This window comes from Phyllostomus hastatus, unplaced genomic scaffold (assembly GCF_019186645.2).
Source record: "Phyllostomus hastatus isolate PE091 unplaced genomic scaffold, TTU_PhHast_1.1 phas_contig_1162, whole genome shotgun sequence".
Taxonomy (NCBI): Eukaryota; Metazoa; Chordata; class Mammalia; order Chiroptera; family Phyllostomidae; genus Phyllostomus; species Phyllostomus hastatus.
In genome coordinates, this window is record NW_025333537.1 from 3236897 (window position 1) to 3377260 (window position 140364).

At 46.2% G+C, this 140364-nt stretch overlaps 8 protein-coding genes, 1 non-coding gene and 1 pseudogene across 11 annotated transcripts; 5 read left to right on the forward strand and 5 right to left on the reverse strand.

Annotated features, from left to right (window-relative positions):
* The first annotated feature begins 13432 nt into the window (after positions 1-13432).
* Positions 13433-17994, forward strand: POP5 (POP5 homolog, ribonuclease P/MRP subunit). Of its 2 annotated transcripts, XM_045843947.1 has the most exons (6): positions 13433-13566; positions 15347-15691; positions 15765-15907; positions 17034-17183; positions 17308-17391; positions 17497-17994. In XM_045843947.1, exons 2-6 carry the CDS (start codon positions 15672-15674, stop codon positions 17607-17609), a joined length of 510 nt encoding a protein of 169 aa, XP_045699903.1. In that variant the 5' UTR covers positions 13433-13566; positions 15347-15671; the 3' UTR covers positions 17610-17994. The 2 variants fall into 2 exon arrangements, with proteins under 2 accessions (XP_045699903.1, XP_045699894.1); XM_045843938.1 differs by lacking the exon at positions 13433-13566 and having other exon boundaries at positions 15177-15691.
* Positions 17995-19066: 1072 nt separating this feature from the next.
* RNF10 (ring finger protein 10) lies at positions 19067-46891 on the reverse strand. Its single transcript, XM_045843507.1, has 17 exons — positions 46721-46891; positions 37098-37294; positions 32900-33099; positions 31856-31946; positions 30432-30616; positions 30216-30352; positions 27485-27645; positions 26241-26366; positions 25720-25990; positions 25372-25505; positions 24297-24414; positions 23947-24048; positions 23159-23314; positions 21260-21360; positions 20913-20970; positions 20656-20814; positions 19067-20045 (listed from the first exon to the last, which is right to left on the reverse strand). Exons 1-17 carry the CDS (start codon positions 46875-46877, stop codon positions 19969-19971), a joined length of 2430 nt encoding a protein of 809 aa, XP_045699463.1. The 5' UTR covers positions 46878-46891; the 3' UTR covers positions 19067-19968.
* Positions 46892-46945: 54 nt separating this feature from the next.
* On the forward strand, positions 46946-48900 carry LOC123820278 (annotated as a pseudogene).
* Positions 48901-50911: 2011 nt separating this feature from the next.
* COQ5 (coenzyme Q5, methyltransferase) lies at positions 50912-67459 on the forward strand. Its single transcript, XM_045843363.1, has 7 exons — positions 50912-51140; positions 55171-55320; positions 57825-58046; positions 64793-64899; positions 65714-65802; positions 66399-66510; positions 66841-67459. The coding sequence occupies exons 1-7, from the start codon at positions 50939-50941 to the stop codon at positions 66940-66942; spliced, it is 984 nt and encodes a 327-aa protein (XP_045699319.1). The 5' UTR covers positions 50912-50938; the 3' UTR covers positions 66943-67459.
* A 1840-nt stretch (positions 67460-69299) lies between these two features.
* Positions 69300-89840, reverse strand: DYNLL1 (dynein light chain LC8-type 1). 2 transcript variants are annotated; one of them, XM_045843408.1, is made up of 3 exons: positions 89713-89840; positions 71240-71377; positions 69300-69718 (listed from the first exon to the last, which is right to left on the reverse strand). In XM_045843408.1, the coding sequence occupies exons 2-3, from the start codon at positions 71369-71371 to the stop codon at positions 69581-69583; spliced, it is 270 nt and encodes an 89-aa protein (XP_045699364.1). In that variant the 5' UTR covers positions 71372-71377; positions 89713-89840; the 3' UTR covers positions 69300-69580. The 2 variants fall into 2 exon arrangements, with proteins under 2 accessions (XP_045699364.1, XP_045699357.1); XM_045843401.1 differs by lacking the exon at positions 89713-89840 and adding an exon at positions 71589-71728.
* Positions 89841-90149: 309 nt separating this feature from the next.
* SRSF9 (serine and arginine rich splicing factor 9) lies at positions 90150-97038 on the forward strand. Its single transcript, XM_045843376.1, has 4 exons — positions 90150-90477; positions 93017-93177; positions 94681-94853; positions 96549-97038. Exons 1-4 carry the CDS (start codon positions 90290-90292, stop codon positions 96690-96692), a joined length of 666 nt encoding a protein of 221 aa, XP_045699332.1. The 5' UTR covers positions 90150-90289; the 3' UTR covers positions 96693-97038.
* Positions 97039-97912: 874 nt separating this feature from the next.
* On the reverse strand, positions 97913-106127 carry GATC (glutamyl-tRNA amidotransferase subunit C). Its single transcript, XM_045843388.1, has 4 exons — positions 105984-106127; positions 105704-105876; positions 100320-100423; positions 97913-98742 (listed from the first exon to the last, which is right to left on the reverse strand). Exons 1-4 carry the CDS (start codon positions 106062-106064, stop codon positions 98690-98692), a joined length of 411 nt encoding a protein of 136 aa, XP_045699344.1. The 5' UTR covers positions 106065-106127; the 3' UTR covers positions 97913-98689.
* Positions 106120-108674, forward strand: TRIAP1 (TP53 regulated inhibitor of apoptosis 1). Its single transcript, XM_045843420.1, has 2 exons — positions 106120-106303; positions 106912-108674. Exons 1-2 carry the CDS (start codon positions 106157-106159, stop codon positions 106993-106995), a joined length of 231 nt encoding a protein of 76 aa, XP_045699376.1. The 5' UTR covers positions 106120-106156; the 3' UTR covers positions 106996-108674.
* A 782-nt stretch (positions 108675-109456) lies between these two features.
* Positions 109457-111400, reverse strand: LOC123821799 (cytochrome c oxidase subunit 6A1, mitochondrial). The gene is made up of 3 exons (XM_045843549.1): positions 111242-111400; positions 110951-111093; positions 109457-109731 (listed from the first exon to the last, which is right to left on the reverse strand). The coding sequence occupies exons 1-3, from the start codon at positions 111342-111344 to the stop codon at positions 109648-109650; spliced, it is 330 nt and encodes a 109-aa protein (XP_045699505.1). The 5' UTR covers positions 111345-111400; the 3' UTR covers positions 109457-109647.
* Positions 111401-125130: 13730 nt separating this feature from the next.
* On the reverse strand, positions 125131-125234 carry LOC123823784. The gene has a single exon (XR_006786594.1). It is a non-coding gene; the product is annotated as a small nucleolar RNA U13 (small nucleolar RNA).
* Between the last annotated feature and the right edge of the window lie 15130 nt (positions 125235-140364).

Here is a 140364-nt window from a genome sequence, read left to right on the forward strand (position 1 = left end):
CAGGGCCCCTCCTGCCCCAGCCCTGCCTGGTGGCCCTCTCGGGCCCGGCCGCTCCTTCTGGCCCCCCCAGGGCCACGGCGAGGAGGACCTCGGCAAGTCTCCGTGCAGGAAGGAGGCAGCGCTCCGCACCCTCTCTCCCTGTCCTCCTCCAAACCCTCCCACCGCAGCCCGGTGATTTTCCTGCCTTTAACAAGACGATTTTATTAAACATCTCGAAAAAATATTCTCTCACTCCCTCTCTCTTTATTTATAAGAATCAACTTAACACCCTGCTCCTTTGTTCTATTTGGAAACTGGAACAGCCTGGTTTATATTTAGCCGAAATCCTGCTCCTTTCCCCGCAGATCCCAGCTCGGCCCCGCACTAGAGGGGCTAAGGAACACAGGGGGAGAGGGGGCTTGGGGGACAGGGGCATTGTGAAGGTGCCCCCCCCCCGCCCCAGGGGCCCCGGTCTTGGCTAAGCTGGAAGGATCCAGAAGGCTAAGAGCTGAAGAGTCCTTCGCAATGCTTGGTGTGCCCCAAGTCAAGGCCTTGCCCATCCTTCCGTCACGCTCTAGTCCTGTTCAGATGTCTCCGGAAGAAGACAGACTGGGAAGATGGAACATGGAGAAGAAAAGCCCCAACCCTAACCGGGAACTGTACTTGGAAAGGCAGTCCAAGGCAGCCAGCCACCCACAGGGTGGGTCTGCATGCAAAGGCATGCTCTCCTCGGCCTCCCCCTAGCCAGCTGCCCTGGGGGAACCCCGTGTGCTCACGACAGTGGGTCGAGACACGGGGTCACGACAGTGGGTGGCAAAAAGTACGTGCTTGATACATACCGGCCGCCATTCATCACTGGGAGCTGAAGGAAGCCGCTTAACTCCCCAAATTCCCAGTCTCTGCTCAAAACCTGCTTCCTCAAGGAAGACTTCCCAGGCTCGAACTCACCGAGTCAGCTAAGAGCCCTGGGCTAGGCCCCGGAACCACGGAGACAGAGGAGCAGAAACACACAGGCGCCCGGTGTGATCAGAGACGGACACACACAGTTGCCCCAGAGAGTGCTGAGTTCGGAGGAGACTGCAGCTCCACTCGGGCAAGGTCAGTTCCCCTTGGTTCCCTGCTGCCGTTGTAAAGCTGAAGTCAGCACACAGGGAGACAGCGCGGAAGAGCGGTGATGAGTCTGTCCGCGTAAAGAGTGGTGGTACGTCCATACGACGGATGTTACTCAGCCGTGGGAAGGAATGAAGTACGGACACGTGCTGCAAAGGATGACCCTGAGAAAGTTTCCGCTAGGTGACGGAAGCCAGATAGGAAAGGTGGCATGTTGCATGACCCCGTGTCTGTGAAGTAGCCAGAGTAGGCAAATCCGTAGAGACGGAACACGGGTGGAGGGCTGCCAGGGACTGTGAGGAGGGGGATGGGAGTCAACTGCTTCCTGCACGCAGCGTTTCCTTTGGGGTGTGGAAGCTGCCTGGGACAGGAGGGGCAGCGGCCGTGCAATGCCACTCACTGAACTGTGCACCTTCGAGTGAGTTCATGGCATGGCACGTGAATCTCACCTCACTTTCTCCATGCTCAATATTTTCAGCCGACGGGGAAGGACACACTGAAGCCACAAGATGCCCCTGCACACAGAGGAGGACGGCTGAAAGGAACGAGGCCAATTATAGAAAATTCGCGTGAGGCTAGGGAGTGACTGGAACTCGCAAACATTCCTGCTGGGCCTGCAAAGTGGCACAATTATGTTGAAAAAAGTTCGGCAGTTCCCTATTAAGTTAGACACTTACCACGTGATTTAGAAATTCCACTCCTAGCTATTTACCTGAAGTAAATGGAAACATGTGTCCATACAAGGGCTTTTACGGATGTTCACAGTGGCTTCCTTCATCCTAGCCCCACACCGGGAACAACTCAAATGTCGCTCACCAGCAGAATCGCATTAAGGACTTGTGCTATACCTACACAGTAGAATACTACAAAGCAAAAAAAGAATTACCAATATGTTTAACAATGTAGACGAACCTCATCAACGTGTTTGTTCAACAAAAGCAGCCAAGCACAAAATAGAACATTCTGCATGGTTTCTTTTCCCTGCAGTTCTAGAACAGACCAAACCATCCATAGTGACAGGAAGCGAATCTGCAGCCCTGATTGCAAAGCATAAGGAAAAATGGAGAGGGATGAAGATGTTCTAGATCTCCACTGGAGTGTCTTTTATTGTATGTATAATATACCCCAATAAAACTGATGAAAGAGGAAAAAAAGAGAAAAAGACCACCTACTGAATACCCGCCCAGAGCTACTCACCCTCTTCCACTCTGCTCTGTGCCCAGGGAGACTACCCCGTCAGACTCCACGGTCTCCCGTAATTTCTGGCTCCTAATCAGGTTTGGCCCCCAGGAGGAGGTAGAAGGGGCAAGGAAGAGGGAGGTCGGGATATTTGGTCCTCTGCTCCCTCCCTGCAGGACACCACAGGCAGGCTGTGTCCCTCAACAGAAGGTCACAGCTCCTGTGAAGGTGGCTCTGTCCACACAGCTTGTTCTAAGCAGCAAAACCGTTCCCTCAGCCCTCCATCTGTAACTAGCTTGGCTCTGCACCCTTGTGGTTTCCCTGCACCCTGCTCACGCCTAAATAAGTCCCTTATTCACCCTTTCTCAAGTTACCCAATTTGAGCACGCCATCTGTTTCCTTCTGGGAGTGACTGGCCACACTAATTAAGATCCCTACTTTAGAGAAGGATGTAGAAATTCGAAGAGGAGCAGAGAAATGACTCAGAAACTAATGGAAAAGCAACAGAGGCCACCCGGAGGTGTGGTCTGCAGGTAAAGGGCGCTAATAGATGCTTGTTGAATGTCTGAATGGGTGAATGAATGAACAAATGAATGAATGACTGTGGGTGCTGGGAAGGACCCGTTTGCCCCACTTCCTTGAAGGTCCGTAAGTGCTAAGACAGGACATCGGTGTCCAAACTACTTCAGCCAGACAAGTGCTGACCAGCCCCCCAGCCCAGCACGGAGTTGGCAGAGCCTTGCATTGGGAGGATTAACACCCAGCCTGGGACACCAAGAAAGCAGCCACCCGCCACAACCTCAGTGAGAGATTCAAGAGTTATTTTTGAAAAGCAAGCAGGGCCTGCGGGCGGCCCTGGCAGAGCGCGAGCTGGAAGGGAGAGCCAGGCGCAGAGAGAGAACAGACAGCTACAGCGGAACCCACGCCCCGTCCCTGTGACGTCAGCCCCACACACTGTGATATAACATGGTGGCACGGGGGGCGGGCATCCTGCGTCCCCTTGGGAATTTTTACTGTGGTAAAATATACGCACCATAAAATTATCCTTGGGAATGTTCGAGCCACTCCCATCCCAGGCTGAGTGGCACTGGGGACTGGACTCCAAGAGGGACAGGGGGTGGGAACACTGGCCAAAAATATTCATGTCTAAATGGTGTGTGAGATTTTGCTCAAGTCTGGAAAAATCCTAAAACTGGAGGGAGGGCCAATGCTCTGTGGCAAAGTTGGGGTCAAGAACCAGGGAGCGGTTGATGTCCCCTCCTCTCGCAAAGCAGGGGGGAGGCAGAAGCGGCTGCGGGGCAGGGAGGAGGGGAGCCCGGAGGAGGGCCGGGCCTTGGGTCTGGGCTGAGGGCTGCAGGCCCAGAAGTGAGCAGCCGGGAGGCATCTCATAAACGCTGCAGTTGCCGAGGGAGGTGCTTGCACCTGGCAGGGGGGTGGTCAGAGGCAGCCAGAGGGAGCCATCAAATCCCCAAAAGAACTCGTGCTTCTGCAGGAAGACGCTGGAACTAATCAAGGTAGGGATCATCTGAAAACCCATCAGGGAGAGGTTGCCGAGAGCCCTTGTGTCTCCAAGCGGGGATTGGAGGGAAGGCAAATGAACGGAAGATGTGGTTTGGACTGAGGGCTGCTGTCCTACAAGAGGGTGCCATTGGGAAGGTGAAGTTTTTCCAGGGCTCCAGTCGGAGGGGCGCCAGCAGTGACCGTCTGCTGGGTGCCTACTGAGTGCCGAGTGCCTACTGTGTGCCCAGGCCTGGGGCCTCATGTGGCCGAGGAGGTGAGCTCAGAAGACAGCCTGCCTAAACGCAAATCCCTTCTCTCCTCCTGCTGGCCGTGTGATCTTGGACAAGTCACTTTCCCCCACCCTGAGCCTCAGCTTCCTAATCTGGAAAATGGGGATAAAATGCATTCCTGGTTCCTGGATGCCAAGGGAGCTGAAACTCAACACGTTCAGTACCGAGTTCTTCCTCCCTTCTCCTGCTTCCCTTCGCCTAAGTCCTACTCCTCCCCCAGGCTTCCCCGTGTACCCCGTAACTCAGTCCAGAAATGCCCCATACGGGAGATGAGAATAAGTACTCGATGCACGAGAACTTTTCATAGGACCCTTCCTAGCAATCCCAGGGGAAGGAGAGGCAAGTTGGTTTCAAATTCCTCATCTTCCAGGGGGGTAAACGGAGTCTCAGAGAGCCCAAGGCCACGCGGTGAATAGGTGGAAGCATCAGGAGCCCGACCCGGGTCAGTGTCAATCAGAACACGTGCATCCACTAGGCCTGGTGCCCTGGCCCCCACTCAGCTGAGCAGGGTGAGGGGTAGCCCGCAGCAGGGCCCCACTCCTCATGCACCCCGTCTCCAAGCCCCACGTTGGGAGGCAGATCCAGCGTGCACGTTGGAAACTGCCTCCAGACGAGACATATGGGGTCCACTGGGGAGAGCACTGCCCTCACTCACTGTGTGACCTTGGCCGAGTCCTTTCCCTTCTCCGAGCCCCAGTCCCCACAGCTGCAGAACAATGGGGGTGGAAACAGGTGATCGTAGTCCTGGGAAGTCTAGATTCTCGCTCCCTGCTGTCTCGTGGGCGCCTGCCAGGCTCTCTGTCCTTCGTTGCTCACCTCCCTTCATCTCGGGGATCGGGTCTAGGCAAAGGGATCAGCACACGCAAAGGTCAGGAAGTGACAGCAAGCACAGCATGTCGGGAGAGCTGCAGACAGATCAGTCCGGTAGCTTGGTTTCTTCGCCCACTTGAGTATTTAACCGGTGTTTATTGCTGTGGGCCAGGCTTGGACGTGAGTACTGGGGACACGGCAATGAACAACACAGACAAGACCACGATCTTCACCAGTGGGGGGGAACGGGAAAACCAGGTAAACAAACCAATAACCAGGCCACTTTCAGAATGGGAAAGGGCTACGTGAATAATGGCAAATGTTTATAAAGCATCTACTCTGGGCCAAGCATTGTTAACAGATGTTCAATAATTTCATCCTCGCTACAGCCCTGTGATGAAGGTGCTATAATCATCACCCCCCTTTTACAGCTGAGAAAATGGGCACAGAGGGGTTAGGTCACTTGCCCAGGGCTCCCCAGCTAGGGAGCGGTAGGAGTAAGATTCAAACCCGGGCCATGTGGCTCCATTGTGCTGGCTCGTGGGGAGAGCATTAAGTAGGGCAGTTGGCTCAGGGAAGAACACTCTACAGAGTGGGTGACATTTGAACTGAGACCCATAAGACACCAGCTGGCCGTGGGAAGTCTAGGAGGCAGAAAGTTCCAGATGGAGGGGATATTGAGTGCAAAGGCCCTGAGGCAGATTGGAGCTTGACAGGTTGGGAGAAAAGCAAGGAGGCCCGTTTTAAGCAGAGCAGAGTGACAGAAGAGGGCAGAGGCGTGGGGGCAGGGAGGAGGCCCAGGAAATGCCTCCGAGGTCCTCCCAGGGACTGCCTGGGCATGAGTCCAGTCCCAGTCCAGGGAGGGGCTGGGGCGCTCCTCAACTTGGTCTAATCCTATAGGCCTGAGTTAGAATCCAGATTCCACCCCTGGGTGCCCTTGGGCAAGTGGCTTCACCTCTCTAAGCCTCAGTTTTCTCATCCGAAAAATGGGGATAATGGTAATTCCTATCTCGTAGGCACTGTGAGTATTACATATAACATGTCTAAGAGGGAGATTTCTGGGAGCTGGAAAAGTTCTACATCTTTACCTGGAAGGTGTCACATATAAAAGTTAATAAATTATACATTTTAGATTTGTTCATTTTACTCTCTACACATGATAGCTCCATTTTTCAAAAGTACAGTGCTGGCCCATGGTTAACACCGCATAAATATCACCTAGCATTGGGATTAGGCGTTCCATAACTATTTGTTCAATGCATGAAAACCTTGGCACCTTGCATATTTTATTTACTATTTATTTGATCCCCAATATTTCTGGTTCCTGGATGCTAAGGGAGCTGAAACTCAGCATGTTCAGTACCGAGTTCTTCTTCCCTTCTCCTACTTCCCTTCGCTTAAGTCCTACTCCTCCCCCAGGCTTCCCCGTCCACCCTGTAACTCAGTCCAGAAATGTGGGGGTCACCCTGGCTGCCTTCTTCTCCCCTTCCTTCCCCAAGCCCTCACAGTCAACCCATCGCCAAGACTGTCTCCAAAGATGACCCCAATAATTCTTCCCTCCCTGTAAGGGCGTGCTGACCTCCGCTCAAGAGGTGGAGCTCAACCACATACAAAAAGAAGTTGGACCGTACTCACTCTGTATATAGAAATTAACTCAGTGGGTCAGTGACCTAAAAGTAAGAGTTAAAACCACCAAGGAATTAGAAGAAAACATAAGGGTAAATCTTGTGACCTTAGATTTGGCCACAGATTATCGGATTCGACAACAAAAGCACAAGCAACAAAAGGCAAGATAGATCAATGGGATCTCATGAAATGTAAAAACTTGTGCACCAATGACATTATCAAGAAAGGGAAAAGATAGCCCGTACAATGGGAGGAACGTTTGTAAATCATGCAGGTTTACAGTTGTGAGTACGTGAGACACAGAGTTCTCTACTGTATTATCACTGATTAATTACTGTATTACTTTCCATATGGAAAATGGTAACCCTACTTTGGCCAAACCCTGTCTATCTGATCTAGTATCCAGAATACATAAGGATCTCTTACAACTTAACACAGAGGGGCAAACATCCCAACGAAGGGATGGGCAAAGAAGATACACAAATGGCCAGAAAGCACATGAACATATTTTCAACATCATTGGTAGTTAAGCAAATGCAAAGCAAACACCTCATATCTACTAGGATGGCTTCAATTTTTTTAAAGCACAGGAAATAGTAAGTGCTGACGAGGCTGTAGTGAAGTAGGAACCCTTGCACACTGCTGGCTGGGAGTGTAAAACAGCATAGACTCTATGGGACGCGGTTTGGTGGTCCCGGAAAAAGTTAAACATAGAGCTACTCTGTGACCCAGCAAATCCGTTCCTGGGTACATATATTCAAAGGGATTGAAAACAGGGACTCACACACATACTTATTTACCAAGTTCACAGCAGCACTATTCATAGTGGTCGGAAGGTGGAGACAACTCAAACGTCTATCAACAAATAGATGCATAAAGCAGTTGTGGGCTGTCCCTGCAGTGGAACATTGTGCAGCCACAAAGAGAAATAAAGAACTGACACGTGCTACGACTTGGATGAACCTTGACAACATGACGCTAAGTGAAAGAAGACAGGTACAAAAAGGTCGCATAGTACGTGAGTCCTTTTATATGAAATATCCAGAACGGGCAAGTCTACAGACACAGGAAGCAGGTTACCAGCGGCTGGGGAGAGAGGGAATGGGAAGGAATGGCATAATAGGTATGAAGTGTTCTTTTTTAAAAAAAATTTTATTGATTGATTTGAGAAAGAGAGAGAGAGAGAAACATCAATTTGTTCCACTCATTTACGCATTCGTCGGTTGCCTCCTGTATGTGCCCTGGCCGGGGATCAAACCTACAACCTTGGCGTATCTGGACAACTCTCTAACCAATTGAGCTACCCAGCCAGGGCTGGTATAGAGTGTTTCTATGAGGTGATAAAAAATGTTGAAAATAGGCCCTGACTGGTGTGGCTCAGTGGGTTGGACGTTGTCCCGCCAAATGAAAGGTTGCTGGTTCCATTCTGGTTTGATTCCTGGTTTGATTCCCTGGCAGGACACATGCTTGAGTTATGGGCCAGTTCCCCGGCCAGGGGCACGTGAGAGGCAACTGATCGATGTTTCTCTCGCACATCAATGCCTCTCCCTTTCTCCCTCCCCTCCCCTCTCTAAAAAGAAATAAATAAAATCTTTTTTTTAAATGTCAAAAAGTTAAAAATAGGAAGAAGTGTTGGTCACACTATATCACGAATGCACTAAATGCCACTCAGATGTACATATAATAATATGCTCAGCAGCATCATCGAAGAGAGAACACTTACTACCTCCCCCCCCCCCTTGGATCAGGCTGGTCTGGGGACTGACTGGCTTTGACCATTAGGATGCAACACACAAGTGATGTTCTGGGACTTCTGAGCCCAGGCTTTAATCATAAAGCCCTTCGGCTTCTGCTTCTGGAAGCCAGCTGCTATGCTGTGAGGAGCCCCAGCCCCAGGAGAGGCCCCAGGGAGGTGAACTGAGGTTCCCCCAGGCATGCCTCAGCTAAGCTTCTAGCTGGCACCGACCGCTAGCCGTGTGGGTGAAGCCATTTTGGAAACTCGCAGCCATCCCAGCGCCCCCAGCTGACACCACATGAGACAGAACTGGCTCGTCACTTGACAGAATCATGAAAACTAAATCGCTTTAAGCCACAAAGTTTTGGAGTCATTTAGTATGCAGCAATACATATCCAATTCCACCTCGAAAAACTTCACAGAACTGCCCGTTTCTCCCGAGGTTTATCCTCGCCTGAGTCTTCTAGCGCCTGATCTCATTCTCTCGGCCCTCTGGATAGTATCCAAGCGCCTTAGTGTGGGCATCACGACCCTGAGTGATCTGTCCCTGTCTGTCCCTGCAGCCCCCGCGCCCCTCACCCACACCTCTAGCCCCTGCTACTCACAGTCCCTAGAACTCAGCACTTCCTCTTAGCACAAGCTATGCCTCCATGTCTTTCCTACCACCTCTCTCTACTCCCAGCTAACTCTCCTTTAGGCCTCAGCTCAGACATCACCACCTCCAGGAAGCCTTCCCTGACTTCCCACGCTAAGTTAGGTGCTTCCTCCGGGCATCCTCTTGCCCCCATGCTTTCCCTCCTCATGCAGCTGCCTCTGAATTGCTCTCGCCACTTTAGAAACCTGTCTCTCTCACCACACTGCAAGGAATTAGGGCAGGGATGAAGTCTTCTCCATGTCCTCAGAGCCTAGCACAGGCCTAGCCTATAGTCGACACCCAAAGAAACCCAGAGGAGTGGAGATGGGAATTTGGTGCTGTGGGCTGGGGGCCACCTCACATCTGCCATGGGACTGGTGCGTGGGGGCCGGGGTAATAAACGCCAAGGCTGGGAATGTGGAGCCCTCCTCCACGTGCCCGGCTCTTCCCACCCGAACCCTGGACTGCACTGGCGGAATGCCTTGTCCGTCTTCCCCGAAAGATGACAGTGTCACACGGTGGTTACTTGCAGGAACTACGCGGGCAGGCAGCGTGGGTTTCAAATCCTGGCTCCTGGCTGTGGGACCCTCTTGAGCGTCACTCCCTTCATCTGTAAAACAGGGCATAGTAATGGCTCCACATAGGCTGTCGTAAGGAAGAAATGATATACGCAGGTAAAGATGCTTAGTACAGTAGCTGGCCCAGGGCGGGCTCCCTGCAATGCCAGCTGGTCTCTTCCCGCCACACTGGGAGCTATGCTGATGCAGGCCTAGCCCTGTGCCTGGCGCATGGCAGGTGTTCGGCCAATGCCTCGGCAGTGAGCGAGGGAGAAGTCTGGTAAGAAGCAATGATGATCATCCTAGCACTCAACTGTGGCATCAGCTCATTCGATCTTTACAACCCAGGAAAGGAGGTGGGTACTGTGATTGTGCCCATTTCACAGGTAATGGAACTGAGGCCCGAGACCATGCAGATCATAAGCAGTAGAGGCTGGATGGGAGCCCAGACAGTCTGAGTCCTTGAACCCTGTCTCCACCTTGCCATACTGCCTCTCAAAGCCCTGAGGCCCGCCTCTCCTGTTTGCTTGGCTTCTAGCCAGCTTTGTGATCTCAAGCACATGAGCATCTCTCTGGGCCTCAGTTTCCCCACGTGCTGAGAGGATTGTAGGAGCCAGTGTTGGAAGGCACTTCCGGTTGGTCAAAGAATCCAGACCCTGGCTGGTAGCTGGCCAGTGCCAGTGCCCTGCCGACCAGCCAGCCACAGCGGAGGCGACACTTTCTGCAGGCTGGACCATCACGGGTAAGTCAATGCATATTGACAGCTGCACTATTCCCCCCATGCCGGTGGGGGGGGGGGGGAGTCTGGCCTCTAGCTATTCCCAGCCCCCTCCTCAGGGCTCCTGAAGGAAGCTGAGACGGCCACCCCCAGATGTCTATTCCTGTCCCTGGCCTAGCGCCGTGCTGGGGAAGCAACAGCTATTTTGAGCCCCTTCTCCCTTCAGGCATGAGCGGTGGGAAGGCGCTGGGTACATCCCGAACTGGGAGGCCGCCCATCGCAGCCTCGCTCTGGATCTGGGCCACGCCAGCCCCGTGGCTCTGCCCGTTTTTCCGGTTCTGGTGATGTGGTCAGTTCTGGTCACCACCACCACCACGCTGAGATGACCCAAGGAGAACTGAATCCGAAGGACTTCTGCTGGAGGCTGGAGCACAGGGGAGCTGGGCTTTTGCCCTTTGGGGAGAAAGCTGGAACAGCCACAGCTGGACCCACCAGCTGGGAGAAGGACTTGCTCTGAGCCTGAAATCGGGGAAGACAAGGGTCAGGACGATGCTGTGGATCTTGAGCACTCAGACGGGGACAGGCCCCGTTGTAAGCACTTGACCTGGAGTGAAGTCGTTTCATCCTCGAGGAGACTGAGGCTCACTTAGAGGAAGTGACTTGCCCTAGGTCACGCGCTGGTAAGTAGCTAAATTAGAACTTGAACCCAGGCAAACTGGCTCCACAGTCCCTGCTGTAACCACGTTCCTCTGAACCTTCCCAGCAGGATGATAATATACGTTAGGGGCACGAACACCAGCTTGAGAGCCAGCCCCTCTGTGCCATTCTTGACCTTGTGGCCTGGCTAGACCACCTGAGCAAGCACAGCCTCCTCGCCTGTAAACTGGGAATAATGGTGGCACCCACGTCTAAGACAAAGGCGAGGATTACTAATAAACAGAGTTTGGGGGCCGGGGCTCAGTAACTCCTCCAGACTGTGAAACGAACATACGCACATGGTAAAATAAAATAGTTCAAGAGGGGGCATGGTAAAAATGAGTTCCCCCTCCTATGTCACACCCATATCTCCGCTTACCAGAAGTAACCACCATCAACAGCTTTTGTGCCACCTGTCGAAAATTTCCCAAGCACGTAAGAGCCACAGAAGCTGTACGGGATGCTGGTAAAGGGCATGGACTGCCTGGTCCACATCCTGGCTCTGCAGCTGACGAGCTATGCGAAGCTGCCTTTCGCTCCGGCAGACAATGCTGCCAGACACATCCTGTTCACCTGTCACTTGGCACAAATGCAAGCATCTCTGCGGGACAAATTCCTGGCAGAGAAATTGCTGGGTCAAACAGTAGTACCCTTGTAATTTCAATTAATTTTTGGATGAGCACATTGTCACAGCAGGCAAGGGAAGGGGAAAGAGGTCCGCAGAGCAGGGAGGAGGAGGGAGGAGCGAGATGTGACGTTCTGGCCCTGAGGTCCAGGGAGGGCTGTGTCTGCCCCAGCAACCTGGAGGAGATGGCAGGTCCCCAGGCCCCTGGCCAGGAGATGCAGGGTTTAATTTTAGCCAGATTGTCCCCATAAAGTCTTTACAGGGAACTGGTTGATTGGATTAGAAGAGCAGGAGCCCCTAATGAGCAGCAGCTGCTTAACAAAATGCTACAGCAGACACAATTTCCCTCGGTCACCATCCGCCACGGCAGCATCCAGGATCTGTCAGGGACCCCACAGGTGCCAAAGGCACCTCGGAATGGCACCCCAGTTGGGCTTGCCTCCTCTGAACATCCTTCTAGGTCCCAGACATCCTAGAAGAGGTAGAGAGCATGGAGTTAAGAGCACAGGTTTTGGGGTGAGACAAAAGGTCTTCCGCAGACTGAAAGGACCGTGTGACCTTGGGCAAGTCATTTCCCTCCCTGAGACCTGCCCTCATGGGGTCGATGTGAGGACGGAATGAAGTCAGACACATGAAGTGCTTAGTGTTCACTGCCTGGCACGTAGTAAGAGCCTAACAAATGGTAGCCCGTTAAGATAAAGATGAAGAATAAAGCCAGCTACTCTGGAACCCCCCCCCCCTCCCCTGAAGGCCCTGGAACAAGGTTAACAGGTGTAGCTTACCACCCCTATCTTACCGGAGCATTTTAGTAATTGCCCCAACCACCTCCTTAGGGAATGTTCCAGATTTCCTGGTCTGTGAAATGGGTTGTGTGATTTATGGTTTCAAGTGAGTTTTAAAGGCCTTGCCAGAATTAATCGTCGGTTTCGTGTCTGATCCAAAAGCACAAATTGAGCGTGGGAACCCTCAGATGGGAAGAAGCGGAAGCGTTCAAGGGCGGTTACCTGAGCTCCCCTCCCTCATCTCGCATGTACCTGGTGTGGGACCTTCCTCCGAGTGTCCCAGGAGCAGCGACAGCGAGCAGTATACCCCAGGGATCCAGGCAGCGCCTGACTCGGTTCAGAGCACAGGCTCGGGGTCAGAGAGATCACTACTAGCCTCTTCCTGCGTGAGCTGCTGCCTGTGTGCGTTCTCCTCTCCCAGTCTCAGACCCTTTGCTCACCTGGGAACTGCGGGCAATGAGGGCTCTGCGGCGCGGCGGGGCGAGAATCGAGGGGACTGGCCGCCCGCGGCCGCCCGGCGTGCCGGGAACGCGCACGGCGGGGGCACTCACCGGTCGCCGCCGGGAGGAGGCCGCCGCCCTCCACGCCTCCTGGGCGGATTCCCCCGCGGCCTCCCGCGCGGCGCGGCGGGAAACGGGTGATTGCAAACAGCCGCCGGCCTCATTAGGAGACGTGTAATTAGAGGCTGGCGGAGCCGTAGCCGGCACTGGCTAATTACCGCAGGGAGCCGGCTGCGCCGCCGGCGCCGCCCGCCTCGGCCGCGGGACCCGCGGGGCTAACGCCGGTATCCTGGTCCTCGTGGGGCCGGCAGGAGGCCCAGCTGGGTCAGAGGAGGGGGTTCCAGGACCGCCCGAGTGAGCTCCCTTCCAGGAGCCGGGCCTGGAGGGAGGAGTAGATCATTCACTGGAAACAGAGTTTGAAAAGCACTCACGGACGGGGACAACGCGCGGGGATTACAGGGGAGGCGGGTAGAGGGGTGTATATAAGGTGGACTAATGGTAATGGAAAAATACGATAAAAAATAAAATTTTTAAAAATATATTTTGCAAGCCCTATGCTAGAGAAATAAAATAACAAAACAGAGTTTACTTACTGTGCCAGGCGTTTTGCCCACGTTAACTCGTTTAAATCTTACATCCACCCACGGAGGGCGGAACCATTATTTTCTTACTGCACAGATGAGGAAACTGAGATCTACAGACAAGATTTAATCCCCCCCCCCGACGGCATGTGACCGCATAGTGACGAAGAAGGGATTCGAACCTACGTCTCTCCATTTTACACGAAGTGGGCAAGAGAAGCCTGCACAGGACATCAGCCTGTGGGTAAGAGCAAGGACCCTGGAGACAGATGGCTTTGGGTTAGAATTCTCCTCCTGCATCTTACTGAGTGTGAATTTGATCTGAGCCCCAACTGCTTCCCATAAAATGTTGAGGTGAATGAAGTGAGTTGAAAGCTAGGAAGTATTAGGGGCGTTATTTTAAGGAAGCGAGGGAGAAGGGAGAACTGCGGCCGTCTTTCTCTACGCACTACAGGCCTCCTACGCCCCCTGCTGGTGAAAGGGGGACGCTGGCGAGACTTTACTTTTTTCTTTTCTTTTTTTTTTAAGATAATGAGGTTGTTCTTGAGTGAAAAGAAAAAGCAGACCCTGTTCCCTCAGCAGGGCCACTGCTCTTTTGCTTCCCCTCATGCCCCTCTTCCTTCCTCAGAATCCCTCCTTTAAGGTGGTGAAAGATGAGATGGGGAAACTGAGGACTCATTTCAGATCTTGCAAATAATCAGTTGTGAAACCTGCTTCCCTTTATGGACCTCACAGGGCCAGCCAAGTCCTTGACAATTCCACTAATAGTCAGGCATAGGTATGAAGACCTAGTCACAAGGGTGCGCATCGAAGTGCTGGGTATGACAAGAAAATCTGGAACTAATATAAACATCCATCATGGAAATATTGACCAGTTTAACAGTGGTACATCCAAAGAATACAAACAATACTGTGTAGCTGAGAGATAATGTCGCTGAACGTTTGACATAAAAATAGTCAAACAAGGAGAATTTTACAGACATTATGTTGGTGAAAGGAGACAGCCCCCCCCAACCCCCCCCCCACACACATGCTGTTGGGTATTTACCGAAAGTTCAAGAACAGGTGAAACTGATCTTTCATAATAGAAGTCAGAATAGAGGCTACTTCTGGAAAGAATTTGGACTGGGAAGAAAGCATGGGACCCTTCTTGGTTGCTGGAAATGCTCTCTTAATCTGGGCGGTGGTTACACAAGTCTATACATATGTTAAAATTCATTGAGTTGTACACTTATATGCACTTCACATATGGTATCTCAATAACGTACAGTTTTTCAAACAGCAAAAAAGAGTACTAAATAGTACGATTCTATTCTTAAAAAGAAAAGAAAAGAAAAATATAATAACAGGGCAGCAGTTCTCATCTCAAACTGTTTTCATTGTTTCAGGATCCCTCTGCATTCAGATTATTGAGGATCCCAAAGAGCATTTGTTTTTGTGGGATATATAGACACTTACCATGGATATTAAAACAAATATTTAAAACACAATACACAATTGCATTAGCTGTTAGAGTGATATCAGCGCATGTCATGTACTCTCTGGAAAACTTGACTGTCCAATGTGAGAGAGTAAAAAAGGCTAATAAGATCTTACCGTTGTCATGAAAGTAATTTTGACCTTAGAGTTTTGGAAAACCCCGTGGTCCCTGCATCGCACTTGGAGAACCACTGGCACACGGGAGAAATAATGGGGAAAAATACACCATATGATAAATTATTCTCTCTCAACCAATGATGGGGTTATAATTTATTTTTATTTGCCTCTTTGTGCTTTTTAAAAACTGGAAACTATAACGACCAAAAACAAACAAAAAACCCGAGACAACACTCCCGCCTCCGTAAGATTGCTGAAAAGCCCCAACTGTAGTAACATGCTTGGCTGTATGGGAAAAAGTAAACGGGGCCCTAATCTGAAAGGGTTTGATTTGCATGGGTCAGTCCCTGGCTTGTAAATACAAGAATTCCATCGCCCAGCTTTAGGGAGAGAATACAAGTGCATACATAACTATTGCAATGTTATAGAAAGTAAACCTTCCGAAGGACGCACAAGCAGCAGCTGCATCCTACGCAGTATTGCAAACTCGGGCGTGGAGGAGGAGTACCCAGCACAGTCTCAAGCTGCTCCAACGCTGAGTACCACACAGAGCCAACCAAAGCAGTTTGGAACTCAGCAGTACGCTTGCGCTCTGCCAACGCAAATGGAGGAGGGGCTTGAAGGAGACTGACCCTGGACTCAGCCTCTCAGCATTATGGCTCCGCCTTCCTATCCTGCATCCCTCTCTGAGTGGCTGCAAGACTGCGAAGACTAACCCAGTTGCGCGCAGGAAAGCCAGGGGCGGAAGTCGCCATGGTGCGGTTCAAGCACAGGTAAGCGTACCTCCAGTACCCTTCCTGTCCCGCTGCCCAGGCCCTGCGTTCACCTCCCTCTCGCCCGCCGCAGGTACCTACTCTGCGAAGTGGTGTCTGACGACCCCCGCTGCCGCCTGAGTCTGGATGACCGAGCGCTGTGCGGCCTTGTGCGGGACACGATTGCTCGCCTACACGGGACTTTCGGTGCAGCCGCCTGCTCCATAGGCTTTGCGGGTGCGAGGGTGCTGGGGAGCCGGGACGACCGGGCGGGGGAAGGGAAGCGGGAGGCCTTGGAGAGATTAGGGGCTGGAGGAGGGAGAAAGAAAGGGCTCAAGCGACCCCTGGAGCTGCCAAGCCCCATGAACCATCCCTGTCTGTACGATGTGGTCCTCTTTAGGCGCCTGGGGTCCAGAGCCCAGTTCTGGACAAGTCCAAAGTTAGGCAGAGAGCTAAGAAAGGCAATGGAACTGTGGGTAGGAGTCCCCTGTACCTATTTGACGTGTATATTGGGGATTGAGACTAAATTTAATAGGATGGTCAGAAACAAATGAGGGTAGCAGAGTTACTTTTAAGTTGGGTGACTGGTTATATTCACATGGGAAGAAAAAAAAATACTCAACAGAACCCTGAAAAGCCCTTAATAGAGCCTGTAAAGTACAGAAGACACAATTGTAAAGGGGGAAGAAGAGGGCCCTCCTGAGAGCCATACAAATCTAAATTCACTCCCTTTTACCCACCACGTGCTCCACATGGGATACTGGGGAATTACAGCACTTAGGCACAATTCTATGTCAGTTGCTACAAGAACCTACAGAAGCTAGCCACAGAAGCATTTTTCAGCCAAGGGTTTTTTTCTGAGGAAGATGGATCTCCACCTCCCCACTCTTTGTCTATTGAGCTAACAAATCAGTGAATTAGAACATTTAAAGAAAATCTGAGCCCTGGCTGGTGTGGCTCAGTGGATTGAGCGCCAGCCTGCAAACCAAAGGGCCACCGGTTTGATTCCCAGTCAGGGCACATGGCTGGGTTGCTGGCCAGGTCCCCCACTTGGGTGCAAGCGAGAGGCAACAGACTGATGTTTCTCTCCATCTTTCTCCCTCCCTTCCTCTCTTGAAAAATAAATCTAAAATTCTGAATTCACTCACCAGTTCTGAGCAGTGTGCAAGGCACTGGATATTGTCCAACCCCCTTTCATAAATGGTCTGTCCTAAAATGTTTCCTTCAGGAGTGTTTTTACTGTGTCTCAAGTGCCACTGCCTTGAACAGCCTCTGGCACATAGTAGGCTCTGTTGCCCTAAGATTTTTAACCTGCTTCTGAGAATCTCCAGTTTCCCAAAGTGAATTCTTTTCCTTGCTGTAGTGCGATACCTCAATGCCTACACTGGCGTAGTGCTCCTTCGATGCCGAAAGGACTTCTACCAGCTTGTGTGGTCAGCTCTCCCCTTCATCACACACTTGGAGAACAAAGGACACCGTTACCCGTGTTTTCTCAACACCCTACATGTGGGAGGTAGGCATGCATGCGGTATGGCTGATTTTCAATAGGGAACAGGTTCAGAGCGAACTCGACTGAGGGGTGGGTCTTCCTCTCCTGCCAAGAACAAGCTGTTGACCACAAAGCTTTCCTGTGCCAGGTACAATTAGAACGTGTCAGAAGTTCCTGATTCAGTACAACAGGAGGCAGCTGTTGATCTTGTTGCAGAACTGCACTGATGAAGGTGAGCAACACCAGCCCAGTGTCCACTGAGCAGTGACTGACCTCTGGCTGAGTAAGGGGTCACACTCAAAAATACCTTTCATCCATGCCGTCTGCTTTTCTCCAGGAGAGCGGGAAGCTATCCAGAAGTCTGTCACAAAAAGCTGTTTACTAGACAGAGAATCGGGCGAGGAGGAACTTTCAGACGGTGATGATGAGGTGGCTGAAGCAATGGAGTGAACCTGTGCAGGCTGTGCGGTGCCCAAGCCTCGGGGCCCACTGGTTGGAGCAGGATGTTCTGGGAGGCAGCAGGGTCTTCCACCTTTCTAGGACCTGCGTTCTCCTAACAAAATGGATGCCACTCGAAGTCCTTGACACATCTGATAGATGTTTTGACTTTTGCTTCAGTGTGACCTCTCATCTCAGGCTGGAACACCCTCATCCCCACAGAGTTCCTGAACTGGGATTTTTAAACTGTTTCCTTTTAAGAATGACAAGTTAGCCCTGGATGGTGTGGTTCGGTGGATTGAGCGCCAGCCGGCAAACCAAAAGGTCACCGGTTTGATTCCCAGTCAGGGCACATGCCTGGGTTGTGGACCAGGTCCTTACTGGGGGGCACCAGAGAGGCAACCACACATTGATGTTTCTCTTCCTCCCTCCCTCCCCCTCTGTCTAAATACAAATTCTCTAAAAATGAAAATATATATTAAAAAATAGAATGACAGGTTAAAGTGTTGGGAACCACCGTGCCTGTTTCAGAAGCTGTAACCCCTGCCAAGGCTAAGGCTGAGAGTGACCTTGAACCGTGAGCCACCAAGAAGACAAAAGCTTATCTCCCTGGCAGGAGCATTGCTTCTGCTTCTTTTACTTCATCCATAGCTGGCTCCCAATGCTTGGTCGGTTAGCCAGTGACGGGTAAGATTCCCCAAGGGGAGAACAACCTAAGCCAGGCATGATCATGTGGGAGGCCCCCAAGGAAGGACTCTGGGGGCTACAGCAAAAGGGGGTGGTGGACCCTTGCCCCTCGGCTTTGACATAGCTTGAGTCCTCATTGTCTGGGAGAAAATCTCCTAATCTCTTGGCTGCCTTACTTCCCTTGCTCCACCTAAGCCTGAAACAATGACGGAGGGTGGTGCAGCCCTGTGCTGGAAAGGGCGGTTCCCCGGGCAATCAGGCCTAAGAAAGAACATGTAAAATCCTGTGAAACCTGCTTTGTTTAAAATGCCCTCAATTAAATGATAAGGATCCAAGCAAGAAGTTTGTTCCTCAAAGTTTTACAGCTCTTTAGCTATCTGACCCTGACTCAAAACAGGCCCTCAGAGTTCTGTTATCTATTGTTTGATCCTTACTGCCCAGAAATGATTAATGAGCTTTGCCTGAATTCTTCTGTAAACAAACCCAATAAAAGCCCATTGAAGAACAAGCTCCTGACCCTTCGCCTTTGAGAGATCAGCCACCTTTCCTCCCAAGCAGATCATGTCTTGGTAGACTTGTTCTCATCTGTGGTGAATGGTGGAGCCCCCCGCCCCCATAGCCCAGCCCAGCTCGTGAACCCTTTTTATTCAGACTTGACACTAGCAAAGACATTACTGCGTGAGAGCAGAACTGCTCGAGCTCACAGCAGTTGTTACTTTAACCTATTTGATAAGTAGGTCTAGCTGACCTGAATTGAACTTTAATAAAACAAAAAGCTCACATTGCTTGTGCAGGTAATTTATTTCAATTGTTTGCCTTCACATCCTATTACACCTAGAGGTTACTTTATTAAGCAGCAAAAGAATTCACATCACTCAAATTTAGCTCAAACCAAAGCATAAGACTACTCTAGACAACAGGGAGGCAGTGGGCAAGCCCACTGCTTTCAAACCTGCCCTGCCCTGCCCTGCCCTGCCCTCCCTCCAGGTGTGCTGGACTCCTGCTCCCACAACTCAGGCTACTGTCATTTGAAAGAAGTTTGATTTCAAGGTTGGCAGGTCCCAAGGCTTCCTCAGTGACAGTTACAACCTCCCTTGCCAAACAGTAGCCACATGCAAGAGACAAAACCCTCCATCACACACGCAAGTGCAACCCAGGTCTGGTCCCACATGTCGGATGGAGGACTGCAGTCAGAGCAGGGTGCCCTACATCCATGTTATCCCCATCCCTGTTTATTTAAGAGAACTGAACAGACAGAAAAGATTCAACTATTTTTAAAAGACACACTGCTAGGTGTGCGGAAACCACGACGCCCTGATGTCAGAGCAGAGCAACGCTCCCTAACACTGGCTCGGGCTGCTCCGAGGGATGTTGAAGGGACGCAAGTTCATCTGGCATTGTGAAGAACTAAGTACACATGGGTCAAAAAGACTAACCTGGCAACAAACTAACAACCTTGGCAGGAAGAGATCTCTTGTGAGTGTCAATACTTTATTTTTGGTGTAAAGATGGGAAGCTGGAAAATACACTGTATTTAAAATCTTGGTTCCCCTCATGTTGTGGAAACCCCCTCCCCCCACCCAGAGCTAATCTGTTCAAACTCAAATACTTAAAAATTAGAGCAGCAAAACAAAAGCACAGAAAAAAGAAAACCAAATGGAGAAGGTAGCCTGGGCCAGTAGTGTCACTTGGTGTGGACGACTGAGGTGCTGAACAGAAGCTTCTGTTTCTGTTTTTTTCTTTTCTTTCCTCCTTTCTCTTCTAAATGGAAACAAAGAGAGCTTAGCTTAGAATGCTGTCCCCTTGTTCCTTGGGCAGTTTTCATTCCTGAGAGTTAGAGTGGGAGCTAGGAGTGCGGGCCCTGGAATCAGAATAGCTCCACCCACATACCAGTCCTTGCATACTCTAGGTGTTTGTCTTTGGGCAAATCACCTACTCCATCTCCCCAGACCTCTGTTTCCTCATGTGTGACACAAGAGTAACGCCCACCTGATACGGCTAGTGGGAGAAGGAAATGAGCACGTGCCGGGCACACACAGGAGCACACCATAAACGTCAGTGTTATTCTTATCCCGAGTACCACTGACTCGGGGTGGGCTCTGAGCCCAATTTCTGCATCTATTAGCCACCCTTTACCAACTCAGCATTCCAAAATCCACCCCCCACTACTGTATCTTGAGGGGTGGGGATAGCGAGTTCCTCAGAATTGCACATCCAAGCCTCAAGGATTAATCTGAGGTGGCAGAAAGTTCCTACACGACACACCAAATGGAAGGTTAGCTGACACTAAAACGGGGGCCTAGAGGCTCAGGGAGGAGCACTGGCCCTAGGCCTGCCGCTGGACGTCGGTGGCACCCGGCTCTGCCTTTACCGGAGAGGGCGTCTGCAGCAGCTGGTGTGTCCAGTTTCATGAAGGCTGCTTCAATCGCTTGGCTGAAGGAATTTTGGAAACTGGGCACAGGAACACGGTCCGAGTTATCACTCTCTCCATCACTGTCCACAGTGGCAGGAGGGACTAAGCTGTTTTCATCTAAAAAATACCAGGGTTACAAGTCCAGAAACAACTCTAGAGACCTACACTTTCTGAAAGGGGCCCAAACCCCCCTTTCCCAGGAGGGACATCCTCACCTTTTGTCGGAGCTGTTTTGGGCCACACCTCTGCTTTTGCTTTTCCAACTCTCAGCATCTGCCAAAGTGAGAAAGGCGGAAAAAAGAAATCTAATGATTTGTTAAAAAGTGAGAACTCGGATTCTCCCTCAGCTACTCTTGGCCTCCCCACCTTCTCAGTGCGTCTACAGTGGTAACATCTGAGACTAAAGCTGTGAGCCCCCCTCTGAAAAAAGCCTTGCATGATCATCAGAATCAGTGAAACATTCGCCTGTAAGCCTCCCCTTCTCCAACAGGAATTTCCAGAAAGAACAAGCAGTAGAGGTCATGTAAATACCCTTGGGCTGTTTCACAACCAAAGGATTTACCTGGGCGAAAGAAGGGAAAGGAGAGTCTTCTTCCAGACTCCCGATGCAGAATGAAGGGCTGCCCTGACTGGCGGCAGGTGACACAGGGGTCAGCAGAAAGTCTGAAAGGGAACCAGAGACCTGATTATATGAGTCAAGTTCCAACGAAACGGGAACCCTGAATCAGGTGTGGACAATTACCAGGCTCACCTCAAAAAGCAAACCTTGATCCAAATTCAACTCTGCCATGTTCTCAAAAAGCTAAGAATGTGGCCTATTATTCACACCAGTGATCACCACATGGAAGTGTAGTGTTCACAGTAACACTGAAGCCAGAATCTAGTCCCACAGTAAGAAAAGCACTTTCCACATTGGCTGGCTCTCAGGACCTAGGTTTGGACTATTACAATCTGGTTTTAGATGGATGAGAAAGCTCCAAGTGAAAGACATAAAAAATTGAATCATGTCAGCCTTTGTGTTCCAGCCACCAGATGTCTATGGCTTGGGAATATTCAGTTAAAATCCAAAACACACACATCAACAAAATCCAGAACGAAGATGCAAGCTTTTCATACTCCCTAGGGAACAGTCCTCCCCGTCCTTTCTGACCTTACATTTCCCACAGATCAAGTCTGCCCACTGTCTTGACCACGACTGGGAGGGAGAAGCGTCCTCACTGTACCACAAGCAGGCCCCTCCATCACCAGCCAGGGCGGTTTAGTACTTCTGTTCCTAGGACCACCCAACTGCGCTCGCGTGAATACACTAAGGCCCACAGCTTCAGAAAAGCTAGTGTGTGAAACACAGTTTTTACATCACGAGTGATGTGGCTGATGTGCTCCGTGCTTCTTTGTACGGCAGCTCTCTTTTCAGTTAAACGCGCTCTTCAGAGCATCGTGGTCGTGCAGCCCTCAAGATCCAGGTTCTAGTCCCAGTCCCTGCCACTAACCAAACCCCTGCCTTAGCCCCAGGTTCCTAATCACGACAGGCATGTGATCACAAGGGTAACCGAGAGTTTTCAATTCTGATCTTGGACATTTTGTTTAAAATACCTGACAGAAATAAATTTAAGTATCACAGTATCTGTTAGATGGATGAAGAGCAGAAATGATATCTAAAATTACAGCAACTCTTTCTCAAGTGTTTAATTTCATAACACTGTAATACCTTCTCTCTATATGAGAAAACAGTATCTTTAAAAGACTAAAGGCCTCTGAACAACCTCTCAACTGTGGTCCCACTCACCAGGGTGTAGCACCATTACCAGTCTGGGACATAATCATCCCAATATTCTTCTGTACATTTATATATACAAACCCATAATGAAATGCTTTTTTTGTGCAGTTTTTCTTTAAACCCATAAATGGTATCATGTTTTGTTGTTCTACAACTTCCTTTTATCTTAAAGATCTACCCATTAGTTCATGAAGAGAGCTATTTCCTTCTTTAATAGATGTAAAGTATTTCAAAGCATAAACACTATAATTTAGTCATTTACCTACCAGAAGACTTTGTAGACCATTTCTCCCCCCGCCCCCCACCACCTATTGTAAACAACACTACAACAAAGAGGCACATACAAACATGCTTAAGCATACAGGGGGAGTATCTCAAAGGCAGAAACTAGAAATAAAACAGCAGGGTCACAGGGGGAAGTCTCTATGTAACTACCCTGCCACATGAGCTGCTTTGAGGTTTTTAGAGGCTAAGGCATCAAGTACTCAGTACAACCAATGGTCAAAGTGAATCAAATGGCAAGAATCTGACATACTTCAGAAATACACTACCCAAAATAAGGCTAGTCACCTAAAGACCCCACCATGCTGAACACGTCAGTGTTGTAAATTCACACACTAGGACTTTGCTTTAAGGTCTGTGGCTAGTGGCCAGCTTCATTCTTTACATCCCATCTTTATTTACCTGCTTGGGAACCCGGACTTCTGCTAAGAGAAGAAATGGAGAAAGCCCCATGGCCCTCAGTGCTGGTGTGACCCAAAGCAGAATCGGAGGAGCAAGCATAGGAATTGAAGGCAGGAAACTGCTGTAGATTCTCTAGGGGTATGTGGACTTCTGGGTCTGCAAAGAAAAGATGAGAATGGTAGGCCCACTTACAGATTTCCTCAAATCTTTCTCAAACAGTTGAGGACAGTCAGTATAACTCCCCCAGGGGAGCAGGATGTAGACAAGAAGCTTTAAAACCCTAATTTACAACTGTCACCTTAGAAAATAAAGGTGACATTTAACGATCCACCCCGAGAGCACGTGAGACAATTAACCCCAGCATTCAGATCGCCAGTTCTCTCCCCCACCAGGTTTTTGCACCAACTAAGCCAAGGATTAACTTAATTTTACTCCTTACTATGTGCCATGCACTTCGATCCAAATTAAGTCTATGAAAGAGGTACTCTTTCATAGAAGAGAAAGAAGCCCTGGCTGGGTAGCTCAGTTGGTAAAAAGTCATCCCAATACACGAAGGTTGCGGGTCTGATCCCCGGTCACAGCACATACAAGAGTCAATGAATGCATAAACAGGTGGAACAAGGAATTGATGTTTCTCTCTCTCCCTCTAAAGTCAATCAAGAAGTAATTGAAAACCAGTGGCAAACTTGGATATGAACCCAAGCTGTCTGACTCCTGGCCTCAGGCACTGAGACTCTGTACAATGATGCACAGCTGTACTAGTTCAAAATGAGAGTTCTTGAACTTACACTTGCCCTGTTTCTTGTTCTCTTCCATCTCAATTCTACGCTCTCGACGGCGCTCCTCCCGAGCCTTCTTCTGGCGCTGACGCTTCCTCTTCTCAATGTCATCTGTGGGTTGGTCAAGTTATGAGGAGACTGACCCAGGACAACCTGGCCATTTCCTCCTCCCAGTTGACTAGTAGCTAAGGCCACATGGGTGGCCCCAGATGGACTTGAAAAACTGTATTAAGAGGTTCTGAGATGCATGAGGAGACCCGTAAGTAGTGGTAGCTCCTCAACTCCTCCCACCCTGGGGGTCTAGTCACAAGAATTCCTGTACTCCACTCTGAAGAGAAGCAAAGCCAGGGCATTCTTACCTGAGAATATCTCCAGGGTTTCCTTAGAGACCAGAGGAGGCTGCAGAGCCAGTTCGCAGATACTAAACTCGCAGGTGAGTGGCAAGTGAGAGAGATATCTGTGACGCTGTCGAACGTCCTACAGCGGAAAGGGGACCAACACTCAACTAAGTCCAGGCCTTGCTCTATGGGCAGAGACTCCCACCCCGGACAGTCAACAGTCCACATACACTCACAGACGCACTGGAGCTCGAAGAGCAGAGCTCACGTTGTCACCATTTTGAAAAGCCAAACAAAAAGTGTCAATTAAGCTACAGTAAGGTAGACTCGGCAACCAAATGTGGTTGTTGTTGTTTTTTTGGTTTGTGCTGCAAATGAATGAATTGAGCCTGGCAATATATGACCTAACACTGCTCAACTATTTCTGATTTTCTGGGGTCCATGACTGAAGGGTGAGAATAAGGAAAATAAAGAGTTATTTGTTGGCAAAAATATGAGAACCACAGAAAGAATTAATGACAACTAGGTAGACACATAAAGTGGGTTTGCCTATTGTACAAAGGTTGGCTTAAAACAGCACAAAATGAAGCCCACCAATTTAAGTTTAATTTTTTCTTTGTCAGCAAGTTTTATGGAAAGCTTAGTACTGAGAAGTCCAGGCTTATAGCAAATTTCAGATCAATACAGGGATAACTTCCAAAGGTCAAATTTTTATATATGTAAATCATCAGGCAATTAATTCATCGGTATCTAAGCTCTTAAAAAAACCTCCAAGGACTTCTGTTTTCTTGGACGTTTCTCCCAAGCAATACAGAGAAAGAGAAACCAACTCATCTGGAATGAAAGCAGGAGACATCTACATTCCCAAACCACAGTAATAACCTATGAAGCACCAAGTAATAACCTATAAAGCCACCCTTGGCTGACGTAACAGAATCCCAGCATTTAATTTTAAAAAAATTCATGGCCACCATCAGTGACAATAACATATTTAAAAATACAAAAACTAAAGGCCCCAAAGGTTTGTGAACTTGGGTTGATTAGACCCAACTCAGAGGCATTAGGCTAATGCTCCACCTCTAAAGGGAGGCCTTACCTCAGACATGGAGTACCCAGCGATCTCCACCACCGTCGCTGAGATCTTCTCGGGGCTCTGCTCCAGGCTGCCGTACTCCCGCACGAGGCAGCGCACGTTCACAGGGTGCAGGAACATGTACTGCCCGTCCTCCGCTGAAGACAAGTGGCTCTATCACACAACAGTCCTCGCCAGTCCTCAAGACGGGGCCCTCCTTGTAGCTGGGCCTGCCTTTCCCTCCCAAGCTAAAAGGCATGAGAGACCCACGCACCCAGGGCCTAGTGTGATACCTCCTTCTGCTCAGAGAATGAGGCCATTTCTCTGAAACATCTCCGTGGCAACCCAGCCCTCCTTCTCAGGGCCCCTCACCTTGGTAAAAGTAGTAACAAGGAGAGCTGCTCAGGTGTGTGAAGTCTGAACTGGTGATGGGTTCCTGCTGGTTAGACTCAGTACAAATGGTCCCCTCTCCAAGATTGTCATTTGCTAACTTCGAATCATCACAGGCCTCTGAAAAGCCCTCAGGCTCCGGTTCAGACACTGCTTCCTCTTCCTCTACCAGAGGGAGACCAAGAGGACGAGAGACCAGAGAAGAGACTTCGGTGGTTTCTTCATCAAAAGCAGAGAGATACTCTAGCACTCCCTGTTGGGACAAATTCTAGATCAATAGAAAATACATGTGGCAAAGGTAGTTATAGAAACCAGGCTCTCTGGATATTTATCTTAGCCGTCAAATTTACTGATTTAACACCCCCAGGGAAAGAACTAAAAAGCACACAGGAAATCCTCATAGTCTCCTCTTCCAAAAAGTTCAGATCTCACATAGTGCCTACCAGCTCAACAGCGGCATCTGAGGGACAGCAGCCATTTGTCTGAAAAAGGGACACACTAACCTTCCTGGGTTGAAAAACGGACTCCTTCGACAAGGGAGCCATCAGCACCAGTTGTTCCAGAGTAGCCACGACACCAGTGACTTCCCCTCTGCTTTCAGCCAATCCTGAGAGAGCTTCTTCCCGAGTCTAGACCACCAGAGACAAGACAGAAGCAAGCTCAGTTTCCAGAAACACCCTTAAATTTGAAGGCAAAGGGCTTTCAATAGCCTCTCTCAACAGGAATAAAAGTTAAAAGGCAACGGATCCAATGGGAAGAGTTTAAGTACTTAAAATCCTCTATCTTTAAGGGAAATGGGAAGCAAAAAGCATCTGGTACTCAAGCAGAATGGTATTCTGTTTAGAGTCTCTGACAATAACAACCCTACACAAAAGCATCCTGAACAGAAATCCAAGAACACAGAACTAGTCTTTATAAACTATGCTGAGACAGTGCCCCAGAGCAGAAGTAGGTGGGGTTTGGCTGACCCCACCCACCTGACCCCAGACAGCTCTACTTCTACAGTTCTTCTTCTACCTGAAATGCATTTGAACGAATACTCTGCACTGTATAAAGAAAATAAAAATTCAACACACAAGGACCCTGCCCTAGAAGACTTAGAAGTCAGAGAGACAGAAATTCAGGTACCACATTCATCTCTTATTAGTTAGGTGTCTTACAAGCAAATTACCTAACCCATGATTCCATCTCCTTGTCTGGGAAAGGTGATAGTTATATTTATCTTACCAAGACATGAAGCTTAAGCGAGGTAAATTTAAGTACAGTACCTAGTGAACCAATCTTTCAGGGTGGAGCCCAACAACCAGTGATTTTGATGCTTGTTAAAGCTTAAGAATCCCTGATGTAGAGGTTACGAGACATAGGGAATTCTTTATTTGGGTAATTCTTGCTGCTCCAAAATCCTCAGCAGATATTGCTAGGGCCTGCTGGATAGGCCGTGATACTTTCTCCACAAGGTCCCTCAAACAAAACATCTCTAAAAATATATCCAAGTGTTTTCCTAGAAAACAAAAAGCATACCTTGCTTAACTGTGAACACAGCTAACCTAAGAAACTTCAGTGTCTCAGTGAGTTATAAGGTCATTTTGTTCCAGAGTGCTTCAAATCCACTAGGTCAGCCCTTCTCTTCCATCACCAAAGCCCACAGCAAATCTGCCTTTTTAGTCACTCCATGCTTATTACCTCAATGTGGGGCTGAAGTGACTTACCCCCTCCATCCCGGCCCGTTTCCAGGGCATCGCCTCACCTTGAGCTCCTGGATGGCTGCCTCGATAAAGCAGGACTCGGGACTGTGCTTCTCCTCTGCCAGCTGCTGCTCCAGCGCTCTTTTCTCTTCCTCGATCACCCGGTGCAGCACCTGCTCCTTGGAGGCCAGCAGCAGCTTGGAGTACTGGCCGTGCAGCTCATCTACCGGAGGAGAGCCGGCAAGGTCACAAAAGCGCAACATTCAAAGCTCACAACCATGAGGCCACACAAAAAACTTTCATACAGTTTTTCTAAAGTGAAGTAATTTAACATAATTTCCTAAAAATAATTTAACAATGACCTTAATACAAGATTTATAATTTTGACCCCATCAGATCAGGAATCTATCCTAAGAAAAGGATAGATTCAGTCAAAAGATGCAGTCAAAATTAGTCAACTGATATTCAATGATTAAAGTATTATCTATAATGTCAAAAAAAGAAAAGAAAAAAAATAAAAAGGAAAAAAAAAGCTGTAACCAACCAGTGCAATAACAAAGAAATGGTTCACAACATGATGGTGTAGTCATTAAAGAGAAGTCTGCAGACAGTACATGGGAAAAAAAACAGACGCCAGACTAGGGTAAACTTTTGGGGTATCTCTGGGTTAAAGGATCGTGAATAATTATATTACCTTTCCTTCCCTTCACTATATTTTCAGCACTTTTTAAGAAGTTTAGCCCTAGCTGGTGTGGCTCAGCAGGTTGAGCACCGGCCTGCAGACCAAAAGGTCGCCAGGTCAATTCCCAGTCAGGGCACATGCTTGGGTTGTGCGCCAGGTCCCTGATTGATGGCGTGCGAGAGGCAACCGGATGATGTTTCTCTCACACAGCGATGTTTTCTCTCCTGTTTTTCTCCCTCCCTCTTTCTCTAGAAATGAATAAAATCTTTTAAAAAAAAGTTTAAAACAGTTATCTTTTGAGATGCCCTTTGTTTTACCCTTTCTATCCTAGTACCTGCCCAGAGAAAACCATTTACAAATCTGAATATGTATCCTTCAAATCTTTTCCAAAAATATAACCAACTGTAAAGTTTGTTATATAGTTTATTTTCATTTGATGTCTTAAAATCTATCGAAATATTAACACAGAGCTGCGGATGGTGTGGCTCAGTGGATCGTAAGCCAGCCTATGAACCAAAGGGTCACTAGTTTGATTCCCAGTCAGGGCACATGCCTGGGTTGTGGGCCAGGTCCCCAGTGGGTGGCACTGGAGAGGCAACCACACACTGATGTTTCTCTCACTCTCTACTTCCTTTCCCCTCTAAAAATAAATAAAATCTTTAAAAAAAAAGTATTAACACAGAGACTTATCATTTTTACTTTCTATATAGTGTTCCACAGTACTGTATACTCTAATATGTAAGTTCCTTGAGGAACATTTAGTTTATTGCCAATTTCATGGTTTAAAAAAATCCTTACACATTCTCCTTGTAGATATTTGGAGGTTATTCCAATATCCTTTTCTGGGAAAAGTTTGGTCACACACTTAGTCCATTCTTGTACTAGTTTGTTAATCTACTTTATAGAACACCTGTACGATCTGGACATTAATCTTTAATTTTAAATGTGTGAATTTTCATCCGTATTTATCACCTGTGAACTTTAAGGAATTTTGTCAGATTACAAACTTATCAATCTTTTCTTTTTTATTAACTTTATTCAGGTAACATTGGTTAATGACATTTTATAAATTTCACACACACATTATTAATCTGACATCTGTATACTCTATTGTGTGCTCACCACCTGAAGTCTAGCCTCCTTCTCTCAAATATTTGACTCTCTTTCTTCTCTTTGCCCTCCCCCCATCCCTCAATCTTTTCTTTTGCAGCATCTATGGTTTCAGCCTGGTTCAAAAACCCATCTATACCTAAGGACTGATTTACTTATTCATTTTTTAGAGATTTTATTTATTTACTTTTAGAGAGGGGAAGAGAGGGAGAGAAACAGCAATGTGTGAGAGCTACATTGATCAGGCGCCTCTCACACCCCCCCAAAACCGGCATGTGCACTGACTAGGTCCGACTGGAAACCCGTCTGCTCACGGGCCGGCGCTCCATTCACTGAGCCACACCAGCCAGGGCTATGTGTGAGGATTTATAAAGATATTGTCCTACATTTTCTTTTAAAGGTTTGAAAGTTGTGGGTATCTTTAACATTTACTTCTTCAATCCATTAGGAATTGATTTTTATGAACAGGAGGAGATAGGAATCTACTTTCATTCTTTTTTCCATGAGTCATCAATTGTTTCAATGTAACATTTATTGAGAAATCTCTTTTGCCCAGAAACTGAAATGCCACTTTAATGCAATGCTCGCTTCTACAGGAAATACAACCCCTTTCCCTTTCCCCACCATGAGCACTTATCACACTCTCTACCCTAAACCCAAACTGCCTGGCTACCCGTCTGTCTCTTCTATTACACCGAGTTTCTCGATGACAGGTGCCAGGAATGGCTGACTGGAATCCCCAAGACTGGGCGCAGTGCCACATACTATTCAGCAAAGCCTTGTAGAATGAAAAATTAAAATATATATAACTGAACCAAACTTGAAACCAAGAGTTAAGCCACTCTCTGCAAACTCCACCCTAACCTACTAGAGTCCTATGACTAATTTGGAAATGCTAGAAACTGCATGCCCAAAGGCTAAATTCTCCACAGTAGAAAGACATCCACTAGACTTAAAGGGTGTACCCAGGATTATTTGCCTCCAAAATTAACTGAACTCACCTCCTAGATGAAAAGGATGGTCTATATTCATCCATTTGGATTTAGGCAAGGCCACCAACACCCCTTTCTCCCTCTTCATCAGCTGCATCGTAATGGTGTCACCAACAACATACTGACGAGACTCTGTGGCAACAACGCTGTAACATGGACATTTAGATGTAGCAGGACAAGGAGTTAGCAGACCGATGTTTAATCTAGTCAAAATCTCCACCTTACCTCTTGAGATCCTTCTTATGCACAGAACTGTAGCAGATGGGACATTTACTCCAGGTCTTCTCACTCAGTGAAAGATAGTGCAGGATGCACGCCCAGCAGAAGATGTGTCCACAGCGGGTTATCTTGGCTGCAGTAGGTGGATATAGGCATATTGGGCAAGATGGCACTTCATGGCTACAAATACGCTGAAACAAAACGCAACCACAAGTCACACTGCTTTCAGAATTGACTAGGGACTGCCCAAGTTAAAGCCTCTCCTCTCCCATCCCCATACATCTCTACTTAACACACCTTCTTCAATTGCTCAACAGTGCAAGTTTTAGAGTACAGTAGCATTCTAAGCAAATCATTAACGAAAACATAATGGTTTAATAAAACTACCTAAACAGGTGTTTGGGGGGGTTCTATTGCAAAGGGGAAAAAAACGACAGAAATCAACAAATGATCCCATTTACAAAAAATATTTATATGTAAAAATACATATGTAAAAGGCATAAAAAGAGCCTAAAAGTAATGTACCAGTAATTTCCAGTAGAGGAGTCAATGAGACTTCCACTTCATATAGCTCTGTATTTATTTAAACCAATACATATAAAAACTTAAGTTTCACAGGCTTTATGGCATTCTCAGATGATTTTATGAATTTGACCTTGGCTGGTATGGCTCAGTGCATTAAGTGCCAGCCTGTGAACTAAAGGGTCACCAGTTTGACTCCCAGCCGGGACACATGCCTGGGTTGCAGGCCAAGTCCCCAGTTGGGAGCATGCGAGAGAGGCAGCCAATGGACATTTCTCCCCCCACGCCCTTTCTCCCTCCCTTCTTCTCTCTTAAAATAAATAAAATCTAAAAAGAAAAGAATTTGTATAGTAACAGGAGTTCAGGCTTTGAGGCCTAACATTTTGAAAGCTATTTCACATCACATAACTTAGGATCGGCAAGGGGATACCCAGACCTCATGACTTCAATAGAAACCAAATACAGTAGTGGCGTGGAGAGAAGTACACCTATGTGGCTCATTCACCAGCCACAAGGCTGAGGCCCAGTATGATGATGACTACTACAGATGGCTACCAATGAAACAATGTCCATGTAATGCGTCCACCCTGGGTCAGGAGGGAAACCAGAGCCTCTCACGTATTCCCCTGGTTACTTCTTCCCAGGTGAAGGAAGGCAGTAGCTAGGACTGCTTTTACACCTTTGGCTCAGAGCCCTCCAACTCCCCAGTCTTGCAAGTCTGAGCCAGCAGACAGCACAAAATGAACTCCAAGAGAAACAAACCGGGGCTGATCTCTGGGCTGATCTCAGTAAGGCCGTGCAGAAGAGGGTATTGGCAGTGAACCCAGCCAAGAGCTGCTGTGTCACCACAGTCCCGTTCTTTAGTTCTCTCTTCCATTAATAGGTTACAGCTTAGCTAAGCTACTCACCACTTGTTCCACAAAGTCCCAATTGACTAAGGTATCGGGATCAGCAAAATGAACTGTGTAGTCTTGGTCTTCAGACACCACAAATTGGCAGCTGGAAACAGGGAGGAGGACAAGGAAAAGGAAGACTGTCAGAATCCACCAACAGGTCCTCAGCAGAAATTCATCCCCTCACTTGGAAATCAAAAGCAGGCCATTAGCAGCCATGATTTGTGAAGCACTGAGCCCTGGCTCTGGAGAGATTCCAAAGACTCAGCAGGTAGGACTCTAAACCCATGAACTTTGTTTTTTTTTCTGCTTTCAAGCCACCTACAGGCCTCCCTTGAACTAAGATGAACCCAGACTGGGGCTCCACCAACCAGCAGGTGGCCACATTTGCTCCCTCACCCCCAGAAACCCTGGGCACACCAGCTTCGAGGCAGTAGAAAAGGCTGTCCTCATTCAATCGTTTGAGTACCAATTAACATAAAATATTAAATGGTTACTCCAGTCTAGATCCAAAGTTAAACCTTGCATTGTAACTAACACCACAAAAAGAGAAAAAGGGAATCAGTATTTGAGCAAATGTATGCCAAGCACTCCAATTTGTCATTCAATTCTCCCTTAAGTAATCTTTCCTCCTGTACAGAGAAGCTGAAACTCAACATGGTTAGGTCAACTGCCCAAGATGAAAGGTCAAAACAAGATTCAAATTTGGGTCCAATTCTGAAGTAACACTTTTACTACCTACCTCATCATGATACTAAAGCATTATTTAATCTTAGCACTTATTTATTTATTTAAGCATTATATTCTTTTAAGCTCCAGGAACATTCACTTGGAAAATGGGTTTTTCAACAGTAGCCAAAAGAAAGAGAGAAAACGGTGGGGGATGGGGAGGTGTGTTGTGGGAGAACTCTAAACAACCCCCGCCCCGCCTGGCTCCCACAGCAGTGTGGAACCCCCCGACCCCAGCCTCGTTCCCACAGCAGCGTAGAGGACGTTTCTTCTCAGCACCACTGCCCAGAGGCTCAGTGTCCCTCTCCTCCTAGGGGGAGCCACACTCACTTGGCCTGTAAAAAGAGCTCCTTGTTGAAAGGCTTATGCCCCCACTTGTTCCTTTTTCCCCAGCTGCCATGTCCACTGCCTTCAGAGTGACCCGTCTGGCCACGGGGTTCAAAAGTGAAATTCAGCAAATGGTTCAGGTTGATCTTCTTTGGACCAGAGAACTGGGCAGGGCTAAACTCTGCCCGTTGAGCCTCTGCTACCTACAGAACATGAAAATGAATCAGAATATTTCAATTAGGATGAAACTTACTGATTTACAGCAAAAACCAGCACAACCCCTCATTCTATAACTTAAATAAAACACAAGCTTGAAGTACACAATCTTTCTAGGAGGTGGTAATGCAAGAGTCTACCCAAGATCTAGATGGAAGTGGAGCGGGGGAAAAACATACAATTACTTAAGCTGTTTAGTCTGCCCTGCTAAGTGGCAATTAACCATAAAATGACAAAATAAACACCCCTAACTATATTGAAACACGAAGATTTACTTACTGGATTTAACTTTCAACAGTGCCATAGGACTCCTACACCCTCACTCTTGTTACCTACTTGTTCTCTGGTTTGTTTTTGGCAAAAGCAAGTCTGTGGAACTACACCCTGGAGGCGGCTTGCAGGCAGCCGCTACCTGCAACAGGCCTCAGGATCCTGTTGGAGACCTCCTCTCTAAGACACACTGCTCTTCATTGTTAATTAAAACTGACAGAATTAGAACATGTGGGCAGACTAGCTCTGCGTCCAGAAATAAACCCAATCAGCAGACTCAGAAATAGTTTAGAATGGGGCAAGAAACAACATGAGAAAATTCTGCATACAAAGACGAAATCATTTGGGCGATTTTTCAGTCCTCTGAATATTCCCAAATTGAAGTGGTACAGATACCTGCTATAAGTCAGCTAGTGTATTTTCTAAGTCCACTTTCCTACTTAATATCATAAGCACTTTCCTATGTCACTAAATATTAGTATACAGTCACTTCAAATGGCTATATACCATTATAAGGGAATACCAGAAGGCCCTAGTGTAGGACACAGATTGTGCATGCCTCTTCCACCATGTAACACAATAATGCTGCGATAAACACACTTTTGGACAGATATATGGGCACCTACGGTTATTTCTTTTGAATGTATAGTAGAAATTACTGGGTCAAAGAAAATGCAAATTTAAGGCTTTTGCTGCTTAATCAAATTCAGAGATTAGTAGGCAGCACTTGCACATGTGATAAAGAATCTAAAGGGTATAAAAGGGCAAAAGATACCTACTATACTAGGGGCATTCTACGTATACATTCTGTGTATACAGAATCATAGTATATAACCTTTGTAATTAAATACATACCATACAGTTAGGGAATTTCCTTTTATTTTAACAATAGATCTTAGGAGATCTCTCATCCCTTATCTCTCACCCCTTAGGTTCTCATTTCCATATGGCTCTGCTAACCCCTAGCCAGGTTTTCCACTCCCAATGGCCAAAACTTAGGTGACAGCTTGTGCTCACTCAACAAAATTCTCCGCATTCTCCGCCTCCTATCTTCACCTTGTAATCGTAGCTGGCCCACTGTCCCTCTCCCTGATTATCCCTCTGACCCACTAACCTCTCTGTTCCTTGACCTCCCATCCCCCAATCAGCTTGCCCTGTGCCCTCCCATGGGTATACTGTCTAGGGGTGCGCTATCCCATGGCGGCCACTACCAGCCAGATGTGGCTGCTGAGTGCTTCAAATGTAACCAGCGCCACACTGTGAGATAGCATTTTAGCTATAAAAGTAAAGAAACTCTGGTGAAATTAATTTCAATATATTTAACCCAATATAGCTAAAATGCTATCTCACAGTGTGGCAACTAGAAAATTTTAAATTGTACATGTGACTTGTATTTCTATCAGACAACACTGTTCTACAGTCTAGGCCACTCTGGTTAACAACTATACCTCTTCTACCATCTTAAATTTGAACCCCCTACATCCAACCAGCAATTCACTCCTTTCTCAACCTTGTTCCCTTGTCCCTAGTCCTGATTCTAACAATTCTTCACTGGGATCTTCGAGCCAGTGTTCCAACACCCCAAACTTACTTTCCTCATTTACCTGAGATCGTATGGTCCAGTGCCTCCTTCCCATCAGCTGCGCTCACCCGGCAAAAACCTTCCCCTGATTAGCCCAGCTCCCCACCTATTCCACACCAGCACCAGAGCAGTTCAACACGGCTAAGGAACACAACCAGTCCTGGCCAGGTAGCTCTGTTGGTTGGAGCGTTGTCCCAATAATACACCAAAGATGTGGTTTTGAGCCCCAGTCAGGGAACATACAAGAATCAACCAATTAGCACGTAAATAACTAATGAATCAATGTTTCTCTTTCTCGCTAATATCGATAAATTTTAAAAATGTTAATTTTTAATAAATATTTTAAAAACTGTTTTTTTTTTAAAGAAAGCACACAGCCACATCACAGCGACCAGCCTCCCTAAAGCAGCTCCTTATGCTGCATAGCAGTCGTAATACAATCCCATCACACTCTGTGCTGCATTAATTCTCCCAGTAACTCAGACAACTCCATTTTCAGGCTTCCAAACCTCCTCTCTCAGCTCACCTTGCCCATCTACTTCACCGACACAATAAGAACAATCAGTAAGGAACTCCTATAGCCTCCTACCAGAACTCTGCCTTCCTCTTTTTACTGTGGATGAGCTGGCAACGCTCCAACCTAAGCCAGACCCTCTACCTGTGCGCCAATCCCCACTCCTCAGGAACTCGGGACACCGTCCCAGCAGTACTCCCACTTTGCTCTGCATCGCACTTTCCCTCCCACCAGCACCGCCCCGTTACAAGGGGTATGCTGTAATTTCTCCAACCTTAAAAGCTCTCTTGGCTTCACATTCCCTTCAAGCTACTGTCTCACCTCTCTGCTTCCCTTTAGAGCAAAGCCACGAGAAAGTGCTGTATGAATTTGCCACTTCTTTTCTCCCTCCCATTCTTCCTAAATCTATGCCTGATCATCACATTCTTGTCACCACACCACCGAAGCAGTTTAAGGCAAAAAAAAAAAAAAAAAAAACCAAAAACTCCAAGTTGGATTACCTTGCTTCTCATCTTAAACCCCACAATAGCTTCCCATCTCTCTGAACAAAAGCCAAAGCCCATGAAATCTGACCTCTTTCCCATTATCTGGCTTCACTGCCTACTTCTCCTCCACCCACGGTAGCTTCTTGCTTTACCTCAAACACCCGCTCCCCGCCAAAAAGTACCACCTCTGTTCCCTTGCACTTGTTAAGGCCCTCTTCCCCCAAACTGCATGGTGCGCTCCCTGCTTCACTCGGCATCTAACCAAAACCCACCTCCTCAGAGCAGCTTTCCTCGGCCACCTTCTATCACCGTACTCCTGGTCACTCTGTTCCTTGACCTCTAGGTCAACTTTTTTTTTTTTTTTTAATTCGGTAAGCACTTACCATCCGCTTTATTATACAATGGTTTATTTAATGTCTCCCCAAACTAAGCACCTGAAAGACAGTGTTCCCCTCAGTGTTATATTCCAGACTCCTAAATGGTATGTGGTGCACAGCAGGCAAAGAGTGAACTTCTGGCCAATGAACAAATTATTCCATGAGGGCACCTACTAAATCAGCCCTGTTCTATCTCCAAAGCTTACAGAGTGTCAAAGATTCAAACATCAGGGTAACTTATTTAAGCAGAAAGATTCAAACATCAGGGTAACTTATTTAAGCAGTCCCTTAGTGCCGGCACTGAGGAGGTTCACTAAATTTTGCAAATATGAAGCCCTTACAGAAGGTTATCTAAGAAACTCCTAAAATCAGAGAACCTATGACTAAAAATATGGCATTTTACATTTTGCTAGATACTATATGGCAAATTTCATTAATTAATGTCATTTTATTACCTAAATATTCCAAGGAGAACCTGTAATTCAAGAGTGATAATGAAAGTATACAAATTAAGGAATCCCACATTTGCTATAATTTCTCACAATTCACGATTGTATCTTCTTCCTTCAAGGAAATTTTCAAACCTAGTTAATCCTCAACTACTCAAGGGTGCTTTGGTTATTTACAATTCCACCTCTCACTCCCCCTCCACACTCCCCAACTACTGATAAACTGGTAAACTGGGGGCCAGGGGGGGCCCACATGGAATCAGACCTCATGCTTATGCCCTAGAAAGAACAATTCTGAAGTCCCATACCTCATCTCGTCTTCCACCATTAAAAGAAGAGCTAAAGAGTTTGCTGCTGCCGCCGCCCCTCTGAGGAGGCATCTTATTAAAAGTTTTGCTTTTCTGTGAATTGGAGCGACGGGACTGGTTGCTAAAATTTTCATTTTTGGGGCAGGAAGGTTCTCGTTTGCGATTAAAACGCTTGGATCCATTTGAGTTCTTTCCATCTGAAAGCAAGAAACACAAAAGAATTAGTTGAGAAATGATATATATACTCGGCCAATTGCTCTCCACTTGCCAACAAAATCGTGTTTAAAAAAAGGGTAAAGAGGAGATGCTCTGCCTGTGGAGGAGCCACTCTGTTTCACTGCTTCACTAATAAACTCCTTTTAACTTTACTACCTAAATTCTAAAGAAGGGAGGGAGGGGGCTGGTAAATGGCCCCTTCTACAACCTCCAGGAATGCTGAGTTTGGGCCAGAACATCAGTGTTTTCTTCAAGATGTCACATAGTAAGGTGGTATTTTTGTTTTGTTTCTCAATGATGAAACCAAAAGGGTCCCCCTCTCAGGAGGAATACTATATAGATCAAATCACAGAGTCACAGTTCACATTTTTGTTTTACAGAGCTTCACCACTGCTCTTGTAAAAGTCCATTCAGACATTCTGTTAGAGAAAGAAATAGCCAATGTATATTAGGAAAAAGTACTTTACCTGGATGCAGGGCAGAGGGTATTTTCTCCTTAAATTACTAAAACACTGCTTGATTCTATACTGCAATAGCTTGGCCTAGGCCCTAGCAGATATATTCGAGAGGCATAAAAGCAAAACAATACTTACATATTTTCCAGAGATCAAAATGAAAAGCTATTAAATTGACAAAAGAAGCTGAGCTCTAATAGTATATTAGATAGCATGAGTAATACCTTTTTAAAAAATATTTCTAGCTTTTCTTCTCCAATTGCAAAAATGCTTGTTAAGTTTTGAAATCCAGAAGAATAATCTACCTTTGCTAGTACTTACAGAATACCGACCTATAGCCAATGTTTAATTTCCTTTTACTTTCCATTTTATCCATGTGCCACACAGCTTCCACAAAACGACAAGTATACAAGATCACTGTCTTCTACCTGTTACCCAATGAACACTTTCATGCATCCGTCACAGTCTTCCAAAGTATGATTAACGGCTACACTACTGTCTACCACATACGTATGGAATAATATAACCAATCCTCTATCGTACATTTAGGTGGCTTTGAATTTTCGTATTAGTGTAATATAGTGTTGAAAGCCTCTTTACTCAGAGGCCTATGAGTATAATCATGTCAAATTCTCAGAGTGGAATTAGCACATCAAGTACAATCATTAAATTAAAGCCTTTTACACACCCACAAGCTGCTTTCTGGAACCATTATACCAATTTATTTATATTCTAATGACACCATAAGAATGTCTAATTCACTACATTGTCAACAATACTGAGTTAATAAACTTTGTTAAACAGAATCATCAAAATAACTTGTTTTAAATTTTAATTTCTCTGATGACTAGCAATACACACTTTTTCAGTCTGTTGACCATTTGGATTTTGTGTAAAGAACTTGTTTGTATTCTTTCCCCCACTTTTCTACTGAGAAGCTGAAGTGCACGGATTATTTCGTCCCAAACTGAACAAAGAACACTCGCCAGACATATTTAATGTGTGCCAAAGTTTACCAGCTTTAAAAAAGGCAAAATAAAACCTATCTGGAGAACCATTCACAACTAAATAATTGAAGGTAAAAGAGGTCTCCAAGTAAGTCTTTAGATGAAAAAAAGACTAATTTACTAACTTTCTTGTCCTTTTGCTCACTGCATGTTGTCTTATTTCAACATGGAAATCTGACCAAATCAAGTCTGGACACTAATTTAATGGCTTTAAAGCAAAAACTTTACCCTCAAACTTGAAGGGAGTGGTGGTTTACAAAGTCAAGAAGATTCCAGTATGAGCCTCAGAAATATAAAAATTTGCCCTGGCTGGTGTAGCTCAGTGGATTGAGCACAGGCTGCGAACCAAAGGGTTGCAGTTTGATTCCCAGTTAGGGCACACGCCTGGGTTGCAAGCCACGACTCCAGTAGGGGGCACTTAAGAGGTAACTACACATTGATGTTTCCCTCTTTTCTCCTTCCCTTCCTTCTAAAAAAATTAATAAATAAAATCTTTTAAAAAATGTTTAAAATAGAGAGAGGCAACCTCTCAGTTTAAATATATATATATATATATAAAATTTTCCCCCAGGCTGTGCATCTTATAGTCCAAAAATATGGTATATGTATGACCCATGGACATGAACTATAGGGGGGGAATGTGGGTGGGAGGGGGTATGCAGGGCGGAGGGGAGTGAAGGGGGGAAAATGGGACAACTGTAATAGCATAACCAATAAAATATATTTAAAAATATTTTAAATAAAAACTTAAAATTTATTAAGAATTTAAAAAAAAATTTACCCCAAAATATATAGCTTAATCCTATTTAACATTAAAAATATGTAATTAATAGGCATATTAATGTCTGGAAAAGCAACACAGCAGGCTGTTAACGACAATCACCTTTGGGAAATGGAACTACCCACTTTTACCAGTTCATAGGAATCACTTTAGATGAGCTTCTAAGGGGTTCCTATAGTCTAGCCTCACTCTCTAAGAGTCTGACTTCAGTATACAGAATTATTGTTATGTATCCTTATTATTTGGCTAATTAAAAACTATTAAGTACCTAGAAAAATTATTTCTAGACAAGATGACCAACTTATTTTATAGCAGACTAAATAAATCCAAGCAGAAGCATGTCTTCAAAGGAAAGGAAATGTGAGCTGATTAACACACTCCAAATTCTGACAACAATCGCCTCCTACTCGGTCTGTGTCAGCAACACGGGATAGACACAGGGCATGCCATCCTCTCCAAACTAACGGCAGCACAGCCTACAAGACCGACTGCCGGCCACGGGAGAGGGCAGCAATGCACACGGAGAATGGACGGTCACTGAAACACTGCTCGCTAGGCCAGCTCCACTCCTACTGGTTACACCTTTAAATATCGGCTAGGGAAAGTGACCTACGTCTAATTTGAAGTTAGACTTTATGAAACAGACTTTTACCAACTTCTTCAGTTAGTGATAGTTATGGCATCAGTGGTAACCATTAGAAAGTGAGGCTTCAGATCTCATACAAATTTTGCCTTGCCCTCAACCCATGGAATCTGTTTACCCTAAGACTTCAAATACACAGAATATTCAGGGGGACACAGAACCTCAGCTGACTTTACCATGAGAACAAATGAGGTGTTATGAAGAGAAGAAGAATGTACAGAAACCAGATATTCCCCAAAACTCATTACCCAAGATTGTTTCAGATGATCCCACATTTGACCCTGATGCTTTTAAGACAAGCACCTAATAGTTTGCACAGATTTAGGTAAAGCCAGATTCTACACCTTGAAGGGCTCAAGAAAGCAAGCTGGAACTCAGCATCCGGAGGGCTGTTTTCATTTTAGTCGCTATTACAACACTGGCAAGGAAACAGTTTCATAATGCTTACAGGACTCTTTCTGATGAACAGAGAAGTGCTATTTCTAAAATAGATTACAACAACTGACCACATATGGATTTATGATTTTAGTTGCTAAAATCAATTCCCTCACCTTGTCTTCCACTTACCTAAAGGTATGAAGTCAGATATCTAAAGTGAGAGGTTGGCCCTGGTTGGTGTGGCTCAGTGGATTGAGCGCTGGCCTGCAAACCAAAAGGTCACAGGTATGACTCCCAGTCAGGGCACATGGACCAAGTAGGTCCCCCAGTGGGGGGTCGGGGGTCTACAAGAGGTAAGAGGCAACCTATCAACATCTCTTGCAAAGATGTTTCTCTCCCTCTCTGCCTCCCCCCATTCCTGTCTCTCTAAAAATAAATAAATAAAATCTTAAAAAAAAAAAAAAAAAAGTGAGAGGTTGGACCCTGGCCAGGTAGTTCAGTTGGTTAGAGAGTGAGTGTTGTCTCCATATGCCAAGGTTGAAGGTTTGATCCCCAATCAGGGCACATACAAGAATCAACCAATGAATGCATAAAAAAAGTGGAACAACAAACCAAAGTTTCTCTCTCCCTCTCCCTTTCTCTCTCTCTGAAATCAATTTCTTTAAAAAATTTATTATTAAAAAATAAAGCGAGAAATTGTCTCTTATCTCTTACACCCAGGCAACAGGCAGCTAAAGATTTAAGATACAGTCAGCCCTGGGACCCAGAGATAAAATTTAGAGTACTGTTTTTGAAATGTTTTTATACACAACTTGCCAGGATATACATGTAAATAACTTAGGGGTAAAATTTGTCCTCCTTTCTCTTACGGGGGATAGCGATGAAATGATCTGATTTAAATTTTGGAAAGCAGACAAAAAAGTATAATTCCTAGAGGTATATTCTGTTGAAAATTTTAAATTTCAAAGAGGTGGTTTCTAAATCCTGGCTGCACAACAGAATCACTTGCAGAGACTTTTAAAGCTGTGGATGTCAGGGCCCCAAGGCCCACCCCAGACCAAAAGAATCACTAGGGAAGGGCCCCATCTATCCCTATTTTTGAAAAAGGTCCTTGGGAAATTCTAATGCATGGCCGGAGCTGAGAACAACTAAGTGCCAAGAACTACTATCAAGACGTACTCCAAAAGGCACAAGACCACCAGTTACCTAAATGGCTCAAATCCAGAACTCAGGATGCCAGAATCAACAAGAGACTTGAGAACCTAATCCAGTGTCTGTTATTCCACATTTCCCTAGCAGAACAGTCTCTACTAAGTAACAGTAAACACATCTCAGTCTCTTCCCTCCCATTACCAAATTAAAGGCCATAAATTTTTCTGTTAAATAATTTGGCATCATCAGTACTTCCAGCTCTAGTGCTGACAGGTGGCAGAGCCTAGAGGTCAGAGGATCAGCCCGGAAGTTTCTGCTGCTGATTCATGCTGTAATCACAAGTTGCTTACCCATCATCCAGAGTGGTTGACAAGCACATCCGGAGGGGCAATATGTGGCCTTATTACAGAATGAACTGACAACAAATTGAATCCAGCTGAAATTAGTAATTCTGAATGAAAGGAAGAGAGAGGTGCTATCAGGAATGATATATGTGCCAGTAAATTAGCTGCTTGCTAAGTGAAATTATACAAAGTACATTTATAAATATTGCCTAGAACTTAAGAATTCACTTGGACAAATCACCTAACCCCTCTGAGCTTTGGTTTTCTTGCTTGTAAAAATAGGGCTAATGCTCTACCCTCCCTCCTAGCAGGGTCATCAGGATTAAGAGGAAACTTCTGTGAAATGCCTACCACAGTGCTTCGCGCACAATTGCCATTATTATTTGAAGGCCTATTTGTAATAAATCTAAATCATTCCTGTCAAGATCACCCACTAGATTTCCAACAAAGCCATATATAAAGCAAGGACTCCAGCCAATAGGCCAGGAAATTCTTATACCTCTCTAAGTGTTTTTTATTGACAGCTTCGAGTCAACTGAATTTTCAAAACCATCAAAACCTCTAGGTCCATTTACCACTCAGAGGAACTCATCAAGATTATCACTTGTAACCTGGCTTCTGGTACCGGAATAAGAGGAAGTGTCGGACAGTGCTTCGTATCACCAACCTCAAAATAACTACTTCATAATACCTGACCTTCCCCTAACCTCCATGGCAGTACCACTTTCCACCCAGGGGGATGGGGCAAGAGCCTGCTTCCCATCCAGGGTCTGTTGTTTGCACAGAAACTACCTAGTTTCTCTTGCCTTTTTATTTTCATTGCTTCCAAATGATGTTTCCCAAACCTCTGGGATTCCTGGGATATTCACTGTTAAACATCTTAGAACTACATCTTAATTCTATCAGAACAATGCTGTTGGAATATATCCAAGAAAGGGAATGTTATATAAAACATTGGAAGCAATTAGCCCTGGCTGGTGTGGTTCAGTGGATTGAGAGCCGGCCTGCAAAGCAAAGGGTCACTGGTTCGTTTCCCGGTCAGGGCACATGGCTGGGTTGCTGGCCAGGTCCCCAGTGGGGGACACATGAGAGGCAACCACACATTGATGTTTCTCTCCCTCTTTCTTCCTCCCTTCCCCTCTCTCTAAGAATAAATAAATAAAATCTTTAAAAAAAGGACAAAGAATAATGCTGTTGGAATATATCCAAGAAAATGTTATATAAAATGTTTGAAGCAATTAGCCCTGGCAGGTGTGGCTCAGTGGACTGACCACTGGCCTGTGAACACAAAGGTCGCTGGTTCCCTAGTACGGGCGCATACCTGGGTTTCGGACCAGGTCCCCAGTTGGGGGAATGCAAGAGGAGGCTGATGGATGTGTCTCTCACGTGATGTTTTTCTCCCTCTCTCTCTTTCTCCCTCTCTTCCTCTCTCTAACAGTAAATAAACAAAATCTTTAAAAAAATAATTAAATAAAACAGCCCTGGCTGGTATGGCTCAGTAGACTGAGCGCCAGACTGTGAAGCAGAGGGTCGCTGGTTTCATTCCCAGTCAGGGCACATGCCTGGACTGCAGGCCAGGATTCCCGGTGTGCGGAGCTTGAGAGGCAACCACACACTGATGTTTCTCTCCCTTTCTCCCTCCCTTCCCCTCTGCCTAAAAAATAAGTAAATAAAATCTAAAAAAGGAAATAAAATAAATAAAAAAACAATGTTTCAAGCAATTAGCCAACACAAAGAAACTGTGGTATGCCACTCTGACCAGAAAGATTAAATAAATCCCGGTAGCCAAATTTACCTATTTCCTGTGTGCACGAAGGGCAAACAAACCAGCCACAGCAACAAAGACTCCAGTACATTAATCATGTTAACTAGGAAGCAGATGACTACATGGTTTAGGGAGTAGAAACCAGAGGTTCTTTCTTTACATACAATAGGGTACAGAGAGAGGCAAAGAAAATTAAATATTAAGAAATTGAAAAACTCTTTTTTAAAAAAGATTTTATTTATTATTTTCAGAGAGGAGAAGGGAGGGAGACAGAGAGGGAGAAACATCAATGTGTGATTGCCTCTAGCATGCCCCCTACTGGGGACCTGGCCCGAAACCCAGGCACGTACCCTGACTGGGAATTGAACTGGTGACCCCTTGGTTCATAGGCTGGCACTCAATCAATCCACTGAGCCACACCAGCCATGGCTAGAAATTGAAAAACTCTTGTTCTTGTTATTTTGACAAAAGAAAGGCAAGTTATGTCTTTTCAACTTACCCCTCCAGTTCCTCAACTTAATACTCCGGAACTCAAGAGATCCTTTCAACAATTTCCAGCAGAATCAAGTACATCTAAAGTTCAGCCAGCTTTTGAGAAACCTTTCTAAGGAATTATTTTAAGTCTGAGTCTGCCCTTTTGTTGCAACCACTGGAGAAGGGGTCCTGAATGCTCCTGTTGTGACAGCAAGGGCTGAGCTTAGTTAGCGTTCTTAAGGCAGCACATGCTACCTTTCAATTCAACCTTAACAATGGCCAATACCCAGAATGTCCTAAACCAATTTAATCTCTTCCTACTCTACCTTTGAATTTGTGGCTAAATGTAAGCAGTGGATTAAGAATGAAGACCTTCTGTATTTAGCTACAAACCTTCCTTTTTGCAGTAGTCAGAAAAGTCCACACTGGTAATGGCAACTATGGCCAAGCTTTCTAACAAACACACCAAACAAAAACTAAGATACCACGGGGCAGGCACACTTGTGCATTTCATATAACCTAGGAAGAAGTCCTTTACATGGGGCTTTATTTTCTTCCTCAGAAGCTTTCAATTAAGAAGATGAACAACTATTTTAAGAGTACTTCTTAGTATTTGTTAAAAAATAAAAAACAAAAAATCTCTTTAGTCAAAACAAACCCAACAATTAGTATTTATTCTATACACATCTGAAGTATTAACACTGACAAATATTTGCCCTGGTCACACAACAGAATTCTACATCGTCCTGTGGGGCAATATTTAAAGTCAGGAACAGTGAGTAAAATGTCTCAAGTACCTTAGTTTTGCTGTTGTTTTACTGTGTTCAGCTTACTGCAAACTTTCACCTACTGCCTCACTAAAGAATAGACTTTAAGGCATTTATGGCAGCTAACTCATGATTTTATGTTAACAGCTTGAAGATGAGCCCCAGAAAAATTAGTTGAGAACTCAGATAGCTGGAGAATCACAATCTTTAACCTTACATCTGGGAATAGTGTGCAAAAGTAAAGTGACCTACACTGAGATATGGTCAGACCACTCCAAACCAGTTCCAACACTGGCCAGAAGGACTGCCTACCCTTTATCTCTAAAGGGATCTGTGACAAAGCTACACAAGTACAAAAGTCTACGTGACACTCCGCGACGTGGCCAGAAAGTCCACTAATCCCTGCTCACATATTTAAAGCACTCGCTTCTTGGCAACTGGTCTCCACCGGAAGTCCGTAAGCAGTCTCTAAAAGTCCTCCACACCCCTAGTAAACAAGTTTGCCATATCCGGCAGGTAAAATCTGAACTCAAGTCAGCCTTGACAGTTTTTAATCCTAAAAACTTTCAAATAACTGGACTCCAAATGTTCCCCTCTCTAACACACTTTCCCAATCCACTGAAAACATTTTCCTACCACTGCCAATACTATAATCACAATACAAAAGAGCAGAAATTACAACTCCAGACCTGCCACCTCCTGAACTCCTGGCCTCTCAACTTGTTCCTCCTTTAGATGAAAATTCCACCTTGTTGGACACGTTGGCGACTGGAGTATCCACAACAGAGGTAAAAGCCTGGTCCAAAACCGCGCACACGGTAAACCCTCAGTAAATGGTAGCGGTTATCATCATCATGATCATAATTTATCACTGAGTGGCATGACAACAGAAACGACAAAATCTTCCCTGGAGAAGAATATAACTGGAGCCTAAAACAGGGAAATAGGCAAGAGGCAGATTCCGTGCATGAGAGCTGTCAGGTACTCTCCTAAGCCCTTCCTTCACTCGTCTTCTAAATTCACTTAATTCTCATTACCTCCACTTTTACAGGTAAGGAAACTCAGACACTCATTCCAGGTCTGGCAAACCTAAAAAGACTGAATCCACAGCCTGTACTTTTTTAACACTACTCCACACTGAACAAAGCTTTTCAAAGACGAGTCCTCTTCAACAGAGATGGCTCTGGAGCCAGATTATTGAGATTTGGGTCTGAAGAGTCTTTGGACCCCACCCTCCCCTGTTTAAACTTGAACACTATCCCATGCTAAATCAACATTATAGGGTAGAACAACTTTGTTATTAGGAGCGTGGACTGATGAGTCAGACAGCTAGGTGTTAAAGCCTGTTGTGAGGCACATACCAGCTAGGCGACCTCAGCTTTTCTGAACCTCAGTTTCCTTATCTGCAAAATGGGAACAATAACATCTACTTCAGAAGCTGTTTGGAGTATTAGCTCAAGAATTTACGTAAACCACGCAGTTCAAGGCTCATTGAGAGTTAACCCTAAGTAAGGGGAACCAAGGGAAAGAGAAGAAAAATAGGAACCCTAGTAGAAAGCGGAGCTTGTCTCCAGGTGTGACCCAGGAGACAAGAGAGCGAGGACCCGCCCCGCGCCCACCGCCACCGTAGCCCGCCCTTACCGCTTTTGGGTTTAGACTCGCCAGCCGGCCCAGCCGAGGCGGAGCGGGGCGGCTGTTGCCCTTTGCTGCTGCCCGAAGAGGCGGAGGAGCTGCTGGAGCCGCTGTTCTTGTCCATGTCGGAGGCGGTGGCGGCGGCGTTGGGGGAGCTCTGCGGCATCAACTGGGGCCTCGGCGGCGGCGGCGGCAGCGGTCGGAGCGGAGCGGGCGCGGCGGGGACCCAGGCTCATGGCGTTCGGGGCCGGCGGGGGTCGGCGGCGGCAGCGGTTCTCGGCCTTCATGGCGACATTTTTCCTTGTTTCCTTACTCGGCTTCTCAAATTGGGAAGAGAAGCGGCTGGCGGGGCGGTCAAGCCCGCTGGCGGCAGTGACCGAGACGGAGAAGGAGGCCGGGGCTCGGAAGTCCGGGCCGGGCCTGGCGGGGCGGAGGCTGCGGGGAACTGGGAGGCGAGGGTGGGTGCGCGAGCCCCGCCGGCCGGCCGGACGGACACGCTCTCCCGCCGCGGGGCAAGGGAGAGGGCTGGTTGTCTCGGTGTCGGGGACCGGTGTCTCCGACACAGCGACCGACACTCGCCTCTGGGCCGAGGCCGAGAAGCTCCTGGAATGGCGACGAGTCGCCAAACAGCATCTCGAAGAACCCGGATGGACTATATAAGGTGGAGATGTGGAAGTGAAGCACTCTGGGAAGTGTGGTTTTCGGCCCTCATCCGGGTCTACTAATATTTCCCCCCCCCCCCCGTATGTGAGGGCGTACGGCATGATGGGACTTGTAGTCCAACTCTTAATAGCACGCTAGTAATGTATAATAATAAATACTACTAATAACCAATCCAAATATTGGAATACCTGTGGAATTCTTTTGTTAATTCATTGTTTAAATGTATAATTCTTGTACTAGAATTAACATCAATTTACTCATGGCTCAAGTTATTCATGGCTCTTACTCTATCCCCTAATAACTATAATAGTAACAATAACCGCAAAACCTTACGTTTAATATCACTTTACAACACTTCCTCATACAATACTTCACTTCATTGTCATTTATTAATATAAGTCGTTGTTAATATTTCAGTTCATTAATAATAGTTGTCATTCAGTGCTTCTTATTAGCAGGCACTATGCTGTGCAGTTTGTAAGGTTATACCACACTTAATCCTCACAATAACTCAAATTTAAAGACAAGGAAACGGCCTTTAAAAGCTTAGATCATTTACCCACAATCACATAGTTAATAAGTTATGTTCTCAACTACCTTGAGATAAGTTATTACCTCAACTATGAGATAAGCAGTTCCCCATTTTACAGATATGGAAACTAAGACAGAAAATCACATATGTATTTTTGCAATTGCATCACATCCATCCTTTGTAAAATTATAAATGATGCCCTTCAACCACAGCAGTTTGAAATTCAAAAGATCTTATACACACTGTTAAAGAGATCAACAAATAATTCTTCTCAGACTAATTTTAGTTAGAAGCCTGTAATATGCCAGGCACTGTGCTGAGCACAAATGCCAAACTACATTAAAATTGAGGCTTTTAATATACTTCTAGTTTCCTAAGTTAGTTAAGACACCAGGTAGGCTGGCACTCACCAAGGAAAAAGCCATATTCAGTTCGAGCCTAAAGATGGTGAAGCCCAATGGACGAGTTGGAATCTGGGATCTCTCAAGCTCTCCTGGAGCTGGAAATGAACTTGGACCTCAAGGCCCAGCTAAGGGAGTTGAATTTAAAGGCTGCCAAGGAATTTGAAGTTGGTGGTGGTCAGAAAATTATTATAATCTTTGTTTCCATTACTCACCTAAAATCTTTCCAGAAAATCCAAGCCCATGGGAAAAAAAATACAATAAAGATTAAATAAAAAATAAAATAAAATGAGAAGAATTGCAAAAAAATAAAGAGAAAATCAATGTCCAAAAAAAAGTTCAGTGGGTAGCACATTGTCTTTATTACCCAAGAGTTACCTAAGTCCACTTGAAAAAGCCTACAAAAATAAGCAAAAATATCCCAAGAATTGCAAGACAGTCATGGTGATACTGGGTGGAAGCCAGCTCATAAAAGTTCATTTGGCTAAAACACTGCAGAACAGTAGGGAACACAAGGTTGAAACCTTTTCTGGTGTCTATCAGAAGCATAGGGACAAGGATTTAATTTTGAATTCCTAGAGTTCCAGTTGTAAACAAAAATGACTAAATACTATATCATTCACACTAAGAAAAGAAAAAAGAAACTGCAGTGGTAGATTGTGATAAAGGCTATAATAAAGCTAACACAAAATGCTGTCCAGAGGAGAAACTCCAAGAAGTACAAACAGTTGGGAGGGGTAAAAGAGGACTTCCCAGAGGTGGTGTCACTTGAGCTGAGTGGAATTTCAGCAGTCAAATATGAACAAATAAATAGACAAAATCCTAGAATTCCCATAATTGGGCCCATTTTGGCTCTTTATTAGTCATCACATGTTATACAAAACATTAAGACATACAGCCCTGGCTGGCGTAGCTCAGTGGATTGAGCGCGGGCTGCGAACCAAAGTGTTGCAGGTTCAATTCCCAGTCAGGGTACATGCCTGGGTTGCAGGCCATGACCCCCAGCAACCGCACATTGATGTTTCTCTCTCTTTCTCCTTCCCTTCCCTCTCTAAAAATAAATAAATAAAATCTTAAAAAAAAGAAGTATATATATGCCACTTTCTTGAAATTATCCATTTTAACTGGGACAAAAGAACTTAGATACTAATTTCATTTTCTTTTTAAAGATTTATGTATTTTTAAAGAGAGGGAAAGGGAGAGAGAAAGAGATGGAGAAAAGCGTCAGTGCGTGGTTGTCTCTCACACACCCCCTACTGAGCACTTGGCCTGCAATCCAGGCATGTGCCCTGAATGGGAATCAAACCAGCTACCCTTTGGTTTGCAATCTGGCACTCAATCCACTGAGCTGCGCCCTGGGCTACTCTCATACTTTTAAATCTCCTTAAAATGCCCTCTGCCAGTCCTTATCTTGGTTCACCATTTCCAGTCGCCCCCACCCCAAAGATCATACTGAAATGAGAGACTAGCTACTGTAAATTTAATTTGATATTTAGAAGGAAGAGCCTCAAAGCCTAAGGTTCGTTCTCATGTATGACTAGATGAGGACAATATGCCAAGATTCCTTGATGAGTGTTTATTTCCTTTAATGAAGATGTGAATACTCTGATTACATGAACGAATCATTCCTTCCATTACTCGTAAAAATTAAAGACAGGAAAAGAGAAATCCTAGTGCAGTTTTTTCTGAAAGAAAGTAGTAGGTGTCCATCCGTCAGGCTACATTAAACCAGAAAGAAAATTTTCATTTTCAAAATAGTTTCTTAGGGTCCTTGGCGCTTTCTCCTTGTGAAATGTTTACAGAAAACATGCATTAAAAAAAGAATCAAAGAAACAGACAGAAATCCAAGCAAAACTTACCACCTCCACCCTCTTTTCCGCAAGCTGGTCTACAATACATTACCCTTTCCATTTAAAAATTAAAAAACAAAACAACAGGGAAATCTGGGTTTGAAGTAAAGCACCCGTGCTATGCCCGTTGGAGCTAGAAATGCAGCTGCGTGCCAACAGGAGGGGAAATGTGAGTGGTGATTTATTCTGACTGTCTAAGATACCAGAGCTTTCTCTCCGATGTTTATTTTTCAGAGTTGTCTAGTATGTTCCTTAAGAATGGTCTGCGAATTCCTCGCGTCAGAATCACCCGAAAAGTTTGGTCAAATAAAGATTCCCAGAATCCGTTATCAGATTTACTGATTCAACATCTCTGGTATTTGGGGCCTGGTAATCTGCATTTTAAAGATCAAACCAGGTTAGTCTTATGCACACCACAGGTTGCGAGAATTAACCTGTAATCTTAGCCTTTTACCACTCTTGACCTCAGTCCCCTTCCCCGCTCCCCTATCCCCGTTCTTCACCGTTTTCGTTATCTTGCAAGTTGGTACTAGTACTACTACTGGTTAGCAAGATTCACAGACATCGCCGCTGAGAGGTGAGTGGAGGCTCTCCCTAAGGTCCACTCACTCCTGATGAATTCTGTGTTCAATTTGGGAAGACTCCGGATTCCAGAGACCATCCATAGATCCTTAATATCAGGTTTCAGGACGCGTTCGGCTAATGTCTCTGGCCGGCCTCCGTCGGCCGTCTAGTGACACAACGTGACGTAATGTCTGGCGGCTGTCTCCCGACTGTCAAGATGGCGGCCCCCAGGAGTTGCGCTCTATGGGGCAACTGCGGCCGTGGGTGGTCGCGGTTGATGCGGAGCTGCGGGCTACCCGGGCTTCGTAGCTCCTGGCCTGGGAGCCCGCTGGGTGCGCGGCTCTTGTCCCAAGAGAAGCGGGCATCGGAAACGCATTTCGGGTTTGAGACTGTGTCGGAGGAAGAGAAGGGGGGCAAAGGTGAAAGGGGCGAGAGGGCGGATGGTGGGATCTGATCGTCTGCGATCTAGTTTCTTCTGCCCAACTAAGGGTTAACTTACCATCCTGTTACGTTAGCTCCGGTGCTGTAGCTTGTGCATTCCTGACATCCAAGGAGTCCCCTCCAGCCTGACCGTGTGAGTGCAGAGCTTAGACACCTCCTCTTATTAAGCAGAGCAATTATCACCAATCCCATCAGTTTAGTGTTCATAATGTGCCAGGCGCCGTGCAGACATTTACAATTTTTATTTCAACGTCTTGATGGTGGGTATTGTTTTCCCAATGTTACACATGAGGAAATTGAAATTTAAAAGTTAAGCAAGAACTTGTCCAATTTAACACAGTAAGTGGTGGAACCAGTAAAAGTATTCCGATCCATTTTGGTCTGACTACAGAGATCACGTTCTTTACCTCTTGTTAGAAGGATAGGTCTTTTTGGTTTTTTTGTTTTTGTTTTTGTTTTTGTTTTTTCAATTGATTTGGGAGAGAAAGAAACATCGATTTGTTGTTCCACTTAGGCATTCATTCGTTGATTTTTGTATGTGCCCTGACCCGGGATGAACCCACAACCCTGGTGTTTGGGAAGGATGCTCTAACCGTGTCCTACATGATCAGGGCAGGAAAAGCCATTTTTTTTTCTAGAAAGGGAAAAGGAAAGTATCTTCTCTGTACCTCAGCTTCCAAATTTGCCAACTAGGAATAATGGTAACCTTTTTCTTAGAGTTCTTGTGAGGATTAGATTACTTAATACATTAAAATTTAAAGTATTTTGAACAATGCCTGACACTTTGTAATTGTTCAATAAATATTAGATATTATTGAGAAGTTTCTTTGAGCCCAGCACTGTGCCTCAGACATGGAAAAGAAAAAGAACAGTTTTCTTTAAACTAATGACTTTTTTTTAAGATTTTATTTATTTATTTTTAGAGAGGGAAGGGAGGGAGAAAGAGAGAGAGAGAAACATCAATGTGTGGTTGCTGGGGGCCGTGGCCTGCAACCCAGGCGTGTACCCTTACTGGGAATCAAACCTGCGACACTTTGGTTCGCAGCCCGCGATCAATCCACTGAGCTACGCCAGCCAGGGTGAAAAAGAACAGTTTTAAAACTCCAAATATACCATTTATAATGGGGAAGGTATTATGTCCATTTTACCGATGGATAATGTGAGACTCTGAGAGGTTCCTTTGCTTAACCTATGGCCACCCAGGAAATAAGAAAAAGAGTCTACAGTATAATTTCCCATCCTCTTAAAGATTACTACGGTGTATTACCTCTCACCTCAACCATACTAAATGTAACCCTACTGTAACTCTTTGAATATTGAATTTAAATTTATTTCACTGTGAATCCCTAGAAGGCTAGGACAGTGGGTCATTCATGTTTATTTCCTCAGTGCCTGATGCACATTAGGAGTTTTATAACTGCTCGTAGAGTGATAATAAGTAGAGCCAAGTAAAACAATGGTAAGTATTTATTGAGAGCCTAAAACCTTTAAAAATATTTTATATTAATTCTTATAAATACAACCCAGTGAAATAGGAACTATTAGCCTGGTTTTATAGCTGAATAAAATGTCAAAACAGAGATATTAAGTCACTTGCCCAAGATTGCTAGTAAGCTGCAGAGCTGGCATTTGAATCAGGTGGTTTGCTTCCAAAATATTAATAATGCCCAACCACTGTATTTTGCTTTACAGTATCTAAACATTGCACACAGTGACAAGCAGGGGGACGAGTTACCTGCTGAGCTAAATACAACTTCCAGATTTAAGGCCCAAGATCGAAGTACAGGCAGAGTCTTCCCTTTACAAAGTGATGCAGGATGGTAAAAATAACCAGGCAAGCTGAAATCCTGCACAGTGATCTCAATAATCAACAAGAAAATTTTTAATTATTCCATGACCTTTAAAAATTATTGAACATCAAAAAGTCTGAATGTCAGTTATAAATGCACAGGGAAATGAAAAAAAAATAGCAAAGTTAATACTTCTTTAGTACACTAATTATAAATTAGGCTTAATTTAATATTTTTAAGATTTTAATTTCATTAATGTATTTAGAATTTTCTAGTTTAAGTTTAAATTCTTAAATTAAAATTCCAGTTAAAAATTAGGAACATTGAAAATTAATTTGTTTTATTCCTTTGCAAAAAAATTTACTAAGAGTTGTTTGAACAGTGTTTACGACCTTCTCATCCTATAGTTTACAATAGGGAGTCAGCATCTTCTCTATGCATTCACAAATTGTCGTACTCCTTTCTAAGTTTTCACTTTCTAATGTTTTATACTTTCCTGTTTATTGTCATGAAATATCTCCAAGAATTCCTTTAATGTGAATTTTTTTGCTGGCATCATTTCATGTGTGACATCTTCACCATTTTCATCACCACCACATCCTCATTTATGTCCATAAGTTCATCTCACAGTTCTGGCTGCGTATCTACTTTCTCAAGTGGCCGCAGTATCAGCATTCCCACGATCAGCCATTTCCCCTGTAACTCCATTGACATTCCATTTAAATTTCACTTCCAGCATCATCACTCTTCATGTCCTCACTGCATTCTCACTTTTTTTGGCCAGTTTCCTCTTAGTTATCCAGTCTTGTAAAATGCCATGTTTACCACAGAGATAAGGAGGTAACACAACTGCATGCTTTGCTGTCTGTGGGTGAACTGAAAAACTGGCGTATAGTGAGTGACCGGCCATTTACAAACTGAAAGAAGTGACATGACTAGTTATCAGGATGCATATCTGTTATTTACATAGTAACTTGTCAACTGAAGAAACACTAGTGAAGTTTATACTTTATGCAATTACAGTTAATATCCCCTTGTATTTGAATGGTATTTGGGGGGACTGGTGTTATTTAACTAAACCACAGTAACTGAAATTCATGCATATCGGAACCATGTGAAGCTAGGGGTCCTTATACTCAGTAGGTTGAGCCTTAGTGCCCCTCAACTCCCCAAAAGATGTCCAAAAGGAAAAAGCAAACCTGGAGATCTCAGAGTTGAGAATAGGCATTCAAGATCAAGTTAAAGGGGAGCTCCAGGGTCGGCTGACTCAGCAGAGGGCAGTAGTGTTTGGGGTTTACGCAGCACATTTCATCTGAGGAACTCAAAGCATCTCCCCTTCACTACCTGATTCGGCCTGAGGGCAGGGAGGGAGGGGCTGCCAATGATTTTCTCATGAGCAGAGAAACTGAGGTGCAAAGAACTTAAATGTAGGCTGTGCCTTAAAGTTTCTTGGATAGTAAATTCCTTCTCTTTCTCGCTAGCCCAGATTCCACATTCTGCCTTGATCCTATGATGATTCATGAGCACTCTCTACAGTGTAACTTGTCCCTGATTCACATCTTGCTATCCACCTGCCCACCATATTGTACCTGAGGCTTTTCTCAGTGACACAGGCAGAGGTGAGCTGAGGCCTTCCCATCCATTACTCATATGTTTTTCTAGTGGATTTTATTGTCTTTTATTATAATAACCATTAGAAAAACTTCCACCACCACCCCCTATCCTCTAAGAAACAGAAACCTATTTAGTACCAAGTTTGTACATGGCATGATTACGAAGTAATGACTCTAAGCCCTGGCCAGGTAGCAACGTTGGTGAGGGTATCATCCTGATACGCCAAGGTTGCAGGTTTGATCCCCAGTCAGGGCACACAGAAGAAGCAATGAATGCATAAATAGGTGGAACAACAAATTAATGTTTTTCTTTCTCTCTCACCCCCTTCCTCTCTCTCCGAAATCAGTTTTTTTAAAGTAATGGTCCTAAAGATAACTAAGACAGTAGAAAAGTTGATTTCTTATATGAAGTAATATAAACTTTTTTTAAAAGATGCAATATTAAGGTGTAGATTTGGGCATTAAGCATATGGCTTGAGTTTACCATGGAAAGACAGGCAATTTCAGGGGTGGGGATGGGGAGAAGCTTCCTTCTCTTTCACTTAGGAATTTCACCAGGTGAATCTTGTCAGTAACATAATTGTGTTCTATTTCTCTCATGTCAGTCTATCAGGTGTTTGAAAGCGTGGCCAAGAACTATGATGTGATGAATGATATGATGAGCCTTGGTATCCATCGTATTTGGAAGGATTTGCTGCTCTGGAAAATGCACCCGTTTCCTGGGACCCAGCTCCTCGATGTTGCTGGAGGCACAGGTAATGACCGCGTTCATATCCTCAGGTACCACTGAGCACCTTTTACAGAAATTAGTGTCTCTTATTGGGATGAGCTGCCCCACCTGCCATTAGCCCGAAGATAGTAGCTGAAAATCAATACACTTCTCAGAAAGGGTTTCTCTTCCCTTTCTAACTGAATGTCAATCAGAAGCACAGAATATCAGCTTTGTGCCTGTCACTTTTCTAAAATGCACAGAATTATAAAATAAAAAGACCAGTTTTTTACTCCAGTGACATTTCATGAAAATGATTTTTGCCTTTTGTTTAACCTTTGACCCATCTTCTTTCTTGGAGGGATGCCTCCTTTATTACTTGGTGCGCACTAGACATTTGGGGAGAAACATGTCACGCGCTTCTCAAATGCATCTTGGTGATATTACATGGTTAGTGTACTTGTTAAATTACTTTAGAATAGTGTATAATATGATGCAATAATGTGATTATACCAGCAGAATCAGGTATAATAAATTATAGTAGAATAATCTCCATGTTTGAAATGAATGTGAGGCCTTCGTTGGTGTGGTCCTCTCCCCAAATGGAATCTTAGAAAGCAAGTAAAAAATCTTGCTCAGTAGAGAACAGTTTAGCAGAATCTTATCAAAATCTAAAATACTTATAGTCATAAAAAAAAAACCCAACCCAAAAAACTTGCCCTGACTGGTATGGCTCTGTTGGTTGGGTGTCATTCTGTAAAGCAAAGCGTCGCCAGTTTGATTCCCAGTCAGGGCACATGCCTGTGTTATGGGTCAGGTCCCCAGTAGGGGGCACGTGAGAGGCAACCACACATTGATGTTTCTCTCCCTCTCTTTCTCCTTCCCTTCCCCTCTCTCTAAAAATAGATAAGTAAACTCTTTTTTAAAAATGTAATTAAAAGGTATTCCTATATATTTAAAAAGACATTTTTAAAAGATACAGGTATAAATATGCTCACTGCATTATTTTTAGTAATACTAAAAAATTAGAAATAACCTATTTACCCATCAATAAAGAAATGGCTTTAAATGAAGATATATCCATTTTATGAAATATGTAGCTATTTAAGAGAATGAAAAGTAGGAAAACCTATAAACACTAATGAAAAATCTCAAAGGTATTAAATGGGGAAAAAAGAAAGTTATATAACAATGTATAATATAACCCCCATTTATATTTTTAAGTTGTTTCATATAAATACATATAAATGTATTTAAATACATAAGAAAGTGACTGGAGAATACCAAATTGGATGGAGAGACTGGAAAAACTTAAGGACACATTTCTTTTTTTTTTAAGACGTTATGTATTTATTTCTAGAGAGAGGGGAAGGCAGGGAGAAAGGAGGAGAGAAACTTTGATGCATGAGAGCTACATCAACCAACTGTTTCTCGTGCACCCCCAGCTGGGGACCTGGCCCATAACCCAGGCATGTGCCCCGACTTGGAACCAAACCAGTGACCCCCCCAGTTCACAGGCCAGCACTGCATCCACTGAGCCACACCAGCCAGAGCAAGGATGCATTTCTTGCAAATAGTACTAGAAAAACAAAGACAAGGAAACAGCATTGGAAGAAAGGAAATGTGATTCTGAAAAGTACTGACCTGGCCTGAACAGTACAGTATTTGCCTGGTCACAATAAACTGTTACCAGTCTTGGCAGAGTGAAAGTACACAGGATGGAAGGTTTAAGGGAGTCAAGAGATACCATCTGTAGTTGATAGGATAAGAAATAAAAACATTGACTAGAGTGTTACTCGAGGTTACAAAGGTATCTATGAGAAGCGATATGAATGTATTGAGAAGACAGAGGCAAGAAGAGATGGGGGCAGGATGTCACTATAAATTTGGTAACTAAAGAAATAGCTGTGACTTATAGAAGGAAGAGCCGAAGGAATTGGGCCGGATGGTCTCTGGGGAACTGAACTGGGGCTGGGAAATGATGGGGGAGAGAGTTGTCACTTGTAACTATACCCTTATGTTACTTTCATAAAAATTATTAGAAAAAGACTAGAAGGCTACATGCTAAGCTTTTAATACTTGTTATATATGGGGAAGGTATGGACAGAGAATGTGACTTGCATGTTTTATTCTATATGTTGAGATAGTATTTTTTTTTTAAGATTTTAGGTATTTCTTTTTAGAGAGAGGAGAATGGAGGGAGAAAGAAGGGAGAGAAACATCAACGTGTGGTTGCCTCTCGCACACCCCCTACTTGGGGACCTGACTGTCAACCCAGACATGTGCCCTGACTGGGAATCGAACCAGGGACCCCTCAGTTCAAAAGCTGGCACTCAATCCACTGAGCCACACCAGCCAGGGCAAGATATTGAGTCTTTATGTTTTTGAAAGAATCCTAGAAGTTAAAAAAATAACAGTTACTATGGAGATGAGTACAAACTTCACTTTCATACACTCCGCAACTTCTATACCTTTGTCACCCCCTTTGGATGTAGGAAACACTGGGTTCTCGTTGATGTTTACGTTTTTATCGTTCCTCCTTTGGCACAGGTGACATTGCATTCCGGTTCCTTAATTATGTTCAGGCACAGCATCGGGGAAGGCAGAAGAGGCAGTTAAGGGCCCGGCAAAATCTATCCTGGGAAGAAATTGCCCGACAGTACCAGAATGAAGAGGATTCCTTGGGCGGTTCCCACGTCATGGTCTGTGACATCAACAAGGAGATGCTGAAGGTTGGGAAGCAGAAAGCCCAGGCTCAAGGATACAAAACTGGCAAGTCCTACAGCGAGCAGATGCAGAGAAGTGTTTGTGTGTTTACCGAATGAGATGGAATATGGGGAATATTGAAGTGCTTTATTTTCCTGCTTTTAAAAACTTAGATAGGAGTTGAAGATAATTTGCGAGGGTGAATCTACTTTGTGTGGTTACAGACATTATTTCAGCAACCCAGAGAATTAGATTGTCAGCCCAGCGTGACAGGTGATATGACCAAAGCCCCAAAGAGACTATGTATCCTACTCAAGTAACGTGACTTAAATAGTAGATCTCGGCTCCTGGACCCTGAGACAGAAGTTTTGCTTTCATTTTCCAGCACCCCGCCCCCAGTGACCCCAAACGTCCTATTCCTGAGCCGCTCCATTGCCCTGCCAGGACTAGGGCGGTTTGATTGACATGGAAGCTGAGCAGGTGTGCGGCCCTTAAAGAAGGGGCGTGCCCTGCAGCCACTGGAGTATAGTTAGCTGACAGCCCCCAGCTCTTAGCACCTGCAGGTTCTGCCTCAGCTTCCCAGCCAGGCTTTCCTGGCAGCGCCCAGCTGATGGCTGAGCAGTAAGAGGCTGCCAGGGCCTGGGCAGTTCCCAGGAGGGTCTCTAGCGCAGCCTTGGCTCCAGAGCCCCCTGTCGGGTAGGCTGAGGCTTTATCTGATCCGCACCAAGGTCTGCCCGGTTTCCCCACTCAGTCTTGTTGCTTCCTCTTTCCTCTGTCTTCCCCAGGTGCCCCCAGCCCCAAAACAAAACAACCCTTTGTACTCCACCCGAGCACCAGTTTCCCAGAAGGCCCAACTGATACAGTTGAAGAAACACCTGTAAACAGTACAGCAGGTCCCAGAATAACGTTTTTTGTTAACATCGTTTTGTTAAAACGTTGATGAGGGGGAAAAAATTTTGATTCCTGGCCAGACCCACCATCTGTGTGAAGTCGCTCTGTTTCTCCGTGTCTGCGTGGGTTTTCTCTGGGTACCCCAGTTCCCTCCCACAGCCCAAAGCTGTGCACGTGAGCGGTGCTGGCATGTGTGAGTGGCCCCAGTCCGAGTGGGGTGAGTGTGCCCTGTGGTGGAGGGACGTCCCGTTCACCTTTTGACCTGAGTCGCTGGGTGAGGCTGCAGGTGGCTGCAGCCTCAAACTGGAATAATCAAGGTGGAAAATCATTATCTGCTTTGTTTTTATTAATCTTTCTTAAATGTATCTATAGCTCACATTGATTTCAGTGTTTAATATTAGAAGGGTTTTGAGTCTTCTTTTAGAAGTTGGGTGATGTTTTTGTGACCAGAAAGATGCTGTAGGAACAACTCTTGTGTATGTCCGTGAGCCTGTGGTGAACTTGTTGCATGATCCATCGTTTCACTTAAAGTCGTAGTTTCCCAGAACCTATCTCCGATGTTAAGTGAGCACTTACTGTACTCTGAAACCGCAGCAATCTTGACAGCAGATAAGAGAGTGACTGCGCATCTCCTGGGAAGCCTCCGCAACCACAAAATGGACAGCCTGTGGTCTAGCTTAAAGGTGCATGTTTTGGAAGCATTTATCTCAGTCGGTTGAGAAAAGAAAAGAAAAAGATGTACAGTTTACATTTGGCTGTTTGTTGTAATATATATATATTTTTAAAAGATTTTGTTTATTTATTTTTAGAGAGGGGAAAGGAGGGAAAAAGAGAGAGAGAGAGAGAGAATCAGTGTGTGGTTGCCTCTCATATGGCTTCCACTGGGGACCTGGCCTGCAACCCAGGCATGTACCCTGACTGGGAATCGAACCTGCGATGCTTTGGTTTGCAGCCCGTACTCAATCCACTGAGCTATGCCAGCCAGGGCCTTTGTTTTAATATTTTTGAAAAATGTTTTATTCTTTGATTTTAGAGAGAGAGAAGAATGGAAAGAGAAACATCAATTTGCTGTTCCACTTATTGATGCATTCATTGGTTGCTTATATGTGCCCTGACCAGGGATTGAACCTGCAGCTGTGGTGTATTGGGATGATGCTCTAACCAGCTGAGCTACCTGGCCAGGGCTTAGTATTTATTTATTTATTTATTTATTACTTATATACAGTCTAGAGAAAGAGAGGAAGGCAGGAGGGGAGAGAGAGAGATTGATTTGTTGTTCCACTTACTTACGCATTCATTGGTTGATTCTTGAATATGCCCTGACTGGGGATGGAACCCGAAACCTTGGCCTACGCTCAAACCAACTCAGCTACCTGGCCAGGGCCTGTTTGCTTTAATATTTTGAAGTACTACTTCCCCTGCCCCCATTTTTTCAAGTGGAAGTAATGGTCCTGGCAGCTGCCCCGTGTTTACCCAGCTTTGCAGAGCCCCAGCTCTGCCCTCTCCCATGCCGCCCAGGCCCCGCAGGCAGCCATTATGAGAGGCCCCCGCGTGCAACAAAGAGTGCAACAAAGAAAACAAAGTGCCTCAGGTCGGCATCAGCACTGCCCTCCTTCCCTCCCCCACCAGGAGTGTCTGTGGGTATTCTAGCTCCATTCTCTCTTCCTCCGCCCACTTGGAGAGCAGCTGCCCACACCGAGGGCAGCCCGCTCGGCCCCCAAGATGAAGGGCTCTTTTGTGTGCGACCAGAAGGCAGACGGCCACTAGTGTTTGCAGACAAAGGCGCTATGTTTCCTCACTCCTACTGAAAAACGTGTTTCCTTCTCTCTGGTACTCAGCCATAAAGACTGACGAACAGAGTTAGAAATGATAAGTGATGTTTCGTCTCTGGAATCATCCCTTCCATAGCCTAGCTTGCCCTTCGGGCTCTCCTCACTGCGAATGCAAATCCACCTGCACAGGAACCAGTACATGTCAGATGGTCCAGCTGTCTTTCTCTTTCCTCCTCGCTGTATCAATCTTCAGTAATAATGCCTTTGCAAAGAAACACCATGCAGAAATAGTTGCAGCTAAGTAGGAGGATCCTAGAAATTATTTAATAAATGTAGAGTTAATGGGTAAAGACATTTCTTCATGTAGCACTGTTATGGGGGTGTGGTTTTACGTTTATGTGTAGCACTTCCTCCCCAAATGGAAGCTCTGACGTCAATAGCCTTAGATTGTTTGATGGGTTCAAAAAGGAATACGTATGAGAGAAATTTTGGATTTCTAAATTCAAAATTTTGGAAAAATATGAATAAAGTCAATGTTATCCATAATTCCAACATCTAGAGATACTCTTCAATATTTTATTTTATTTTTTTAAAGATTTTTTAAATTCTATTTTTAGAGAGAGAGGAAGGGAGAAAGAAAGGGAGAGACACATCAATGTGTGGTTGCCTCTCATGCGCACCCCCACTGGGGACCTGGCCCACGACCCAGGCTTGTGCCCTGATGGGAATCAAACCAGCAACCCTTTGGTTTGTAGCCTACACTCAATCCACTGAGCTACACCAGCCAGGTCTTCATTATTTTAATGAATTTCTTTCCTATCTTTTTTATAATCATTTCCTTTTTGTGAAATTGAGAACACCAGGTATATAGAATTTAGTATTCTGCCTTAATTCATCATTATGTGGTTGTTCCATATCATTAAAAATTTCTTAAAATCATTATTTTTTATGAAATTTCCCCAGATGGAAGTTTCATGAATCATATAACCAATTTACATAACCAACAACCAATTGATTGAATATAGCACAACATTGTGACATCCTTATTTGTACATTTTTGCATGCATTCATTAGTTGTTTTTTTTTTTACTGACTATATAACCTTGAACAAGTGTTTAAACTCTCTGGATCTGAATCTGTGAAATGGAGAAAATAATAATCACCTCATAGGAGATGGTACTATAGAATAGCTATTAAAATATAGTCTTTGACCTGGCTGGTGTGGCTCAGTGGACTGAGCACTAGCCTGTGAACCAAAGTGTCACGGGTTCAATTCCCAGTCAGGGCACATTCCTGGGTTGCAGGAAAGGTAATGTCTCTAGTAGGTGGTGCATGAGAAGCAACCACACATTGATGTTTCTCCTCCTCTCTTTCTCCCTCCCTTCTGCTCTCTCTAAAAATAAATAAATAAAATCTTTAAAAAGAGAGAGAGAGAGCCCTGGCTGGTGTAGCTCAGTGGATTGGGCACAGGTTGCCAACCAAAGGGTCACCGGTTCGATTCCCAGTCGGGGCACATGCCTGGGTTGCGGGCAGATCCCTGGTAGGGGCCATGTGAGAGGCAACACACATTGATGTCTCTCTCCCTCTCTTTCTCCTTCCCTTCCCCCTCTCTAAAACTAAATAAATAAAATCTTAAAAAAAAAAAGAGAGAGAAACATAGTCTCTGAGATAAAACTACCTGAGTTCCAAACCATCTGTGTGACCTTGGACAAGCTACTTTAACCTTTTTGATACTAAATTTTGCTCCCCTGAAACATGAGGATGATAGTAACAGCTGTCTCATGGAGTTGGTGTGAGGATATGATAAAATAACCTATGTACACTAGTTCCCTCTTATCTGTGGAGAATATGTACCAAGACCCTCAGTGGATGTCTGAAATCTCGGATAGCACTGAACTCTATATGTACATGCTGTGCTTTTTCCTATATAGACATGCCTATGGTAAAGTTTAACTGACAAACTAGGCACTGGGAGAGATCAGCCATAACTAATAATAAAAGAATTATAATAATGTGCTGTAATAGAAGTTATGTGCAGGTGGTCTCTCAAACTTTTACTGTTCTGTGCTCGCCCTTCCTCTTGTGCCGTGAGATGACACAGTGCAAACCGCCTCCTGACTGTGTGTGACTGCCCCTCACTTGCAGTGAGTGGTTTGGCGTCACACGTTTGAGGACACCCCTTGCCGAGGTCTTCCTGGAGGCCCAGTGCTTTCTGGTGTGACAGGTCGCCATCAGCTGGAACACGTTTTCTGTTCATATTGTCCACCCCACAAATGTAGCGCCTTTTCCGTCTTAACTGAGTACTTATCATCTGTGGGGACTGTAACCGTTGCTGTTTGAGGTGCAACAGCAAAACTAGAATTTTTTTTTAAGATTTCACTTATTTATCTTTAGAGAAAGGGGAGGGAGAAAGAGAGGGAGAGAAACATCAACTTGCCTCTTGCACGCCCCCCACTGGGGACCTGGCCCACAACCCAGGCATGGGATCTGACTGGGAATCGAACCTGTGACCTTTTGGTTCTGACGCTCAATCCACTGAGCCACACCAGCCAAGGCAAATTTCTGTTCTTCACAATCTCACCAATAGGAGATTTCTTCTTACTGTGGATCTTAGCCACCTCAGCATATGACTTTTCTTTCCTTCCCTTATTGAGTGTACAACTTTTCCCTTTCCCCTCAAAAGAAGCGCTTTACGGCTCCTCTTTGGCATGTCCAAATGGCAGTCATCACTGCTCCAGCACTCTGAGGCCGTTATTAAGCAAAGCAAGGCCTGCTTGAACACGAGTGGGACAACCTTCCGAACAACTGAGGGACTGATGGGGCGTAGCATGTACAGCGTGGAGATCCTGGACAAAGGGGGTGATTCACGTCACGGGCAGGACAGAGCAGGGCAGTATGAGACACACCAAGATTTCCTCACATTCCTTGGCACAGCAAGCGATTTAAAATGTGTGGATTGTTTATTTCTGGAATTTTCCATGTCATGTTTTTGGACCACAGTTGACCACGTGTGACTGAAACCACAGACAGCGGACCCTTGGACGAGGGGGCGCTGCTGTAAAGTGGGAACGCAGACCCTGCCGTCAAAGGGTCCCGTAAGCAGTAGCTGTGATGTCATCAGGGGCGTCCTCCTAAAAATCAAAACAGCTGGGTCCAAGGGTAGGCTTATTGGTAAAGTTCTTGTTAAATACTGCTAGTTTGCTTTCCAGAAAGGTTATTTTCATGGGCCTTCCTCTACAGAGCCTTCCTTCTAAGTCGTATATTATGTATCATTCGCTGCAAATTAAATAATGTTAAAGCTGAATCAGGGTCCGTACAGGGTATAGCCACTCTGATGTGGGGCTTCCTTAGGTTTTTTCTGAATACATGACCAGACTTGCAGTCTAGACACTTTGCTTCTCTCGGACTCCAATAGAACCAGTATAATGACACTATATTCTGTACTTAGAGTGCGTCAATGACCCTCTAAAGTAGGTACTATTGTTAACTCCATTTTACAAATGAGGACACTGAGGCAGGGTAGTTTTTTTCAAGGTTATACAGCTAATGAATGGTAAAGCTGGAATTAGAACCCAGGAGGTCTAACCCCAGGGTCTGGGCACCTGACCACAGTGCAATACAAAACACTTAGTTGAATACACACTGCTCGAAGGTGGGCATAGCTAAGCAAGCATCAGGTTTCACTCAGAGCCTTGGGTGAAGGACCTCCCCTAAACTTCAAGGACACCAGCTTCAAGTCCTCGGGATTGGGGGACACCCATGAAGACAGTGGCCAGGAATCCAAGGGGGAGGAAGGCAGGTCTGTGTTTTCTGACACCACCTCTGATACCCAATGTGTAATGCATGCCTGTCACCAAACGGTTCTCCAGTTCTCCTACACCAGCTGGGTGTCTGAGAGTCCAGTTCAGTTCTGACATGTAACAACTGCCCAAAGTCAGCATCAGATTCCACAGGTTCTCGGGCTCAGCTCCCCAAGACTGCCCCCAATTTAGAAGCCAGCTGCCAACGGGGTGTCCAGGCTGACCAACTCCTGCTTGGCTGACTGCAGGTTCAGGGGTGCCCCACGCACCTCTCTTCGGGTTTGGCAGTTCGCTGGGTGCGGAAGAGGCAGCTTCCCCGACGGAGATGAGAACGAGTTTTCTCTTTCAGGACTCGCTTGGGTATTGGGAGATGCTGAAGAACTGCCCTTTGATGACGACAAGTTTGACGTTTACACCATTGCCTTTGGGATCCGGAACGTCACACACGTCGACCGGGTACGAACGGCTGCATCTCAGGACGTTGGTTCTCCCGGAGTGGCTCCACGGTGAACGAAGGAAGACGGAGAGATTTTTTTCTGGGTTCGGCCCTTGAACGGAATGACTGTTTCAGAGTCAGGGGCCTCAGTCCTTTAGGTTGCCAATGTTCCTAGTCCCAAAATTGGTAAGGACCAGAGAGCAGATCCCCATAGAAGCCATAGTTGCTTGGGTCGGTATTTAAGTCTTTGAGACTGTCAGTCTTGCTCAGGTATTTCATCAGTTTCCTCTCACCCAAGAAGCCATCTGACCCTGTGAGTTCACAGAAGCTCGGGGGCATTCCTGAGGTTGACCCAGAAAAAGGCACTCAAACATTATTTTGGCAGGAGGTAGCTAGTCGATTTATGGTTTTCTACAGAGAGAAGGGGATGTCTGGCTCTTCGTCTGGCTCTTAATCTGATGCAACTTTTATTTATACTTTAATATTCTGTGCACGGCACTTGAAGACAGTGTTCAAAGCATCAGTTTCATTTGTGTAATACGGGCTCTGGGTACCTGATTCTCCTGCTCTGGCTGGGATATCCTTTACAGGGGTCTTTAGTGGGGTTTCGTGACCTGTCCTGCGTCTGTAGCCACAGTTTATTATGTCTTTATTTTTTTTCAAGATTTTATTTTTATTTATTTTTAGAGAGAGGGGAAGGGAGGGAGAAAGAGAGGGAGAGGTGTGGTTGCCTCTCACATGGCCCCCACTGGGGACAGAAGCTGCAGCTGCCTCGGCCTCACGGAGTTGAGTGCGTCTGCTGAGGAACGTTCTTTTGTGCCTTTTCTCACTCAGGCACTGCAGGAAGCCCATCGGGTCCTGAAACCAGGAGGACGGTTTCTCTGCCTGGAGTTTAGCCAAGTCAACAATTCCCTTGTGTCCAGGTTGGCATTGTTAACAGGGCTTGATTCTCCTCGTTCAGCCAAGGATTCCCGTCCCCGCATGGATAGAAAGTAGCCAGTAAGCAGTAAGCACGAACCTCATAGTTCATTCGCAGACTCCCCGAGGGGTGGCACCACCTCAGATGTCAGTCCCTGCTGAAGAACGTCGTCTAGGCCAGGAGAGCCTCAAACCAGCGACCCGAGGCAGCAGTCTGTCCACAGGTTTTGTTTGACGCCTGGCATTTTTAAAAGTTGACTTAGATGTCCATATTTAAAAATCAGAAGTCTACATAAAAATCTGAATTTCCAGCTTCACTTGAGAAATCAGATAGTAGGGCAACCCTGAGTAAGCCATATTCCCACGTGGCCGTGGCTGGAGCTGAGTAGTGAGTACCCCTTCTCCACTTGTATGGCGCTTCCTAACCGTGCCTGTGACCACCTCCTCACCACTCCCTGCTGCTCCTGCACCTGGCTCCCTTCACTTGTTTTAGGTGCTTGCTTGACCCCACAGGCATCAGAGTTTATGACCCCAGGCTTAGACCTTCTTGCTTCTTACCAAGGGACATGTTCTAACCTTCATCTTTGGCCCTTTCATTTAGGCTTTATGATCTCTACAGCTTCCAGGTCATTCCTGTCCTGGGAGAAGTGATCGCAGGAGACTGGAAGTCCTACCAGTACCTCGTGGAGAGTATTCGACGGTTCCCGTGTCAGGTATAAAACTTTTTTTTTCTTTTTTTTTTATTTCTTCATTTTTGGAGAGATCATTGATTGAAGTCTTTTTTTTTAAGGTTTTACTTATTTATTTTTAGAGAGGGAAGGGAGGGAGAGAGAGAGAAACATCAATGTGCGGTTGCTGGGGGTTGTGGCCTGCAACCCAAGCATGTGCCCTGACTGGGAATCGAACCTGCGACACTGGTTCGCAGCCTGCGCTCAATCCACTGAGCTATGCCAGCCAGGGAGGTATAAAACTTCTGTAGCTTACAACGAAGGCCCCAAAGCTGAGTCCCAGTGACCCTTGCCGTGTCTCCCTTTGTCTTTTAGGAGGAGTTCAAGGAGATGATAGAAGATGCAGGCTTTCAGAAGGTGACTTATGAAAGTCTAACGTCGGGCATCGTGGCTATTCATTCTGGCTTCAAACTCTAACTCCTGTCCAGTCCCGGAGCGGGACCCGCTCACAGCCTGTCGGGAGGCTGCAGCGGAAGGAGAATCCGGCTGGTGAGACTGGCAACAGAATGTCCCCTCCTAAGGATACGTGCCTTGGACTCGTTTCTGATATGACCAATCTCCCAAAATGGAAGAAACAAATTCCTGTCACTTTATTTCACCTTGCGTCAGGAACCACTTCACGCCTCTCCCTGGGGTCTTATTGTATTTTTTTTGCCCAGTTCCTGCTATTTTTTCCCCAGCTGTGCAGTGTGTGGTGTGGGTGAAACCAGCACTAAGGCGGTTTTGAAGCGTGTTTGTAGTTTCTCTGCTGGTGCTGACTCCCAGAGGGACAATGAATCATTGGAATCTAATGATTTGAACCGGAAAACTTCCTAACTGTACCCGAGTCAACCTTGCATCCTAGGACGGGTTGAAGGCCAAGAGCCAAGGCCCATCAGAGGACTAACGATCGCAGCCGGAATCATGTGCTGAACCACTAAATGAGTTTACAGTTTGTTTGGTATTTGTGATTTATTTCTTCTTGAGGGAAATGCATTTGTCGTCACTCACTCAGTGCTCTTTCTACCAAAGCCACTGCTGTGCCCTCCTCCGTGCCTGTCGTGAAGAAAGCAACTCAACAGCTCCTTGAAAGAATAACTGTACCAGCAGACTCCCGCATTTAAGTCTTATATAAAGAGCTTCTTTGTCAGAACACATTTGAAGAAAGGCTTTTACAGCAAAAAAAAGTTTGAAAACTATTTAGCCTACCCTCCTCCAGTCCTCAGGGCTCTTATATCCTTAATACAGTAATTGGTGTTAAAATGAGGCATGTTTTGAATGTGGATAGAGCTTAAGGTTTTTGTGGGGCCTTGCTAAGTATGAACTTGCAGAAGCCAACCAGTTGCCTGGCAGTTTGTTCATTGTAGATTAGCTTAGGACAGAGCTCTTTGAAAAGGCTCCCGGTATGCTGTCTATTTTCCCAGCACAGTAGGGTCATTTATATACCTTCACTCGTAAGATCTTGCCCTGTCCCTGGTGAGCGTTCAGATACAGGGATCTATATGCAACTATCTGAAAGACAGCAACCAGGAGCATTTAATACAATGCTAAACCTTAGAAAGACTTAAGCTTTTTTTTTTTTTTCCTCCCAGCTAGCTGGAGCCTATGGGCCTCTGACATGAACAAGGAGCAGGCACTGGAACTTTGTAAACCATCAACCCAGTTTTATCTTCACAGCAGTGTGGTTTCCTCACATTTGAATAAATCAATTAAAAGCTGCCACTTCCTGGCAGTAGATAAGGGCCTAATCAAGTCAGAACCCCCAATGTCCAGCTGCTGGTATTTACATGAACAGATTGAAAATGTTCCCGGTCCTAAAATAGCTCAACTTCATTAGGACTCCTAAAACCCCAAGTACCAGTGAAGGAAAACAATCTCCCAAAGATGTTACAGACCCAGTGCTGCTCTTACATGGAGCATCACCTATCAATTCAAATCTACCACCCCTTCCAGGTAGCAGTAACCTGGCTGCTCAGAAATCCTAATTGTAGCTCACAAGTCCAAGAGCTAAAACAAAAATCCATACTTCATGTGAATACTGAGCATACGGTAACTGGGAAGCCAGGCCCTCTTACAACTTCCCAAGATGGCTGTGGACTCTTTCAGCCTCTGGAGTATTTCCTTTCTACCTGTAAGACAAGTCTGCCGTACTTGTCTTAAAAGACTTGTCTTCTTAAAATTGATTAACAGGAAACCTTTAATGAAGACTACTTAACCAGCTTTAATTGGGTCTTTTAGTGACAGCCTCAATTCACATTTGTTAATTGGGTTTCTGACTGCAGCCACAGCACAGCACAGCAGGCTCACACATTTAAATTCCTGCAAAGACTTCCTAAGAATCACATGGAAGGCTGCTGTTCATCTCTCCGTTTAAAACCACCTTTCATCTTTTGGGGCCTGGCAAGGGACTGCCATTTCAGTGTATTTCCATTCCACGGCCATAGAGAGCTTATCTAAAGGAGTTCTACAACACATTCATCACCACGACCACTTGAGGCCTAAGGCCCAGAACATTCTATAGCAACATCTTTTAATGAGCACTTAAGGACAACAGCATTTTCTAGGTTAGATGTAAGACTTAATCCAGAAATTTCTGCCATGCACTTCTGAGACTTCTTCTGCCATGCATGACAGTTGCAAATGGGTTGAGAATGACAGACTTTAGAGTACTGAGTAGGTGAGTGCACCATATCCCACAGAAGCTTACTTCAGGGACTCACCCCCACTAACCTAAATGGCTATGGACCACCTTCAGCAACCTGAGATTAGTTGAACAAATTGTAACTAACACAAAGTTCTTCAACAGATTTATTTTGAGGGCAAAGGAATGGATTTTGAGGAGGAAGAACATGGAGCAGAGAGGTATGGAATAGAAAATAAATACAAGTGTAAGCTGTTTTGCTAAATGTTTTATAACCACAACAAATGAGTACAGAGAATGCCCTGTACAAAATAATAAAGGTTCAAGATCAAGGTGTTCCTTTAAGCAAGGCTGAAGATTTCAGTCTCTGGTATTTGGAATTTAGGCTGCAATCCTCGTTTTTGGATGGATCACTGGGGTGTGGTGCAGTTCACTTTAACCAGATTTGAACAGAAGAATGGCCACTTGGCCCAGGTAGAAGTAGATGAAGTGTTTGGTTTCATGTGTCACGTAACTACCGAAGTTCCTCCCCACGATGCAGTGCCATGTGGGGTTGTACTTCTTGTCAAACTCCTAGTGGGGGAGGGGAGAGAAAGAGAACACTAGAATTTTAATGTTAAACCAAAGATCAGAGTTTGCCTCCTGGATAGGCAGAGCCTGCAGGGGTGAAAATGAGGAACGTTAGCATCTGCAGATTCTTAGAACGAAAGAATGTTCCCCAGCTCCAAGTCGCCTACATAGTGCATTAATGCAAACATACTTGCAGTGTGAGCTAAGCTGGGACCGAGCTGGGATGTAAAAAGCAGAAAGGGCAGCCTCAAAGACAGGGCACTTTGTTATCGTGGTAATTCCACGATAATTCATTGATAGGTGACATCGACAATTCTAGTTTATCCTGTTCTCATGTGTAAACACAGAACTGAACAGTCGTCCTACTGTATGTCAGTCATGCACCCCCCCAAATCCTAGAAGATGGTTTTTAGCCCAGAATACCCCACTGTAGTTCGTTCAACTCCACTCTAGTATCCTTGATAACAAAAGACTTCCAAAAGAACAAAGTCTCAATTAGCATATAAACCACTGTGGATCAAAATTTTAATTTAAGGAGACACACTGGGCACTCCAATGCACCTATAAAAAGAATGCTGGGAGCAGAATCTAACAGCCACCTGATCAGATTTTATCCTTAAATATTATTTAAATAGCCCTCCTTTTCACATCTGTCTTGAGGCTGATATTCTGCAGAAACGCTTTTCCTCTATTTTCCCCACTCGGAGAGGCTTGGGTACCAACTAGAATGCCCGTGTTAATTTCTTCACTAGGTTACTGTAGACAGGCGCCACAGCTAATCCTTATCTATAAAATTATTTAAAGTCTGTGATTTGGCTCCTCTTATATTGTACGCAGCGTTAACATCTTTTAAATCGAGGTGAACATTCTTACAAGCTACAGGAATGCGCTGCTGCGTTTGTCAAAAAAGGGTGTTTCTATTTCATCTAAAGTCTTTCATCTTCTCATTCTCCACTGCAACCCTCTCACGGCTTAGGCTGCCAGCTTCCTTCCCGTCCAGAAAAGCTGGAGCAGCTGGCAGTTCTGACAGCTGTCTACAGACTGTTACTTACCAGGCCCCATCCTAGCCCCCCAACTACCACTGCCACCTACTTTCTCTCAACTGGCGGCTAAACTCCCCACTGGAAGGCTGGCAAGATCTCCCTCCGGCCTGGCTGGAAACACCCACGCACTCCTCCCTCCCGAACACCCAGATGGATCTTCCGCGCAGGAATCGTGCAGAACGGGGAACCGCTGCTCCCCGATCCTGGAAACCGTTGCTAGGTGGCGCTTTCTCCGTCAGAGCTGGGTAATAAATTAAAAAAAAAAAAAAACTTGGGGCACCGAGATCCTGGTCTTCCCAAGAGGAGCGAAAAATTCACTTGCGTTCTTTCTGGAAACCTCCACACACGAGCCGCCCTGCGTGTCCTCAAGGATCTCTACCAGGCGCTCTAGGGATGCATCATCCCGGAGAGGAAACTAAGTTGCGACTCGCTCCAGCTGAGAGGCATCAGCCTCAGCCCCCCACCAGCGCCCCATCTTTACCTTCTTAATATGCGCCGCAATATCCTTCTCTATGTTATATTTCTCCAGCGCCTGAGTAGCACATTCCACGGAGTCCTGTTGCATCTCCTCCGACATATCGGCATTTTTGATCACCGCCTTTCGGTCGCACATGGTTACCTGGGGGACGGGGGAAAGACAAAGGGTGAGGATTTGGGATGCGTGATGCACCTGCAAAACGCCAGCTACCCCTCGCCCGCTCCGCCGTCCCGGGATGACGCCCCCCAGACCACTTCTCAGGGAGCGCAGTCCACACAGACCCAACAGCGGGAGAAGTCCGGGGAGGGACAAAACAAGGTAGCGAAGTCCCCCGGAGCCCCAAGATTCTCACAGTGGAGCAGGTGCTGGCCAACTGCGACGGTCTCCTGGGGGAGGGGCTGGCGAAGCTCACACCTAGCAGAAGCCGTCGCTACCGAAGCCGTGGCGCATCTAAGGAGCACCACACCAGACACCGCCGCCTATTGCCTAGGCTCCGCCCTGCTCCTGAGGGCCCGCCCTTACAGTACATTCCTACTGGCTTGATGCAACACCTACGACTCTCCCATTGGTCCATAGGTTGAATGGTTCCCGCAGGATCTTTCTCCTGCATTTTGTTGCAGACCACAATGCACTGCTCGTGGCGTCGGTTGCCCCGGTGATGGGCAGCACGCGGTGAGGCCCACACACCGCGATGGTGGAGCTGGGGCGCGCTCTGTAGAACACCGAACCGCTAGAGGGGTGCAAGGGAAGATTCTGCGCAAGCCAGGAAAGTGATTCCAAATTTACCGACATTGTCCCAAGATTTGTTCTCGAATGGTACACAGTCGGGTCCACCCCAGATCGGAAGGATTTACGGATTCTGACTGAGCTGGCCAATCGCTTCACTGAAAGGGAATCTTTGAAGCAGAATCGTTTACCTGGGCAAATAGACTAGTGCAGTCGCAGAAGAGGGAATCTCAGGGCTTGATTTAATGCTCTACTGTCTCATTCTTGAATTATTTTTTTATTTTTCAGCAAGGGACCTCAGTTTTTTGTTTGTTTTTTGTTGTTCTTTTGCTTTAGGTCCCGCAAATTATGTAGCCTGTCCTCCTTAGAAATATAGGAGAGAGATTCCTTAGGAATAAGAGAGGGTTTCTTTATGAATTAAGGAATTACCCCCCCGCCCCCCCCCCCAGAATTGGGTCTTCTCGGCAATTCAGACCTCCTTTAAAGGGGTGGGGGGTCACGCTTGGGCGGATTTGGGTGTGTGTACCCAGGGTGGGGCATCTTGCTCGGATGAGGCAGTCTTTCCTGTGTGGGAGTTTCTTAGTTGAGGATTTATCTCTGAGACTGAGGTGCCCTAATGATTAGAAAGGCATCCCTCAGAGATGCTCCCTCTGACCTAGAGAGGCTAACCTAACCTCTAAGCCGTTAAAAAAGCAAGATCTTGGGAGGTTAGGGAGCAGGGTCGGCTCTGGATTTAAATCCCAGCACTCTCATTGAAATTTCCGTTTTCTTACCTGCAAAGGGGGGATAAGTAGAAAAGGAAATACATCATAAGCATGTTGGGAGTATTAAATAAAGTAATGCCTTTGAAGCTCTCAACAACATGTGGCATATAGGAATCAGTGAATCTTACCAATAACTATCAGTTTATGGAACTGTCCCGGGAGTCACAGCAAGGTTTTGAACCAACCCTTAAATGCCTGTAATGTGTTTTTGAACTTCCATAAAGTCATCAGGTTAATCACCTAACCAGAGCCTTCTGTTTACACTTCTGCATTTTTCTTCTTGACCATCTGCTCTCAAGAACCCAGAGCCCCTTTACAAGTTGACCAGAGGCACACAACTCCAAAGAGAAAGAAGTGGGAATAATGACAACCTCAGGTACAATATATGCATATCAATTAAATTAAGCATTCGAGAGGCTTTTCCGAGGTCCATGTTTCCAATACTCAGATTATGGGTTTGAGGAGTTAAAATAGTTCTGTACAGAGTCATTCCTGAGAAAGAAGGGAGCAAGGTTGGGTTAGCACTTCTACATGACTCGGGCACGTGATTCTGAGCTGTGGAATCTAACGATGACGCCAGAACCTGGAATCTGTCTTGGGGACCTTTCCTTTTCATACACACACACACACACACATGCTGAGAGTAAAGTGGATGAGGTAATAAGAATAGCAGCTGTTTATTGAGTGGTTGCTTACCACCAAGTGTTTTGCATTCACTCAGTGATTCCTCACAACAGCTGTGCCTGGGACCCCTTTCCTCCTGTCTCCCTGGGTGCCACCCTCACCTTCAATACCTTGCCTTATGCATCTCTTCCACTTGGCTGCTACTGAGTTGTATCCTTTATAAAACTCTGTACTAGTAAGTCGAGTACTGTCCTGTGAGTCATTCTAGAGAATTATCGAGCCTGAGGAAGTTGTGGAAACTCTCAAATTTGTAGTCGGATGAAGGGAGGGTAACTGGGCACCCCTTTTGCATCAGAAGTGTGGACAGTCTTGTGGGACTGAACCCTTAGCCTGTGGGATCTGCCCTAACTCTGGGAGTCAGTATCAGAATTGAATTGAGTTGAACTGTTAGAAACCCAGCTGATGTTGGAGAATTGGTTGAAAAATAAGTATTTGGTGTTAGGGAGAGAAAAAAAAAAAAACCCACTTAGTATCAGAAGTGGTGTTGGAAAAAAAACGCAGAGGGGAAGGGACCTGCCCTTGATTACTCAGTGACTTATGGAGCCAGATCTATGGAATCCTGGTCTGAGTCCAAATGTGTGCTCTTCCCATCACATCAGACAGGTTGGCTTATCTTTCTGTACTGAGGATTTCATGCTTTCTGGGAGTCAGTGAAGCACGGCCTACGTTTGCCACTTGGCACATGATGTTTGCAGAACAAATGCCGAATAAATGAATTGGTGCAGAACGGCACCAACATGCCTGCACTTAGTGCAGCGTGAAAACTGCCCCTGGTGTAGTCCTGATAGGCAGCAGGGAGGACTCAGCTCACCACAGGCACTAGAGGGATTCCAGAGGAAGGGGAGGAAGTGGAGACTCAACTGCATTCTTGGTTGATCAGAACCATCCCATCGGATTTACAGAATAGGTCATTTCCAGAGTCCTCTGAAGGTTCAGATGAGACCCAGGATAAGCCCACCAAGTAGAAACCCCAAAGAATTTTCTAAATCATTCTCATGATTTTTGCCATACCTGCACCCTACCTTTACTAGTATTGGTTCAATGTTTTCCTTTAATTAAACTCCCTTTACTTTTAAAATCAGTGTAGTTTTAAAGGCAAATTTACATCATCACTATAAATGGAGAACCTGTCTCAGCTGTCATAAACAGAAGGTAACTATGAAATATAAATATTAGAATATAAAACAATTGTTTCTCATATTGCTAAACTGATCTTGGACACCACGAGTGATATGTTTCCCACATTTGGGAAGTGCTGCCCTTAGGAGGGCTCTTTCAGGGGGTCCACAGATGGATTCCAAAGGTTCCACAAGCCCCCTGGAATCCATGTGTAAAGTGCAATCCATGTGTAAATACCTACAGGCATTTTCCCAGGGAGAGGATCCATAGCTTCCACCAGATGCACTAAGGGATTCAAAACCCAAGAAGGATAGAGGCTAATTGATCTCGAATAAACCACACTCCTAGAATGGATGTAAGATCCCTTCACCAGGTCCAACTGAATTGGCCCATCTGGGGCTCCATAGCACCACATGTCTGGGCAGCTCACTCTGTCCCACTCCTAGCTGCTAGATTTGCTAGAAAACCCCTCTGAGCCTGAAAACACACATCTTCTACCCATAGGAAATCAAAATTAGAGGGAGGCAAAATTTCTGAGAGTACGGGTCTTGGAATCGGACAGACCGGGGAAAAGCCTAAGTTGTGTGACCTCTTACAAGTTAGTTACCCTCTCAGAGGGGCAGACTCCTCATTGTTTTCGTGGAGATAATACCTTCATTATGAGCAGTGGCCAGGATTATATTAATTAATGCATCTAAGGACTTAGCAAAAGTCCAAAAAAATGGTAGCTCTCGCTATTATGTATTGACATCTTACTATGTGCCAGGATTTGGGGACACATCGCCTCACTGACTGACGTCTCACAAATCTATAAGGAAAATGAGGTTCAGAGAGGTGAAGTGTCTTGCCTAAAGTCCCACTGCTAGGAAATGATGGAGCTGGGATTTGAACTCTGGTCTGACTCCACAGTCCCACATGGTGGATGGAAACCAGGCTACCCTACCTCCCAAAGACAGCGATGATGTATGCCCCTGAGAGCTTTCAGTATCCTGGCCCCTGGCAGGAGCTCCCTAAATATATGCTGGGTAGATGGATGGATAGATGGGGAAAAAAGGGTGGGTATTTCAAAATTATTCAGTACTGCTTCCTCCCAAACTTGACCCTGGATTGGTCCTTGACTGTCTTGAGCTTCCCTGGACGAATTACTATTGTACTTTAGGCAACAGGTTTTCCCAGGGGCTTAAGAAAGCCCTTTGGGATTGTTCATAAGCAGGCTGAGGGATTCCTTGCCGGGCTTGGAGCTGTATCCTCCCGCAAACAGGCTAGAAAGGATCACAGCCTGTTCCACCTCAACCCTGCCACCAGCCCAAGATCGCACTGTTCCCTGCCCTGGCCAGCGATCACTTTTCAAGATTTCCTGGGACCTCAAGCCCTTTCTTGGACCAGGAATTTGTCACCAACCTAGCAGCTTCAGCCCTCTCTCGCCTGAAAGGAAGTGTGAGATGCAGCCCCTAGAGTCGACTCAAAGCCCTCTTCCCAGAAAGGAGGGGCTCTGTGGGAGAGCGCTCCTGGGTCTGAACAGAAGCTTCCTCCCATGGGAGAAGGACTGGCACTGGCCTGGGACTGGCAGGAGAACTGAGCTTTGGAGCCAAGTGCTGTACTGCAGTGCAGGGACAGTGAGGTCAGACAAGCAGGGACAACTCGGGGGAGAAAATCTCCCTTCTGGCCAATAGCCAAGCCTCACCTGAGTGCACAGATACCCCTGAAGGCTCAGTGTGCAGCCTCTTGTCCATGGGGGCAATAGCTAAATTCAGGCACATCCAGAGAGGCCTAGTTGGTCCCCCTCAGTGAGCAGACAACCCAGAGCAGAGGCTAAAAGTATCGACGGTGGGGCCAGGCAGCCCTGGGTCTACATCCTGACTCTCCCCTAGTAAGGTGTGTGACTTTAGATCAGTGAGCCCACCTCTCTGAGCCTCAGTTTCCTCATGCATACAATGGGTACTGTCCATAGTTCTCGTTTCTCAGGAACAGGTTGGTGATTGAGATGGTGCATGTAACACATGCAGTGCAGAACTTAGAACATGGCACAAGTCATTGATGCTAGCATGTTATCCAAAACCAGGATTTTTCAACCTCAGTACTATCGTTTTGAACCAGAACGTTTATCGTCGTGGGGGGCTGCCCTGTGTATTGGAGGGTGTTTAACAGCATCCCTGGCCTCTATTCACCAGATGCCAATTGTACATCATGCCCAGTTGTCAACTAAAAATGTCTTCAGACAACGTCAAATGTCCCCTGGAGGATGGTCGTTGGGAACCCCTGCTCTAGGTAACCTGGACTGAGTCCGAATGTCACAGTTCCCAAACTCACAGCCTCGCGGGAAGAACACCAAGCAGGCAGGCCTACCTACAAAGGAAGGGATGGGAGATCCAACAATTCCAGAACAAGCTCCCACCGCCTGCACCGGCTTGGACCAAGAGGCAGGGCCTGACTCTGCTCTAGGAGTCAATGAGCCTCTTCTGACTCACTAGCTGACCTCTGTGTCACCCTTTAATTATATGAAAAGTGGGCCTGAGTTAAATCTCAACTATTCTAGGGCCCCAGACAAAGAGACAGGTCGTTGGTATCTGACTTCTGGCCTCTCCGTCCTTATTCACCAACGGAGAGAAAAGCCTGACTCTCGGGAACTTGGGGTTTCATTAGTGATTGCTGAGAGATCTTTGAGAGAGAACTGTTCGGGGTGCTGAGGACTGTGATACTGTGATTTATCATACTAAATATATATTTGGCCTTCGTCCCATTTCCTGGCTCACGGCTCCCCGAATCTCTGGAATTTGCTGAGCAATAAGAGCAATGGGAACATCTTTTATCGTGATATTTGGTCTCTTGTCCTCAGTTCCTGAAATCTCTTCAAAGTCATAAGGAGAGATGGGTGTCTTGTTATTTTTAACCAGCCCCATCCCACCACAACTGGGCTGGTGTTAATAAGGTGATTTTGGAAGGCACCTCAGGATGGGGGGCTGGTCTCCAGGAAGGGGAGAAGGGCTGGAGATCAAGTTCAATCACCAGTGGCCAATGTTTTAGTCAACTGAGCCTATGTTGTGAAGCCTCCACAAAAACCCAGAAGGACGGGTTCAGAGACCTTCTGGCTAGTGACCACGTGGAGGGCTGGGAAAGCGATGCGCCGGAAGCGGGTGTGGGAGCTTGGCACCCCGTCCCCATACCCTGCCCTTTGCATCTCTCCCATCGGGCTGTTCCTGAGTTACACCCTGTTATAACAAACCAGTCATCTAGTAAGTAAAATGTTTCTCTGAGTTCTGTGAGCTGCTCTAGCAAATTCATCAAGCCAGAGGAAGGGGTCATGGGAACCTCTGTTTACAGCCACTCGGTCAGAAGTACAGGTAACAACCTGAGCTTGTGGCTACAGTCTGGAGGGGGGCGGGTGGGGTAGTCTGAAGGCACGGAACCCTTAACTTAAGAAATCTGATGCTGTCTCCAGGTGTCGGAATTGAGCTGAAATTGTAGGACACCCAGCTGGTGTCTGGAGAATTGCCTTTTGGTGTGCGAGAAACCCTGCTCCTCTCCACACACAGTAACTGGTGACCAGAACTCTATTAGGGATGCACAAGAGAACACAACAGGGGAAGTCCCTTCTTCGTGGAACTTGTATTTCATCAGGCAAATAAAGATAACATGCAAAAATGTCAAACCCTGATCATTATAATGGATAAAAACAGAGTAAGAGACCAAGGGTGACAGGCAAGGGGTCTTATTTCAGAAAGAGTTTTCTGAGAAGGCCTCTCTGTAAAGGTGCCATTTGAGTCAAGATTTGATGTCCTGGCTACCGGGTAGAGGACAGAGGGCAGGGAAGCCAGTGGGAGCAGAGAGGCCAGGTGGAGGCTCTTGCGATGTCCAGACAAAAGGTGATGGAGGCTTGGACCAAGCAGAGGTAGGATGAGAGAGGTGGTTGGATTCTGGATATATTCTGAAGGTGAAGCTGACAGATTTGCTGATTAATTTAATGCAAGGAAGCCCTGGCCAGGTAACTCAGTTTGTTAGAGCATTGTCCCAATATGCCAGGCTTGTGGGTTTGATCCCCCGTCAGGGCACATACAAGAGTCAGCCAATGAATGCATCAATAAGTGGAACAACAAATCAGTGTTTCTTTCTCTCTCTCCTTTCCTTAATTTCTCTAAAATAAATTTTAAAAAATTAAAAAAAAATTGCCCTGGCTGGTGTAGCTCAGTGGATTGAGTTGCCTGTGAACCAAAGGGTCACCGGTTCGATTCACAGTCGGGGCACATGCTTGGGTTGTGGGCCAGGTCTCCAGTAGGGGGCATTCAAGAGGCAACCACACATTAATGTTCCTCTCCCTCTCTCTCCCTCCCCTCCCCTCTGTAAAAATAAATAAAATATTTTTTAAATTTTTCAATGTTTTAATACAAGGTATGAAGAAGAGAGAGGAGTCAAACATGACGCCAAGATTTGCAGCCTGAACAATGAGAAGACTAGGTGGGGTTGGAGAATGCTGGCCAAAACAGAAACACAAAGTTGTTTTGGCCATGTTACGTCTGAGGTGCCTATTAGGCATTCCAAGTGGAGGTGTCAAATATGCAGTTGGATATATGAGTTCTGAGATAAGGTCCAGGCTAGAGCTATAACCTGGGGAGTCATCAGCTTATAGATGACATTTAAAGCCATGAAACCTGATGAGATCACCACCAAGGGAGGAGTATGAACAGATGGAAGAGGGAATGCTTATTCAACTAGCAACATCCCCTGAATTTTTACTGTGGGTCAGGGCCTGAGCTAGGTGTTAGGTACAGAGACCCAAGAGACACTCCATTACTTATTTAATTTTTCTTGCCTAAGTGCTTTGGCCACTTAGATGATAAACAGAGAGCTCCTGCCCTGCCTCTTACTCACTTACTCATTTTTTCAACAGATATGGAACACCTACTTGATACAAGACCCCCATCTAGGCACTAAGGACATGAAGGGAGTAAGTCAGACATGGCTTCTGTCCTAATTGAGTACGTTTTGCATGTGGAGGAGGTGGACACTGAACAAGATGCACATGATAATGTGATTACAGTTGTGACAAATACTATGACAGAGAAAGTAGGCTGGTATGAGAGCTGTTAATGGGGCTCTGCCCTAGCCTAGAAGGCAGGGAAGGCTTTCCTGGGAAGTCACATTTCAGCAGCAATCTAATGGAACAGGAACCGAGGCTAAGGAGAAATGTATGGAGCTTCTTAGATGAAAGGAATACCAGGCTCAACGGCCTGAAGGCTGGGGGAAGGGTGATCATTGAAGGAAGGCCAACTTGGCTACAGTGATGGGGGAATGGGAGAGATGAGCCTGGATGGGTGGGCAGCAGCCAGACCTTCAGGGTCCTGTGAACCAGTTAAGACACAGGATTCTGCCCTGGCTGGCATAGCTCAGTGGATTGAGCGCAGGCTTCGAACCAAAGCATCGTAGGTTCAATTCCCAGCCAGGGCACATGCCTAGGTTGCAGGCCACAGCCCCCAGCAACTGCACATTGATGTTTCTCTCTCTCTCTCTCTCTCTCTCTCTCTCTCTCTCTCTCTCTCTCTCTCTCTTTCTCTCTCTCCTTCCCTTCTCTCTCTAAAAATAAATAAATCTTAAAAAAAAAAACAAAAAAGACACAGGATTCTGTCCTGAGGCCACCACTGGCCCTGAAAGACTACAGGTGGGGGCTCACATGATCAAAAGGTCACTGAGGAGCGTGGGCCAGAGGGGCCAGTGTGGCAACTGGGACAACATATGCACTTTGGGAAATACATAGACATGCAGTCTACATGAAGCCCCAAATTTGCAGTCAGTCAGGAGGAAGTGTGGGTAGACTGAGAACCTCATTTGCAGCCGGTGTCTCAAGCGACACTAAGTCTTGTGGGAGGGACTAAGCTCTTAACCTGAGGGCGTCTGCACGAACTCTGGGCAGTGCGGGAATCAGATTGTTGGACACTGAGTGGGTTTTGGAAACTGGTGTAGAAAAACAACATCTTTACTGTCAGAAGTGATATCAAAAGAGAGCTACACCTGGCTGGTGTAGCTCAGTGGATTGAACACTGGCCTGCGAACCAAAGGGTCACTGGTTTGATTCCCAGTGAGGGCACATGCTGGGTTGTAGGCCAGGTCCCCAGTTGTGGGGTGTGGAGAGGCAACCGATCAATATTTCTCTTCCTCTTTTTCACTCCTTTCCCTTCTCTCTGAAAATAAATACATAAAATCTTTTTTTTCTAAAGATACCACAGGAAGTCACTGAGTATTAAGCACACTGCTAGACATACAGACTTTAATAAATGTAAAAATTATAAGCCACAAATAGAAAAAAATGTGAATAAATGGAAAGTGATGCTAAGCTTCTGGATGGGAAGGCCAAATATAGCAAGAATAACAAATTCCCCATGCAAATGTACAGATTTAACATGATTCCAGTTACAATACCAACAAGATGCCATACAGAACTTGATAAAGAGGTTCTAGAATGTGCTTAGGCAAATCAACCAGCAAAAATGCAGGGGGAATGAAAGGAGCAATAGTGGGTAACTGGGCCCCTACAGAGGTACAACTAAGAGCAAAGTTCTATACTTGGGTCACACAGGTCTCGGCACCACTGAACACCAACTCTGCACTAACCTGGACCTGAAAGCCTAGGAGGGTGTGGCCAGGCAAAAGGCTGGAGAGGCAGAGAGGAGAAAGCAGCATTCCAGGGAGGAGTAGCCCCTGCAAAGACCTAGTACCGGCTTCAGACAAAGCAGCTCCTAGAGAAGCTGACAGAGGAGGAGGAGTAAGAGATAAGGAGAGGCTGGTAGAGGCAAATTCTGAAGGGCTAATAAAGGGGTGGAGATGGGGTTCTTTCCAGGAGGCCACAAACTTTGTCTCCTCCACTGCTTTGTCCCTAGCATGTAGCACGGTGCACACAGTAGGCGTTCCAGAAACAGTCTGGAGATCTTTTCATGCCTGCGTGTGCACGGACTTGGCCTCTTGAACGTCTGTGTGGCATTCTGGACTGCACATCTTCCCGTGTAACAACCTCCCCCTGGACGGACCTTGAGGTCCTTTCCAGTTTTAGGTGGACTCATAGTTATTGTTAATCAACACTCTAGCATTCTGAACACAGCGTCCCCTGTGGCCCTTCTTCCTCAGGCCTGGGCGAGGGATCACTGCATTTTTGCTTAGTCCTGTTCTGCTTTCCTTCTGGCTTCCGAACAGGCACCCTTTCGCTATTCACAGCTCCCGTAGGAGACTGGGAGGCTGTACTCCCATCAGGCTCTCCCCTCCCCCGCTGCCTGAGCATCTCATCCTTTATAAGCATCCTATTCAGGGATGTACAACAAATACTTGTATGGTAAAGGACGCTTATACTGATTTCCACTGAGCAGCTGACATACTTAGGACTTACATGGGTAATCTAGCCTGGCCAGGCTCTGATTGACATGAGGGCATCTCACGCTAAGTCACCTGTGGCTGCAGAGTGAGAAAGAACACCCTCCCTCCCACCCCACGTCCTCACTGTGCTGAGCTATTTTGCTTCCCCAAAGCACCAGGCTTTTCCTTCTGCCCTCCCAGCTTTCTTTGCACTTGCTTTTCCTTCCGTCTGTAATGCTTTGCTTTTCCTCTCCTCATTTACCTAGCTAATGCCAGCTGATTTTTCAGATCTTGGCTTAGAAGCTACTCCTTCCGGGAATTCTTCCCTGAACACTCCACTCCAGTCTCGGTTAAGACATTCAGCAGCACCCTGTATTTCTCGTAGCACGTGTCTCACTGTGTTGTAACTGTCTTTTGAGTTGCCTGTGAAAGGTGTGAAGGCAGAATCAGGATCCCGTGCACTGTTGTATCCCTGGCACCGAGACAGACGTTCGGCAGCTCAGTAAAAGTTGAATGCATGCATACATGTTGCGTGGACAAGGAGTGGGGAAGCCACCAAAGTCCCAGATGCCAATTAAGAGACCCTGCGCTCATAGAGCTGGAGTGGAAGCATTCCATGAGGGAAAAAAACCTCGGCTCCTGCAGGCCCCGTCAAGGAGTGTGCCATGGAGAGACAAACCAGCAGCCCTTGAGAAGGACAGAATAACAAAAGAAACGTCCCCAGCTGCCTAGCTGCAGGAAATGTCTGTCAATGTGACATTCACAGAAGCCCTGCCCATGTGCTGTCCAAAGGGAAGAGCCAGCCAGCCTCAGGCAGACAGAAGGAACTTCAGTAGCTGTGCATGTGTCAGCACGGGGACGTGTGGCTTACAAGCCTCTTGGCTCTCTCTTTTTTTTTTTTAACTACAAAAAAATCTCCAGATATTTCCCATATATATATATTTGTTACTTTTAAGGAATGTTATTTTATTTATTTTTAGACAGAGGAGAAGGGAGGGAGAAAGAGAGGGAGAGAAACATCAATGTGTGGTTGCCTCTCATGGGCCCCCAACTGGGGACCTGGCCTGCAACCCAGGCATGTGCCCTGACTGGGAATCAAACCAGCGACCCTTTGATTTGCAGGCTGGCGCTCAGTTCACAGAGCCACACCAGCCAGGGCAGGAATGTTTACTTTTAAGCTGTGATTGCCAAATTATATTAACACAGTTCATTACAAATCTGCTTAGTAAAAAATTGGCTTGGGTCCAAAAACATTAAGATTCTATCAAATCAAGGCATCCTCTTTCATAAAACATTATTAGCATTGTCATTAATCTTTTTGTACCCCTTCAAGCCTTTGCTTGTGTTTCTGGTTTACTCTGCTGTAAAGTGAGTTTCCAAGGTATGCGACAGAGTGGGAAATGTTTAGGGAAAAGATCTGGGTTGAGGGCGAGGAATTTGGGGCTTAGAAAACAAGGCTTGGCCCTGGCTGGCGTAGCTCAGTGGATTGAGCACGGGCTGCGAATCAAAGCATCACAGGTTCGATTCCCAGTCAGGGCACATACCTGGGTTGCAGGCCATGGCCAGCATCCGCACATTGATGTCTCTGTCTCTCTTTCTCTCTCTGTCTCTCCCCCCACTCCCTTCCCTCTCTAAAAATAAATTAAAAAATAAAGTAAAATCTTAAGAAAACAAGGCTTGGTGAACTTTAGGAGCCCACTTGGTCCTTTTCTACCTCAGTTCCCTTTTCCTGGAACTAGAGTAACCCTTCTTTAAGTACTAGTTAATAAAACCAATAGTGTTTTTTAAGTGCCTACTGTGTGCCAACACAAAAGGGCTATAAAGGGAAGTGATTAGTCTCAGTGGTGGGGGGCACGGGGGTGTGGTTCACACACCTTTGAGAATGTCGAACTGCATTGTCCAATGTGGTAGCTATTAGTCATAGCTATCTATTTAAATTAAAATTAATTGATTACAGTTAATAGTTCAGTTTCTCAGTTACAGAGGCCACATTTGGAGTGTTTTAATGGCTACATGCAGCAAAGAACCCTCCTAGAACCCAGGTATAGAATGTTCCCATCATTGTCCAAAGTTCTGTTGGTAACACGGCATGCGTTTTCTCCCAGAATAAAGACTTTCCCGCTCACAGGCAATACTTTGGATCCAACTTCACAACTCATACAATTTTGTAGGCTCGGGGTGGGGGCTGGTTGCTTAGGCAATGGTTCACTGACCCCTGAAACCCATGAATCCAAGAAAAGGAAGCCCTGATACGACAAGCTATATTCCAACCGAATAGAGCAAGTTGGCAAAAATCGAGCAATAGAGAGCCGCTACCAACTCAGGATGCTGCTTTATATGAACCTCACATAAAACCAGGCCCTTGGGTTACTACCTGTCTGGCCCCATTAAGAAACAAACAAATATCAAACCACCAGTTCAATATCCAAACATAATTTGTAAAACAATATTAAAGATTTTCTGCAGTCTCTTAAGCAAGCACCAAAGCGGGATAATATTCACAACACACTGCAACTCTTCTTGCATTATCTCTTCCATCTTCTCTCTTCATCCTCCCACACATGGCATTTGCCTCCTGAAAGCTCTCCGCACCCGCATTCCAAGGCCTCTCCAAACCCCCTAGCTCTGCTGCTGCTGCTGCTGCTGCTGCTGCTGCTCCTTGTCCTCCCCTGCACGGCAAGTGCTTTATTATGTAGCTCTCCAGCAGATGCTTTATTTTCCCCATCACACAAATATAGTGGCAAAGGACAGAGAGAAAGCTCCCATGGTGCTGTGCCCAGGAACACATTCCACGACGACCCAGCCCACGGCTCTCCCTGCCAGCCTGGACTAGTTTCTCTGAGATGACTCATTTTCCCACTGATGGTCCACTCCCATCACTTCCTCTGCTGCCCACTGCTCCCAATGGCCAGGGTCATGACGGAGACTGGCAGAGAAGAAATCCTTTTGCTAGGATGCCAGAGGGGACTGATGTCATAGCGAAAGGAAGAAAACCAGATGGGCAGGTTCCGAGAATGTTTTATCTCCACTGTTAATTGTTCTATTACTTCTTTAATAGGGCACCGCCCAACTCCCTACCAGGGAGTAAATGGCTTGCTGTGAGAAATGCATTAACTCTTAACAGGTTGCCAAGGTCAAAGGCTTCTCTTTTCATTCTGAGGATGAGCCCATTGATGCCATTCTTATCATCTATTAGGGATGACGAATTTCATTGAACTCTCTTGTATTTTAAGTGAAAGCTCATCTCTGCAGGAAGGACCGTCCCATCCCATTTATCTAACTAACTCCAGTGCCCATCCACCATCATTAGATCACGCGCCTGGATTTCTGTCTTCAGTGGAGAGGGCACGTAGAGCCTAGAGCCATCCCACTTCTCATTCTCCCTTCTCATGTCCTCCACACGTGCCTGAACTTATCACCGTCTGTCCCCTGCAGCTCATGTCCATCTGCTTTGCTCCTCGTCTCAGAATGCTACCACTGCCCACCCAAGGTCCCCATGCCAGGAACCTGGGAATCAACCTGGACTCCCCCTCCTTCCTCTGCCCCCATGTCCAATCTTTGTCCAAGTCCTGTGACTCCATCTTCTTGGGATATCTAATCTCATTAGTATTTCTACCTCTTATCACCTTGCATCTGGTCACTGGCATCTCTTGCTTGGGTGATGGCAGTGATCTCCTAGCTAGAGTACCCCCAGTACCCACTCCTAAGTTACTTTACCGTGTAACCTGCCAGGACCCGGGCCATCTGGGGCTATTCCTGTTCTTACCTACACTCACCTTTAGGCTAATCTGAACACACTGTATATCTTCCCTGAACATATAGAATCCAACTCTAAAATCATTAATGGATAATGTAGGGTTTTTTGAAAAATTTTATTTATTTTTAGAGAAAGGGGAAGCAAGAGAGAAAGAGAGGGAGAGAAACATGGATGTGCGAGGGAAACATCAATAGGCTGCCTCTCGCACGCTCCCAACCGAGGACCTGGCCCACAACCCAGGTGTGTGCCCTGGCTGGGAATCAAACCGGCAACCTTTCGGTTTGAAGGCTGGCACTCAACCCACTGAGCCACACCAGCCAGGGCTATTCATGGATAATGTAGTTTTAACAAAGTAATCTATGAAGTCACAGGATGGGGTTTACACTGTAATTAAACAGAAATACTCCCTGCATCCGCCTCCTAATCATCTCTCCTTTTTTCCCCTAAGTTCCCTCATAATGGCAGCAGTACTGCCACATAGCTCACTCGCTTCTTCTTTCGTCTAGGGTCCTGCACCGCATCTGCCCTCCAGTAAAATCAGCTCTCAGTCTCCTCCCTAACTCCCCTATCACTTCTACGGAGCTCTCACACCAACATAATTCCTTAAAACCCTTCCATGGCTACTCACTGCCCTCAGTAGAGTCTGAACTCCATTAAATGGTTTCCTAGGTCTTGAAGCCCAGGTCCTTCTCCCCGCTTACACTTGCCCTAGCCAAACTGTAGGGCCGTGGAAGCTGTCCCTGGTCTGCCATGCTATCTTCTCTCCAGGCAATCATACATGCTGGTGCTGTTCTTTTTGCCTGAAAAGCCCTTCCCTGCTTCCCTATGGTTAACTCCTGCTGGTGTTTCAGGGCTCAACCTAAACTCGGACTCCTGGAGGCCTTTCTTATAATCTCTAAGGCTGCATTGGCTGGACTCACAGAGGCTGACCCTTGTCGCAACTGTGCTCTGATGGATTGAATAGCAACTTGATTATCCATACACCATCGGCCTCATACGGGGCTTAAATGACAGCATGCACTTGATGATGCTGAATAAGCAGATGAGCAAAAGCTCAAAAGGGTATCCCTGCCTAGGGTCTGCGGCCTTAGCAGAGAATGGGCCCCTTGAGCACAAAGCAATCATTTTGGCTTCGTTTGTGTTCTAACCTGCAAAGGTTAGTACCTGGGCTCACAGGAACAAAACCCACCTTTGTGGTTCCACGGATGATCACAAATGCCTCCTAGCCATTTAGCCGTGTTCCTGCTCATCAGGAAGGCTGTACTTGCCACATCTCCATATCTGGGCACAACATGCTCTAGATTAGGTACGAACCCATTTGGTGACTGCATCCGGCAAGACTGTGCACAGTACAAGCTGAATCATGACTATTCATAAGCAGTCTTCTACCTAGAGCCCTATTAGGTCACTTAGCTGATTCCATGTATCTCTCTCCCTAGGAAGAATACCCAATTGTCTCCAATAGCATTTTTTGGGGGTCCTTCCTGGCAACAATAATGTAGGAGTGGTAGAACTCAGAAGGTGCTGTGAATATCCCCCCAAATGAGGAGACATGTGGAGTTAGGATGCCTTTAGCATACCCAAGCACCTGCAAGGCTTAGACTCAAGATCACACTGGACCAGGGCTCTTTCCTGCTTGTCTTCACAAGTAGAAGCTGTATACAATCCAGAATACAACAGGTAGTCCTGATGCTTTTATTTTAAAAAGAATTTGTTTTATTTCAATTAAAAAAAGTAGTATCTGATAATTACAGACAGTTTGACGAATGCAGAAAAGCACAAATAACAATAAAAATATAGACATCACTTCCATCAAGAGATATCTCCACAAACATTTGGAAGGTTATTATCTTCCATGTTTTCTTATTGCAAGCTATGAATGAACACACACACACACACAACACATAATTGTATAGAACTGGATAATTCATAAATTTTGTGTTTTTTTCAAAATATGAAAATGAAACAGTTGAAATAACAACCTTCAACTTCACAGAAACATATGACATCTAAAGTGAAATTTCTCATAATTGCATCCTTTAGAGACAACTGGTATTAACTAGTTTCCTAGATTCCTTCAGAAAATATACGTGTGTGCGTGCATGTATAAAACATCATTTTTAATTCACTTCAATTAAAACTAAATTAGTGTGACCTTAATATCTTTCAAAACATCATTCAGTAATTGTGTAAGATTCATTATTATTGCATCGAACCACTCCCTTAGGATTAGGAGTTTTTTTTTTAATTTCAAAGAATGCAATTGTAGGGGCCCAGGGCAGGCTGCCTCCAAACATCCCACGTTAATTACTTTAAAATAAAGTGACTTGACAAGCAGCCAGTGCAGGAAGGGCACATGGACCCTCCCTTGTCTCCTTGAGTGCAAGAATAAATTTCCCCTGTAAAGGTGCCCTCCTTGCTGCAGGGGGACTAGGAGAAACACTGTATCTCTAGAGTTATGGAATCCAGGGCCCAAAACTGCATACACAAACCTTGTTACTCCTTCACTAATGTACTACCCAAACCCAAACTTTGTTTGGCTTCCTCAGGAATTAGCATCCAAATCTAAGTGTCCTCGTCCTGTCATTTCTTCACAAGTTTACTGTTTCTCTGTTTAGAAAGTACAAACGCTGGCTGGTTCATCATTCCCAGGAGCATCATTATTTATGATCTTCCCTGTGCACATATTAAATACTGGTTTTTCTCCTGTTAATCTGGTCTTAACGTCAGTTTCATTATTGGTCCAGCCATAAGAAACTCAAGTGGTAGGGGAAGTCTCCCCCTCCAGGACACAATGAACATAAATAATTTATTGTGAGGATTTCTTAGTTTCTCATGATAAAATCCAAGTGGAATTCCTGGATCAAAGGAAATGTGTATATTATCAGGGCCGGATGTATGCCATTCGATTTACCTTCCAAAAAGATGATACACTCAGCAGTTGTGTGTCTAGTTTTTTGTTTGTTTTGATTTAAAAAGACTAAAAGGTGGTATAACTAAAGTCAACTACCTTCAGAATACATGTTTGGTTTTATTCCCTAATGCTAGCATTAACAGTTGTTTTTTTTTTTTTTTTACCATTTCAACAACTTTTAATTTACTGCTTTTAGAGAGAGAGAGAGGAAGGGAGATAGACATGGGTTTGTCGTTGCACTTATTCATGCATTCTTTGGTTGATTCTTGTATGTGCCCTGACCGGGGATTGAACCTGCAAACTTGGTGTTTTGGGAGGCTGCTTTAACCAACTGAACTAGCTACCTAGCCAGGCTAACAGACTTCATTTGTTTTTAAGATTTTATTTGTTTAATTTTAGAGAGAGGGGAAGGGATGGAGAAAGGGAGGGAAAAAAACATCAGTGTGAGGTTGCCTCTTGCACACCCCCAACCAGGGACCTGGCCTGCAACCCAGGAATGTGCCCTGACTGGGTTCACAGGCCGGTGCTCAGTCCATTGAGCCACACCAGCCAGGGCTGGAGTTTGTCTTGAGCAAGTTTTGTACCCTTCCCCCACGTTTTATTGCGAAAATTTTCAAACATCCAGAAAGGTATAAAGAATGGTTCTGTGAACACAGTGATTACACCTACCGTCTAGATTCTAGAGTTAATAGTCATATTTGCTGTCTTGTATCTACCCGAGAGGTTTCGTTTTTAGTATGACCAATCTTTTTAGATCGAGATTCTTCTGATACAAGGCTTCACTTTTGTAACGCCCCCAGATTCAATGCCCTGCACTATGGGATGTAAATGCGAAAAGCGCTGAGGTGGGGGGCTACCAGAGCTCCTGAAGGACTCAGCACAGAGGTTCTGAGCCTGACTCCGGGTTCTAATCCTGTCCCCATATGAGACCTCCGTTTTCTCACCTGTAACAATGGAATCCCCCCATCCTTGATAGAGACTAAAAGCACAAATCATAGGAAGCACTCTATAACGAGAGTTGCCAAACGTATGATTCTTTTATTCCCTATCTCCCATGAACTTCAAGTCCAAGCTATAGAGCTCATCTCAGCCCTCTTACACCCATCTTTGTCCGTCTTAAACCCTCAGTTCTAACCAATTGTAAAATGGGAACAGGGTGGTCCAGAGGGCTACTGACCTGAGAACTGAGCGCCGCTATGACCCCGCCCAGCCCAGCGGTCCGAGACTTTTTCTGGTGCAGCGGGGTGAGCCTGCGGCCTGACTCCCTCCCCCGGAAGCCCCGCACGCCGAACAACAGCTCGCGCAGCACACTCTGCGCGCTTCCCTCGTCACTTCAGAGAGTGCTCACAAACGTCTGTGAGGTAGGCGGCGCAACAGAGGCACAAAACTGACGCCTAGGGAGCCTGAGACCCTTGCCCAAGTCCATGCAGCCGTTGAGTGAATTGCCTTCGGGAACTAAACCCAAGTAGCTGGACTCCACAACCTCTCTCTAGGCGCCCAGGGATGCTCCAGCACCTACGGGGGCCGACCGCCCGAGCGCACGCGCAATCCTCGCAGCCGCGTCCCCTTTAAGAGAATTCCTTCTGCGTCCTCCGACCCTTTCGCTTCCGCTCCGCGCTCCCATAATGCTGTGCGGCTGAGTGCCTCCGAGCCCGCGGGGACGCTGCGGGGGAGCGTCTCCGGCTGAGGAGGAGGAGGAGGAGGCAGCGGCGGCGACGTGGGCTGCGGCGGGCCCGCGGCGTCGGGCGGTGCGGATGTCGGGCTGGGCGGACGAACGCGGCGGCGAGGGCGACGGGCGCATCTACGTGGGGAACCTACCTACAGACGTGCGCGAGAAGGACTTGGAGGACCTGTTCTACAAGTACGGCCGTATCCGCGAGATCGAGCTCAAGAACCGGCACGGCCTCGTGCCCTTTGCCTTCGTGCGTTTCGAGGACCCCCGGTGAGGCCCCGCTCCATCCACCCGCCCGCCGGCCCCGGTCCCCGCCTTCCCTGGTCCTGCTCCCCCTCCCCCTCCGGCGCTCCCCTCCCCCCTCAGCACAGACCCCTCACGGCGCCCCCGGGTGGAGGCTGTGGCCTCCTCTCACCGTAGACTCCGGGCCGTCCCTTGCACCGGCGTCACTTCCTCTATTATTATTATTGGGTTTTCTCTTTAGTTTACTTAAAAGCACAAAAGCTGGGCCTTTCGAGGGCCCAAACCCGCCTAAATCGGCCTCAGGGATGGTACGAATGAACGAATGATCATTCTCTTCTTTACGGCTGGAGAGGCACCCTGAAGGGGAAGCGGCCGGGACTTGGGGACCTTGGCCCCTGAACCAGCGTGAGAAGACTCGGCGAAGAGCAGGAGTGGCCAGTCGCCACCCCCCGTCCCCCGCTCCGCGCTCGAACGCGCCGTCTAGGGGGACACAGGCTGCGGGGCTGTAGGTGCTTTTGGAGGTCGTAAAGGGGCCTCTGTGATGGAACGGATCTTGGTCGGCGCGCGCCCCGCCCTGCAGGGCCCGGACCTTGTCCTTGCAAAAGCTCGGGGGGTTGGAAAAACTCCTAAACTGGCTGAGGGGCGGGGGGGGGCTCTGATTTCACTCCTCTCCTCTGAGGAGGGAGGCACGGCTAAAGGCTAAGGGACACGAGGATTTGGAAGTTCTCCGTCCCTGGACCGGTGCAAAGGGGTCTCGGTGACTTTGCAAACATGGTCGGCTCGGCCCCGGAAAAGACTTAGGAACTTTCAAAACTGCGGTCGGAGCTTCTTAGAAGCCACCCGGCTGTGCTGGTTCCTCAACTCGGGGTAAACTGCAGCCTTGTCTCAGGAGCGCTTGGCTCTGCAGGCTTCACGGTTCGGACGGACCTCGGGCGTCTCGTCTGCCCGGTGCCGTGGTGGGCCGGGGCCGGGAGAGCGTGCGAGGGTGGCGAGGCAGGACACACCCTGAGGCGCTGATTGCCATTCGCCTCAAAAAATGGAACAAGGCATTTTCTCACCTAAACTGGAGAAGGTTGCACCTCTGTCAATTAGTAACGTTCCCCCCGTGTGGTTTTTGAGCAGTCTCTGTGTGTCTCGTACCATGCTGTGTATTCTTTAGCATTTTCAGCCTTTAAAGAGGAAGGTATTGTTAATCGCATTTTACAGACGAGGAACCGGAGGGTTTAGAGAGTTGGTAAAAGGGATCAGGGATCAAGGTAGGATTTGAACCCCCTGTTCTGCCCTTTCGGAATACAAATTTATATTGTCATCTCTTCCCTCGTTTCTTTTCTTTAATATTTTATTTATTTCATTTTAAAGAGCAGGGAAAGGAGGGAGAAAGAGGAGGAGAGAAACGTCAGTGCGTGGTTGCTTCTTGCACACTCCATGCTGGGGACCTGGCCGGCATCCCGGCATGTGCTCGAGCCTGAGCATCAAACCAGTGACCCTTCAGCTTGCAGGTGCTCAGTCCACTGAGGCACATCAGCCGGGACCCTCATTTCTTTAATAATAGAAAAGCTGTTGTTTGATACACTCGATTCCAAGTTTCAAGCAAAGCACTGCACACACATTATTTAATCCTAACAGTAACCTTGTGAGAAAGACATTAGTTACATTTAGAGATACAAAAAAATTACTGATTCACCCAGAGACAGCTACTAGTGAAGAGCAGAAGGATGATTTGAACTCAAGTCAATTTTTATTCAAAGTCTGCTTTAAACCTTAGCAGCTCTGCCTCTCTCCCACTGCACTATAAATATAGTCAGGGTTCCACTGGATGTGGTCCTCCTTGCTTTTAAGCCTGTAACTAAATCTTGGTAAATGAGTGTGCCTATGACAACTGAATGATGCCTTTTTTACTAGTATATCTCCAGCTCTGCTTGTCCCCCCAAGCCGTTCCTTCTCCCATCCAGTACTGGAGAATCAGCTGGTGTTTTTATGTCTTCTAGAGCCCTAGGAAAGACTAAAAGACATTTGCTCTTTTTTTGAGAAACTGCACCTAGATAGCGGGTTTGACAACTTCTCCAAACCATGTGTGAAAACATATGCTTGAGGAAGTTTTATAGTCTCACAAAACCTTAAATTGCATTTGTGTTTTGAGCCTTCTTTTTAAATGGTTTTTTCTTTCTATAGACTCAGTGGTATTAGGCTTTGTAGAAGAGTGAGTATTAAAGGACTAACGTGTGGTATGCATTTTGAGAAACTGTCCACCAGAGTTAGAGAAACACTGTTTTACTTGCAAAAGCAGTTATCAGTTAATTTATTCCTTTTTCTGAATTAGCTCTCCTGTAAGTAATCTGTTAACTCATTCATTATCATTTCATACCTAGAAAACCATGTATGTGACAGCTGTAAAGCTTAATTCCAATATTGTGTGAGGTCTTCAGACCAAAATAGTATCGCATCAAAGATTCTGTTTGTATTATTTTCTTTACTCTAGGTTCCCTTTGATACTTGTTACTCATACCCCGCCCTGGGAAGTCTTTCAGCCTCCTGAGCAGCACTAATGCCAAACTTTTCTTTGCAGAGATGCTGAGGATGCCATTTATGGAAGGAACGGTTATGATTATGGCCAGTGTCGGCTTCGTGTGGAGTTCCCCAGAACTTATGGGGGTCGCGGTGGGTGGCCCCGTGGTGGGAGGAATGGGCCTCCTACAAGAAGATCTGATTTCCGAGTTCTTGTTTCAGGTATGTTCTTTTGAAAAACCAAATGAGGTGATGAATGTAGAATATATTTAGTACAGTCTGGCCTTCAGGAAATGGTAGTTCTTCTTCAGTGCACAGCATACATGGGGCTCTCTTTTTTATAGCCTATGCACACTGATGGTCCGAAGCCCTGCCTGTCTTGCCAGTGAGGCTGGTATCTTGCAGATGAAGTTGCACTGGTAGTGCAACCTTGTCCTAACAAACTTGTTTTTTATAGAGGAGTTTTCTAGTGTTAAAAGGGAAGATGATGGCAAAAACCCCTAACTGAAGACGGTTCTAAAGATGTTTTCTTTTGGAATGTTCCATGATATTTGACTTGATAGAAAAGACATTCCAGGAGCCAGCCTTAAACAACTTGGATCCCGAAGAAGGCCAGTTTTTGTGTTTTTGGACATATGTAAAAACAGAAAAACAACTTGGCAGCTTAGAGATTGTATTACAGAGTGTAGAACAAAATGTCTAGGGTTGACAAGTGATGAAATGATAAGTGCTGAAATGCTATGCATCTCTTGAAATATTAACACTGGTAAAGACCTGGGGTGCTTCTGTACATTCAGGGGTGTTTTAGGGCCCTGGTGGAGTGAAATGTCTTGAGGAACCCGGCACCTTCTTAGATGTGAATATTATAGTCAAAGCCGACTCCCATTGGTGCTTAAGAGTGATACTATCAGTATCTGCCTATCTTGTGTCCCTTTGTAATTAATTTAACCCCAGAACTCTATTCACTCCTTCAGGATGTCATATTTTTTTCTCTCTCCATGCTGCTCTGAAATCCTGCTTAGAAAACTATTAGGAAATGGCGGCAGTCCTGAGCTGTGAACGGTAACACAGCCTTTGAGAGCAGGAGCACATTTCCCTTTCATGACATCAGGTAGGGGTGTATGACTCCCGACTAGTTTTAGCATCTGAGTCTTACCTCTCCCCCCCCCACTGTATTGGAGAATATTGGTGATCTTTTAAGAGGTATTTTGTCTAGTTTGTCAGTTAATCACACCTACAAAAAAGCAAACAAATTTTAGATTTTTGTTGCGTTGTTACCTTCTGCTAGCTACACTTTGGTTATTTCATTGGATAGTTTCAAATTCCCATGTCTTAGGAACCTAGTTAGTCAAGAAATCATTGGTACTGATAAATTTCATATGGAAAAAAGAACTCAAAGTCTTGAGAGTGTGGTATTAATTATGAAGGACAAAGAGAGGCTATGAGTTCCCAAGAGATGCAAACCTGTAATGAGATGGAGTTCTTGCTGTGTTGGAAAGGCTTGTTCTGGAAGATTAGCTGGGGACTAGTTTCTTAAAGTGGTTTACTACACATACTTTAGTGCTCTTCTCTACTTTCATGTTCCTTGTCAAGATGTGTGATTTGGGGACCCTCAGGATTTAATAGTGACTGATGGAGAAGGGCCCCTAGGTATTGCTGGCTCTAAACAGGGCAGTCAACACAGCTGAAGGACGTGGCCTCTTCTCTTATGTTCTCCATGCCCAGGACTTCCTCCCTCAGGAAGCTGGCAGGACCTGAAGGATCACATGCGAGAAGCTGGGGACGTCTGTTACGCAGATGTACAGAAGGATGGCATGGGGATGGTTGAGTATCTCAGAAAAGAAGACATGGAATACGCCCTGCGTAAACTGGATGACACCAAATTCCGCTCTCATGAGGTGGGTCCCCACCTTCTGTTGAAGAGCTCGTACCCAGTCCACTGCACCTAAAGCTGACCTAGCAGAAATACCAACAGGTCATGCATTTTCCATTTGATGACCTGACAGTATCATTAAAGATCTATCTTACGTGGACAGAGCCAGGGAATTCATCTTGACGTAGCAGAGAGAAGTCTGCAGTCATAGTATTTCTAACCTGGGGAGAATACTGGTGCAATCTGTCATAATGTGGTGAGCTGTTGTGATAGCATCCCTTTCATAAGGGGCAGTGTCTCTCAGTGAACCTAAATATTATGGCTGTCCCTCCTCTGGGTCTAGTGCGGGCTCTGCAAGCCAACCTTATCATCTCAGCCCTTCTAGGTACTGCTATTGGGGCTGAGTCGTCACTTCACTTTTCTTTCCCAAAGTAGTGCAGAATCCTTTTTGAAACCTGAGCCACGTTTTTATTTTCCTGTGGTTGATCACCTCACCCTTGAGGCTCAGTTCTTGATGTCCTTCCATTAAGAGGGCATCTGCTGCTCTGGGTATCTCAAGTCTGTCTGATTCTGACTTTCCCTTTGATACCATTAGATATTACACACTAGACCACCAATTGGACATTATTTTTTTCTGGTTGTCCTGTCCTGACTTGCTCTGGGGTTTAGAGTTGTATGGGGACATGAATATCTAGGCCTTTTTTTTTTTTTTCTAAGGATTCACACATTCCCTAATTTTACGGCTTGGTGGCTGTATGGCTTAACAAGGCCTTTGCCTAGACTAACCCCTGAGACTTGAATTTGGAGCAGAAACAAAATAGCACTTGGTCAGATACACTGAAAAGCAGAGCCACAGGGTAAATCCAATTACTAGCTTCATGTGGGGGGAGAGCATCTGGCTTATTTCATTTTAGCATCTTTAGATCTGAGAATGCTGGCTGAAGGCAAAGGGCCTGGAAAAATGCCAGCCTACACATGATTCCTGCTGCTTAGCTGAGCTACTCTCAACCCTGGTTCCTCCATATGCAAGATAGTCACAATAATAGCACTGTTTTATAAGACTTGCCAGGAAAAAAAAAAAAAACATGGAAATAACTAGAGCATCTACCCCCAGGTTCTGACACCTGGGAGGTGCTGAATACAGGTTAACTCCTTCCACAGGTGCCCATGGAAGGATGCATATGAGGCGGCAGGGGATTGAACTATATGGGGTGGGGCAAAAGTAGGTTTAGAGTTAGGAGTACGTAAACCACAGATGTGTTCTTGTATTTTTATTATTGTCTTCCACACGAACAGCTGTAAACCTACTTTTGCCGCACCTTGTGTGTGTATATATATGATCTCTGGTCCTTTTCAGTTCTTAGGTTCTGGGGATTAGTGGCAATAATTCAGATACGGTAAAACAGATCAGTTGCCTCTCGCACATGCCCTGACTAGAAGCCGAACCCACAGCCTAGGCACATGCCCTGGCAGAATTGAACTGGCCACCTTTCCCTTTGTGGAATGGTGCCTGAGCCACACCATTCAGAGCTGAGAGTGTTCTTGAAATGGGCTATTTGAGTACCTACCTCTTAGAATTGTGAGGGCTTGACAGGGTAACGTCATGCCAGGCAAACAGTGCTCAGCCCTTAACCATTACTGATAAACAGCTGTGCTAGGTGTTAGTGTGCTTTATTCTTCCGGGTCTTATTTTCCCCTTTTCTTTGTGTTTGAATTTCAGGGTGAAACTTCCTACATCCGAGTTTATCCAGAGAGAAGCACCAGCTATGGCTATTCACGGTCTCGGTCTGGGTCAAGAGGCCGTGACTCTCCGTACCAAAGCAGGGGTTCCCCACACTACTTCTCTCCTTTCAGGCCCTACTGAAACAGGTGATGGGAACTTTTTCTTTCTTTTTTAGGCAAACTGAGCTGCTTTGTGCTCAGAATTTACATTCCAGATTGATGATTTAGTGTCTTAGGAAATTTTTTTAATTTTTTTTTTAAGGAAATAAAACTACATAATTTCTACCAGGGCCATATTAGCAGTGAAATATTTTCAACTGCAGAAATTGTGGTTTTGTTTCAGAAACAACATGTATATTTTTCACCCCTGATTATGGGGGAAAAAATCAGTGATGTCTTTGTGGGTTGCTCTGCTCTGAGATCAGCAGTTACTGTGACTGAGTGGGCCCATTCTGTTTAGAAATATATTTTAAACGTTTAGTAATTGACATGTGTGGTTGTCCTTGATTAAAGTTCATAGATTTCACCAAACAGGCACACTGAATACAAAAATATATATCACTGAGTTGTAGTGACAACTTACACCCAGTTGGTAAGGAGCAGGTGTGGATTACTTTACTTGTAGATAAAGTTAGTTGCTCCTATGGTGGTTTGAGAACTTCCATCCCAAGGGCAAGTTCAGAGTTCTCTTATAGTTCAAGACCAAGCTTGTAAATTAAGCTGCCTTTAAGAGAAAAAAAAAAAGGTGAGCACTGCAGATAGGGCAGGGAGTGGGAAGAATAAAAACAGACTTTTGTAAGTGGGCAGCAGCATAAAGATCATTGGGAAATTCTTAGCCAAAGTCAGCTTTGGCAGTTTGGTTAGAAAAGATTTCTGAGTTCTGGTTCTATCACTTTTCTAAATCTGTCTCACTTATCCTTGCCTCATGGGTTTTCTTTTTCAATTACAATTTACTTTCAATATTATTTTGTATTGGTTTTGGATGTAAAGCATACTGGTTAAATAATCATAAACTTTACAAGGTGTTCCAATATTTCCAGTATGCACTTGACACCATACATAGTTATGACAACATTATTGACTAGATTCCCTATGCTGTACTTTACATCCCCTATTTTGAACTACCAGTTAGTACTTAATCCCTTCAGCTTCTTACCCAGTCCCAGAACTGCTGCCATTTCATTCTCGGTGAGCCACGTGAGCTTAAAAGCCAAACAACAAACACCTGAAAAACCACCTCCCCTCACCCCGCACCATCTTGGATTCTGCGCAATCCATTGATCATAGCGGGTAGGGAACTACTTTGTCCCAGGCTTAGGGCTATATTAAAAAAGAACAAAAAACACTTTATTGACATATGACTGACATGTAAAAAAACTATTTAATATATACAACTTAATGGGTTTGGAGTTAAGTATACACCCATGAAACCACCACCACCAAGGCCTTAAACATAATCTATCCCATATGTGGTAAGAACATTTAAGATCTACCCTCAGCAAATTTTTAATATACAATAAAGATCGCTAGCTATTCCAGGACTATTTTTATGTTTTTAAAAAGAGAAACTAGGTGCGGCTAATAATTCCTTTTGCATGTAATCACTGTGTGATATGGTGGATGGTTCTAGGTCCAGGAGTTCGAAAGCTATAGTCTCCTTTCAACACTCTTCAGACCTTAGCAAAAAGCCCTCTGTTTGGAACAAAGTGGGTGCCCAGGAACAAATTCAGGTATGTTCAGTAAAGATAAAATACTGATGGAAACAACAGCTAAAAAGGACAGCTCAGGTTGTCACCGAGTGTGATCAGATGCAGTGTCTAACAGTTACAGAAACAGAAAAATTCGCTCAAGTGCAGTTGGGTAGACAGTCTCATGGGAGGACAGGAGGGTGATGTCTTCCAAACCAAACATTTTCTTGGAAATTGATAATACCTTTTACTTCCTTCAGTGTCAGGAACTCATTGCCTTGTTTTGGCTAAATCTTTCCCAATACTGTCTTCAGAAGAGTTAGTTACCAAAAATAGTTAAACATCAATTTTTTTCAGATTACTGAAGGAAGTGGGAACTTTAGTGTTCATAATAACAAAATACTGTCATGCTTCCATGTGTTCACAGCATACCCCTTCCTGGAACAGTTACTCAGCTCTGTGAGAAGGGCTCTTGTTCATCCAGCTTTGGCAAAGGGATATTACCTGTTTGGAAACAATAATGCAAAAAAATGTTATAGCTGAGCCTGCTGCCCAACTGGCTCTACTGAGCTAACGTATCACTTGGTTTGTCATGGAAAATAAGCAAAGGAAATAAGTGTAGCTACTATCCTATTTTTCTTGCCATGAATATCTGAAAGAATCACAATTACAAGTGAAACCTAATTAATGCACTTTTCAGTAAGGAGCAGAGACAGGTTAATTAGCCATCTGTATGCATACAAGAGTGAAAGGAAGACTGTGACTGTGAACTCACTTTGTCCTAAGAAGCAAAGCCTGACAGAAGGTTCCATTTAGAAATAGCATGTGATCAATGGATATGTCTGCTGAAACAGTGACAACCATCTGGCTCTGAGATGGATTTTGAGATCTTATTTCCACAGTTAACTGAGGTGGCTTAGTGAATCAGAGGCATGGTTAAGAGCAGAGTTCACAAATTTTTTTAACTTTCCTTCCCATCCTTGCTTCAACCAGAGCTTTCCTTTGACTGGTTGCCCTTGATCAAAGAGGTTACCTCTGAGCTGGAGATGTTTGTTTCTGCAGGCTGCTCAGAAAGGTCCTCCTCTGAGTGGATCTCCTGAACTTGAAGTTGGCATTTGGAAAGCCATCTCTACCTGAGTGCTTAGACTAGTCCCATCCCCAGCTATCTAGAGGTGTGCAGAAGCTCTGAGGACCCACTTATCTATAGAGGAGATAAAAATAATTTAACCCACCCAAGGTTCTGGATTTCATTTTTGGCCTAGACTTGTTTTAAAGCTTCCATTTAAAATAGCTGCAGTGAGATTTAAAGCTGCAAACTGATGGCTCTCAGGATGCATCTGGCTTGCAGGTATGTTTTATTTGCATGGTCTTTTCTTTCTTTAAATTGTGAATTGGTGGCCAGTACCTAAAATTTGGGAAGTACTACACAAAATGCCAGGTGTCCACGTTCTCTGGGGAAATGGGCTCACATCCTTGCCTGGCACTGAATGAGAAGCAGTGAATGCCAGCTGCCCCTTTAGGAACAGGTTGAACTCCAGATTTGCTACTGAACACACTCCTTCCCATCCCAGTTCTGATGGCTCATTCTTGTTACCTATTGGCCCCTAGAGATGAGCATGACCCCATTAATGCCGCACCAATATGCACTTTACACTTTTTTAAATTGTTAATACATGTTTTTATTATTTTTAGATTTACTAAAATGTAGTTTACATACAACATTGTATAAATGTAAGCTGTACCACATAATGATCTGATACATGTATATATCGCCAGTTATCAGAATGAGATTATTTAATATCTATCATCTCACATAACATTTTTTTTTCTTGTGAGAACTTCTAAGATCTCTCAGCAACTTTCAAATATACAATATGGTATTGTTAACTATAGTCATTATGTACATTACATCTCTAAGACTTACTTATAACTGGAAGTTTGTACCTTTTGACCACCTTCATCTAATTCCGGTTTATACTTTGCAGAGTGCTTTCACATAGCAGATTTGGGCCTCACAGCTCCTCCTATGTTCTTAGTTTACTGTGGAACAATTTTGTTAAGCCACTTTAGGAAACACATACCTGGGGGGGCCACAAAATAATCCTCCACAACTCGACGGGAGTTTTGTAGTAGTTCTTCAGCACAGTTACCTTCTACCACGTTGTCGGATCTCAAGTAAAGACATCTACAAAACCAGGAGCTTAAGGTTACCTTTTTGGAGAACAGGACTGCTAAGGCATGGGTGGAGAGGGTCAGGAGTGGGAGGACAAGGAAACCGTATTCTTGAGTGCTGGTCACTGCTCAAAGGTGGAGGACCTATGGTCAACACTGGATCAAATTATAGTCTGCAGTCTAGATTCCCAGCAACCTGTGCGGTAAGTGGCTGTTATTCCTTGGGATTGATAAGGTTTAACTATTTTTGGATAATTACTAAGGGTAAATTGCTTTTGGTGGAGATAGGTTATTAAAGGCAATTTAAATACAGTGTGTTAAGTCCAACAGGTAAGCACAGTTTGCCAAGGGAATAGGTAGGACGCCTGACAGCCTGGGTAAAGCGAAGGACCCAGAATAAGTGATGTCATTGCTAAAGGAGGGGCAAAAATTAGCTGGCTTGGGAGGATGGGAAATGGACCTACTGGCAGGTAACTTGTCAGGAGTGGCTCTAAGTGACTTAAGGGCACTAGCTCCTTGGAGATAAAACTGGGATCTGTGCTGAGTTCTGGTACTCTAAGACAAGGGCTTTTTTCAGTGCAGCCACCTGTGGAGATAGAGTTGCCTCCCTTGCAAGAAGTACCACAAACAGTTCAGGAATCTCCCACTGTTCTGGCCTAACGGCTTCATTCAAGCATCCAGATGGCAAACTAGTGAGGTCAAACAGGAGATGAACATACCTATGAGGCCTCACTACTGTTTCAAGGTTTAGGAGTGCATGACAGGAGGTCTGAGCCTGCTTCCAGATATTTGGGCTGAAAAACCAGCAGTCTGTTCAGTCTCTGAGAGGGGAGCAGCCAAGCTCTTTCTGCTCTGAGCCAGGCCTAGACCCAGGGCTAAACCTAATGAGACAAAGGGGCAAGGATGTGACATGCGCATCTGGGCAGAGGCTGCCTAGAGGGCTAAGTTGTAAGAAAGGACTAGGGTGGGGGGTGGGGGTGGCAGGTGGCACTTAGCCTAAGGCTAAACACAGTACACACTTACTCATAGCACGAAGAGTGGACAGCTGGAGTCCATTCCAGGATCTGGCACTGTCTTAACTGATGTTTCCAGACCTGAAGTTTCTTGCCAAAAAAGTGAAGGTTGTACTAGTGGTTTTTTGTTAGCCATACAAGGATTATGTGTTTATTTAAGAAAACTTGGAGAACAAAAATAAATATCCGTGAAGGTGACCATTGGACTTTCTGGAGTTTATATTTCTGTTGCGCAGTAAAACAAAATGGACAAGGGCGTGGGCTCCTGAATCACAGCTGAATTCAAACAACAGCGATGAGTGTTTTTGCCACAGCTACCTTCACGTGGCATTATGTGCAAATTACTTAAAATTTTTTAAAATTGATTTTAGAGAAGGAGGAAGAGAGAGAAACAGGAACACTGATTTGTTTTTCCACTTATTGATGCATTCATCAGTTGATCTTGTATGTGCCCTGATGGGGAATCGAACCCAGAACCTTGGCATGTCAGGACAACACTCTAACCAAGTGACTACCCGGCCAGGACCATGTGTAAATTACTTTTCCTCTCCATGCATCAGCTTCTTTATTTGTACAATGCTTTGTAGAGTTGCCGGGAAGATTAAATGTTTAAAAAAGATACGATAATGTCAGTAAGAGGTGGATGCTATAGTACTGCTCCTTTTTAGAGGCAGTACAGCCCAAGTGCGCCTCAGTCCCCACTAGTCATTCAGAGTGTAACTGGTACGTAACTTGCCATAATCATGCTTAACCTGCCTAGGCCCTACAGACTGGAAGGATGCTAACTTTTCTTGGCCCCTGGGGGATTTTAATGAAGACCTCTACCGCCAACAGGTTAAAAGCTACTGCTTGCCAAGAATTGATCTAATAACAACTGATTTATTTATTCATTTGGTTACCAGGTTTCCTGTGTGACATTTCCAGAAAAACAAAATTCACTCCTTGAAATGTCACCCATTTCCACCTAATCACTGTCTATGATGAAGTTGTGTCTAGAATAAGCCCACACCGCCCTGTTTTCTTCATCATAGGCTACTGAACCCAGGGTCTCTGAGAGTGGCACACCGTGCAGACCCTTCACTTGGCAAGTCGCTTAACTTTTCTTGACCCTGGAATCGTGCACGAAACACTGAACAGGAACTGATAAACTCTTTAGGTGTCTGTGAATCACTGACTGACTAAATGCCTACCTCACCTCGTCTTTCTCAGTCCAAGTTCGACAAGAGAGTTTAGTCCAGGTACTGCAGGAAAGCCATTTTTACAATCAGCTGTATATCTGGGCTAACAGTACTTAGGAACTATCCTTGGGAGGATTGAAGAGAGTCACTTGGCTCTTTCTGTGTTCTGGTTCAGATGAGAAATCCTGATTGAGAAAGGCTCCAACTGTGAACTAGAAACCCCTGCCCTTCAAGCTCATAGATATTTAAACCAGTAACTGTGGGAAATGCAAATATAATAAAAAGCACTTAATTTAATGTAAAGCAGCACAGCAGCATGGAGGAAAGAGGTGGCTATGCTGGCCCTTGGGCTGACGATAGGACAGCTCTGCTGTTGTAGTTTCTGCTCTTCCCTGGATTCAGGCCGCCAGGAGTCGTTACTCTGGACACCACCTTACTTCCATCACCTACAAGCCTTTTCTCTCCCTCCTGATTTTTTTTCTAGTTTGATGCTAATCATTTTGACTAAGAGTTTTTGATTCAAAGAAGGCTCGGAGGGACATTCTAAGCATTGAAGTATTTGGCTGCAATCAGAGACGTCATCCGAGTCAGTCTCTGGATTTGATATGAGGAGGATAAAGTTTCCAGGGGTAGACTTTAGATGGCTTGTGTAAAGCAGTAAGGCTCTGAGTGCCAAACTTTGAAATCTCTGACTCCCTGTGAAACTTTGGGACACCTTTGTGACCCTTGGTTTCTTCATCTATAAAAGAGATACTAGTATTGGCCTTCCAGGGTTGTGATAGCTGAGTTAATGCATATAAACATTAGTGCCTGGCATGTGAACATGGTAATGCTTTTAAAACCAAATGATAGGCAACATGTTCAAAACTTGAAATCCTTCCAATGTCACATCTCTGAAATGGAATCATAAGTCAAACTGGTTTCCAAAGTTACGGCAAGACTGCAGATCACTGAATACCAAGTCACTGTTCCAGCTATCAGACCCAAATCCCTTTCATCATCTCCACAAACTCTCCTAGGAGTAATAGTTGCATTTCTTTACTCTTAGGTGACTTGGGAAATTCACCTCTTTTGTGTTTCTATTCCCCACTTTTCCAAAGATGTTAGTAAAGAACAGACAACCAACATTTACTGAGTGTCTGCTCAGTGCCAGATACTGAGAACATGATGAGCAATAGCAAACACACTGCCCGGAAGGTGGATGAACGGGAGTAGAACGGCAGAGAATCCAGAAGCACTCAAATAGATGTATGAGATGCATGTAAAACTCCAGCATTACTGGGAATCATGAGAGCTACAGGCCCTGAGGAGGCTGCAGTTGAAATCCTCAGAAGTAAGGCAGCAAAGAGGAGTGGGGTGGGTGGGTAAAGCCAAGGACGTCGAAGAAAAAAGAATGCAGAGCTAGAGGAATTGAAAGTGAGAGCACTGCCTTGAAGAGTGGGCAGGGCCTCCGTTAAATGATGCCCTGCCTGCTGCGGTGAATCTTTCATCTTTAAGATAAACTCACCTGAGAAGGGTTTGGGTAGAAGAAACATTAGATTTCTGTTTTGAACCGCTGTGTAACTGGGCAAATCAGTTAAACTCTATAGACCTGAGCATCAAAATACAAAATAAACAAAAGCTTTGAAGTAATCAAAGACGAGTTCAGAACAGGAAGCCAGCAAGCAGTTTACGCAGAGCTTATGGTTACAGGTGGGTGTGCTGTCCGCTTTGGCGCTGATTAATGGCACTAATCTTGTTCCCACCTGAACTAGTTCATTTTTTAAAAAATTCCATCAGGCAAAGTCTAGGACAAAGTTGTAGATTACCCCTATTTTTATGACTACATATCCATACTAACTAAAAAGCTGCAGTGCCAAACAGCAAACAAGCCTGCTTTTCAGAAAACATTTTCTTAAAAAAAAAAATAGGTTAAGACTATGCAGCAATTAATTGGAGTGGATAGAAGCTGTGCCCTTTTAGTAGTCAAGCCAGTCTGTCAAAGACCCTGCCTCTCCTCACTGCCTTACTCTACACTTCACCAGTTGTGTTACTCCTCCGTGCCCTGAGCCATGTGTGTTTGGGCCCTTGGTATAAAAGGAAACGTTAAAACTTCCTTCTGCATTCCCATTTTCTTTGAAACTGCTGGTAACAGTTTCTTGCATGCGTTTTCAAGGAACAAAAGAAAATTTAATGCATACACCAGCATATGTAAAATAGATAACATAAAGCATTGATAATATTGTACACAATGTTCTGAACTTTGGCTTTTTTATTAAGTATACTTTAATGACCTTTCCATATCAGCATATATAGTTATTTGTTTCATTATTTTTAACTACTGCTGAATAGTCCATTGTATTATGTGATGATGTATTTAGCCACGAAGGACACTTAGATGGTTGCTGGGTTTTTGTTTTGTTTGTTTTACTAGGAACAGATCTGCATACTCTGGACACTTTGTGCACATGTCTTGATGCACTCTCACAGATACTTCCATAGGGAACCACTAGATCAGAAAATATGTACATTTAAAAATTTGAGACGGGAATCCAACAGTAAGCAAATCAGACATGAACTCATTCTATTAACAAGAGACAACAAATCAGCAAAAATAAGTCAAGAAAAATATCTGAAGAAAACCCAACAGGCTAAGGCAGGGGAATAGGAAATTTGGAGTGGTCAGAGAAGGCCCTTCAGAGGAGATAAACTAAGACCTGCCAAAGAGACAGACTGTCCAAGAAAAAAGGAATAACACGTGCAAACATCCTAAAGGACTAATTTGGCGTGTGGGAAAAACAGCAATGAAGCCGATGTGGCTGAACTGATAAAGGCAGTAGGTCCGAGTGGAAGGCAGCGAGTCTGTGAGGTAAAGCTTGGAGGATGATAAGCAGTCCGGGTTTTGTTCCTAGTTATACTGGGAGGCCCTGAAAAATGTAAACGAGAACGATAGGACACATAGATGAGAAGAGGGAAACCACTTACCCGCGGGGTGATCGTGGGCAAGTTCCTGCATCTCGCCTAAAGCTATTTCTCCCACTGTGAAATGAGGCACTAATCGCCACCCTCAATGGCTGCGAAGGCGCCTCGGGCAAGGCTCCGGGGCCGCAGCCGCGAGTTTACCTGTCCTCCAGTACTGACTCCATGGGCTCCACCCCGTCCGTGTCCACCTCGCGGAGCCGGTCGGCAAAGGCGATGGCTGTCTCCAGTCGTGCCACGGCCTCTTGGCTGCCGAAGTCCACAAGCGCTAGGCGCTCCAGGTGTTCGATCACTTCTGCGGTGATTCGCCCACTTCCCTGGGGAGGGGGGCGGGTGAAACAGGGTGTGGGTCACGGGCGCGGCCCGCTGCACCTCCAGAGCCGCTTCACCACGCGCGCAGACACCCCCACCTTCCAGCCTTTACCTGAGGCTCTGCCTTGGAAGTGAAGCCTCGGCGCCCGCCCGCCCAGGCCCGAAGGACCAGCCGCGCAGCCCGCGCCCACATTTCTCCTCTATTCGGCCTCCGTACCCTGCTGCACGTAAGCCGAGCGACTTGCCTAAGAATGATGACATCAGTGCGTCGCCACTGTCGCCGCCATGAACAGCGTAGGGGAGGGATGCACTGACATGAAGCGCGAGTATGATCAGTGCTTTAACCGGTGGTTTGCCGAGAAGTTCCTCAAGGGGGACACCTCCGGGGACCCGTGCACCGAGCTCTTCAAGCGCTACCAGCAGTGTGTTCAGGTGAGCCACGGCCGTCGTCCCTACCCCCGGACCCCGCGTTCTCCGCCGAGTCACTGGCCTCAAGCCTCGTATCTTGCGGGGGTTGGGACCGGGAGGGTGGAGAAAAGCCTCGTCAATGAGGCCAGTGGCAGGGGACAGGAGTTCTCTCTCCTGCCGTCACCATCAAGGCTGCCTGGTGTCTCTCCCGATGACAAAGTTAAATGTTTTGTAGCGCTTTACTTTTTACGGAGCACAGGAACATTCTTTGGTTCACTTGGTGTTCATCTTAAACTTGCAGAGGAGGCATAGTTCGTATTTTAAAAATGGAACACTCACGCTCAGCAACAGGAAGTGATTAGGCCAAGTTCGCTAGAATCAAGTTGCCTTGATTTTTGCGGTGGTGCACTTTCCACTATTGTTTGGGAGCGAGGCTGGGTGGTAGCCTCTCTCTGACCTGTCAGTCGTTATGGTTTCATTTTTTGTTATTATCCTTTCATTGGTCTGTTTTTCCTTTTGCCCTTCCTCCCTCCAGTTGTTGCTCTTTATCCTGTCTGCATACAGGAAGTGAGGCTTGCTCAAAGCCAGTAAGCTTCATATTGACCTTTATAATGTTTTTCTCCTCTCATCAGAAAGCAATAAAGGAGAAAGAGATCCCCATTGAAGGACTGGAGTTCATGGGCCATGGTAGAGAAAAGCCTGAAAGTTCTTCTTGACCTTGACAGTCACCTTGAAAATGGACTGCCCAAATCAGGAAATTGAGCACTCTGGATTGTGTTAAGACTGAAGAGAGCCATCAATTTAATGAGGAGTTTGGTGTGTGGGGGGGTGTTTCCCTCCTTCTAGAGGTTTTCCTCTCACTTGTAAAAGATGACGGACCATCACTTTTCACTTTGGGCCGGTGTCTCACTTGCACTGGCATCTTGCAGGAACTCGCTGCGCTAAAACTGAATGACTTGGTGGGGGGTTATGGTTGCAATACTTCATCTGGGATCAGCTTTAAATATACTTGTATGTAAATACTGATAAACTTGTCGGGATGATCATGGTTGCCTGACCTCCTGACTTAGGCTTTGAAGGACAGTAGGTATACTGTATGGGGGCGGGGTCATCATCTCACAGAAATAGTCGGTTAGGGCCTCTTTCCTGTCTGGGAGCTAATTCTCTGAAAAGGGGTCTCAGCACAGCACTTTCAGTCAATGCTTGGTAGCTGTTTTATTTTTATATAGTAAATTAACTGTTAAGATTGCTGGTGGACTGGATTAGCCAAGAGGCCTTTAACAGTTCCCTGCCTTAACAAGAAGGTGTCAAGATTTCAGATCAAGACATGAAACCTTCAAGAATGTTAGAGGGAACACCATTTCAGAGCTCACAGTATAGTTCAGTCATTAAGATTGCTGGAGGAAGATCCTAAGTTGCAAAGATCTGCTGTTGCCAGCTTTTCAACCTAAGTCAATGAATTAAGTCAACCTGTGTATCATCAAAATGCTATGTCTGGTTAAACAGGAGGAAAATGAGTTTGCTTTATTTGCCTTGTTTGCCCACCCTGCCCTGTAATGTCTGTAATCATGAAGATGAAATAAACTGTAACATTTAGTTTCTATCATTACTGGCCCCATGGAACTTGGTACACTTTATGGAACAGCTATTTCCCTCTGTTACCCGCATGTCCTACAGATACAGTGGGGGGAAGTTTTGTTTTATAATGTAAAGGTGAAGAAAAAGTTATAATTTATCTAAGCTAGATTGTATGGCATAACAATTACGAACCTCACTGACTTGTAAAGTTTATTTCTACAGTAGGCTACACAGATATCTTGAAATGTTTATGTAATGGCACAAAAGTCAGGATCGGGTGCACTTACGTCCTTTAGGATGTCATAGTTCCCACAACTGTTTATCTTCATTAATTTGGTTCAATAGTATGAAACTTGATTTAAAGAAAGCCTCAATTCTGTTATTCTTTACGAATTCCTACTCCAAGTTTAATGTAACCAGTCTCTAATGTCATTTCAAAACATTCTGCATTTATATTTTGACTGTTTAAGGTCCATTTTACAAGGATTATATAAAAGACTGTTTGGAACCCAGCTGAGGGAGGCCAGACAGCCAGCTGCATGAAGATGAGCACATCTGTCCTGAACTCAGACGGACGGGCCACAGCACAGCAGCTCCAGGGGGAAGTGTGGGCTGTGGTTAGATCACAAAATGGCAGAGACAACAGGCACTCTTTTTTTCTTGACTGTAAATGGTTTTCAACCCTATGTTTGAATGTGTCTCCCTTTTGTGCAGTACCAGTTTTCTGTATGCGCTAACACCAAAACCTTGTAGCTTCTTGAATCTTACCACATAACCATCTGGTTGAGCCTTGAGAATAAAATCAGCTCCAAGCCAATGAAGTTCTTTTATTGTAATTGCTACTGAGAGAACAATTTTGGTTTATTGTTTCTCATGCTATTTTGACTTCATCCTCCAACTATCTCAGCTACTTCAAAGATAATACCTTTATTTCCCCAAAGGTTTCCGACCCTTCCAACCCCCTAAGGCAGAAAATGATCTGATTACAGGGAGTAATCTGCAGCAAATGCTGATGGAATGGGATAGGAGAAAGCCGAGACACAGAGGAAGCACTTCCTCTCCAGAACCCCAGATACCTCTTTCAGATGAAACCACTGGCCACGCACCCTGGCTGGTGCAGCTCAGTGGATTGTACACTGGCCTGAAAACCAAAGGGTTGCTGGTTCCATTCCCAGTCAGGGCACATGCCTGGGTTGCAGGCCAGGTCCCTGGTAGGGGGTGTGTGAGCGACAACCACACATTGATGTCTCCCTCCCTTCCCCTCTTGTTTATAAGCCTCTTGTTTATAAACAAACAAACAAATAAAATCTAACCCCCCCCCACACACACACCTCTTGTTTATAAATAAAACCTTAAAAAAAAAACACCAAAAAACTACTGGCCACACAGTGTCTGTCAGGACCCGATCCTGATGATTAGGTCCACTCCCTTCGCTTTACCTACCGCAGGCACAAGAGACCAAGGAGAGGCGCTGCTATTCAGAAGCCTGAAGTGGACTTGAAAACTAAACAGCAGCCACAGATCTTCGTTGCAGAAACAGAAATAACATTAATGCTCATTTCTAAGGGAAAAACACCACCAATGAATGCAACTCTGAGCTCATGACTAAGTTATTTATTTAAGCCACCTCCTGCTATTAGCAAAGAGATGGAAGATTAGTATACTTTAGTCATCATTTGATATTAGGAAAGAAGGTCAGCTTAAGGTCCCATACATTTTTCTGGTCCGTGTACAGAGTAATGGTCCAAACCAGTGCTGTGGTCCCCATTGGGCAGTGGTCCAGGTTCTCTTTATTCATCTTCATAGCCGGTGGGAAGTGGATTCACGTGAGAGTTATGGAACAGAGTATGGTTACCATCTCCCCAGGGAAAGGGCTGTGGAGTGAAGATGTCAGTTAGGCCATTCCAAAAACAGTTCAGAGACTGCACTGCCATGAACTGCTTAAAACCAAGTGGAAATCAGTCTGTTGAACTGGCAAACTTCCGCTTTACCATAATTTAAGGGAGCTCTTATAACTTCCAAGAGAGCCCTTAAAGTAGATAAAAGGAAAAGCAAACTCAAGTTTGTTTTCATAAGCCTCTCCCTGGTAACTGGTATGTCAGTGCTATGTTTGTGCAAGTGTAATCCTCAAATCGCCTGTATCAGAGTGGCAGAGGTTTGGTACTGGGGAGAAGATACTCACATGCTACCTTTGAAAAGCACTGCCCTTGGGCAGTGGTTTCCAACCCAGGATGATTTTGCCCCTCCAGGGACTCTGGGCAGTATCTAGAGACATCTGGGGCAGGGTGAGATACTACTGGCATCTAGTGTGTAGAGGTCAAGGATGCTGCTAGACATGCTACAACTGACAATAGAATAGAATAGAATAGAATAGCCTGTCCCCGCAAAAATTATCTAGTCCCAAATGTCAAATAGTACCGAGGTTGAGAAACCTTGCTTTATGGCTTCTAATGCTACTGTACTAGGGTGGGAGTGGGGCTCAGAGTCCAATTCTTTCTGAATCTAAGAATGTCAGCCTAAGTTTCTATGAGGCCAGTACTACCTGCACTAAATGATGTAATAGTCATTAAAGAACCAGAAGAGGCTCTTGTTAAGAATACAGCAAACAACGGAAAACCAATGACGTTATAACTACATCAACAGCCAAAGGATAAAACAGTTGAGAAGATATATAGCCTGAAGGAGAACTGAAGGTGTCAGTCTCTTCACTGCAGCTACTACCTGCCAGGTGTCTAGGTCCTAGGAAGGTGAACCACCTCTGACTTTGCCACTCTAAGAAAGTTTTCCAAACCTCCAAGTTTTAAACAACCGACAGCTGTTTTAGAACAGTATCGGAAGGCAGAAGGTGTTATGAATCGGAAAAGGAAAACTCAAGGGCACTTATTGTATGACTTAAAGAAAAACTGAGAAGTGACAGGCATTCCCCGCCCCGCCCCGGTCTCAGGTTCCGTTCCGTAGAACCGGAGAAAATAAAAATTGGTATTGTTAAATGAGAAATTGTACAAGCCCGGAAACCACGCTTTTAGAGAATTAAGAACAAGGGCATTTGGAATGAACGGAGAACGGACACTCCAAGAGAATGCAAGGGCGTACCTTGGACCTGATGCGAAGATGGGGGTAGGCGACGAACTCGGGTCTTTCGTGCTCTCCGTGATGCGACTTCAGAAAGACGTTCAGCATGCTCACTCCCACCCCGGGGAGCGCAACGAAGTAGGTAAGGGCCCTCCACATGCGAGCTGCGGGGTGGCAAGACGTCTCAAACCTGCGATGGGGGCCCGCCCGGGTCTCATTCCCCTCCCCCTAAGTCTCAAGCCAAGGTCACGGCCCCGCGCCGTCTCGCTGCAGTTGGACTGAGGCCCTCCCCACCGACCGCAGCCCCAATACCTGATCCCTCTTCGCCGTGGGCACCACTTGACATAGACCGTGCTAGCTGTGGCCGGAAACGACCTAGCAGCTCAGAAACCCGGGACCCAGCCGCCGCCGCCATTTTTGGCCAAGACCTCCTCAACGCCGGAAGCGGAAGCAGAAGGAGGCGTTGTAGAGGCGGGACTCCCACCTCAAAGGAAGTTCCTATTGGGCGGTGCCTTTTAACCCGGGAAGCCTGCGCACTCTCCTCCCCGCAGACCGAGTCCCTGTCAAATAACTCAGAGCCCCGGAGCTGAAGGGAGCATGCGCCCTGCACCTTCTGAGTGCACTACTCCCTCCCTACGTTCCCACCTTGTTGAAGCTAAGCGCAAAAGAAAGGTTACAGATGGCACTCTGGCATCCTTGATTGTTCCCTTTGTGGGAGTCCGTGGACCGCACAAAACATCTAAAATGTCAGTCCTCGTCCTCCTCGTCCTCTGACCCCTCGTTTTTTTCATAGCGCCTGACATAATTGTTAAAAGCCTTATTATTTTGTCTGTCTCCCTTGATAGCATATATATAAACTCTGATGCCAAGAGTTTGCCCCACTGGAGCATTCCCAGACTCTGGAATGGTGCCTGGAACATAGCAGATGCTCAACAAAAATTTGCTGAATGAATGAATGAGTGAATGAATAAACAGCAACGGGAAACGAAAATTGACGTCTGCCCACCCCCATTTCTTCCTTTTTCTCCTACTCATCTAAAAACAGTTTTAAAAATAAATGTTTAAAAAATAGATACACATGATAAAAGTAATTTTAAAATTAATTAATTTATTTTTAAAGAGAGAGGTAGAGAGGGAGAGAGAGAGGGAGAGAAACATGAATGTGTGGTTGACTCTCATATGCCCCCTACTGGGGATCTGGTCCACAACCCAGGCATGTGCCCTGACTAAGAATACAACCCGAGATGTTTCGGTTCACAGACCTACACTCAATCCACTGAGCCATGCCAGCCAGTGCAGATCAAAGCAAATTATTTTTAATCACAAGAAACTTTAAGAATATAACGAAAGGACCTGGCTGATGTGGCTCAGTGGACTGAGCACTGGCCTGTGAACCAAAAGGTCACTGGTTCAATTCCTAGTCCAGGCACTTGCCTGGGTTGCAGGCCAGGTCCCCTGGCATGCAAGAAGCAACTGATGGATGTTTCTCTCCCTCTCTTTCTCCCTTCCTTCCCCTCTCTCTAAGATCTTTATAAAAAAGAATATGATGAAAGTTATAAACCCTTTCCCCCCAAAATGCACCTGCTCCTAAGCACACATATTGAGCAGACAACGTTGAGGGGAAGAGGGCAATAAAGTACATCTGGAGATCTCCTAAGGAGTCCTTGTGCCCCAGGTCAAGAACCCCCGATTAGGGAGACAAACAGGGACACTGGTGTGGGAAGACTGTGTTCACATCTTGTTTTCTTCCCTTATAGCCGGCGTGACCTTGGGTAAGTTAGATTAAACGAATACTTTAAGGTCATGCATTTTATGAAGACAAAAATTTAGGATCATGTTACTAGAGCTTCTCAATCTGACTGAGCATTAGATCTTTCTCTGAGTAGCCTGAGGTTTTGCATGTTATTCAAACGCAGCCAGAAGGTATATGAGGTGAGGCCCTACTTTGCGGCCATGGAAAGGGTCCAAGCATCAGGCAGCAGGAAATCCTGAGTCAGATCTCTCCTCTGCCACCCGCCGTTCCCTCTTCTCTAAAATGGGAATGTAACACTCCTTTATATCCGACAAATATTTATTATCCAACAAATATTTATTAAAACTCTAGTCTACCTTAGGAAGTTATTCACCCTCCATCTATAATAATGAAGTTTCATTTGATAAATATTAACCAATGTTCCCAGTGTGTTCCAGGCATGCACAGTAGTACACAGGAGCTATAAGTTCTCTCTCATGCAGCTTACATGCTAGTGGTGGAGACAGGAGGAAATGAAAAAATGCTCAATGCCTAGAATATGTTACAAATGCAACAAACGCTCATTTTGTCATAGGGTTTCCTTATGCTCTGCAGGGTGACGTGGATAAGCTTGTGTGTATCATGCTCAGCACAGAGTACCTGCTCAGGCATAATGCCCCGGGTGTTATTGCCAGGTATGCTCAACGTTTGCAAAGCCTTGGGTCGCCGAGTGTAGACAACCTAGGAAGCCAAAATCATCAATACGGAGAATAACTAATATTTATTGAACATTTATTTTGTGCCCAAATTGTCTTCCCCACTTCAGTAAATTCCCACTCCATTCCTCAAGTTAAACATTATGGAGTCATCTTTGACTCTCTCTCTCTCTCTCTCTCTCTCTCTCTCTCTCTCTCAATCACACACACACACACACACACACATCACACGTTACATTCCGTCTACATATCCTGACAGCTCTTCCTTCAGACACCCAGAATCTGACCACTTCTTACCACCTACTGCTACCAATTCAATCCAAGGTGTTCTCTGTCACCTAGACAATTGCAGCAACTTCCTAACTGGTCCTCCTGCTACTTGGTCCCCCTACAGTCTATTCTCTACATGGCAGCCCGAGGGATCCTTTAAAACCTGTCAGATCATCTTCCTCCTCTGCTCAGCATCTTCCAGTGGATCCCATCTCCCTCAAAGTAAGTGCCAAAGCCCTGGCAGTGGGCTACCAGGCCCTGCACACCCTGCCCTCTGCCACCTCTCTGACATCACCCCTTCTACCCATCTGCTCGTCCACTTCACTCCAGCTACCTTGGCCTTCTCGCCTTTCCTTGAACATTCCGGGCACTTCCCTGCCTCAGGACGTTGACACATGTTCATTTCTCTACCTGGAAGAGTTTCCCCCCAGATTTCCCCATGAATTACTTCCATATTTTAACCAGGGGTCTGTTCAGAAGTCGTATTACCAGAAGGGCCTTCCTAGACTATCCTGGAGCGAAATCACTCCTCCCAATCCTGACACTTTATCCTCACTGTGCCTTGTTTATCTTCATAGCACTTAGCACCATCTGACATATTAAATATTTATTGGTTTATTGCCTGCCTTCCTTCATGGACTATGTTTTGTTCCCTGGTGTCACCCCAGCACTTGGCACAGGATAGGCACTCACTAAAAATGCATTAATCATAACATGTTATCTCTTGTGAGATGGATACTATTCTCCCCATTTTTCATAGGAGGAACCTGAGACTCAGATGTGCAGGACGTTGCCTAAGATCACAAAGATTTGGACAAGCAGTGGACCCAGGCATTCTGGGACTCGAGTCAATTCTTTTAACCTCACAGCCACACAGACTTTGTTTTGGGTAGAGCAATGCCAACTCCAAGAGGTCACCCTGTCAAGTTCATGCTGATTGGGTGCTCTGAACACAGATTAGCAAGAAAAGGAACGACTGTTTAATTTCTGACTTCAGTGGGTTTAGAAAGAAACATATTCCAAATCATGGGGTCCTCGAGAATGGACAGAACCATCAAATGCGGCCTCAGGGCACTGAGCTGGCAGTTCCCAGCCCGTGCTGCACCCCACCCTCTACCCCCGTCACCACTGTGACTCCCAGGATATCAGGCCTCTCTGTGCAGGGAGCTGCCCCAAGGCCACAGCCAGCCAGCCAGCCAGCCCTGGATTTGATATCATCCTCTCTGGCAGCGGATGATATTTATGTTCACACTGAACCCACTGAGGATCTCTCTGATGCCTGATTTCCTTGAAGCAGGTTGCTGGTGGGTGGGCACCTTAACACGGGGACAGCTGCTGATGGGGGAGGTACTGGAGCAAGACTGGGGGAGGCTGCACAGCCAAGGACAGGGCTTGCTTAAGGGAAAGCTTATCTGGCGCATCCAGCCTGCTACTTCTACTGTGGTTTCTCCCAGCTAAGAGCTCCTCTAGTTCACGGACCAGGGACTATTTGTCCACCAAGAGACTCATCCTAGGAGAAGGCACTGAGGCATTTTTCTATGCAAGCTGCAGGGGAACCCGGGGTGTTATGACCACTGTCTCAATCCTCTGGGTAACTTGTCTGAGCTGCACAGCATTGTTAATTCATCCAGTTAAAATCTTAAATGTGTCATTGGGCTGGGGAGACAAGGTAGCAGTGACCCTCATGGAACACCCAGCCTGGAGGGAGAGACTGACAAGTAAACAGCTATTACAGCCAGTGTGATGGGTTTGACAAGGGAGGCAGTATAGCGTGGACCTTGGCATCAAGTTCAAGTCCCAGGTCTGTCTGCTACTTAGCTATGTACTCATGGGCAAGTCAAGTCATCTCTTAGACCTCACCTATGAAGTTATCACAAGGATTTAACAGGCTAATAGATGTTAGCTAACATTTATGAAGCACTTACCATGTACTGGGCCCTTCTCATGTATTAATTTGGTTATTACAACCCTCCCATGAGATAGATGCTGTTCTTATCCCCATTTTACAGGTGATGAAACCGAGGCACAAGGAGAGGTTATGTCATTTGCCTATTTCACAGCCCTTTAAGTGATCAAGCCAGTCTTCAAATCCAAAAGTGTGGCCTCAAAGTTTGTACATTTAGCCACTATGTAATACGGCTTCAATCATTCAAGGGACCTTAGCACAATGCCTGGCACAAAATGAGCACAAGGGTAGAGCGAGTAGAGGGTCTATGGCAGCAGAGCGCAGGGGCATTTGGCTGGATTTCAGAGGAGCAGCCAGGAAAGGCTTCCTGTAGGAGGTGGTATCAAAGTCACGGGCATCTCTCTCCATATAAATATGAGTGAGTCAGGGACAAGTTTGGTTGGGAGGGAGATGAGTTTTCCAGACAGACATCACCACAGAGAAAATATTTGGGTGCTATATCCAGAATCCCAAACAGCGCCTTAAAGCTGGAGGTGTGAGGGGAGGGAGTGAGCAAGAACTTAAGGGGCCCTGCAAGCCTTGCTGAGTTAGGATTTTATCCTCAGCGTCTGAGGAGTTTGGGTCTGAAGCAAGGAGAGAGGGGGTCAGCTTTGCATTTTGAAAGCTCCCAGGCTGCAGCACACCTAGAGGCTTTGCATAGGGGGCTGGGTGTGACATTATCTGTTTCTTTGGGGTGAGACGGGGCATTCAGAGCAGGCGGAAGAGTGTACTGGTGCAAGTTAGAGCACCAGACCTGGTCGCTGAGCCTCCTGGGTTGTGTCTCCGGGCCCTAATTCTCCCTGCCTGGAGGACCTGGACCAAGCCACTTCCTGAGACTCCTTCTTCATTTGTGAATGGGATTCATAACTGCTGATCTTCCAGGGTTGTTGTGAGCATAAGGTGATAGCAGTGTAGTAGAAGCAGAGAACCTGGCATGTGAAGGGTGCATAGTGAAGGGTAACTATGATTTATTTCTGTGGTTCCCCCACAGCCTTTCTCCTAGATGACTGTCAGTTTTGGGGGGACAGACCCTAGGCATCATGCATCTGTCTAATATCATAGAACTCGATGCTCATTATTTTTCCTTTCTAGTTCTTTTTTATGCTCATATGCTTGGCTAGACCTGAGGCTTTGCTCAGCTGGCCCCTCTTGGCTGGAAATGCCCTTCCCACGCTGTTGCCCATCTCGGTCTGCACATACCTCATCCAGTCCTCACCTCCTCCAGGCAGCCTTTCCTGGTTACACTGTGCCCCCGGGGTCTCTGGGTCCCTGGTGATGTTTCAGCTCACTAAACCTTTTATGAGGACGATTCCACTTTGTTTTTTCAATTTCTACAATGAGCTCCAGGAGATGCCCCTTTACACACACATTTTTTTTTCCAGATTCCTCTAACTCCCAAAGCAGTCTGGCACAGAGCAGTCATAACAAATGCTTAAGAACTCAGGTTTTCAAACAGAGCTGGATTGAAACGCTGGCTCTGCTCCTTTTGCTGGACAAATCACTTACCTTTCTGTGCCTCAGTCTCTTCATCTGAAGAATGGGCGTGCAGCTACAGATGTGAACAAACCTAACTCCGTCTTTGTTTTCCCAGATTTCTTCCATCTTCAAGTTTTCACGCTGTGACCTGTGACCAACCTCACTGTGTATAGCAAACACATGAAAGCCTTCTAGTTGATGATTATCTGTGTTCCATAAAACATAGCCATAAATATTTTTGTTAGTAACAGAGGACTGGCATGACAACCGAGATAAATATCAAGCAAGGGATGGTATTGGTTATGACCATCCAAGACCACCGGGAGGTATGGTGCCTGGCACGTGCTGCATTCTTTGTCCCTTTGTCTTGTCAGTCATTAGTATCTAAGTTATTCTATTTTTTAAAAAATGTCCTGGCCCCCTGGCTGGCGTAGCTCAGTGGGCTGAGTGCGGGCTGCGAACCAAGGCATCGCAGGTTCGATTCCCAGTCAGGGCACAAGCCTGGGTTGCAGGCTATGGCCCCCAGCAACCGCACATTGATGTTTCTCTCTCTCTCTCTCTTTCTCCCTACCTTCCCTCTCTAAAAATAAATAAATAAAATCTTTAAAAAATATTTGAATTCCAAAATGTTCTTTTAAAAAATGTCCTGGCCATGTAGCTCAGTTGGTTGGAGCGTCATCACCAATCTGCCAAGGTTGCGGGTGGGTTCAATCCCCCATCAGGGCACATTCAAGAATCAATGAATGAATGAATGCATAAACAAGTGGAACAACAAATTAATGTTTCTCTCTCTAAAATAAAAAAATTTTAAAGTACCCTAACAGGGGTCTGGTAGTGGAGAATATTTTGTGCAGAATTGCTAGGCCGTCGGTCCGCTCCAACCCTCCAGCCCTGGAGGTAAATTACCCTATTATAGGTGTTTATAATCTTATGGAGTTGCTCGCATTGTTTTTGGTCTGAAGATACTTTTACCTCCTCATCAGACAATGGAGAAAATGATAGCACTTACCTAAGGAGGCTGTTGGAAGGACTGGATGTAATGATGTGTGTAAGAACACTTAGCACCTCGCTCAACAAATAGCAGCAATTCACGTATTATTATCCATCACCTACTGGTACAGTAAGTTAAAAACAAAGCCAGTGTTTAGTATGAAAAATGTATCTCAACAAAGCTGTTAAACACTACAAAGCATGCTACAAAATATTATGACATGTACATTTCCGGTTTCTGTGAGAGACTGACTGACTTATTTTTAGAGAGAGGGGGAAGGAAGGAAGAAAGAGAGGGAGAGAAACATCAATGTGTGAGAAATATAGATTGGTTGGCTCCCACACAGGTCCCAACTAGGGACCTGGCCTGCAACCCAGGTATGTGCCCTAGCTGGGAACTGAACCAGAGATCTTCAGTCCATAAACCGACGCCCAATCCACTGAGCCACACCAGCCAGGGCTATTTTTGTTTACATAAAATGCATAGAAAAATATTGTAAGGATTATAGTCTCATGATAACAAAAGTTATGTCTGGGTTTTAATTTTCTTTTTAAATTTCTACAATGAATATATACTACTTGTGTTATAAGAACAAAGGCATTCGCCAAAAAAGCAGTTTATGAAGCTGCTACTACCGCTTCCGTTGTTGGTATTGGTCCCATTAGACTGTAAGCCCCATCAGGGCAAGGACCTCTTCCGCCTGGCGGCCTGGCACAGAAAAGGCACTGAGTCAATATCGACCGAAAGGTGACTGGTCAGCGTGGGGGCTCCTCTGGCGCCCGCGCCTGCAGTACCGCTCTCTCCCTGTGGGTGGCAGGCTCCACATGTGCGGGCGCCGCCCACAAGGCTGGCTAGAGAGATGAGTCGTGCCAGCGACCTTCAACGTGGCTGTCTGGTCTCAGGATCCCTGAAGGAGGGAGGGCGGTGGAACTTGCGAGAGGAATACAGGGAGTCAGGCGGGACCTCCGGAACTCCTTGTTAAGGCCTTGCCTCTGGGACTTCTCCTGAAGCTTCCCTAGAATTGAAGAAGAGGAGAAAGCTTCTCTTCCTAGAAAATACACTCCCCCACCTTACTCCCCGCCCCCCTTCTCCTGCTACACATCCCCAGTAGGGAGCAGAGAGGAGTGACTGAAAGGCCATCTGGGCCTGGGAGACAAAGAGAGAGAGAGGCCGTTCTGAAAATATTTATCTTCATAACATAACTCACAGGGCAATGCACTTGGCAGTTGAAGAACCGCCCCCACCGGATTTGGGGACGGAGGTGTGTTAGCATCCCATTTTGCACAGGAGGGCCATTGTGGCTTAGCGGAGTGGTGCTCGTTTAGAGAGCCGGACCTCAGCTGAGTCTGATTCCAAATCCCTTCCCTTGACCCACCCTTGTATGTCAGCTGAGACCTCCTTGGAGGGTGTGCCCATCTGACTAACCATTATTAATTATTAATACTAATAGTACCTATTTAGCCTATCCTCATTGCAGTGCTGGCACTTGACATATATTATCTCATTTAAACCTTCCAGCACTGGCTGGCGTGGCTCAGCGGGCTGGGCGGTGTCCTGCCGAGGGTAAGGTTGCTGATTCAATCCCCCGGTCATGGTGCCTACAAGAAGGCAACCTATGTTTCTCTCTCACTTGGATGTTTTCCTCCCTCTCTTTCTCCCTTCCTCCCTCCCTTCACCTCTCTCAAAACAAAACCGAGAACAAACAAACAAAAAAAAACCATTTTATTGATGCGGAAACTGAGCCTCAGCAAGGCAATAATTGACGCAGCTAGAGACACGCCTGACAGAGCCAAGGTTCAAGTGCATGTTGAATGACCCCAAAGTCTTTGCTTAATTCAGTACATTTTTTTCATAATAGTTAAGTATTAAAGTATTGACTAGATAATACATCTATATGGTTTAAGTTACACACACCAAAAAAAAATTAAAGAAGGAAAAGCCCCCTAATCCCTATCCTCTGGCCGGCCAGTTTCACTCCAAAGGTTACCATCCTAGTTTTCTGCTGAACCTTCTACAGATATTTCTTACAGAGACGAACGCTTAACTTGCTGCCTCTCACACACTCACCACCGGTTTTCTAAAATACAGGAAGGACCAAGGTCTCCTCTCCTGGAGCTGAAGTCGTTTCTCCTCACTGACTCCTCGGCCTGGCACGTAGGGCCCCCCGGGGGCACCCCCCTCACTCCGTGTGTCGGCCTCACAGGCCTCCTCCAAACTCTGTGCCATGCCGTCGCCCTTCCAATCTCCTGGTCTCCAGCTTCTCTCCAACTCCTCCATCTACTGGGATCTCTCCCCTGTTGAGGCTCCCCAGCCAGCATCGACCCCTGCCCCCTCCCTGCCCCCAGAGGCCCAGCTGGCGTCTCTGTTTTAGCTCATTTTGTTGTACCACGCCAGGTGGATGGTGGTCTCCGTGCCAGGCTCTCCTGACTGCACTATTAATTTCAGGCATCTGTCGTCATTGGGTAGGTTGGCCTTATAATGGCGCCACCCAGTCCCCAAGCTAACAAACTAGGAGTCCGTTTTTCTCACTGTCTCCTCTTTCAGTCTCACATTCAATCAACCATCAAGTGGATTTTACCTTGAAACATCTGTGTAATCTTTTCCATCCCTGCTCAGTCGTGGCCACTATTCCCTCTCCCCTGGATGCCCGCAGTGGCCTCCGGGCTGGTCTCTCTCCTTACAGCTCCAGCCTATTCACACAGCAGCCAGGGTGGCCCTTCTCCAGCGCAGGTCTACCCTCCCACCACGCCTCTCTGCAAACCTTCAGTGGCTGTCTGCTCCCTTAGGATGAAACCCAGACGCCTTACTCGGACCCCCGAGGTCCTCAAGGACACAATCCCTGCCTGTCTCCACCATTTTCACTAAGGAAGCCTCATGCATCCTTTGAACTAGCCTTCTGTTTCTGAAATAGGTCAGGCCCCTTCCAACCTCAGGGCCTTTGCTCATGCTGTTCCCTCCTGAGTGCTCTTCCCACTCATCATTTCACTAACTTCTAAGTGGTCTGGGAGCTCCGTGAGAGCAGGAGCCTTGTTTGTCTTGCTTACTCCTCTATCCCAGTGCCCAACACAGTGACTGACGCAAACCAGACGCTTAATCAATATTTTTTCGACGAGGTGATTCTGATTCTTGAAGTTATGACACGAGCAATATAATGTCATGTCTTCTGTTTTTAATCCAACAGTCCTATGTGCTTCACGGTTATATCCTAAACTCCACCCGGGCGATCACGACGCCCCCACGTCTGCATTTCTCATGACAGCCTGCACAGTCATAAACACGAATCGTTCTAAAATATTTTTGCACGAAATATTTCTGTTGTTATTTTGCTGCTGTTGTTCTTCTTCTGATGCCAGGAGAAAATAGGCTTGCTGTAAAAACTTCAGACACAAATACAGTACAAGGTCTGAGTGCTCCGTGGGCTCACCCTGTAGATCCACTGCAGATTTAAATGGCACCTGTGACCTTGTTTTCCTTTGCAGACTTAGCAGGAGAGGAAGAAGAGGGAGGCTGGCCTGCCCGCGAGCCTGGCCTTGGACGGTCAGTTTCTCTCCTTAATTTCTAAGCCCCGCCCCCAAGTTATGCACGTAGCACTGACCCCACCATTATCCATTGTCCGTGTTGAAATCGGCAGGTGTTGGCACAATGACTGGGGGTGAGAGGAGGCCTATTAAAACCTTGCCAGTGACGGAGCCTGTTCTCAGTCTTAAATCAGACGAGTTCTCCATTCAAGTTCATGAATGTTGAATGAGCTTGAACCCTGATTCGAAATGGCGACATTAAAACATTGGACAACACTCCTGGTCAGACTAAATCCAGGTTCAAATGTTGCCTCCAGCACTTCCTGTGTGCCGCTGGGCAGGTCATTTGCTTTCCCAGAGCCTCCTCGCTTCGTTGTGAAATGGAGACGGCAAGGACAGGATCACACTCCAGCCATCCTGGCTTTCTGTGAGTTCCTGGAGCGAGCCAGCCTCATTCCTACCTACCCCAGGGCCTATGCAACGGCTGTGCCCTCTGCCTGGAACAGTCTTCCCCGCTGCCTGTCGTGTAGTGTGGCTCCCCCCGCAATATCAACCTCCTCAGAAAAGCTTTCCTTGGTCACTCTCTCTAGAGGAACCCTTCTTTCTCCATAGCAAGTGCCATACTTTCTAGTAGCATACATCATCATCTGTGTTGTTGTTTCTCCTTAATTTACTTTGTTAGTTATCTCCCTCATGAAACTATAAATTCCGTGAGAACATTTCACTTCTCTTTTGTTGCTGTATCTTCAGCACTTTGCACTCTTTCTGAGGCCTGCCTAATACCTAACATTCTATTTTCTTTTCTTTTCTGCAAAAAGCTTTACTGTTTCCATTCGGTCCAATGCATGGGAAAGGGCCCCAGGGTGGCTGAAAGGATGCCTCGTTGTCTCAGGGAGGGGCTCTGGCAGAAGCCAGACACCAGGGGGACGCACAGGGGCCCCCTAAAGGCCGCTGGGCTCCGCAGGCTCCTGGTCGTACTTGAGAGTGAGCCCTCTGAAGAAATACTCGCCCAGCCCAGCCTGGGGGCCAGCCAGCCTGTGGGGGTAAGTCAGGTGGTCATGCCCAACATTTCTTGAAGTCCTACTGTGTGCCAGACACTCTTTTAAGCATTTCGTAGGAAAATTCGCCCCATTCTCCAAACAGCCCTTTGGATGTAGTAGGTACTATTGGTCTCTCTGGTCACAGGAGGATGTTGAGGTACTGGAAGGGGACAGAAAGTGACTGGGAGGGGATTAAAATCCAGGCTGGCCAGAGTCCTACTACCACCCAAGGCTGAGTCACCATTGGTGGCCACGAGGGTCATCCAGAGAAGGAAGAACACCTGCAATCCCTCTGTGATAGGTGGACCTAAGAAGCAGGTGTTCTCCGGGTCCCATTACAAAGCCATGCCCCTCCGCTTATTCAAATGTCACCATTTACGGCAGGCACTAAGGACTGGAGATAGTAGGACTTAGTTCAAACAAACAAAGGCTTAGCATTGACAATGAAGGTGAAAACAGCATCCAGATTAGAGGAGGGCAGATTGGGCTTCCGCCCACCATTAGCCGGCTGATAAGAGGCTTCTTCTAACAGGCTTCTAACGTCCCTGGGAGACCACACCTCCTCCCTGCCAGCCCCGATTCCCTTCCACACCCATCGTCTTCCTCCAAGATGAGATGAAGCCGAAAAGCTTGTATCCGAGAAAGCACTGGAAAACTCAAGAGTCTCTCCTGATGCCCCAGGCTGCGCCAGGGGCCTCTTTCCGCCCGGTGGTGCACCATTCTGCTCTGTTGCTCTCCCCCGCCTGGCCCCTGCCCTCACCCCAGCTTCATCTGGGCCGTGTCTCTTCCTCTTACCCTCTGACCCCTGGCATCTTCACTTCTCCTCACCCCTCAGGTCTCATTTTAGAGGTTACCTCCTCCAAAAAGCCTTTCCTGGCAACCCCCATAATCTGTAGAGAACATTTGTGTGTGTGTGTGTGTGTGTGTGTGTGTGTGTGTGTGTAAGAATTGCTTTTTTGCTTGTCTAGGCCACCCCTCCTTCCATCCAGGGGTTCCCACACTTCAGTGCCTGTAAGTCACCTGGGGAGCTTGGGGAGACAGGTTCCCAGGCTCCAACCTCACAGTGTCTGATTCTGGGTCTGGAGCAGGGCCTGAGAATCTGCATGGTGACAGCTCACACCATGACTCCGGTGTGGGAGGCATCGGAGGAACGATGCAATGACCGTGGGCTGCTTGAAGGCGAGGGCGATGGTTACCATGAGCCCCTGTTAGCCAGTCTGTACCTGGAACCCAGGAGGTGTTCAAACATGTCGGTTGAATGAATGAGTGGCTGCCAGCATCGTAATACATTCTCCAAATACAGCAACTGGAGTTTGGCCTTGAAAGAGCCACGTGGATTATGATTCTACTTCCCTGGCATGGAGATGGGAGGGTGTCCGCGCTCTGGTGTCCACAGGGCTCAGCTGGAAACCAAGGACCCTACTTCCCGGCTGTGTGACCTGAGCAAGTTCAGTTCCTCTAAGCCTTGATTTCCTCATCTGCAAAACAGAAATGCTAAGAATGACTGCCTCGTAGAGCTGTGACAAGATTAAATGAGGCAGAGCTGTTAGCTTCATGCCTGGTCCCGTGTAGGCGTCCCAAAACTTCCGGGTCCCGTTATTGTTGTTGTCGTTGTTATTGGCATGGCAACCGTCAACATCGGAGCGGGAAGAAACCTCAGATCTTTGCATTCACAGGATCCCCACTCAGGGTTCCATGGATGTGGACATTCGAAAGGGTGGTCCCTGAACATCCGGAAACAGTATAAAATTACGTATGTCAGTCCATCGTCCTCAGGAGGACAGTGTTAGCTTTCAACTACTAAAGACGGGAAAACTGAGTCCAGAGAGAGAAGCGGTCTGGCTCCCCCTTTCCCGCTTCATTCATTCGCAGGTTCATTCACGCCTCATTTTGTCCACCAAGCACCGACTATTTCCTGAGGGCCTACTGTGTGCCAGGGTGCCGACAGAGTCACATCTTAGTCTCTATTCCTTATCTCCTAACTCCTGCCCCCAAGGCACCTCCTCCTCAGCTGGGAAGGGCTGGTGATTTTATTCCATTCTTCTGCTGACACAGCACCCTGGGGGCAGTTAGGCATTTCCACAAGCAAGTGGAGGTTCTTGCCCCAGTCGAATGCCTCACTGGTAGTTTTCCTCAAACCTTTATTTCCCTTCTCTGAGCCTCAGTTTCCCAACCTAGAAAGGAGGGTAATAATGCCTGCTGCCCGGACTTGTGAGAATGAAAGGGAAAAAATAGATTTGAAAGTACTTTATAACCTGCAAAGCGCTGTGCTAATATTAGTTAGATATAATTGGCTGGAGAGAGAGATGAAACAGAAATCAATAAATAATTAAGAACTGCACCATCCCCTCCCTGTTTTCAATTTTTAACAAACTTACAGTAGGGTTGTTTTTTTTTAATACGCTCTGATCAGAGGAGTAGTTGGTAAGTTTACCGAAAAAGTCCACTGAAGCAGAAAATGATGAAAAAAATACAACCTTTAAATGTTCTTTTTCTTTTCTTTCTTTTGTTCACGTCAGAAAGGTAATGTGCTAATGTCCTAACGAGGCTTGAGGGAGGCGCAGCTCACGTAGGAGCGTGAACACTCAGTCACCACCGTGGTGAACTACAAAAGGATCTAAATATTCCATTTTAACTTGAAGTCCTATTGCTCTATATTAATTCACCGATCTTTTGATGTAGGGCCAGAGCCTTTTCTTTGAGCCTGATCTGAGTCAGCTGGTTGGCATCCCCCCCGCATCTTCCTTGCATGAACCACTCCCCGGAGTTCTAGCTTGGACTTCTTAAAAGTTGATGCAGATCGGAAGGCTCTAGTTGTCCAGATGATTAGCATTTCGCCTTCACCCCCACCCAATAGTCTTTAGTTGTCTAGGCCACTAACTCCTCCCACCCCCAGTGGCCTCTGACAAAAGTTTATTTTTAGCTCCTAGGATATGGTTTTGCCCTTCCTTCCTTCCTTCCTCCCTTCCTTCCTTTCTTCCTTTTCTTTTCTTTCTTTTAGACTTTACTTTTTTTTTTAAGATTTTATTTATTTATTTTTAGAGAGGGAAGGGAGGGAGAAAGAGAGAGAGACAGAAACGTCAATGTGTGGTTGCTGGGGGTCATGGCCTGCAACCCAGGCATGTACCCTGACTGGGAATCGAACCTGCGACACTTTGGTTCGCAGCCCGCACTCAGTCCACTGAGCTACGCCAGCCAGGGCTTAGACTTTACTTTTTAGACCATTTGTAGATTCACGACATTGACAAGGAATACAGAGTTTTCTCATATACCTCGCACTCTCGCACATGCATAGCCTCCCCATTCTCAACATCCCCCACACCAGAGTGGGACATTTGTCACAATGAAGGAATCACACTGCCATGTCATTATCACCCCGAGTCCATAGTTCTCATGAGGGTTCACTCTTGGTGGTGTCCATGCTATGGGTTTGGACAAATTTATGATGACACGCACCGACTCACTTTTGAAGAGTCTTTCCAAAGCATTCAACTGTGTCTATAGAAACATCGGGTTTTTTTTTCCCACTCCTATGTCATCTGTTTGTCAGATACAACCCTATGATTTAATAACAAAGGGAACCGATTGGAGAACCAACCCAGCTGACTCTTGGTAAACACGTGGTCACATCACCACGGCAGCAGGAGTCGTCAGTGGCTGCCCACACTGCCGAGAGGAGGCCAGCAGCTGCTCCGGGACATTACATCTTTCTGGGTTTTCCTGCAGTGGACAAGGCGAGTGCCTGTTGATCCAGTGAGCCAGCTCCAGTGGCTTCTTAATCCAGTGAGTTACAGTACTTCCCTTAGAAAGCTTCTGCTACACACTGGTGCCTAACAAAAAGCCATCTCTCTGAGTAATTGGTGGGACCAGAGCTAATTCTGTCCTTCTTCCTGCTCATTTATAGTTTCTCGTTATTTTTTGCACCTTTAAAATGGATGAAAGTATATGTGCCAAGTGCTAAATGAAGTATAACTAGACTTCAAATTCTCTGAGTTGAGCCTATTGTAATAGTCTGGATGTGACATTACACGCCTAATCGGGATAATGACGGGGGAGAAATCTCGGTATTAGGACGCGGTTCTCGAAGTGTGCTCCAGGACCAGCGGGAGCAACATCACCCGGGGACTTGTTAGAAACGCAGATTCTCAGGCTCCACCCCAGACTCGCGGCATCAGAAGCTTAGAGGTGAGGCCCAGCAACCTGCCTTGGAACAAGCACTCTCAGGGATTATGGCGCTCCCTCCAGGTAAACAGATGCTTCACATCCCAAGTTTCCCGCTTAGAGGCTGAGTGATCTTGGATAAGTCACTGCATCTCTCTGACCTTGTTTCCCTTCTGGAAAATGATAACGACAACCCTACCTTACAATGTGACTGTGAAGATGGAATGAGGTACTCCAGGTAAAGTGCACAGGATGGTGCTTGGCACGTAGCTGGCACCCAGTAGACTTTATGAATAGTTAGTATTAGTATTAGGAACTCAAGGGTGGCAGCTCTGATTAGGGTGCAAAACACTTGGGAGAGAAGAGAAGCAATGTTAGGGGGGGTGACACTTTCTCTGAGCAGCTACACAAAGGTAGGCACTTGACCTCAGATGCCCCTTGCTCTCCTTCTAAATGTGTTGAAGTAGGTATAATTGCTCGCACTCCCTACCCACTACTCAGATGTGGAGACTGAGGCTTGGTGAGGCTGCTTGACAGCGAAGAAGTAGAAGAGCTGGGACCTGACCACATTCATGGGCCCCACGCATCTCACCCCACCCCCAGCCTCAAATAGATGCAGGCAGACTGCCAGTTCCCAGTGCTGCCCATCCCCCCCAACCATCTGCCCTCAAGAGTCTGCCTATTCTCCTCTGGGCCCCCTGCCCCGTGCAGGAGGGAGCTTGGATTTCCTGCAGGGGTCACAGCAGGATTGTTTTCTTCATGCTCTAGAAGTCAGGCCTTTCAACTCATCTCTGTTGCATAGGGATTTCCTGGTTCTGTCCCCTGGCCCGTTTCTGTTGCCTTGGACCTTAGCCTGGCTCCAGCCAACACCAGCACAATTCAGTTTTGAACCTCAGACCAGAACTAATAAATGCACTAATTCATTATTCACCAGATATCCCACCTGCTATGTGCCAGGCACTGGGAGCACGGAGACGAGCAAAACAAATCCAGATCCTGCTGCCGAGAACTTGAATGCTCACGGGAAGGACGTGCAGAACCAGACAAATCTATACAGTATGATCGGTGCAGGGATGGGCATACAACTTGGCTCTGAGAGCCCAGAAGAGGCTCCTGATCCAATCTGGAAGTGGGAGGGGATCTGGAAGGCTTCCTGGAGGAGGTGACTTCTGAGCTGATTAGGAGGAGTTAGCCTTTGGGTTTACTCAATTTCTCATTTTATAGAGAAATAGGTCCAGAGAGAATTATTTAGCTCATTCATTCATTTAAGCAAGCAAACATTTCCTGGGTATCTACATTTCTGGGGTGTCACACTTTCATGGGGCCCGGCATCAGGCCCCAACCCTGGGAATACAGAAGTGAATAAGGAGGCAGTCTCGCTAGAGGAAAGGACACGGACAGTCCCCAACCACCCAGGGGACTTCCCCACTCATGGCCCGTTGGTGCCTTCGGTTTTGGTATCCATTGTATAATATTTTACTTTTGAAAGTCAAGGTTATTGAAAGATGCTTAGCACAGAGTAAAATTCTCCCTTTTTAGATCAGAGTCCTATGACAAATCCATACACGGTCCTGTAACCACTGTCGTAATAGAGACACAGCACATCATTTGCATCTTAGGCTCACCCATTTTCTGTCTGTGCTTTCCCCCTAAGTCCCTGCGGGAACTAAGTCACCGCAGGGCTTCTCCTCCTTGAACCTCAGTTTCTTCATCTATAAAACAGGGACCCTCAAGTCTCTCTCCCAAGGGTGATGCCTGATGCCTGCCCGCCTCACAGTGGGCAGTAAGTGCTCAGTAACGCCAGCGATTATTAGGTGGTCCCTGGATCCCTCTCTTTCCTCCCTCTCTGTCTCTCTGTCTCTCTCTCTGTCTCTCTCTCTCTCTCTCTCTCTCTCACACACACACACACACTCACACTCACACACACACACACACTCACACTCACACACATGCACAAAGACATTTTTGAAGCCTCTTGTTTCTCAGAGAGGTTTTATTTATAGGCCGCTCCTCATTGTGAATGTGAAAAGGAGAAAGCCCGGGCCCTCCATAGACCTTTCATGTGTAAATCAGCCCGGGCCGGGAGCACCGGGGTCACCAGGAGGAGGATTTCACTCTTAATTACTCCTAGAGAAAGCCGGCGGGCGGGGCGGGAGGGAGCGGGTTCAGACTCCACCCCGTGGGAGGGAGGCCTCGCGGGGAGCCCTGCGCCTGGCCGGGCCCGGGGCCCCTTACTCCCCTGGCCCCGGCCGCGCCGGCTCTCCGGGGCCGGTGCGGCTGGGGCTGGGGCGGGTGCTTCCTAGGCTTGGCCTTGATTTCTGCTGAACCTGGGCCAAGGCACAGGCGCAGGTGCCTCTAGGGAGCAGAGCCCCAAGTGGATGCCTTTGAGGGCAAGATGTTTGGACACAGAAAGAGGGCAAGCAGCTCGGCAGAGAGGGTGGGAGGGAGGGGCTGGCCTGCGAAAGGGACAGGGGAGGCTTTAAATTAACAACAACAAAAACTTTTCTTAAAAAGGTCTTTTACTCATTCTTTCTTTTCCGGTGTAAAAATAACATGCCCTAGAAAAGGGTGTGCAAGTCGTCTCAGCAGACCTTGAACACTGTTTACCCAAGGGATTGACTCTGGGGGAGAGGGGCAGTATTAGCATTTTTGTGTAACATTCATTTTTGACTAATTGCAATGACTGTGTATGGCCTTTTGTAATTAAAAAACAAAAGAGACGTTTTGGCCCTGGCCAGGTAGTTCAGGTGGTTAGAGTGTCCTCCAGATACGCCAAGGTCGTGGGTTCGATCTCTAGTCAGGGCACAAACGAGACTCAACCTGAGCATGCGTAAGTAAGTGGAACAACAAATTGATGTTTCCCTTCCTCTCTCTTCCCCACCCACCCTCTCTCTAAAATAAATAAATAAATTTAAAAATCAATACAAAGAAAAGAAAGATGTTTTTCATGATATCTGTGATGCTGTTTCCTGAGTAGAAAAGAAATTCATATTCAGTGTGAAACAGTGAGAAAATAAAGTATAAAACCACCATGATCCTACTCAAAGAAAGTCACCGAATGTTTAGGTATATGCTGTTGGATGGTTTATTTCTATACAAAGGTTTTCACTTATATTTTTGAGTGTGTTTTGCATGCTTATACTGCATGCATTCTTTTGACATAGCTATTGAGGTATTCTTTCCTTTGTCTTTTCGTGTGTTTTACATATAGATATTATACTTATGTGACTAGATAGCTATATTTTAAAAAACTTTTTTGTTTATAAAAATTTAATTCATTGAGCCCTGGCTGGCCTAGTTCAGTGTATTGAGCACAGGCTGCGAACCAAAGCATCGCAGGTTTGATTCCCAGTCAGGGCACATGCCTGGGTTGCAGGCCATGACCCCCAGCAACTGCACATTGATGTTTCTCTCTCTCTCTTTCTCCCTCCCTTCCCTCTCTAAAAATAAATAAATAAACTCTTTTTAAAAAATTTAATTCATTGATTTTGAGAGAGAGAGAGAGACATGGGTTTGTTGTCCCGCTTATTTCTGCATTCATTGGTTGATTCTCGTACATGGTCTGACCTGCGCGGAACCACAACCTTGGCCTGCTGGGATGATGCTCCAACCAACTGATCTACCTGGCCAGCGCTGGACAGCATAATCTTGAAACAAACCCTTGGGCTCCCACAACTGCACGTCTAAAGTTCTACTTCACAGATACCCTGGCGTGAATGGGAAAAGGTGAATGTCATGAACAAGCATGCTCTTGGCAGCAGTGTTTATAAATGCAAAGGCTGGCAACAACCTAGCATTCATCATCAACCTTGACAGTCACTTAGTACAGGATAAATTAAATCAGTCATCATGTAGCATCACAGTGGGGATGTTTAACAGCAATTAGAACAGAATATCATACATGCAAAGATACCCCCCAAAGCACTGAATAACAAAGCAAGTTTCAGGATCATTCATATTGTGTGAATGTCTCTCCCCACATACGTGGACAGACACGAAACTGGTGGCATTTACTTTGGGGAAGGAGACTGAGGCGTAAGGGTGGGCCAAGAACTTTTACGTTTCATCTTATCCCTTTGTATACTGATGGAATTTTTCTTTTAATGTGAGCATATATTACATTTGTAAATTTTTTAAAGCTAGCTAATCATAATGTAGTTAGCTATTATATATATGTATGTGTGTGTATATACATATCTATAATTCTAATATGAGTTCATTAAAGAAAATACAATGTTCACAAATAAACACAAAACCCATTAAAGGCATAGAGTGTTGATGAAAGACCCTCTACCACCCCAAGGCAACCACTGTTAACATTTTGCTTTACTTCCTTCTAGTTTTATTTATAAACATATTTTTTACCTAAAAATATACACAAATGATATATTTGTAGAAAAGTTCGAAAATAAATACCACTCAAACTCTAGGACTCGGAAAGAACCACCGTTTACATCTTAGCATATACACTTTGAATGCTTCTTGCCAGTGTTTTCTTTGGGGAGCGGTGTTGGCATTTTTTAACACCATTCTTTCTGCGTATGTAAATTTGTGCGCTCCTTTTATTCATTTGCTTATTTTCATATGCCTTTCCATGTTATTATAAATGAGTTGCAAATAAACAAGAAAAGCCTTCACTCAAACATTCGTCCCTTAATGACTGCTGAGTTGTTTCCAAGCTTTTGTGATTACCAACAGCCAGATGAACGCTTTCTACTTAACATCTTTTCCTCTGTGTCTAATAATGTCCTTCTGTCTCAGGAGTTGGCGTTCTTGGGCTAAAGGGCACACCTCTTTTTCAGGCTCTTAAAAAGCATTGTCAAGTTCTTTCTCAAGGGTTACTACTCTTTAAACCCCCAGCCACAATCTACAAGAGGTCCTGTCCATCTCGCTGTGTGATGGGTACAAGGCATTCTGGAGGGAGAGAACAGGTGGGAAGGGGAGGGTCGGGCGTGGCCAGATTGGGGGGGGCACACCTGGAAATATAAATATATATCTCCGCCTGTCTGCTGCCAGCTCTCCACTTTCTCTTTGCTAACACTGGAGCAACACCAGCAATTACCGAGCTTTCACTAGGGTGCTTTGCATTCCCCAGACATGATCTCATTTGCATCTCAAAAGAACCCCATTTTACAGAGAGGAAAGTTAGCTGGTAAGTGGTGCAGCTGAGTAACGAACCAGGCGGTCCGATTCCCTTTGCACGAATGTATAGACGGGTCAAGCTCTCATTTTTACAGATAGAAAAATGAAGGCAGAAAAGGGATGTGAGTTACCCGGTCAGAGAAAACACCTAGACCAGATTGCTGGAATTCTTCCCATTCCCTGGTCCCAGGGTGCTAATCCAGAGAGTTGGGACTGCCGGAGCTCCAACGTTCTTTGACTTGGGAAGGCTTCCTGTGGGGCTTTGGGGTTCCAATAAGATTCAGAGTCTCTCAGAACCACAGTGCCAGCCGTGCGTCTCCCCTCCAGGGCTGGGTGCTGCCTGTCCGTCATTAAAAAAAAAAAAGGAAATAGCAGTTACGCAGCCACATGCCCAGACAGGGAGGAAATCGGGCAGCCCCAGTGCATGTTCAGCCGTGGCCATTCCCTGGGTAGGAGCATGAGGTATTACAATGAACAGAAAAGCAGTGCGAGAAGAAGAGAAGAAAAATGCCCAAAGAAGGATAACATCCCGGGGGGAGGCTGCACAAACAGGCGGTGGAGAAGGAGATGGTGGCTGGGAGAAGTGCACTGGCAATCAGCATCCCTGGAGGTGGAAGCGGACTAAATGCCCTAGCCTGAGTTTCCACCTCAAAGGATTGTAGGGTGTCCGACGTAGACGTTCCAGCCATTGTGCTTTACAGGGGAGGCCTCTGGAGCACACACACGCGCGCACACACACACACACACACGTGCTCCCCAGGCCGCAGAGAGGGCAAGCCTGTGATCCTGCCTTGCCTCTGAGACCTCCTCCTTTGCCCTGTCCTGTCATCTCTGGCTGAAGGCCAGAGCCCCAGGAGGTCAAAAATCTAGACCTGCCTTCCTTGCTCAGAGCTGGGACATATTCTCTGTTACGTGGACCCAGATGTTCCGATGTCAAGGATGGGAGGCAACTAGGAGGATGGAAAATTTCTGGGGGGGGGTTAGGGTACTAAGTATCCATCCATCCATCCATCCATTCATGCATCCATCCATCCACTCGTGTATTCAGCCAGCCAGCCAGCCATCTAACCACATATCCATTCATCCATTCATATAGCCATTGATTTTTCCATACACTTGTCAGTTTTCCTCTCCATCCACCCATCTACCCATGCTTCTGCTCATCCATGAGTACCCATCATCCACATTAACACTAACCACTAACCCCAGGGACATGCTAAGGACTAAGTCCGGAACCAGACTCTTCAAGTTGGAACCCTGGTTCCAACGCCCACAAACTGTGGGACCTTAGACACATTACCTAACCTCTCTGGGTCATAGTTTTCTCCTCTAGAACACATAACAGTATTATGCACACCTCATAGGATTGTTGTGTTAAATGAGTCAAACCATTTAAAGTACTTAGAACGGGTTCATATCTACTGAGCACATTTGTGAATGTCAGCATCACTGATTATTATTTAAGGAGGTGGTAACTGGGGTCCTGCGGTTTGAAGCAGGTGATGTGAAACAGAAGCAAAAGTGAACAGTTTGGTCTGGAGCCCAAGTCTGGGGAAGCTGCGGTTCCTGTTCCCTGATTCACTGTTTTTGGGGTCCTGGTTGGGAGTCCAGAGGTGAGATAAGGGGAAGAATGGGCCCCTTGACTGTGGCCTGGGGGTCTGTGTAGCAAATGCCACGGTGCCCTGCCCTGCGCCTCCTTTAGGACTGAGGCACGCGTTTCCCCAGCTGTGGGAGGTGTTGATGGCCGACTACTCACAGGTGAGACTCTCTCTGTGGCTCCCCCACAGTTAAAGGGAACCGTGGCACCAAGGTCATGTCCTCTTCTCAGGGCAAGTCATATCCTCAGACTGGTCAACACAGGGAAATACACTCAAGCCTCTCATGCCAACTCTGGACGGCGCCGATGGACCAGCTCAGCTGCAGAGCTCCAGGTGCAGTGGGCTGAGGCTCTGGCGGCTGCATCACAGCCCCTCTTCCCTCTACCCATCCCCACCTCCTCCCCTTCCTGTCCGCAGGCGCTGACCACAAGAGCACCTTCTAATGAAGGTCTGTGTGCTGCTCTCCACCTCGGCGTCTGCTTCCTAGAGAACCTGACTTGTTGATGTTTTGTTTTAATTTAAATATAGCTGACATGCAATATTATATTAGTTTCAGGTGTACCACATAGCGATTCGATATTTATATACCTTAGGATGTGATTATCACGTAACTCTACTAACCATCTGTCATGGTACAAAGCTATTATAGTATTGCCGATTATACTCCCGGGGCTGGACATCTCGTGACTTCTTTATTTTATAACTGTAAGTGTATATCTCTTATTCCCTTTTACTTTTTAAAAAGATTTTATTTATTTTTTAAGAGAGGGGAAGGGAGGGAGAAAGAGGGAGAGAGAAACATCGATGAGTTGCTTCTCGTAAGCACCTCAGTGGGGAATGAACTAGCAACCCAGGCACATGCCCCAACCGGGGATCAAACCAGTGACCCTTCACCTTGTGGGACAATGCCCTACCAACTGAGCCACATCACTCAGGACACCCTTTCACTGTTTTGTTTTGTTTTTTTTTAGATTTCATTTATTTATTTTTAGAGAGGGGAAGGGAGGGAGAAAGAGAGACAGAGGGAGAAACATCAATGTGTGGTCGCCTCTGATCTGGCCTCCACTGGGGACCTGGCCCGCAACCCAGGCATGTGCCCTGACTGGGAATCGAACCTGCAACCCTTTGGTTTGCAGCCCGTGCTCAATCCACTGAGCCACACCAGGGCCCCTTTCACTGTTTTTATCCATCCCCTCTCCCTCCTCCCCTCTGGCAACCATCAGTTTGTTTTCTGTTTCTGTTTTGTTTTGCATTCCACATATAAGTGAAATCAAACAGTATTTATCTTTCTCTGTCTGACCTATTTCACTTAGCTTAGCACCCGCCAGTTCCATCCAGATTGTCTCAAATGGCAAGATTTCACTCTTTTGTACTGCTGAGCAATAGAACCTGACTTGCCGAATAAAAGATAAACCTCTTAAAGGCTGCTCACATGTGCCATATATGTATAATTCCTGACATAAATCTCAGGGAGTAGATACTATTTATTACTCCTGGTTGCGGACAGGGAAACTGAGGCACAGAAAGGCGAGAGGATTTGCGGGAAATCACACACATAGCTGGTATGTGACAGAACCAGAAATCAAACCCAGCAGTCACAAGCCAGAGTCTGTGCACTTGACTGTCACACACACTGCCTAAGGGGGTTCAGACCAAGCCCAGGAACTCAGCCAGGAGGTGGCTGGGTGGAGGTGGGAGCAGGGGGATGCAGGTGGGCCCACACCTGTGCACACAGGTACCTGTGTTTTCACTGAGTGTGACCGCACCGGTGCATGCCCATGTGTGTGCTCTGCTGGCATGAGGGTGACCGAGCAAGGCTTGTTGGGGACATCTGTGCACCTGGAGACCGTGCTCAGGTTCCCACAGGACCCGTCTCCCTGGTTTCTCCTCTTTCCCCTTCATACACAGGAGGTGTGAGTGCGTGTGGGGTGGGGGAAAGGGCAGGTTTGGATTCGGGAGCCGAATTGCCATTTCCTAGTTCCCACTGTGCCTCCCCAAAGTAAGTAGGGTCTGAACCCTCGGAATATCAGGCTCTCTGTGGAGCCGAGTGGTGAGGCGGGCAGGGCAGGGGGGTCAGAGAACGGCGTGTTTTGCACCAAAGGCAGCAATCCCAGCCTTCGGCTCTGCCTGGCTCCCAGGGGCTTGCCCGGGCTCTATTACCTCCATGGGGGCCATGTATTCATGGGTAAGAGAAGGCTGTAGAGTGAGACTGTTGGGTTCGAATCCCAGCTTAGGCTCTTAGCTGTGTGCCTTCAGCAACTGACTTCCCCTCTCTATCCTCTGCTTTTTCCCCTGTAAAGTGGGAGTCTAACAGGACTCCTTCACAGGGTTTGTTGTAAGGCTGAACGGCATTTGAAATAATGCTGAGCCTGTAGGAAGTCCTCAATAAATGCTAGTTTATTATTATTATTATTATTATTATTATTATTATTATTATTATTCCGAACCCACACTAGACAAGTCAAGGGCAGAGAAAGTGCCTTTCCAGAGAAAAGTGCCTTTCGTCAAGTAGCTGTGTTAGCCAACCTTGTGTAGCAGGGACTAGCGTGCCCATTTTACACATGAGAAAACAGAGGCTCAGCAAGATAAAGCAACTTGCCCCAGGCCGCACAGCCAGGGAGTAACAAAACCAGATTTCCAATATTGATCTCAGCCCTCCTTCCAGAGCTCTTCCTGCCACCGCACAGCTGCCTCCTCATTTGGCCTGGAAACTTCTGGGTGGTGACAGCTTGTCCTGTAAACTCGGTTCGACGCACCTAGCTGGCCGCCTACCTGCGTTTCTCTCATGTTGCCCTGCTCACAAGAGGCGATGCAGGGGATTGGCAGGCGGTCAGGCTTTATTTCTGTAAAGACAGTTTTCTTTGTGCAGAAACACAACTGAGAAAGAAACGCAAGTGAGACAGTGGAAGACAGGCGAGCAGGGAGCTCCGGGAGGGAACTGGGAGGTTCAAAAGGCAATTAATGCTTCTCTCTGCAACTGTAAACAGATAGTTACCGGCTCTGCCGCCACCAGCACGCAGACAAAAGGCAGACAGAAACAGCGCACCACAAGGAAGCTGGGACAGACTACGCCCAGGCTGGAAATTAAATGTTTTCCCGAAAGCAGAAAGGAAAACCGTGGTTAACGCCAAGCTGTGACTCTAAGTCTGTGACTCCATGACAGTATAAGTTTAGTGAGTTAAAGGCCCATAATTTGTACCTAGGTGTTGTGAACCTTAACGTCTCACTGGACATTCCCCCTTGACCTAAGTTTGTAAAGCAAAAGTAATAATTAGAAGCGAGTCTTCAGTGCACACTGTCATTTTAATCCAAGATATGTATGCATATATATATATATTTGTGTGTATGTGTATATATACATATATATATATAGAGAGAGAGAATAGTATTGGCATATTTAGGCAGAACTCTTGGTTGTAAGCAACAGAAAACTCAACTCAAACAGATACAAACAAAATATTAATATTAATCATAATTATTACTTAGTGGTTCACAACTGTGTCCAAGCATTCCAAGATTTCAGTCCGTGTCCTGCCATGTCTTGGCTCTGCTTCTCCTGTGCTTCATCCTCAGGCAGACACACTCCCCGCCAGGCTGACCGAATGGACCTCAGGAGCTCCAGGCTTGCTTCCCTCTTGGAGTGGAAAAGAGACTGTCTCTCTCCAGCTAAAATCTCAGGCTTCCCTCTGATTGGCTCTCATTGGGTCACATGTCTGTATTTCAACCAATCCTGTGGCCAGGCTCCATCAGAGGAGCCAAGCTCCATCCAAGGTAGAGCACTGGTATTGGTAGAGGGAGAGCTCCCCAGGGAAACTGGGTGCTGTTTCCAGAAGAAGATACATGTTCACCACCTGGTGGTTCCTGCCTCTCTTAAGCAAGCTTAAGGAGAGCCTGTCATCAGGAATAACAATAACAACAACAACAATAATAATAATAAACAATGATAATAGCTAACTCTTGTTGAGCACTCACTATGGTCCACGAATGATATGCTAAATGCTTTATATGCATTATCTTATTTATTCCCCATATTTAGTTCTTATCATCATCTGTCTTCCCCTATGCGCAAACTGGTCCTCAGAGTATGAAAGGAACTGGCCCCAGCTCGCTCAGAGAGGAAGAAGTGAAACCACAGATCCTGGGCTCCGGGCTTCTCTGGGAACTACATATAGAGCTGGGCTCAGAATTTCCAGTGTGGTGCCAAAGAGAGAGCTCTGAGCCTTCCAAAGGGCTACCTTGCAAGGGCTACCCAGTGTGTGATGACAGACAGCATGGCTCTCAGAGGGCTGGTCCTGGGGCAGCGCCACGGACCCAGTGCTGTGGACATGGAGGTTCGACAAGGGGAGTCCAATCCAAGGGCCTTTGTGGGTTTGAGGGACTGGATTCCATAGTGCCTCAGCCTCCCGGCCCATCAGGATGTCGGCAGAGGAGGGTGCCACGGAGGGACATGCTAGGGATGAACCCCCGTTCTGCCTCTAGACAGCTGTATGTGCCTTCCCATAACCTCCCTGAATGTCCTTGAACCTCAGTTCCCGAATTTACAAAAGGAGCGGAAGGTCTTCCTCCAAGGGTCGTGAGGATGGCACTGCATGCGGAATGATGCCTGCCCGTCACCCCGCTGGCACTCCGAGGAGCTGGCGTTCTCTGAGTTGTCCCCTCGTCCTCGCCCCAGAAATGTAGTAAGGGGCACAGCACGGGGAGAAAGGAGAGCACCTCACGCCTTTCCCGGCCAGGCTGCTGGGCCCTCTTCCCCTCTGCCTCCTCTGTCCCGTATCGCTCCTGGGTTCAGATCCCAGCTCAGTGGTCCTCTTCCGAGCATTGTGACCCTGGGCAAGTCCCTGTCACCCTCCTCAGCTGGAGAACACACCTCCCTCACGAGATCCCGTGAGAGCCCCCTCTGTCCCATGCCTGGCACCCAGTTGTTTGTTCTTCGGGTCTGAAAGGGCGAAAGGGACAGAGCCGGGTGGGTTAGGCCGCTTCTGGTTAGGGCCCGAGGTGTCTGGTCATGGGAGGGGCCCGGTCCACTTCACTCCCCCTCTCCTGAATAATTCATGACCGACAAGATGGCCGGTGCAGACTGGGGCGCTCCCTCCTCCTGGCTGGGGAAGGGAGACAAGTTTCTAATTACAGGTCAGCCGCGTGGCTCCCTGGGGCCCCTGGGCACTGCACATAGGGGGTATTTATGGGAAAAGACAGGAGAGGAGGGACTCGGCCCCCGGCCCCATCCAGAAGGAACTCAGCTGCTTCGGAAATTGTAGCTTGGGCCTGCCCAGGCCTGGGGAGGGACCAGGGAAAGAAACTCAGAACGGGCAGGAAGGGGAGACTTCACCAAGGAGTCAGAGGAGAGGGGTGTCCAACGAAAAGGCGGGCCAGGGTGGGGAGCACACGCCCTGAAGCCCCAAGGAGAATGTGGCCAAACTGGGCTCCACAAGGAGGGTCCTGATGCCAAAACCACAGCCTCTCTCGCGCTACCTTACCAGCACCTCCCCTGTAAAATGGGGAGAAACACAGACACTTAATAGCGGGATTGGGGAATCACCGGAATTCATACTGTAAAGTGCTTCGAGGGCCGCCTGGCACAAAACTCAAAAAATACACATTGGCAATGGCATGGTTGTTCTTTTTCACATGACGCTGCCTCTGTGGGGAGGTCAGTAAAGGATGAGGATGATGAAATGAGAAGGGTCAGGGAGATTGTGGGAAAGGAGAAGAATGACTCGCGAGGGAGTTTGGTATAACAGTTAACAGCGGAGACCCATATATTTAGCCATAATAGTAATTTTTAAAAAGTAAGGACCCTCCCTGGCTGGCGTAGCTCAGTGGATTGAGCGCGGGCTACGAACCAAAGTGTTGCAGGTTCGATTCCCAGTCAGGCTACATGCCTGGGTTGCAGGCCATGACCCCCAGCAACCGCACATAGATGTTTCTCTCTTTCTCCCTCCCTTCCCTCTCTAAAAATAAATAAATAAAATAAAATCTTTAAGAAAAAAAAAGTAAGGACCCCAAGACTAGACTGCCTGGAATCCCAAGTCTGCCTCTTACTAGCTGTGTGATCTTGGGCAAGTTGCTGTACCTCTCTGAGCCTCCCAGTTCACCATCCGTCATAAATGGTAGCCCTTTGCCATTATTAGTCAAGGTGGTGAATGAAACAGAGAAGGTCTTAGTCCTCATGGAGCTTATAGTGTAGCAAAGAGGTTGTGCTGACAACCACAGGGTGCCTACCACATCCCGGGGCTTGCAGTCTCCCGGGAAAGCTATCCTAACCTAGAACTTTTATTGTGCGCCTGCTGCATGCAGGTCCTATGTACTCCATAGGCATTCTCTTCTCGAAGCCTCCTAGCATTCACCCCCATTTTATAGATTAAGACGTTGAAGATCAAGGTCAGGAGTAGAGAAGGGATTTGAAACGAAGGGACCGGCCAACGGCATGAATGAACCTCCGAACTTGACTGGTGGGCAGCAAAAGGCAGACACGAGAAAGTACACATTGTATGATTTCACTTATGTGAAAGTCTCGAAAAATGCAAACTAACCTTTAGTGACAGAAAGCAGATCAGTGGTTGCCTGGGAACCCGGAGGGAGGGCAGGCGCTGACTGCCAAGGGGCACAGGGGAACTTTTGGGGAAGATGGAAATGTTGCATGTCTGACAGTGATGCGCGTTCCACGGGCGTCGTCAGTTGTCAGCGCTCATTGAACTGAACACTCGAAATGGGTGCGTTTCGTCGCATGTAGATTGTATCTCACTGGGGCTGCCTTTACAGAGGGGAGGAGGGGAGCTGCGTGCTAGACTTCAGAGCCCTGCGAACCTTCTCATATTGTTTGAGTGTCTGATTTCAAGCTCATTA

Bases quoted from the DNA above. Each gene is read 5' to 3' on its own strand.
- POP5 (XM_045843947.1), top strand. From the start codon at position 15,672: ATGGTGCGGTTCAAGCACAG. The intron at 15,908-17,033 runs GTGCGAGGGTGC...TCCTTGCTGTAG, and splicing joins CTGCTCCATAGGCTTTGCGG to TGCGATACCTCAATGCCTAC. The intron at 17,392-17,496 runs GTGAGCAACACC...GCTTTTCTCCAG, and splicing joins GCAGAACTGCACTGATGAAG to GAGAGCGGGAAGCTATCCAG.
- RNF10 (XM_045843507.1), bottom strand. From the start codon at position 46,877: ATGCCGCAGAGCTCCCCCAACGCCGCCGCCACCGCCTCCGACATGGAC. The intron at 25,506-25,719 runs GTGAGGGGCCCT...ACTTGTCTTCAG, and splicing joins TTGTTACTACTTTTACCAAG to CGGAGGACGGGCAGTACATG. The intron at 20,046-20,655 runs GTAAAGGCAGAG...GTTTCCATTTAG, and splicing joins TGCTGCAGACGCCCTCTCCG to AAGAGAAAGGAGGAAAGAAA.
- COQ5 (XM_045843363.1), top strand. From the start codon at position 50,939: ATGGCGGCCCCCAGGAGTTGCGCTCTATGGGGCAACTGCGGCCGTGGG. The intron at 55,321-57,824 runs GTAATGACCGCG...CCTTTGGCACAG, and splicing joins CGATGTTGCTGGAGGCACAG to GTGACATTGCATTCCGGTTC. The intron at 66,511-66,840 runs GTATAAAACTTT...TTTGTCTTTTAG, and splicing joins TTCGACGGTTCCCGTGTCAG to GAGGAGTTCAAGGAGATGAT.
- DYNLL1 (XM_045843408.1), bottom strand. From the start codon at position 71,371: ATGTGCGACCGAAAGGCGGTGATCAAAAATGCCGATATGTCGGAGGAG. The intron at 69,719-71,239 runs GTAAAGATGGGG...CTCCCCCACTAG, and splicing joins TTGCGGCGCATATTAAGAAG to GAGTTTGACAAGAAGTACAA.
- SRSF9 (XM_045843376.1), top strand. From the start codon at position 90,290: ATGTCGGGCTGGGCGGACGAACGCGGCGGCGAGGGCGACGGGCGCATC. The intron at 93,178-94,680 runs GTATGTTCTTTT...CTCCATGCCCAG, and splicing joins TTTCCGAGTTCTTGTTTCAG to GACTTCCTCCCTCAGGAAGC. The intron at 94,854-96,548 runs GTGGGTCCCCAC...TTTGAATTTCAG, and splicing joins CCAAATTCCGCTCTCATGAG to GGTGAAACTTCCTACATCCG.
- GATC (XM_045843388.1), bottom strand. From the start codon at position 106,064: ATGTGGGCGCGGGCTGCGCGGCTGGTCCTTCGGGCCTGGGCGGGCGGG. The intron at 105,877-105,983 runs GTAAAGGCTGGA...CCCCCTCCCCAG, and splicing joins CTTCCAAGGCAGAGCCTCAG to GGAAGTGGGCGAATCACCGC. The intron at 98,743-100,319 runs GTATGTGTTTCC...GTTTCCAAACAG, and splicing joins TTATTTTGTGGCCCCCCCAG to GTAATATCCCTTTGCCAAAG.
- TRIAP1 (XM_045843420.1), top strand. From the start codon at position 106,157: ATGAACAGCGTAGGGGAGGGATGCACTGACATGAAGCGCGAGTATGAT. The intron at 106,304-106,911 runs GTGAGCCACGGC...TCCTCTCATCAG, and splicing joins GCTACCAGCAGTGTGTTCAG to AAAGCAATAAAGGAGAAAGA.
- LOC123821799 (XM_045843549.1), bottom strand. From the start codon at position 111,344: ATGGCGGCGGCGGCTGGGTCCCGGGTTTCTGAGCTGCTAGGTCGTTTC. The intron at 111,094-111,241 runs GTATTGGGGCTG...GCCACCCCGCAG, and splicing joins CCACGGCGAAGAGGGATCAG to CTCGCATGTGGAGGGCCCTT. The intron at 109,732-110,950 runs GTACGCCCTTGC...TTCACTCCACAG, and splicing joins ATCTTCGCATCAGGTCCAAG to CCCTTTCCCTGGGGAGATGG.